Source organism: Humulus lupulus, chromosome 5 (genome assembly GCF_963169125.1).
Source record: "Humulus lupulus chromosome 5, drHumLupu1.1, whole genome shotgun sequence".
Lineage (NCBI taxonomy): Eukaryota > Viridiplantae > Streptophyta > Magnoliopsida > Rosales > Cannabaceae > Humulus > Humulus lupulus.
This window is the reverse complement of record NC_084797.1, coordinates 5,894,130-6,038,308: the sequence shown is the minus strand read 5'-3', so window position 1 is coordinate 6,038,308 and position 144,179 is coordinate 5,894,130. Positions and strand designations below refer to the sequence as shown.

General features: G+C 33.9%; 10 protein-coding genes across 13 annotated transcripts; all 10 read left to right on the top strand.

Moving 5' to 3' along the window:
* The first annotated feature begins 46,807 nt into the window (after window positions 1-46,807).
* Window positions 46,808-52,347, top strand: LOC133834291 (glutamate receptor 3.6-like). 4 transcript variants are annotated; one of them, XM_062263858.1, is made up of 9 exons: window positions 46,808-46,953; window positions 48,168-48,261; window positions 48,480-48,521; window positions 48,618-49,002; window positions 49,097-50,448; window positions 50,527-50,804; window positions 50,958-50,989; window positions 51,090-51,496; window positions 51,710-52,347. In XM_062263858.1, the coding sequence occupies exons 4-9, from the start codon at window positions 48,729-48,731 to the stop codon at window positions 52,196-52,198; spliced, it is 2,832 nt and encodes a 943-aa protein (XP_062119842.1). In that variant the 5' UTR covers window positions 46,808-46,953; window positions 48,168-48,261; window positions 48,480-48,521; window positions 48,618-48,728; the 3' UTR covers window positions 52,199-52,347. The 4 variants fall into 4 exon arrangements, with proteins under 4 accessions (XP_062119842.1, XP_062119843.1, XP_062119844.1 ...); XM_062263859.1 differs by having other exon boundaries at window positions 48,168-48,302; XM_062263860.1 differs by lacking the exon at window positions 48,168-48,261 and having other exon boundaries at window positions 46,819-46,953.
* A 6,629-nt stretch (window positions 52,348-58,976) lies between these two features.
* Window positions 58,977-60,472, top strand: LOC133778467 (uncharacterized). The gene is made up of 3 exons (XM_062218407.1): window positions 58,977-59,019; window positions 59,151-59,350; window positions 59,438-60,472. Exons 1-3 carry the CDS (start codon window positions 58,977-58,979, stop codon window positions 60,470-60,472), a joined length of 1,278 nt encoding a protein of 425 aa, XP_062074391.1.
* Window positions 60,473-60,484: 12 nt separating this feature from the next.
* LOC133778461 (uncharacterized) lies at window positions 60,485-61,456 on the top strand. The gene has a single exon (XM_062218398.1). It carries the CDS (start codon window positions 60,485-60,487, stop codon window positions 61,454-61,456), a length of 972 nt encoding a protein of 323 aa, XP_062074382.1.
* A 7,590-nt stretch (window positions 61,457-69,046) lies between these two features.
* Window positions 69,047-70,064, top strand: LOC133778440 (putative leucine-rich repeat receptor-like protein kinase At2g19210). Its single transcript, XM_062218369.1, has 2 exons — window positions 69,047-69,125; window positions 69,455-70,064. Exons 1-2 carry the CDS (start codon window positions 69,047-69,049, stop codon window positions 70,015-70,017), a joined length of 642 nt encoding a protein of 213 aa, XP_062074353.1. The 3' UTR covers window positions 70,018-70,064.
* A 1,007-nt stretch (window positions 70,065-71,071) lies between these two features.
* On the top strand, window positions 71,072-78,037 carry LOC133778433 (probable LRR receptor-like serine/threonine-protein kinase At1g51810). The gene is made up of 11 exons (XM_062218360.1): window positions 71,072-71,456; window positions 72,178-72,316; window positions 72,463-72,534; window positions 72,665-72,736; window positions 73,417-73,497; window positions 74,418-74,581; window positions 74,671-74,876; window positions 75,612-75,744; window positions 76,570-76,635; window positions 76,965-77,154; window positions 77,638-78,037. Exons 1-11 carry the CDS (start codon window positions 71,072-71,074, stop codon window positions 78,020-78,022), a joined length of 1,893 nt encoding a protein of 630 aa, XP_062074344.1. The 3' UTR covers window positions 78,023-78,037.
* A 3,897-nt stretch (window positions 78,038-81,934) lies between these two features.
* Window positions 81,935-83,538, top strand: LOC133780221 (B3 domain-containing transcription factor VRN1-like). Its single transcript, XM_062220084.1, has 3 exons — window positions 81,935-82,011; window positions 82,120-82,799; window positions 82,884-83,538. The coding sequence occupies exons 2-3, from the start codon at window positions 82,305-82,307 to the stop codon at window positions 83,169-83,171; spliced, it is 783 nt and encodes a 260-aa protein (XP_062076068.1). The 5' UTR covers window positions 81,935-82,011; window positions 82,120-82,304; the 3' UTR covers window positions 83,172-83,538.
* Window positions 83,539-90,768: 7,230 nt separating this feature from the next.
* LOC133778419 (uncharacterized) lies at window positions 90,769-96,535 on the top strand. The gene is made up of 5 exons (XM_062218338.1): window positions 90,769-90,914; window positions 91,038-91,353; window positions 92,602-92,914; window positions 95,775-96,127; window positions 96,506-96,535. The coding sequence occupies exons 1-5, from the start codon at window positions 90,769-90,771 to the stop codon at window positions 96,533-96,535; spliced, it is 1,158 nt and encodes a 385-aa protein (XP_062074322.1).
* Window positions 96,536-116,994: 20,459 nt separating this feature from the next.
* Window positions 116,995-119,100, top strand: LOC133780220 (B3 domain-containing transcription factor VRN1-like). The gene is made up of 3 exons (XM_062220083.1): window positions 116,995-117,175; window positions 117,514-118,539; window positions 118,624-119,100. Exons 1-3 carry the CDS (start codon window positions 117,062-117,064, stop codon window positions 118,921-118,923), a joined length of 1,440 nt encoding a protein of 479 aa, XP_062076067.1. The 5' UTR covers window positions 116,995-117,061; the 3' UTR covers window positions 118,924-119,100.
* Window positions 119,101-122,392: 3,292 nt separating this feature from the next.
* Window positions 122,393-125,064, top strand: LOC133834290 (protein VASCULATURE COMPLEXITY AND CONNECTIVITY). The gene is made up of 3 exons (XM_062263857.1): window positions 122,393-122,728; window positions 124,087-124,289; window positions 124,395-125,064. Exons 1-3 carry the CDS (start codon window positions 122,633-122,635, stop codon window positions 124,729-124,731), a joined length of 636 nt encoding a protein of 211 aa, XP_062119841.1. The 5' UTR covers window positions 122,393-122,632; the 3' UTR covers window positions 124,732-125,064.
* A 1,208-nt stretch (window positions 125,065-126,272) lies between these two features.
* Window positions 126,273-129,211, top strand: LOC133834289 (cell division cycle 20.2, cofactor of APC complex-like). The gene is made up of 5 exons (XM_062263856.1): window positions 126,273-126,694; window positions 127,248-127,517; window positions 127,640-127,909; window positions 128,006-128,587; window positions 128,677-129,211. Exons 1-5 carry the CDS (start codon window positions 126,581-126,583, stop codon window positions 128,815-128,817), a joined length of 1,377 nt encoding a protein of 458 aa, XP_062119840.1. The 5' UTR covers window positions 126,273-126,580; the 3' UTR covers window positions 128,818-129,211.
* Window positions 129,212-144,179: the final 14,968 nt, after the last annotated feature.

Sequence of the window (144,179 nt, the reverse complement as noted above, 5' to 3'; positions counted from 1 at the left end):
TAAAACTACACAGACCACACGGGTACTCTCGTCCTAATATAAAATCTATGTTTATTCAATTACAGCATATTCAATTCTCACTTCTCAGATTTCGAATCAAAACCATATATTTCATGTTAATGGTGATCAATCATTCACAAGTATTAGGTTCGAATTGAATAAATCACAAGATAAAATTGAAATCATAAAACTTGCATTAATTTAAAATAAAGGTTCAGGAGAATCCATTAACACCCTAGAAAACTAGTTTAGTTCATGATCAAATCCATAATAACCATAGAAGAAATAAAAAGCATCCAAAATACAGAAACTCAAAGTCGAAAAGAAGAAAAGTGCGATGAATTCTTCAATTCCGCTTGCAATCCTCTACAATGTGCCTTCAACCGTCTCCTAGGTTAATCTCTCCTTAAAAACGTCATTAAGAAAGCTTTTATAATCCCTAATTAATTATGTGCGAAAGGACAAAATTGCCCTTGAAAAATGCCCTAACTTCGGCTTCTGTACGGACTGGCGCTGCAGCTCCACTTGATAGAGCTGCAGCTCTAGTGCATTTCACGATCCGGAATTCCTCTCTGACTTCATGTAGCGCCGCAACTCTAATTCAGATTTTAATAGAGCCTCAGCTCTAATGCTGACAGATTTGTTTTTCCTTCTCTATAACTCTTAGGGCCGCGGCTCTACGCCATAGAGCTGCGGCTCTAATTCCATTTTTTCACCAAATCATCAATTTAACCTCCGGTTTCGCCTAGTTTCCATTCCTTAGCCCGTTTAACACCGTTTCTTCAAAAATTAAGCACTTTTCCTCCAATTTCAAGCTATTTCTTCCTTAACCACACTTAATCCTGAAAACACAATAAACACCGGCATAATATCGCACAAAACCAAATAAAAGATTAAGTTGAATCTTAAAACACGCCATAAAAACCTACCAAAACTAGTCCTAACAGAATCATAATATATAAAACTATAATCACTTATAAAAATTAAAAATAATTGTGTATTTAAATTCCTTAATACTTTTACCAGCGCATTTATGACTTTTACCGGTGTATTTAGAAGATTTTGGCCTGCGCAACATCGTAATGCGCTGGCAAAAATAGCACCATCAATTGAAGGGTTGTATAAAAATTATTTTTGCCGGCGCAATAATGCATAGTGCGCTGGCAAAAAGTGGGCAGTAAAAAGTGTGCAAAATTTTGCCGGCGCAATTGGAAGTGGCGTCAGAAAAAGTTTCTTTTGCCGACGCATTTCGTAATTGTGCCGACAAAACCCACTTTTGCCGGCGTAATTTTTTGCCTGTAATAGCAAGGGTTTTTGCCGGTGCAATTCGTGAAACGCGTTGGCAAAAGAAACTTTTGCGGGCGCAATTCCGAAACGTGCTGGCAAAAGTCTCTTTTCTTGTATACATAATATATACATATATATATATACTAGGTAAAAGCAATCCCAATTACAAATTTATTTATTAGTTTTATTTAAAAAATATATTAACTTTTTTATTATGTTTTTTAATCATCATATAAATTTTAAGTAAATAAATAATGTCGTATATTATAAAATATTAGCATAAACATATATTTTTTTTAAAAAGTAAACCAAAACATTGCTTGTAGTTTTAGAAAAAATAAACAATATGATAATTTTTTATTTTTTAAGGAAAATAAAAAACATCAAACTAAGAATCCATTAAATATACATATTTTTTTTGTATAAAGATATGATGCATTCTAGTTTTAAATAAATATTGTTTCTATATATTTTTAGAATAGTACCTATATTTTTCAATATAATAAGTTGTTAAAAAAATTAAATAAAAACTATGAAATTAAAAGTTTTTTGTTCAAATTTTAATTATTTAATTTAATTTTTTTAAGTCAACAAAAAGTTGTGTAGGCATATATTTTTTAATTAATGGCTAGAGCAATTAAAATAAGTAAGTTCTCATAAAAAAATTAATGAAAAAATAAGAAAATATATATTTATGTCTCATTTCCATATATATGTTTGGATAAATAAAATACATTAAATGACAAAATAAATAATTAATAAAATAAAATTTAAGCACATAAATATTTTTTTATTATAGTTTTGAAAACATAATTGATAGAATAATGTAAATACTTTAATATGATATTTTAAAATATGTAATAAGAAATTATCATGGCTCATTTATTAATTTTTTTTTCAATTTATTTACTTTATTTAGATGATTTGATTATTTAAATTAGTTTTGTTAAAAAGTAATAAATAAAAAAGGTTAAATCTAATAGAATATAATAATATTCATTAAACACGCATTTATAATATATAATAAATAAAATATACAATATGATATGATGGTAATAAAGAGAAATGCTAAATGTAAGCTAGATGTAAAAAAAAAAGAACACTTTTATTAGAATTATTATTTTTATTATAATAATCAAGAAGTCAAAAATTTAAAATTAAAAAACAAATTACGTTTTAATTTCTTAACAAATAATAAGACTACTTAAAATATATATAATTTAATTTTACCATTTTATTTTTGGAAATTCCGATTTCTATATTTAAAAAATATCTAAATTGTTATTTACATAAAATCAGTTAAAAAATAGAATTCTCAAAAGTAGTAATTTATAAATAAATATTATCTTATTTTAAGAAAGTCTTTACTTTTCATAAAATTTAAAAACAAAAACATTTTTGTGAAAAACTTACTATAAAAATGTAGTAACTATAGATAGTAATTATTTTTTATATATAAATGTTGTATAGCTAGTGAGAGACTCACTATCATCCCTCTCCTCTCTTAGATTCATAAGAATATTAATCACCTGTTACCGGCTACCCCATGGGTTCATCACACTATCAACCATGTCCCACCGCCGAAAATATCAACCCTAGCACCACCGTTACCGGCTACCCCATTTCCACAAAACATTCTTCAACCACCACCAATCCCAACCCTAATTTTATGTCCACTGAAGAGGAATGTCCACTAGGGTTCTCCATGTGTATAATTTTAATTTTATTATTAGTTCAACTCTTTGCTCTTTACGTATCTCTCTATCTCATCCCACCCTTACCCGAAATCTCCCTCATCTCGAGCTCCACCGCCACTGCCACCTTCTACAACTTCTCGACAAACTACTACGTGGTGGAGGATTTGGACGTAGGGTTTCGGGCCACGAACCATGCCAAGAAAGGCATGGTTTTCAAAAACTTTAGTATGTTTGCGTACCACGACTACTATAAAAAGATCTCGGGTTCTGCCATGATCGTGCCCACTCTTTTCGAGGAAAAGAGTGGGGAGAGCACGACCGTCTGGGCTAATCTACGCATGGTGATGGTGCCTGTTGATGAGGGGATAATTTCGAAAAATGACAACAAGAGTGGCGGCGGGGATGATGTTGTCGTTTTTGGGGTGTCGGGATTGAAATTTGTGTTTCAAGGTAGGGTTAGGTATAGAGGTGATGTTTGGTGGTCGACGCAAGAGAGTAGTGTGGAAGCAGATTGTGACAAGACTACTATACAATTTGTGAACAAAAAGACGTCGTTGGTGGAGCTTGATAGGAGACCATGTCGAGTTACAGGAGATTGGTGGGAAACTAGTACTCATCTTTGTATTTGGATGATTGCTTCCTTGGGAATCTTCCTTTTTGGTGTTTTTTGTTTTTGTTGTGTACTCCCTGCTCGCCTTGGCAATAATACTCATTAAATTCAAATTCCCTTAATTATATTAATAAATCCTATGGCCATATTTGAATCGACGTCGCTAATCTTGTGGAGGATACAGTTTGTAAATTTTAGTTTAAAAGAAAATCTTCTAGTATATATACATATATATATATATATATATTTGTTTTCCTCGATATTTTATATCTTGATGATACACTAATTAATTTAAATTAATTCAACAAATGCGTAATGCAAAATTTTGGGAATAAGATATAATAATAATAATAATGTGTCACGATATATACATACTATCACATATATAAATAACAAAGAATAATTAGTCAAATTGTCTTACTTAAAATATATATTTTTTGCAATTAATGTAATTAATTACCGAATAATATCTCATTATTATCACTTTGAATTCATTATTTATCGTGTAACTAAGAAAAAAATCATGTCTTTATAAATAATCCTAAACCTAAAAGGAAATTAACACGTACTAATTAACCTATATTTATATATATATATATATATATAGTCTGTATAGCTAGTGAGACTCATTATCATCCCTCTGATCTTCTCATCTTCTTTAGATTTATAGCAGAAAAGAAATTTATTTCATCAATGGAGGAAACTCATAATCGTACAGTACGTAGTCTCAGTCTCATCACGATCCAAATACATTGACAAATTAATCATCACCTGTTACTATCAGACTTAATTTAGACAAAAGAAAAAGGTTTGGAAAAATGCCACTTATTAATTGGGATTTCATTGACCAAAAGAATGTTCTATTTTTTGTATGTTTTCAAATTTAACTATGTATACATACAGAGGTAATATATTATAGGGCACGCAGAGACAATATAAAAACAATTCTTTGTTTACGTACGTTCCATGCATGAGTGTGTTGTTTCGAAAAACGACAAACAAAATACTTGACTTTTAATCACAAAAAAAGTTGTGACTAAAGTTTTAGTCACTAAAAAATATTATCACCACGTTATCACTAAATTTTAGCCACACTAAAAATATCGTTGTGACTAAAAGTCACTTTTAATGACAACAATTATTTATAACTAATAATCATCATAATTAGCGATAGCTTTCTTTAAGTCACAACACATTTTTTTTTAGTGATAATTTTAATTATCACTAATATTTCTTTAGTGATAACAAAAATGAATCCCTAATATTTCTTTAGTGGTAATTTGTTGTTGTCACTAATAGTTCTTTAATTACAAAAACAATTCATGAATATATTTAATTAAAATGGATAAAAATATAAAAGGATGACCAATCAATGCAATCTTTTACACAACCAGAGAAAAAGCATGAATATAATAACAATAAGTAGCCGCATTCATTAGCATCAGGAAAGTTAAGCATATTATGATACCACTAATATCTAAAGTATTACAGCCAAATTAAGTATGAGACCAACTGAGAAAAGCTAACAAACAAGCTGAGAGTTCAATCACAGATAATCTATTTTATTGGGAACCAAAAAAATATTAAAATCCACAAACATCAAAGCTCATTAATAAAAAGAAAAACAGAATCAAAGGATTAGTCATCCTTCTCTTGAACTTCCTCTCATCTTCATCACCTTTCTTCTTTTCCTGCAACATCTTAGTATATATTGTTATACTTAGAGACAAAATAGTTCATATTACATCTTCCCTCAAAATTATTTTGAACTTACCACCACTTTAGCACAAGTCCTCAATATCATTCTCAAAAAACTTTGGTGAGTGACTATGCAATTGGGATGATGAACAATTCATTTGTCTCATAACTTTTTCAACATCATTTGCATCGCCTCACACTTGGCTTCATAATATGCAGTTACTTCACTCAATCTTTCTTCAATTTCTGATTTCATCTCTTCTTTCATTCTCTCCATTTCTTCTTTCTTGGCTGCCTTTCAAGTTGAGCCAAATTGTTCTAAACGGGCAATTTTTCCTGATCCTAAAACTTGTGAGAAAATCTTATCTTCATTTATTGAGGTGGATCCGTCCTATGAGAGTTTACTAGTAATCTCATCATCGTATTTTGCCTGAAAGGAATTAAATAACACATAATTTTATCAATCATGTGTTGTCATACAAGATAAATATCAAATAATTATAATATTCATACGATGATATTTTCGGAAGTGGAATCAACTCAAGTCCATCCTTTTTCTTGTGGGTTATAACAAAAAACTTTCTAGCAGATAGTTCTTTACCTTTCAATTTTTCCAATTTATCACAATTATAACTTTATGAATATATATATATAAATATATACTAATCAATTTTATGCCATTTCATATCCATAATTTTAATACCAACAAAAGTACTAAATAGGCATAACAAAAGCAACTAAAGTTTACAACTTCACACACTAAAACTCAAAACCCATAAATCAAATCAGAAACTCATTTAAAATACAACATACTAATGGAAATGACAGTAAAATTGTCATAAAAACTCAAAGTCAAACACGATCTAAGGACGCAACCATTGAGAAAACACAAAAAGATTATAAAATTAACATGAGAAACCTATTAAATGTAACCAATGTATATTATTAGGGAGCCCTAAGATCTCGTAGCTATATTAGATCATTAACAATATTAACCACAGATTTTTCTTCAAAGCTCATTTACATCTTCACACACATCGTAAGAGAGATAGAGAGAATAATAGTAGTAAAGAAGGAAATAAAGAGAGATAGATAGATATGGTGGTGGTGATAATGAGGCAACAAAGATGTAACAATGAAGAAAAACCAAGGAGAATTTGTAAACATGTTATAATCACAACTGTTTCAGGTGGTATTGACAGATATCAATTTACAGCAAGCAGAACACAACACAAAGTATATCAATTTACATCAAATCAACAATGTAAGGAAAGGTTGTCATGACCATAGAGCCTTATATACAGAGATACAAACACAAAAACATATATCAGGATAAGGAATTGATAAACATCACATACAAAAACAGAGGAAACACAAATCCCAAAATTATTTAAGGAATAGTTTCAATTCAAATCTCCCCTGAAATTGATTATATTATTCCTTGATAATGAAAAATAATATTTCCATATATTGAAAAAAAAATCATTATGGAAAGATGCTCAAATGGAGTAAGTCATACCTTGAGTGACATTTTGTAAGAACAGAGTGTTTAGAGAGAAAATGAGAAATTAGAGTGAAATTGAATGAATGAGCTCTTCAATAAAAGATAGCTTTGGATAGTTTATTTATACTCTGTAATGATTACAATAGCAAGAATTAACCATTAGACGTTATGGCTTACACAAGGTACTGTCATTTGCCAAGATATTGTTTTTAGACTACATTCATAGAATTTGAAACTACTTGTTCCTAAGAATTAGAAAATAGCAAATCAAACTTAAAATCATGTTTGTTTAGTTTTATTTATATAATTTATTAATATTTTATTAAATTTGTATAATGGTTATATAAATTTTAAAATAAATAAATAATATTATATATAAAAAAATTAACATAAAATATTAAATGAAAAATTAAACTAAAAGATTGTTCATAATTTTTTTAAATATATATATAATATGAAATATAAAGTAAATTTGTTTAAGAAAATAGTACTGGGTGAAACTTGCTTAGGCTGTATGGCATATGTAGATCTACCAAAAACATAGATGCCAATTTATTTAATTTTGAAAAAAAAAAACACATCATCAATCAAACAACTGAGTGAAAAATTATGCCACTTCAAAAAATAATTATCAAATTTAATGCAAAATTTAACATATGAAAATTTCTTCAATTTTTACTCGATATTGCATCAAAGTTTTTTTTATGAAATCAAGTTTTTATAAGAACCATCAATTTTGCAATATTATTGATTTTGTATTCAAATTAAAATCAAGTTAGAACCATCGATCTGCGTCAAAATTAATTCTGCTAATATACCAAATAACCCATTTATAATCTAACATGTGTTTACTACTTATTAGACTCTAAATGAATCAGCTAGTGTAGTTACAAGCTACTATACTCCACAACGCCATGGAGAGATTTAAAATTGATATTTATATTTGAATTTTAAAATTTTATATAATTTTAATCTTTAAAAATTTAAATACGGTACTTTAAAATTCTCATTAATATCTTTTGTCACAAAAATAAAATAAAAGTTATAGCGTTTTAGATTTCCATTCCGTTTATCACGGTCAGTTATGATGATATAACTCTTCTATTTATTTGTTTATTATTCTATTTTTCAAAATGATAAAATCTAGTGATCAATAAATAGATATAAGTATCTTAAAAAAAACAAAAAATAGATATAATAAGAATTATTTTGTGATACGTACAAAAGAAAAATCAATGGAGGAATCTCTTCATCGTGTGGTTACCGGTTACCCAATCGGTACCGTTATTGGCTTTCCCGTTTCAACTCCCGGCGACTCCACCACCACCACCACCAATCCCAACAATCATATCTCCCGAAGCACCACCACCACCACCAATCTCGACAATCATATCTCCCGAAGCACCACCACCACCACTAATCCCATCTCCTATTATATTTGTTTACTCATGAAATGTCTGTGTATTTTAAGTTTTGTTTTTGGTGTGTTATCGATTATTTTGTTCGGACCCAGTTATATCATCCCTCCGGTACCGAGTATCTCCGTCGCCTCGACCACCTTCGTCGCCGTCCACAACGTCTCAACCAACAAGGCTCTTGAAGATTTGAACGTAGTGTTTCGGATACATAACGAAGCCAGTAAAGTCATGGTTTACAAAAACATTAGTTTGGTCGCATTCCGTGATGATGATGACTCCGCCGTGGGCATGGCCGAACTGCCTGATCAGTTCGAGCAAAATGGTAAAGAACAGAAGACGATGTGGCTTACAGTACGCAACGTGACGGCGCCGGTTGATAAATGGATCAGGAAAAACGATGTCGTTTTTGGGGTTTCGAAGTTGAAGTTTGTGTTTCACGGTGTGGTTAGGTACGAAGGTGTTGCTTGGCCATATAAGGAGAGTAGTATAGATGCGTATTGTGGTGCGGTGAGGGTAGAATTTGTGAATAATACGACGTCGTTGGGGGAGTCTGATCATATGATCCCATGTAACGTTGGAGGCGATTGGGATTATTTTCATTCTTGGATATTGATCATAGCGTTAGCATGTATTTTTTTGCCCAATTGTTCTGCCCGTTTTTGTTTCAAAGGGCCGGGTAGTGGTGGCTAGAATACACATGTTGGTGAAATTAAATATAGGGCTTACACATTTTAATTTTTTTAATTATTAGGAAGTATGGCTAGTCAATTATATAGTGTCACATTTTGTGGCGACACCTTAAAATATCAAATAACAATACTTTTTTTGAAAAATTGTACCGGAAAAATAAGTGATAGTATTCTCAACTATAGTTTTCTAAGTTTGATTTGCTATTTTTACATATTATTCAATTGAACACATGTAAAAATATATCCAATTACGATTATTATATGGTTTTGCCAAGATATTTGCTCTTAGAATTCATGAATCTTTCTAAGAGTTATTAATACATGAACATAATCTCTGACTTCTAGGACCTTCCAAAGAGTTATTAATACAAATGTTTACTGGTCTAACACGGATGATACATTAGATAATCAATGTACTATAAATGAGCCAAGAACATGATATGTTGTCAAAACAGTAAGATTCAACCTATTACACAAACAAACTTCAAAGGCACAATATCACAAACACCTTATAAACCCATAAATCAAAGACAAAAAAGATAAGAACAGGAAAACTAAAGGAACACAAAAGATTATACTGGTTCGAAACAAGATCAGAATGAATCTTGAATCTACATCCAGTTTAGAAATACACCACAAGGCTCTTATTAAATATGAGAATCACAGAGATACAATACACCCTCAACAGTCAAGAAACTTTGCCTTTCTTCCTATACAAAAAACCAGTACTCAAACCCAAGTACCCCAGTACACCCAAGTACCCCAGTACACTCAAGTAACACTCTCTCACAGTTGTATCACTCTCAAATACAAAGATCTCTTTCTTGGTGTTTATCTCTCTAGCTACTCTGTTTTTCGTATCTCTCTTTCTCTCACTAAGGTTTGTATATATATATATATATTAACCAAAGGTAAGAGTCAGCCCTATATTGATCACGTGGCCTGCAGATGACTCAACTTGGTTGCAAGTTGATTTAGATGTAACCAATCAAGGAGTTACAGCTATCAATAAACTAAAGGCTATATTGGAGGATTAATACAACAAATTTCACCTTAATCCTTCAATACTCATTTGCAGGACCTTGAGCCTTATGGTGATTTCTTGAGCTTATTATCCTTCTCCAACATTCAGTATGCTTCTGCAATGATTAAGCTTACTAAATGATAAGGATTTAGTGCCTAAATCAGCTGGATTATTTTCAGTTTGCACTTTCTCTAGCTCTAAAACCTTGTCTTCTATTTTCTCACGTATCCAATATAGACGTATATCTATATGTTTGCTTTTCTTGTGGTAGACTGGATTCTTGCAAAGATGGATTGAGGATTGGCTATCTGAGTAGATTGTCCCCCTTTTTTCTAGTAATTTCAACTCTTGTAAAATTCCTTGTAACCAAATGGCTTCCTTAAATGCCTCTGCTGTAGCCATAAATTCTGCCTCTGTTGTTGATAAAGCAACTACTTGTTGAAGCTGTGACTTCCAACAAATACAATTCTGGTTTAGCTGAAACACATAGGCTGTAGTTGACCTCCTATTATCCTTGTTAGAAGCAAAGTCTGCATCTACATAACCATTTAGAACCATTTTCCCAGCTGCCTTCTTATAAATCAAACCAAACGTTGAAGTTCCTTTGAGATATCTCAGCAGCCATTTAAGAGCATTCCAATGCTCACTTCTGGGATTAGACATGTAATGACTTAGAAGACTTAGAGTGTGGGCTATATCGGGCCTTGTACTCACCATTATGTACATCAAACATCCAACTGCAACAGCATATGGAACTGAATCCACTTCCTTTCTTTCTTGTTCACTTTTAGGACATTGGTCTGCAGAAAGATTAAAGTGTAAAGCTAATGGTACAGCAGTAACTTTAGCATTTTCCATGTTGAATTTCTTCACAACCTTGCTGATGTAGTTACTTTGGTGAAGTTGTATCACTCCTTTATGCCTTTGTCTCAAAACTTCAATGCCCAAAATCTTCTTAACGGGTCCTAGATCCTTCATTTCAAACTCAGATTTCAGCCTTTTCTTTATATTGCCGATAGTGACCAAATCCTTCCCAAGTATTAACATGTCGTTGACATATAGCAGTAGAAAAATTGTGTGTGAGGTTTTAAGATCTTTGAAGTAGAGACATGAGTCATAACATGATCTTGAGAACCCAATTTATTGAACAAAATTGTTGAATCTTTTGTTCCATTGTCTTGGTGACTGCTTCAATCCGTATAGAGACCTTTTCAACAAGCATATCTTCTTTGTTTCACTTGTTTCCACCTGAAATCCAGGTGGTTGCTCCATATAAATGACTTCTTCTAGGATTCCATTGAGGAAGGCCGTTTTGACATCGAGTTGCTCAACCTCTAAGTCAAATTGTGCTGCTATTGCCAACATCATTCGAATAGTTTTATACTTGACTACTGGAGAAAAGACATCCACATAATCAATACCTTCCACCTGAGTAAATCCCTTAGCCACAAGTCTTGCTTTAAATCTGACTTGTTCTCCAGGTGAGCTTCCTTCCTCGATTTTGAAAACCCACTTACAAGCAATCACTTTATGTTTTTATGGTCTATCTACCAACTCCCATGTCTTGTTTTTGAGCAAGGAACCCATCTCTTCTTGCATTGCTTCTTTCCATTCCTTATTGTATTTACTGGCCACAGCTTCTTCATAAGATGATGGCTCTTGGATCTCATCAGATTTTATTGCAGCAAGAGCATAACCCATTAAGTCAGCTTCTCCAAATTTAGTGGGCGGTTTGATAGTTCTTCGAAATCTGTCTCTAGCGAGTTGATATTCAGATAAATCTGGCTGTTGGTTGAACTCAGCTTGATCATCTCTTGAGCTTGAATCACTTTCAGCTCAATTTCAAACTCAGCCATATCTTCTTTGTCCACCTGTGAACCTGCACAATCAGAAACACTACCCTTCTCGACTTTCAAGTGAGGATATTCTAGTTCATTGAAAACAACATCTCTTGAAATAAGAATTTTTGGTTTGCCATTTTCAATTGTACATAGCCTATATCCTTTAGTTCTGAAAGGGTATCCCAAGAATATACATTTGATAGCTCTAGTGTCTAACTTATCTTTCTTTTGATGTGTAAATGCTGCACAACCGAATATTCTTAAGTGTTTCAAATTAGGTGTTCTCCCTGTCCATTTTTCATATGGTGTTTTAAAACTTAAAATTCTATTTGGACTTCAGTTCACTAAGTAACATGCAGTGGTTAAGGCTTCACCCCAAAATGGCTTACTTAAACCCGAGCTTATTAAAAGACACCTTACTTTATTTAAAAGTGTTATATTCATCCTTTCCGCAACCCCATTTTGTTGTGGAGTGTGAATCACAGTTCGATGCCTCTTAATACCATGCTCAATACAAAGTTTATCAAATTCTTTATTTATAAACTCTAAGCCATTATCAGTTCTTAGTATTTTAATTTTTAGCCCTTTTTGGTTTTTTACTTCTTGTTTCCATTGTTTAAATTTATTTATACACTCATCTTTAGTCTTAAGTAAATGAACTCAAACACAACGACTAAAGTCATCTACAATAGATAAGAAGTAGTGATAACCTGAGTGTGTAGCCACTTTGTTGGAGCCCCAAAGATCAACATGTATGTATTCGAGTGGCCTCTTTGAACAATGTGTTGCTGTAGCAAACTTGAGTCTATGATGTTTTCCTAGCACACAAGTGTCACAAAATGGTAGCTCGCTGCTTTTAAGCTTTTCAATGACTCCTTGTCTATGTAGTTCATTGATTCCCTGCTCACTCATATGTCACAAGCGTCTATGCCACAACTCCATTTCAGATTCTTGATGCTTTACCATTGACACTTCAGCTGCCTCCACTATTTCTCCTTTAAAAACATAGAGACCATTAACCTTTTCTCCTTTCATTACAATCATGGATCCTTTGGAAATCTTTAGCATTCCCATGTCAGCCTTATAGCAGTTGTAACGACCCAAATTCACTAATTAGGCTTAAGAGCCTTGATTAGTGTGCCTGGAGGGCATAATGGAGATTATGTGTGATTTTAATGATTAAGATGCATGATTATGATTTTAAGCATGTTATATGACTATGTGTGTATTACGTTATGTGATAACTATGCTATGTGATTTGTACCGCGTGGGTATGGTGGTATCAATGCGATGCACATGCCGAGATGGTCCTAGAAAGCTAGATAATGGTAACTGGTGATTTGGTAACTTGTGTAACTGTTAGTAACCTTAGAGAGTAACAGGTTTTATTGGAGAAGTGGTAGAATTGTAAAGCTAGTAAAAGGACAAATATGCCCTTGAGGTTTAGTTAGGAAGGGATATTAGTGGAGGGCTAAGGTAGTCTTTTGGCAGTGGTATAGATGGTTTTGGCTAAGGGAAAAGGATGTATACGGTTCTTTTATGCTAAGTATAACTGAAGTTAAGACTTGGAAGGCTAGAAAGATCAAGAAGGAAAGGGAGAATTAAGAACCTAGAAGGCTAAGAGGAAGAGGAGTTGAGCTGTGTTCTTTGAGGTTAGTAAAGGGCTTGAGGGTGTGGAATCAAGCACATATCAAGGTTTATACTGAGGTAAGGATTTGGTCCCTGATTTGTTAAGTTCTAAATTGATTTTGGAAGGAATTGAAAGATAGCCATGGCTTGTTTTGCATGAAAAATTTAGCTGGTTTGTCAAGGGGAAACTCAGTTTAAAGCTTGGATTGGAGGAAGCTCAAGTTGAATTTCTGATTGAGGTAAGGGTATTAAACATGTTTGTAATCTCGTAGCTGTTATGATTTAGGGATTTAGAGGTCTGGTTTGTACTTCTTCTCAAGTTTTGGTTTAAGTGTTGAGTCTGAAATTTAAGTGTGAATTCTGTGAATGGTAGTATAACTGAGCTAGATTATGATGTTTGTAGGTTGTTGAGAGGTTTATTTGGGGTTTTGAATTGGTTTTGGGGCTTAGGTATAAGTTTGGGGTGATTTGGAGTGATTTGGGTTCGGGAAAACGCAGGGGAAAAACCCAGAATTCTGGGCTCGCGAAGGAGCGCCGCGGCGCAAGGTTGTTTCTGGGTGGTGTGTTCTCTCTGACTTGCTGGGCGCCGCGGCCCTATAGGGCTGTGCCGCGGCGCTAGGCCAATTTCAGGACATGGGAATTTGCAATTTTGAGCCTTTGCTCCGGGGGTTCGGGGGATGCCTTCGGTGCATTGTTTTAGGGATTTGGGGGTTCCGAGAGTGTGGGATTGGTTCCGGGAAATAGTTTTGGATTGATTAGTGACAAAGGAAGTTTCATTTGTGTTGTGATTAGGTCTTTGGAGAGGCTCGGGGTAGAGGATCGTGCTCGCGGCTTCGAGGCATCGGGAACTAGTGAATTGAAAGGTAAGAAAATTGCACCCGGTTGTATGATTGTGATGGGACTAAGTGCTCCCGAAAGATATATCGTGTCAATGTTGGTATTACGCCATGGGACATGTAAAAGCGGTCTAAGAGTGACGTACATGATTTTAGCGCACAGAGCGCGAATTGGCCACTGGGAGCCAGGAACAACGGGATAACGGAGGGAGCGGCCTGAGGGCGCTAGCCCTGGTTATCGTTTGTGAATTGTGAATATTATGAACTGAAATGCCTAGTATGTGGAATACTTGACTATACCGATTGATGATACATCTGAGTATATGTGATGCAATGTGGGATGTTGACTTGTCTGTTAATTGTTCATGCTCTGTTGTTGTTGTGTTTTATTGCTGGGCCTTGGCTCACGGGTGCTACGTGGTGCAGGTAAAGGCAAGGGCAAGCTGGACCAAGCCTGAGGTGGAGAGCTCCGAGGTGGAATGTACATAGCCAACGGTTCAACCGCCATGGTCGAGGAGTGGACCAGGACAGGGATCACCTAACAGCTTATTTTGCCTTAGTATGGCCGGTTGTTGTACATGAACCTTGTGTCTTTTGTAAACGGTCTTTGGATTTAATATTTTTGGGATCCCATGTGACAGATGATACTTTTTAATGAAAATGTGGCTTTTGAGACCAAAACGTTTCAACCCTAGTCCCTTAATAGTTTCAATAACACGATTTTATTTAAATGACTTGGTTAGCAAGCCTGACACTTTATAAACACACAGTGTAACGGTCTTGGCAATCCAGGGCGTTACAGCAGTAGCCTTCATCCTCCAAAGTGCCAAGGGAGACTAAATTTCTTCTCAGCTCCGGAATGTGTCTGACATCATTGAGAATTCTCACAGTTCCATCAAAGTGTTTGATGGCAACCTTTCCGACGCCAATGACCCTACAAGATTGATCATTACCCATTAGTACTGAACCACTATTTACCTTCTTATATTCAAAGAAACTCTCTTGGTTTGGGCACATATGGTATGTGCATCCGGAATCGAGAATCCATTCTTTTGTGGTTCTTCTGTCTGAAACCATTAAGAGATCTCCATCAGACGAAAAGTTGTCTGATTCCTCAGCCACTGAGGCTGCATCGCGCCTTGAGTCTCCATCTTCTCTTATCTTCTTTTTGTATTCAAAACAGAACCTTTTCAAGTGCCCAGGCTTCCCACAAAAGTAACACTTTCTTGATTCCTTGTTATATTTTCCTCTTGACTTGGATCTTGCAGGTGACTTGATTTGTCTTCTCCAGTGATCCTTTTTGGAATTTCGACCTCTAGCAAAATAAGCCTCGTCTTTAGAATTTTCTTTCTCTTTCTCAAGTTCAAACTCTTTTGCCTTAAGAGCTCCAAGAACATCTTCTAGAGTAAGTGTGTCTCTTCCATATTTGATCACTGACTTGACTTCATGGTAAGCTTCAAGCAATGACCTTAAAAGGATTACAGATTGGCTTTCTGCATCAACAGTATAATCAACATTAGCAAGACCAATTATTATTTGATTAAAAGAATCTAAATTAGCATCAAGAGATAAGGAAGGATTCATCTTGAATCCATAAAGTCTTTCAAGAATATTGATTTTGTTAGTTAAGGAGGGTGTCATGTAGAGTTTTTCAAGCTTCTTCCACAAATCTCTAGCTGTCTTCTCAGACTGGACCTTCCTCCTCACATTATCAGACAAATACATGATGATGGTGTAATATGCTAGCTCTTCTTTCTCTTCTAATTCATCAGGCTTGTATTTTCCTTCAAGACCCTTCTTTTCTTCCAGAATTTTTGACAGTTTTTGATGCACTAAGATTCCCTTCAAACTTTCTCTCCACAAGCCAAAATCCCCACTGCCATTGAACTTCTCCAATTCAAATTTTGCCGAGGCTGCCATGGCTCCTTGTTTGTGTTGATGTGAATCTTGGTCCCTTAATTACTTTTGGTTAGGATCAATGAACCTGGCTCTGGTACCAACTGTTGTCAAAACAGTAAGATTCAACCTATTACACAAACAAACTTCAAAGGCAAAATATCACAAACACCTTATAAACCCAGAAATCAAAGACAAAAAAGATAAGAACAGGAAAACTAAAGGAACACAAAAGATTATACTGGTTCGAAACAAGATCAGAATGAATCTTGAATCTACATCCAGTTTAGAAATACACCACAAGGCTCTTATTAAATCTGAGAATCACAGAGATACAATACACCCTCAATAGTCAATAAACTTTGCCTTTCTTCCTGTACAAAAAACCAGTACTCAAACCCAAGTACCCCAGTACACTCAAGTAACACTCTCTCACAGTTGTATCACTCTCAAATACAAAGATCTCTTTCTTGGTGTTTATCTCTCTAGCTACTCTGTTTTTCATATCTCTCTTTCTCTCACTAAGGTTTGTATATATATATATATTAACCAAACGTAAGAGTCAGCCCTATATTGATCACGTGGCCTGCAGATGACTCAACTTGGTTTCAAGTTGATTTAGATGTAACCAATCAAGGAGTTACAGCTGTCAATAAACTAAAGGTTATATTGGAGGATTAATACAACATGATAATAATGAGCAAAAAATGATAAAGAACACCAGGACTTATAGAGATTCGGCCCCAAGAATTGGTAAAGATTTGTATTGATTTTAAGGGTTTACACAAGATAACCAATGAATATAGGAAGATTTCAAAGTGTAAATAACAATGTTTGTTTTTAATATTGGTCGGTAGGCAATTTCTCTTCACCCCTTGATAAGGTAATTTTGTATTAATATTTGATAAGTTTTTCCATGCATTTTTAGTAGTTTTAACTTAGTTTCGTGACTCTACAATATATTTTCTACATTGCATTTTTTATGATGATAAATCTGACATTTTGATGGCAAATGTAGTTTATGAATCATAGATTGAAAAATATTGGTTGAGATGAGGTTAAAATGAAATTTTAGGAGCATTCCAGGCTTTCGGGAATAAAGTGTTGAAGTGGTGGAAGTATACAAGCTCTCTAAGTTCAAGAATTGAAAAAAATTGAAGATAGGCCACGACCCATAAAATTCAGGTTGTGACACTTTAATTGGAATTGATGTTTCACATTTCATGTTCCAGACGGGCCGCTGCCTAGATTTTTCAGGCCGCGGCATGCATTTTTTAGGACGCAGCCTACGACGTTGTTTTCAGATTTTTAATTACATTTTAAATATAATTTAAAGGAGACTATAATAGATTATTAGGATTAATGTGAGATTAAGTTTTTATTACAGTTTAGGAGAGAGAAAAGACTCAGAAAGGGTTGGAGAGAAGACTACAACACTACAACACTATTGTTCATCAATCTAGTTTCTTTTCTTCCCTTAATCTCTTTAATCTTAATTATAATTATGCTTGTGGTTATGATTGTTATTATGGAGTAGGTTCTTTTTAGGTTAATGGTTAATTCAAAACTCAAGACATGAATTCTTGATTGTTGATAATGAGTATTATTCTTTAATTTTTCTCAATATTAAATTGTTTCTATTTTTCCAATTGAATGTTATGAATTTTGTGATTTCTTGTTAGGTGGTCAACTAATTAAGGTTTTACATTGTTCAATTGTCATCTTAGAATTACTACTCACCTAATAGTATAGGATTCTAAGTGTATGTGATAAATTGCAATTGATAGTAATGTCAAAAGAATTGTTGATTGTGATGAAAAATAGAACCTAGATTAATTGAATTATATGTTTCATTAATTTATTGCCTAGATTAACTTGTCTCCATAGGAATTAATGCTTTACCTAAGTTAAATAGATTGTATGCTTCATAGATTTATTGATTAGCTAAAAGAGTTAATTATTGAATGCTTCTCCTTGATTACTTATAATAGAAAGACTGGGATAATTGTCTGCTTCAGTGTTATCTGAGGGTTAATAGTTTAATTGAAAATTTTGAATAATATTTATTATTAGTGATTGGGAATGATTGTTGAGGGTGGAGATTAACCTTTAACTATTTCTTAATATCGTAATATCAATCTTTATTTGCTTTCTAGTTTATGTTATTTAATCTTGAGTTCAAAATCTAAATCCCCCTTTTAAGTTTTAATTCTAATTATTGAATAGTAAAGTGAACAATAGTCCTCGTGGGTTCGATCTGTGCTTGCTATTATACTAAAATAATTGAAAGTATTGAAAGAAAAATAATTGTTAAATTTGATCTGGTATACGACACGCATCACCCCTCCATTGTGGTGGAAAGTTTGTATTTATACTGTCTCTATTTCCCAGGAGTTGCACCTAAGCGTAATGGATGGGAAATAGCCATATATTCTCGCAGGTAGTTATTGTCCTATTTGTTAGGAGGTTTGGCCAAGTCTTTAGGGCTGTCAGGCGCTCTTTACGAGTGGTTGGGCGATTCTTGTGGAGTGCTAACGGAGAGTGTAACTGCTTTCATCCGAGTAGGTATGTCTGTTGGTCATACAGACAAGCTTCTCTCCTGGCAAGCGTATCGAGCAGTGATTGTTATTCATTTATCAAGTTTATTCTGACCATTCTGCTGTCATACTAACCAACAAATTTTCTGATGGTCCTACTGAGCAGTTGAACTTCTGAAGATAGTATGTAGGGTAGTAACTAGTCGTATGCCTTGCAGGTATACACCGACCAACCTGCCAAGGAGTCTGCCCAACCTACTCCACGTGTCCAATTCTGGTGTCACGTCATACATGTCAATTAGAATAACAACAAAAATTGTTAGCGTGATCATTCTGATAGACATTAACGAGTGAATCAAATAACCTAATTAACATAAACACGAGTTCATGATAACTTCAGGATCTACATCGATTTGTATATGATTATAACTCATTAAGGTTTCGCATATCAATAGTTATATATGATAATAATAATAGTATTTAATAAAGAGTTAAATGTATATCGAGATCATCATTATTATATAAAAGTTAGATGCATATCGGGTCTTCCGGTGAGATCATTATTAAATAAAAAGACCTCCAGTGAGATTATTATTAAATAAAAAGACTTCCTGTGAGATGTCTATCTACATCAGTGATCTATATCTCAAATGTATTCATAATAGATCTTACTAACATTGTTTAATTAAAGATTTCATAAAGCGGTGTTTAATTAAAAATTCCATTACTTTAATATAAATTGTGGAACAAAATTATAGCTAAATTAATGAAATAGGATTTTTTTGATATTTATCTAAATATTATTCAATAATAATAAACATTAATTATATAAAAATATTTCTTTAACCTTGGTGGAATTGGCGTATGCATGAACTTGGTGGAATCCTATTTGTATGAGCCAACGCCAAACTATGCATGAACTTTTACAAAGTTTTTGTTTTGTTTTTTGTGGTTTTTTTTTTATTTTTTTAATGTTTTAGTTATTTTTTCTGATTTTAAATAATGTTGAAATTATTTTTAAAATTAATATGAAATGGACTAATAAGATAATGACACATGACATCCTAATCAGCCATAATAGTATTTAACGGAATGGTAGTGACGAAATTGTCCAAATCATAACGTTTAGTATTTAATCTGTCGAAAAAAAATATGTTGTATATAAGTGTCTAAAATTGAAAACATGTGGTATTTATGTTGTAAATACCCCTTATTATTATTATTATTATTATTATTATTATTATTATTACTACTAGAGAAATTTATGAGAATGACTTCATTTTTTAAGTGAATTTGTACTCTGACCTACTTTTGATAATGTTTTGCAAAATGACATCTGCCTAAAATTCGACCAGTTGTCTAAATTTTTCAACCAACTATCTAAAGTTTTTGACCGACTGTCTGGATTTTTTGATCAGTTGTCTAAAATTTTCGACTAGCTGTCTAACTTATAGGTCATTTTACACAGAATTATCAAAACTATGATAGAGTACAAAATTACTTTAAAAAATAGGTAATTTTGCCAAGAAACCCTTTTAAAAAAATTGTATTATTTTAAATATTGAAATGATTAAATGTTTCCGAATAGATAAAACGGAAAAAGAAAATATTAATTGTTATATATTTAAGATTCATCTATATCTATATACTTATATAAATGAGAGCTATATAGATGTGATGTGACTTAATTCCTAGAATCAATAATATACGATTTATTTATTTTCTCATAGTTTGTGGTTTTTCTATATTTTTTATTTAACAAAAGAATCAATTAACAATTTAAAAAAATTCATACGCACATATATGGTTTGTAAACTATTGTGATGTACCATTCATTCACTTTAATTTTTAATTTGTCGAAATATTAATATTTTTTTATTTGTAATTTGTCAAAATATTAATATTTTTTTTCTTATATTGTGATTGATTTAACTCAATCTTGATCAATAGTTATATTTTTTTTTTTTAGTTTATCAAATTTCTATTAATATTTAATATATGATATAATATATATAGTTTATCACCTATTTTTTTAAAAAAAAAAAATCACGCTCACAATTTTTGAGGAGGCATATAAAATATTATATAGTGTGGTGATATTGAGTTCGTTTTGGAAAAATATATATAAACGCTCTAACATATTAATAAGTTCAATATACCCAAAGAAATTAATACCCTATAATATTAATTTATTTTTGTTATATTATAATTTATCTTTTGTGAATATAAGATAAAAGACTACATATTTATATAAATTCAAATATTATAAAATATCATTATTATAATAATATTTAATATAAAACTACATATATAATAATTATATTAATATAAATTCAAATTCAAATTCAAATGTTATAACATATCATTATTATAATAATATATAATACAAAACTAAATAATTATATATTATATATTAATATAAATTTATATTATATAAAATATTATTAATCCTAATATTTTACTAATTATATTAATATGAATTCAAATTTAATAAAATATTATTTGTTATATTATTTTATAATATAATGTAATATTATATTATATTATATTATAATATTTTAGATTAAATAAATGTGACAAAGAGTGTCACATATTGTAACATATAATAGAGAGTTACAATGTTTAGATATATGAGAAATATCTAAATATGTAACATATTTGGTGTTACAAATTCAGCTACAAATCTGTAACTTCTAAATATTATTCTTTATTGTGTAAATTTGGTGTTACACAATATTGAGATGAATTTCATAAAAGCCATATGTGAAATGGGTGTTAGAGATATTATTTTAATCTCAATAATGTGTTTTGGGGGTTACAAAATCATTTGGGAGGGTTTAGAACCGTTTGGAAAAAAAGCACAATTTCAAGTGCTGAAATTGGTCAGTGGCCGCGGCCACAGAATGTTGGTGGTCGCGGCCTGTGGGACAAAGAGCAGTGGATGCGGCCACTGATGTCCCTGGCCGCGGCCACAGGTGTAAATCTGACCAATTTTTTTTCTTCAGTTTTTTCAATCTTTATTGAACGGTTCCAAAAACTCAAATAACTCTCAAATCTCATTTTTAATTCCTTAAAAATCCAATTAATCATTGGTAACAGCCATGAGGTTGGTAGAATTTGAAATTCAAATGGTGTCTCAAAACTTTATAAATAGGAGTCTATTGCTCACTTGAAAGACACAACATTTATATTCATTAGAGCACTTGGCTAGAAACACATTGAGGCTTGATAATTCCATAAAGCATTTTCAATATCTGAGACAGATCCCTTAGTGCTTGAGTTACGGGGAAATAAACTTTTGGACAAAGGTTTTAAACCTTGTTCAAGTTGGTGATCCACAACACTCTTCACTTAGGTTGTGCAAGTGAAAGTTTACTTTTGTTTCTGTTCTTACATTTTATACTATTATTTTTCTTCTTATGCTCTTGTTCTATTTACTTGTAACTTTTGTTTAGAGTTGTAATGTTCATTTCTTTTGTTTCAAACACATTGTTGACCCTCGATTTAGCCAACTGACACGGAGTCAAAATATGAATGATATAGACGAATATGTATAGATAATAACGTAATGACAAAAGTAAAGAAAACACAATAATTTATAGTGGTTCGGCCCCAGAATCTGGTAATGACCTACGTCCACTTAGAATGATATTGATATGGGAACAAAAGTGTGATCAGAGAACTTGGGCTCAATGAGTTTCAACACTCCTCATAAACAATACTAGTTTTCACAGATAATTTCTATATTTCTATGATTTCCCGGGCTCCAAAAGTCCCTTCCCATGAGCCATCTCCTGCTTTTTATAGGCTCATGGAGGGTTGCCCAATATTGTTACAGATATTATCCCCTGAATCATGGGATATTCAGAAGATTGCATGAAATAAATTCGGGATACATAAGATCTTTCCATAAATGTTGCTTTGCCAGCGGAACCACCGACCAGTCTGGTCGTGGTAAAAACAGGTCTGTCCTGCTTCTGGTGTGTCTCCTGGTCGATTCTCTAGCAGACGCTCCAGGTGTCAGCCACGTGTCAAGAGATTATTCGCCTCGTCACAAATGCTAATTTATTGGATAACATTTGCCCCCCAAAGTTTATTTACCACGAACAGTAAATAAACTTTGAGCGAACGACCCTTCGGTAACCCCTCCTGACGTGTCAGAGCCCTTCGTGCGTTCTTGAAAAAAGCAAACCACTCCTGTCTAATCAAGGCTTTTCAGTTTCCCAGAAATAATTTTGACGGCCATTACGCTTCCCCATACTTCGAAAATGGAAAACTAATGATCACGCCTTTTGAATACCAAAGACAAACTTATATAAGGTTACTTGAACCACTTCTTTCCTTTTTACGCACGCCACCTCTCTGTCGAAAACCCTAAAAAACCAGAGCTTTACTCTCTCCGGCGAACCTTCCTTTGTGCTGTAGGATCAGACGGTGGGCTCATTGACTCCCGAAACTTTCACTTCCATCTTCACGACCACTTTCCTTGGTAAGTTACTCTGAAACTCCATGCTTCTAACCTTTTGTGGTGCATGCTCTTAAATGGTGTACTGTTCGAATCTCTTGGTTTCTGGTTTTTTTTTTTTTTTTTGAACGCCTGTAGATAAGATGTCTTTGTAGGCAACGTAGGCTTATGAGTAGGTTTAAAACCCAGGATTAGCGCTTTTTAGGATGTAGGATCGAAGTAGCATTTCGATTTTTTAAACCAGTTGGAAATAATTTCTTCCCGTAGTGAGGGGAGTCGAAAAAGCTTTTCAGGAAAACTTTTCACTTTCACCCTTTTGGTCCGTTTTTTAAACTGTTTGCGCAGAGAGACTTAGTTAGAATGCTGTTATATAAAGGCTTAGCTTTTATACTTCGACCAGCGTTACTTTAAGAATCTCCTAGATCCCTCTGACCTCGCCTCCCCATTCTTCTGTTTGCAGATTTTAATGCCAGATTTGTGGGGAGGTGAGAGACCCATCGACGACGACCTCCATGCCCAACTGCTCGAGGGAGAAGAACAACTAGCCGATCGCATCCACCAGATACCCTTCTCACGAGCCTCTTCCAGACCGCACCCTTCTCCTTCAATGGCCCGTTCAAAATCCTCTGGCAAGAAAAGGCCCGAATCTGAAAGTAACCCTTCTCCTTCTGCCCAGCCTGATTCGCAGGCGGGGGCTCCCTCGACCAGTGGTCGAGAGAATCTTACTCCTGACCCCAATATCCAAACTAGGGCTCGTCCTCGTCATTGCAATCCGCCTGATGTCGAGTGGTACACTCCTCCAGCCAGTTCGATGACCCTTCGGATGGTCGCGAACTGCTTCAGAAAATACCCCCTAACGGGGGTAACCATGACACGTCCTACTGCGGAGCAGAGGGCTAACCGTCCAGGAGGGGCAAACAGCGCCTGGTCCCGGTATCACATTGAAGCGGGGGCTTATCTCCCTCTTCATCCTTTCTTTGTGGGGGTGGCCAATTATTTCGGCGTCGCTCCCTTTCAAATAACCCCTAATGGATATAGGATGTTGGCTGCACTCTATGTCCTGTACAAACTTAACAAATGGCCAGAACCTTCACCTCATGAGGTTAATTATCTCTTTGACCTTAAGTCCAATCCTCAACACAACGGGACGGGCTTTTTTCACTTCTGTCATCAGGAAACTGGCCGGACGTTTTTGAGTGGCACCACCCACATATCAAACGTGGGACATTACAACAAGGAGTACTTCTTTACTCCGGATATATCCAGCAACAACTTGGCTTTCGCGAGAGGAGGTAAAATTTTGTCTTTGCCTTGGTCGATACTTTATCATAGAGTATTTCCTTTCGTCATTTCTCAAACTCGACTTGCTTTTCAGGCCCCTGGTTGCGCCCGACCCCAACACCAGATATGGTGTCGAGGTCTGACACTCTGGCCAAGATGTCTGCCGCTACCAAATGTGTCAAGACCTTGACACAAGAAAAGAATTTGAGGTCGTCTGGCCTTCTGGCTCCTCGCCATGGCAATAGAGGGTCCGAAACAGACGAACCCACTGCCGGGGGGGTTCCTGAGCAGCAACTTCCTGTGCCCTCTCCAAGGAGGAGGCCAACAGGAGTTACGATCAGGGAACCCACGGGCAGCCCTTCTGCAGAAAGGCCTTCTGCTCCCCAAGGCAAGGGGAAAGAAAAGGCCAAAGAACCAGTTGTTGACTTGGAAGAGTCTTCTGATGACAATGGTAATGTTATTTCGCTTTTAAATGGTCTGCCAATCCCCTGTCACATGTTTGACGGGGATGGCAACTTTACATATGCTCCAAATCTAGGGCCAAACTTCTTCATGCCAGAAAATGAGTATATGATTAATAGAGTCAATAGTATAGCGACCAGTAGTTGTAGCTCGGGTATTCACTTTATTATCTTCTTTCTGTTGTATTACTTTTTTTCACCTTTTTCTTCCCTTATTAACCTCTTGTGTTTATTTTCATGCAGATATGTCGACTCCCAATATCTTTGACATGTACCAGGCCGAAGAGGAAGAGGAAGTCCCTCAACTTCAACGGAGGTCAAAGAAACGAACTGGTGAAACCAGTCGAGGCCCTTCAGCCAAGAAGAGTCGACCAGAAGACCTTCCTCAGGGCACTCCAACCGGGCAAAGTCCTGCGCCAACTGGGCGAACTCCTACCCCTCCTCCAGCTCCTTCTGAACAGCAAAACACCCCTGCTCGGTCCAATCCTCCACCTGCGCCTGCTAGGGAGCATCTTTCTCGCGAAGAGGCTCATGAGGCCAGGCTCGTGAGCCATACCATTCGATCCGCTAAGGATCGAATTGAACGGATTGGCAGAGGTGAGCGTGTTGGGGCTACCATGATCCAAGCTGTAGAGCTACCAGTCGATCAGATCCTGAACAGGACTCTGAACGAGATCTCCAGCGTAAGTATTTCTTTGTTTCTCGAGTCTTTGTTTTTTCAGTTCTCGTGATAAGTCTTGACTTCTTTTTCTTTCGTTTACAGGCCTTACTTTCTGCCATTACTGCTCGTACCCGAGCCCAGGCCTACTTTGAGCAGATTGAGGCTAAAGTTCTCGAGAAACATCAGGTGAAGGCGGCTGAGGAGCTTTCGGCTGCTGAAGCCAAACATGCTAAGGAGTTGGGGACGGTGGTCCGAGAGCGGGATGCAGCGGTGACCAAACTGTCCGCGGCTGAAGCTGCTAAAGATGCAGCGGTTAAGCTGAGGGAAGAGTACCGGTCGTACAATAAAACTCATCTCCGCGAGATCAAGCATCTGGAGGGGGTAGTCAAGTCTAAGGACGAGACTATTGCCACTCTCGAGGGCAAGGTGCAGCAGTCGGAGCTTGACAACTCCAAGAATCTGGAAAAGTATAAGAGGGCGACACTCCGATGTTTCTATAACTTTTGGAAACACAATCAGGGTGCTGACTTTAGCTACCTTTCAGAGGAGGTCAGAGTTGCGGAGTTGGCTCGGTGCGCTGCTCAACTGGCTGAAGAGGAGGCGAGAGCTGCGACTCCTGCAACCCCAAGCGTCGTTGGTTTGGACGAAGAAACCATCGAGGAAGAGACTGACCAGGTTGTTGCCCAGGATCCTCCTGTCCCCCATGCCTCTTAATTTATTTAGCTGTTCTTCTTTCTTTTTTAAACACGCGACCCACGGGTCGCAATGTAAAGACAATAATTTCTTTTTAAACTTTGCTGCACGGGCAGTAAATCTTTTTGTTTGAACAATTACATCCAAGCAGCAATGCTTGCGGTGTAAAAGCTTGACTCTTGGTGTTATAATATTTTTACTTATTATAACGTTTGTCCGTATGACCGAACTTAGCATAGTACTTTTGGCATCATATATTTTGAAAAAATACTCTAAGTACTTGAAGCATGCTTTCACTCATTTTGTTCATGTGTTTACATACCTTGAGAGTATGCTTTGCTATCGATGTGCCTTATATGCCCCCCAAGTGATCGAGGAGCTCTTAGGTCCTTGGTCACTTGCCTTGACCATGGCCTGTCCGAACATTCCTGTTCGTGCGGAAAAATGATACTTGTAATACAGCAAAACAACACACGTAATGAACAAATACTTGTAAATGTAAATTCACAAAGGTTGGCAAGAACGACTGGCTGAGCGCAGTCCCTTATAATTTCGTATTAAAAATGGACTAATCATGTCTTTACGAATGATTCTGAAACAGAATCTTACATATACGAGCAGTTAGCCATACACCGTGGCTAACCCTCTTTGCAAAACTTGTAAAAATTAATGGGAAAATTTGAGCAAGCTAGTCCTTTAAGAAGGGTTGTTTATTGATAATACTTGCGCAGGTGTTCTCCATTCCAGTAACGTGGAACGAGATCTCCGTTTAAGCGTGCAAGTTTGTAGGTGCCTGGGTGAAGGACTTCTTCAATCTGGTAAGGTCCTTCCCAGTTAGGTCCGAGCACGCCAGCAGTGGGGTCGCGGGTATTCAAGAAGACTCGTCGTAACACCAAGTCTCTGACGTTGAATCTTCTTTCTTTAACTTTGGAGTTAAAGTACCGGGCGACTTTTTGTTGATAAGCAGCAACTCGGAGTTGAGACTTTTCTCGTATCTCATCAATTGAGTCTAAGGACTCCAGTATTAGCTGGCTGTTTTTCTCTTGATCATACGTTAAACGCCGATGTGAGGGGGGATCTATCTCGACGGGTATCATGGCCTCATACCCATAGGCTAAGGAAAATGGGGTACGCCCTGTGGCTGTTCGATGAGATGTTCTATATGACCAGAGGACTTCCGGTAGTTGTTCTGGCCATGCTCCTTTCGCTTCTTCAAGTCTTTTCTTCAGGGTGTCCTTGAGGGTTTTGTTTACAGCTTCGACTTGCCCATTCGCTTGGGGGTGTGCGACTGAAGAAAAGCTCTTGATTACCCCATGCCTTTCGCAGAAATCGGTGAACAGGTCGCTGTCAAATTGGGTTCCGTTGTCTGAAACTATCTTTCTGGGCAAACCATACCGGCACACAATGTTCTTGATGACAAAGTCGAGAACTTTCTTGGTCGTTATGGTTGCGAGTGGTTCAGCTTCGACCCATTTTGTAAAGTAATCGACTGCCACAACTGCGTACTTTACTCATCCTTTTCCTGTCGGTAGTGATCCAATTAAATCTATTCCCCATATTGCGAAAGGCCTCGGGCTTTGCATCTGCTTTAGCTCGTTTGGAGCTGCTCGTGGGATTTTGGAGAACCTCTGACATTTATCACATCTTCGTACGTACTCCATTGAATCCTCGTTCATCGTTGGCCAAAAATAGCCCTGTCGAAGAATTTTTTTTTCGCCAAACTCTGCCCCCCAGCGTGATCTCCGCAGAAGCCTTCATGCACCTCTTTCATGAGTTCCTTAGCTTTTTCTGATGTAATGCACCTGAGCAGTGGCATTGAATATCCTCTTCGGTACATAACACCGTCGAGCAGTATGTACCTAGCAGCTTGTCTTTGCAGAGTTCTGGCTTTGTTTCTATCTACTGGCAATGTCCCATTTGTCAAATACTCCAGGTAAGGTGCCATCCATGTATCTTCTACTCGAATTTCCATGCTGGCTTCGGCCGCATCAATGCTTAGTTCACTTAATCTCTCTACTGGGACTATGTTCAAGGTGTCAGCATCTTTGGCACTTGCAAGTTTGGCCAAGGCATCTGCATTCGAATTTTGGTCTCGCGGAATTTGCTGGAGGGTGTATTTTGTAAACTGTGCTAGCAAATCTTTTGTTTTATTAAGGTAGGCCATCATTTTTAACCCTCGCGCTTGATATTCTCCCAGGACTTGATTCACGACCAACTGAGAGTCGCTGAAAATATCGAGCGCTTTTATGTTCATCTCCCTGGCCATTTTCAGTCCAACGAGGAGTGCTTCGTATTCCGCTTCATTGTTTGACGCTGCGAAATCAAACCTGATTGCGCAGTGAAATCGATGCCCATCGGGCGTTATCAATATCACTCCCGCTCCAGCGTGAGATTCATTAGATGATCCATCTGTGAATAGTTTCCACGAAGGAGTCTTGTCTTGAGGCATGGGCGCCTCAGGTTTCTCGCACAACTCGTTGCTGGGGAGTTCGGTGAACTCCGCAATAAAATCGGCTAAGGCTTGCCCTTTTATTGCTGCTCGCGGTGAATAAGTCACGTCGAACTGTCCCAATTCGACCGCCCATTTTAACAGTCGTCCAGCCGCCTCAGGTTTTTGGAGGACCTGCCGAAGGGGCTGGTCGGTCAAAACCGTGATAGGGTGGGCTTGGAAGTACGGTCGCAACTTTCGGGAGGCTAGAATTAGGCAATACGCTAATCTTTCGATCGGTGGGTATTTTAATTCTGCACCGATCAGCCTTTTGCTGACGTAGTAAACAGCTTTCTGCACGCCTTCTTCTTCCCGTATCAGTACCGCACTAGCAGCAACTTCGGTAATCGCCAGATAAATATACAAAGTCTCTCCTTCCATTGGTTTTGATAGGATAGGAGGTTGCGACATATGAGCCTTTATTGTCTGGAATGTTTGCTCGCAGTCTTCCGTCCATTCAAACTTTTTATTTCCCCTAAGTAGATTGAAGAATGGAACGCACTTGTCAGTTGATTTTGAGATGAATCTACTAAGGGCAGCTATCCTTCCGGTCAGGCTTTGGACATCCTTGATCTTTTCTGGCGACTTCATATCGATCAGGGCTTTTATCTTGTCGAGGTTGGCCTCGATTCCCCTTGAATTCACTATAAATCCCAAAAACTTTCCTGACCCGACTCCAAAGGAACATTTGAGGGGGTTCAACTTCATATGGTACTTGTTTAACACATCAAAGCACCTTTGCAAATCCTTCACATGTCCTTCAGCCTTCTTGGACTTTACCAGCATGTCATCCACATATACTTCCATGCTTACTCCGATCAGCTCCTTGAACATGTGGTTGACCAATCGTTGGTAAGTTGCACCTGCGTTTTTCAGTCCAAAGGGCATTACTTTGTAACAATATAAGCCCGTATCGGTCCGAAATCTGGTATGATCCTCATCAGGGGGATGCATGCTGATCTGATTGTAGCCTGAATACGCATCCATGAACGAAAGGGTCTCATGCCCAGCGGTTGCATCGACTAGCTGGTCGATCCTCGGGAGTGGGAAGCAGTCTTTTGGGCAGGCCTTATTGAGGTCTGTAAAATCCACACAGGTCCGCCATTTGCCGTTAGGCTTGGGGACCAACACCGGATTGGAGACCCATGATGGATAAAATGCCACCCTGATGAACCCATTTTCTTTAAGTCTTTCGACTTCTTCTTTCAAGACTCTTGATCTGTCTTTATCGAGCAGCCTTCTTTTTTGTTGCACCGGTGGAAAGACTTTGTTTATGTTCAGGACATGGCTGATCACCGCAGGGTCTATTCCGACCATGTCTTTATGTGACCAGGCGAAAACTCCCTGGTTCTCTTGCAAGAATTCCGCCAGCGCCTGTTTCGCGGTAGGTTCTAAATTTTTCCCAATCCTTACGATTCGAGTCGGGTCTTTTTCATCGAGATGGACCTCCTCCAGGTCCTCGACGGGTCCAACATTTTCTTCAAAATCCCCAAAGCGAGGATCCAAATCTATATCCTCACTTTGGGCAACACCCTATTTGGTGACTTTTCCACCTGATTGGGTTTGTCTGTCTTTCGTCATCTGTAATCGTTCTGGAGTAGCGCTCCTCGATGCTCCACTTTTTGCCTTTGTGATCGAGGCGTTATAGCACTCCCTGGCCTCCCTTTGGTTTCCCAAAATGCATCCTACTCCTGCGTCTGTTGGGAATTTCATGGCTAGATGCCACATGGAGATGATTGCCCTTAGTTCAACCAGTATGGGTCTTCCAATAACGGCGTTATACGCTGAAGGACAATCGACCACTACAGCAAGGCCTGATTTCTGGCCAACAGCAAGGCCGCTTCAAGGGCTGCCATGGCCTCAGTCTGGCGGCGATCCACCTCCGCTTGTCTCTCGCTTAGCTCCGCCCTCTGACGATCAAGTTCCTGCTGCTGCCTTGCCATAGCTTCTGCGGCAGTCTCTTGATTGGCTCTCAGACTAGCCAGCTCTTCCTGCAACGTGCCCAAGGTGCTCCTCAAAGTCGCATCGTCCATTTCCTCCTCTTCAAAATCTAGTTGCGGCTCATCTTCCGCCATGCTTGCAAGGGGAGGAGGAGGTGGCGGATTCGACGGTGCAGCGGCGGCGGTCTGAGCAGCTTTCTTCCATGCTTTCGCCATTAGTTTTATCAACAATGATGAGTCGTCCTCTCAATGAAAGCACCAGAATTTTGACCATCGATTTAGCCAACTGACACGGAGTCAAAATATGAATGATATAGACGAATATGTATAGATAATAACGTAATGACAAAAGTAAAGAAAACACAATAATTTATAGTGGTTCGGCCCCAGAATCTGGTAATGACCTACGTCCACTTAGAATGATATTGATATGGGAACAAAAGTGTGATCAGAGAACTTGGGCTCAATGAGTTTCAACACTCCTCATAAACAATACTAGTTTTCACAGATAATTTCTATATTTCTATGATTTCCCGGGCTCCAAAAGTCCCTTCCCATGAGCCATCTCCTGCTTTTTATAGGCTCATGGAGGGTTGCCCAATATTGTTACAGATATTATCTCCTGAATCATGGGATATTCAGAAGATTGCATGAAATAAATTCGGGATACATAAGATCTTTCCATAAATGTTGCTTTGCCAGCGGAACCACCGACCAGTCTGGTCGTGGTAAAAACAGGTCTGTCCTGCTTCTGGTGTGTCTCCTGGTCGATTCTCTAGCAGACGCTCCAGGTGTCAGCCACGTGTCAAGAGATTATTCGCCTCGTCACAAATGCTAATTTATTGGATAACACACATTTACTTTACTTGTAATCTTTTGCTTAGAATTGTATTCTCACTATTCTCTTCTTCTTCTTCTTCTTCTTCTTCTTTGTTTATTTGTATTTTCAAGTTGTAACTCCTTTTAATCAAGTAATATTATTGCATAGAGTTGTATTATCATTATTTACTATTTGTATTGAGGCAAAAACTATTTTTCCTAATATTATTACTATAATAATATTTAATACAATACTAGATGTTTAATTCTTATATTAATATATTAAAATTGATATTTATATTTGAATTTTAAAATTTTATATAATTTTAATCTTTAAAAATTTAAATACGGTATTTTAAAATTCTCATTAATATCTTTTGTCACAAAAATAAAATAAAAGTCATAGCGTTTTAGATTTCCATTCCGTTTCGCACGGTCAGTTGTGATGATATAACTCTTCTATTTATTTGTTTATTATTCTATTTTTCAAAATGATAAAATCTAGTGATTAAAAAATATATATAAGTATCTTAAAAAAACAAAAAATAGATATAATAAGAATTATTTAGTGATACGTACAAAAGAAAATTCAATGGAGGAATCTCTTCATCGTGTAGTTACCGGCTACCCCATCGATATCGTTATTGGCTTTCCCGTTTCAACTCCCGGCGACTCCACCACCACCACCACCACCACCACCAATCCCAACGATCATATCACCCGAAGCACCACCACCAATCCCATCGCCGATTATATGAGTTTACTCATGAAATGGCTGTGTGCTTTATGTGTAGTTTTTGGTGTGTTAATTTTCATTTTGTTCGGACCCAGTTATATCATCCCTCCAGTACCGAGTATCTCCGTCGTCTCGACCACCATCGTCGCCGCCCACAACGTCTCAACCAACAAGGCCCTTGAAGATTTGAATGTAGTGTTTCGGTTACATAACGAAGCCAGTAAAGTCATGGTTTACAAAAACATTAGTTTGGTCGCATTCCGTGGTGATGATGATGTGGGCATGGCCGCACTGCCTGATCAGTTCGAGCAAAATGGTAAAGAACAGAAGACGATGTCGCTTAGGGTACACAACGTGACGGTGCCGGTTGATAAATGGATCCGGAAAAACGATGTCGTTTTTGGGGTTTCGACGTTGAAGCTTGTGTTTCACGGTGTGGTTAGGTACAAAGGTGTTGCTTGGCCACATAAGGAGAGTAGTATGGATGCGCATTGTGATGCGGTGAGGGTAGAATTTGTGGATAATACGACGTCGTTGGGGGAGTCTGATCATACGATCCCATGTGATGTTGGAGGTGATTGGGATGATTATCAATCTCGGATATTGATCATAGCGACGGCGGTTTTTTTTTTTTCCTGTTGTTATGGCCGTTGTTGTTTCAAAAGGCGGGATAGTGGTGGCTAGCATACACATTTAGGTGAAATCTTTTTAATTATTATATAGTATGACTAACTAATTATATTAGACACCTTAAAAATAAAAATATCAAAAACAACACTCTTTTTGAAAAGTTGTACTTGAAAAATAAGTGAGAATTCTATAGTTTTCTCAGTTTGATTTGCTATTTTTACATATTATTTAATTGCACGCATGTAAAAATATATTCAATTACGATTTTTATATGGTTTTACCAAGATATTTGCTTTTAGGCTTCATGAACGAGTTATTAATACATGAACAAAATCACAGACTTATAGGAACCTTCTAAAGAGTTATTAATAGTTATTTTTACTCCAAAGAGTTATTATTTGTTGGGTTTTATGCCTTTCTAAAACTACATTTTTTATGTAATATTCATCTATTATCAATATGTATAATTATAATTATAGTGACTCGGTCTCTCGTGTGATATTGATTATTTGCAAGATAAATAAGTATCGTTATTATCTAATCTAATCATATAACAACGTTGACCATAGGTCAATTCAATCTTAATTCTGAGTGATTAATATTATGTTAATTGTCTTATTCAAGTCTTTTGATTTGTTCGTTACCAGCTTACCATACAGACTAGCTCATACTTACATATTGGAGATTTGATAACATAATTGAGTGGGAGTATTTATCATACATATGAAATCTATAACGTCTGTTTAAGAAGTGAAACGATGATTTCCTTATAGATTGGTTCAAGTGTTAAATGATAGTGGGAGTTAAGGATAAAATACCAATGAGAGGTAAAATGGTAATTTGCACGTGTCTCATTAGTAGATCATCTATAGATGATTAAATGACAATTATAGTTATAACAATGGATAACGTATTTACATTTGGTGTAAAACTTCAAGAGTGCAATTTTGAGTCTATAGTGGAGTCATGAGGAGTTAATAAAATAGTGAGATTATTTGTTATAAATAAACTCATAGTAACTTATCGGTATGTGTTGACCGCTGTTGACCGCGTTTTTGGCCAACGACGTGAGAACATTAAAAACGACAAAACCTTCAAGAGAAAATAAACGACACAGACAATTTTATAGTGGTTCAGTCCCAATGTGATGGTAATAGCCTAATCCACTTAGAGTTGTGATTATATATCTACACTCAATATCATATGAACCTGAGTCAACTGAGTTTCTTCAGTGTAGATTACAAGAATACTAGAATTCTCTCAAATACCAGTACTCTCTCTCTCTAGAAAATTCAGATCCAAAGTTCAAAATTCCAAAAGTCCCTTTATGATACCATAAGCCAAGCACTCCTTTTATAGACTCAACTAGGCCATTTAATTTAATTAAAAAATTAATAAAATAACAGTCATTTTGAAGCCCTAGGTCGAAATTATCATGGGCTATAGGCCCGTGAAATTTCTCATTTGATTATAAGCCCATTGGACTTAAAATCAAGGCCTGTATTATTTTTTTTATTGATTTAATTGATTAAATAATTATTTAAATCATTTATCAAATTAATTATTTATAATTTGAACCTTGATTTAAATTTATTTATTAATTTAGATACTAATTTATCTTAATTAATAAATCTGCCATAATTTCTCTTTTCTTCTCAAAATTACACAACTCTATGAAACTATCCAAAATTGACCTGGTCAACTTTGATAATTCTAATTGATGATTAAATCAATTAATTGAGACTGTCTAGATGATTTTATCCAAGGTACAAGGGGACCATGGGCCTATGAAATCAAGCTCCAATAAGTTATATCATAAATCTAACAAATAAATTTACTAATTTATTAATTCCTCGTGACTCCACTATAGACTCGGAATTGCACTCTTGAATTCATAGAACGCTCTATAACAAATATAGATACGCTATTAATTATCCATTGTTACAACCATAATTGTCACTCAATCCTCTATAGACGGTCTACAATGAGATAGGATTAAAATATTGTTTTACCCCTCATTGTATTTTATCCTTAAAACACTTAGTTCCTTGTAAATGATATTTCAGTAAACTAATTTAATTACTGAAATGAGATCTCTATCATTTAACACCTTGAACCAAACTAAAAGGAAACCATCGTTTCACTTCTTCATCAGAAGCTATAGATGTTCATATCTATGATTAATACTCCCACTCAATTATACTACCGAGTTCCCAAGATGTAAGTATGGGCTAGTCCGTAGGGTAAGCTGGTAACGAACAATTCAAAGAACTCAAATAATACAATCAGTTAGAATACTAACCACTCAGAATTGAGATTGAATTGACCTATGGTCAACTATATGATATGACTAGAATAGATAATAATGATATGTTCACTTATCTTATTAACTGTCAATATATGTCCAGTCTGATGTAACAAATACATCCGATCTTATCTACTTTGCTAATGTTCTGGAAAGAACATAACACTGTAATGTGTAAGTAGATCATATCGTAATTGGCAAGTCAGTGTAAATCCTATGCACTGACTAATCTTAGGACTAACTTATTTTGAACATATAATCATATTTATATTCCACTATGATTACGTCACTATAAATAAGATTAGCTATATGCTCGGAATTTAATAGAAGTTTATATTAAACAAATAATCATGAAAATAAAACATGTGAGCAAAGTGATTAACCAAGTCAAAAAATGATTTCTATTCTTTTATTGATAATAAAATGAGATTGCAAAGAATTTGGGTTTTAATTAGGGCATAAAACCCCAACAGTATGTCGAGTAGTAACTAGTGGTATACCCTGCAAGTATACACCGACCAAGTTGTCGAGGAGTCTGCCCAGCCTACTCCATGTGTCCAATTCTGGTGCCACGTCATACATGTCAATTTTTAGGATAACAACAAAAATTGTTAGTGTGATCATTCTGACAAACCTTAACGAGTAAATCAAATAACATAAACACGAGTTCATGATAACTTCAGGATCTACATCGATTTGTATATGATTATAACTTTTTAGGGTTTCGCATATCAATAGTTATATATGATAATAACAATATTTAATAAAGAGTTAAATACATATCGGGTCTTCCAATAAGATCATTATTATATAAAGGACATCCAGTAAGATGTCTATCTACTTTAGTGATTTGAATCTCGCGTGTATTCATAATAGATTTTACTAGCAGTGTTTAATTATAGCTAAATTAATGAATTATGATTCACTACAAAAATTTTCACTTTTAATGACTCTCTATAATGACTTACACCAATGGTGTAAGACATTAAAAGTATTCAAGGATATTTAAAGTCTAATGGTGTAAGTCATTAAAAGTTCTTGTTGATGACTACCAAGGTAAGTCATTAAAAGTGATGGGAGACGTTATTTGTTATAAATTAAAAAGTCGAAAAAAAAATAATTAAATCTGACAATGGGAGCCCTCTAACGTCTCCCTTGGGTAGACGTGTACACATCCAACGTCTCCCCTGGGAAGACGTGTACACATCCAACGTCTCCCCTGGGAAGACGTGTACACATCGAACGTCTTCCCAGGGGAGACGTTGGAAGTGTACACGTCTTCCCAGGGGAGACGTTGGATGTGTACACGTCTTCCCAGTGAAGACGTTGGAAGCCTCCCCTATATATCTCCTTCCCCGAGCCATTCACCAACCAGACGAAACCAGAGGCGATTTCTGGGCATTTCTTTGGCGATTTTTCTTCCGTTTTCCTCCTCCGAAAATTGATTTGAGGTAAGTTTTTAAGTTTAATTCATGTTTAATAGTTAGGATAATGTACTATTATTTATTTTCTCTAACTATAATAGGTTAATATTGGGATTTTAGAGTATTTTGTGGGTTGCGATTTTGGGTATTGTGGGTGATTTTGGGTGAAATTGATACTGATTTTGGCCGATTTTATCCTCTAAAAACTAATTTTAGGTATGTTTGTTTATTTTAATTAATGTATAATAGTTATGATAATAAATTTTTATTTATTTTCTTTAATTATAATGGGTTAATATTGAGATTTTAGGGTATTGTGGGTTGCGGTTTTGGGTAATATTTGCTTGATTTGAAGAAGATTTGAGATATGATTTCATTATTAAAACAATGCATTATAGTTAGAATGATAGAAATAATTATTTTTGTGCATTTTTTTTATGATTTGTGAGTTTATTATAAATATTTTTTTAAAGTTTGAAAAATGAGTTTAATGAAGATTTGAGATATACACAATTGGGATTTAATAGTTATTCCATGTTATTTACTATTTTTTATTTTTTTTTACTATTTAATTCGAAAATTGTAGATTTTTTTTAATTAAATTTTTAGGTTGATTAAGTATATATATATGTGTCTAAAACAAGGAAAATAATTTAATTTTAATTTACATACTAAATTGCATGTATAGAAATAAGTAATTCAAGTATATATGTTTATGATTTTTTTTATTTATATTATTATATTATTCAAAAATTATATATTTGTATTTATATTTTAATTATTTTATTAACATTGAAGTAGGTTGATTATATATATTATGTTTTATTTATTTATTTAGTAATTTCTTATTTATTAATTAATTCAATTTTGTTGGTTGTGAATTTAATAGCAAAGTGCATTGCAAAGTGAAGTAAATTTTCTAGCTAGGACTATTAATTGGAAGAGGTACGTACATTATCTTATCTCTCGTTTTAGTATTATTAAATTTTTGTTAGAGGAGTTTGAATATCTTAAATATTCATCCATAGTGAAGTAGGTTCTGAGATTAAAACTGTGTGTTGCGGTGATAATAGAAGGTTGAGAACTGTGTGTTTTAGTGAAGTAGGTTCTGGAAAATTTGTTTGTGTGCTGTGGAGCTATAAGGAAGAAACTTATTGTGTGCTGATTGAATTGTTTGACTTGTTGTTAACAGATGGTTAGATCAATATTATAGCCCTTGAATAAGTATCTCAACCCTGCCAGCAGACGGTTGGAGTTGGGGGGGAGCTGAAATGGGGCCAACCCCACATAGTTCAAGAAATCAACGAAGTACTGATCCAGGGGAAGGAAGGCCCCTACCTTGAAGTGTTCACCGCTCCAGGCCGCGAACGATTCGTCGAGCGGCGTGCAGCTCCGCTCCCTTGGCGAAGAACCGCGTCAACATATACAAAGGGAGCTTATGTTTTCATTATATCAAGAAATATAATTTGAAGAAATCACAAGACAAGTTCTATCGTGGGAGTTTACGAGAAAGTTATCAGCCGGACAGGAGCTTTTGAATGATCTCAAGAATATTTTGCTAGAAGAAAAGTTTATCATACGAGGGAAATCGTATAATAAACTTTGGGGGCAAATGTTATACCCAAAAATTGGAGATCAATAACGTGGCAATAAAGGTGACAAGTGGCAGTGCACGATCAGTAAAAGACACATTAATAGTCAATAAATACATTGACTCCTCAGAGTTGTGATAAAGTGACCCGGTAGACTGACGAAGAATTTGGACTGCTTGAAAGATGTCATAACCAAGCCAAGTGTACCTTGGTCCTAGGAGGCTAAGGAGAATGCATCCTAGGAGGCTAAGGAGAATGCATCCTAGGAAGCTAAGGGGAAGGAGTCCCATGCAAGCCAGGAATTGAGACTTAGATTTTGACAAGGAGAGCCTACACAATGTCCGATCGGACATAGTTGGGAGATGCTAAAGGAGAGTGCCTCGGACTTGTCCAAGGTGAGATGCCAAGGAGGATGCCTCGGACCACCTTGGTCCAAGGAGAAGGCAAGAGAAGGTTGGCTCGGACCACCTTGGTCCGAGGAGAAGGCAAGAAAAGGTTGGCTCGGACCACCTTGGTCCAAGGAGAAGGCCACAAGGTCCGATCGGACCTTGATTGAAGGAGGTAGGCTCGGACTTACCCGAGGAGAGAGGCCAAGGGAGTTGGCTCGGACCACCTTGGTCCGAGGAGAGCCAAGCATGCATGACCTTTGGTCCGAGGAGAGCCATGCATATATCACCTTGGTCCAAGGAAAGCTTGAAGGAGTAATCAACATGCATGTGAGACTATGTCAAAATCCCCGGAACAACTTCAGCAAGAATTGGTCTAAGCACCCGGGAATCTCTCATTCTTCCCACAAATGGGGGGTTTGTTACATTTTGAATTTTGAATGTTTCTTTGTAATTTAAATGTAATAAATATAATAAAATGTCCCGATTTTAAAGGATATCAGTTGTATGACCCTAAGCCTATAAATAGAGGGCTTATGGGATTAGAAAGTTCTTATTCTGCTTCTTCTTTCTAGAGAGAGAAAATTTGGGTCTGAGTATTCTAGAGAGAGAAAGTGCTGATATTTGAGAGAACTCTTGTATTTTTGCAATCTGTACTGAAGAAACTCAGTTGGCTTAGTCCATCTGATCTTGAGTACAGATCTATAAATCACAACTCTAAGTGGATTAGGCTATTACCGACAATCGGGGCTGAACCACTATAAAAATCTTGTGTGTTCTTTATTTTCTTTATTAAAACTGTCTGTTGTTGTTTACATTCTCTTGAAGGCTTGTCGTTATTGACGTTCTCATGTCGTTGGCTAAAAACGCAGTCAACAATATCAAACTAAAGAATAAACCAGCACATTCCCAGAAATGCAAAAGCAACAAAGGCAGAGACTGGCGTAAAGAAAAAGAAGATATGCATACAAGTTAAGATCAGATACTTACACACTGAAAATGGTGGTTGCAGAGAAACAGATGATTGAAGAAGCAGGTGTGATCTCACGGTCTCGAACAGACTGGTGGTCCTTTGCTTCTTTGGCTGGGAAAACATGCAAAAGCAAAAACTTTCTAGGATGGCCTCTGGTTTTTTCTCTCTTCTTTTTTCTCTAATAAACATAAAAGTAAGAGGAAGAAGATGACTGAAGCCTTATATATAAACTATCAGAAGTGGTAAAAAGGGATTAATCCGAGCCATTGGCCAGGATCCTTATCAAATCCGACGGCCAGGGATAAATGACAAGATGGTACTGAAAAGGTGGCAGGCGAACGATCGTGGGCAGATTTCCAAGGTACTCGAGTACCTTGAATGAGAAATACCCAACTGACACGTGTCCATACTCGAGTATGTGTGACGGTGCAGTTCCCGAGGAAAATAGTTCAAAAGTTTCCTTCTCATAGCATTCGAACAAATACTTTTGAGGGGGCATAATGTTACACCCAGATTTCAAGCCTTGAGAATTGTGATGTCGAAAGCTGGATTCGTCAGGTGTGAGCTCGCAATATCTAGAGTACGTGTTCGCAACCTAGGCGTCGAATCTTCATAGTTGGTGGCAACCTCGAAGATGGGTGACCTCGAAGTCCTTATAAGCTCAAAAGACAGGCATCAGAAGGCGTCCATTCTCGGGTGACCTCGAATCAAGAGTTCCGAGCCTGGCATGAGTATGAGCTCGAAATGTGGTCTTGGAGAAAATAATAAAACTCGAAAGTTACTCAGAGACCTAGACTAGCGTGATGCTGATTGCTGATTTCGAACAGCTTAGTGAGTCACTTGAAGAGACGCAGTCTACATTTATTGTTGTAACTTCCCTACAATAAAGGGATATTTATTAGTCAGTTATACGCCCCCTGGTCTTCAGGGGACGTTTCCTTGTATATAGGAGTTACAGGTTTTAAAGCCATTAATTTTATTAATGCAGAGGATAACTTCCCAGAAACGTGTGGGATAGTATTATGAGACTTCCTCTATAAATAGAGAAGTCGTGTACCTTTGTAAAGGACCAAAATTTTGTGATCTTGAGAGAAACTCTGAAGAATTCATTCCTGAAGAATTTCCAGAAATTTCCTAAGTTCTAATAACAAAGACTCGTGGATTAGGCAGAGTTAACTGCTGAACCACGTAAAAAAATCTCCTTGTTTTATTGCATTTTTATGGCCATAATTTTCTACTGTTTACGTGCTCTACATTTCAAGTTAACGAAAAATGGCGTCAACACACGTAATCCTAAAGTTAATTTTCAATAATAAATGGTCTAAATGGGCAATCGACAAAAATACATGTGGTTCAAATAATCTATCTATTTATTCATATTTTTAACATTTTGATAAAACACAAGTTCTGCAAGTTAATTTTTAAAAATAAAGGATCCAAACGAGTAATCAGCTAAAATACAAAGTTCAAAATAGTGTAAACCCTTATAGAAAATATAAATTATATATATAATTTTCTTTTTATAAAAAAAATTTAACTTTTTAAATAAATACATGGTCCAAAGGTAATTTTTAAAAATAAAGTGTCAAAATGGGTAATAAGCCAATATATAGTGTTCAAATAATAGATCTTTCTATTCTTATTTTTAACATTTTGACAAAATACGAGATCTAAAAATAAATGATCTAAAAGGGTAATCAGGCAAAATAACATTTATTATTCATAATTTTTTGAAAACTACAACAGATTTGCGATACAACAAACATCATCATTAAAAAACTATAGTCAAGATATCCTCATGTGTTCATATAAGAAGCATATTGTACGAGTAGGATAAAAAAAAATTCAACTATACAATCTCCAAAAAAACAAAAATATATATTTTAATTATTACAAAAAATTGCGGGAACCGCAGTTATATTTTTTAGTAATATAAATAAAATTAATCAAACGTGTTTGTATCTAGTATGATCTAGGAATTGATATTTATATTTGAATTTTAAAATTTTATATAATTTTAATCTTTAAAAATTTAAATACGGTATTTTAAAATTCCCATTAATATCTTTTGTCACAAAAATAAAATAAAAGTTATAGCGTTATAGATTTCCATGCCGTTTATCACGGTCAGTTATGATGATATAACTCTTTTATTTATTTGTTTATTATTCTATTTTTCAAAATGATAAAATATAGTGATCAATAAAAAGATATAATAAGAATTATTTAGTGATACGCACAAAAGAAAAATCAATGGAGGAATCTCTTCATCATGTAGTTACCGGCTACCCCATCGGTATCGTTATTGGGTTTCCCGTTTCAACTCCCGGCGACTCCACCTCCACCACCACCACCACCACCAATCCCAACAATCATATCTCCGGAAGAAGCAGCAGCAGCAGCACCACCACCACCACCAATCCCAACAATCATATCTCCGGAAGAAGCAGCAGCAGCAGCACCACCACCACCACCAATCCCAACAATCATATCTCCGGAAGAAGCAGCAGCAGCACCACCACCACCACCAATCCCAACAATCATATCTCCCGAAGCACCACCACCACCAATCCCATCAATCATATCTCCCGAAGCATCACCACCACCATTCCCATCGCCGATTATATGAGTTATCTCATGCAATGTCTGTGTATTTCAGGTGTAGTTTTTGGTGGGTTATTGTTTATTTTGTTCGCACCCAGGTATATCAACCCTCCGATACCGAGTTTCTCCGTCGTCTCCGCCACCGTCGTCGCCGTCCACAACGTCTCAACCGACAAGTTTCTTGAAGATTTGAATGTAGTGTTTTGGATACATAACCGAGCCAGTAAAGTCATGGTTTACAAAAACATTAGTTTGGTCGCATTCCGTGATGATAGCATTTTGGATTTCTCGGACGACGGCGTGGGCATGGCCGCACTGCCTGATCAGTTCGAGCAAAATGGTAAAGAACAGAAGACGATGTCGCTTAGGATACACAACGTGACGGCGCCGGTAGATGAAAGGATCTGGAAATACGATGTCGTTTTTGGGGTTTTGAAGTTGAAGTTTGGGTTTCACGGTGTGGTTAGGTACGAAGGTGTTGCTTGGCCATATAAGGAGAGTAGTGTAGAAGCGGATTGTGGTGCGGTGAGAGTAGATTATGTGAATAATACGACGTCGTTGGGGGAGTCTGATGATTTGATCTCATGTGACGTTGCAGGGGATTGGGAATATTTTCAACTTTGGATAATGATGATAGCCATGGCGGGTATTATTCTTCCCTATTGTTATGTCCATTATTGTTTGGAATAGAATTGGTAAGGGGCACTAACAGTGAAATCTAATTTCTTTCGGTCTTACACATTTTAAATGTATCGTGCCACCTTTTGTAGCATTAGATACTTAAAGTGTCAAATAATATTCTCAACTATAATTTTCTAAATTTGATTTGCTATTTTTACATATTATTCAATTGCACACATGTAAAAATATGTCCAATTACGATTTTTATATGGTTTTGCCAAGATATTTGCTTTGAGAATTCACGAAACTTTAACATAATACACGAACATAATCACAGACTTTTAGGAACATTCGTGTTAATTTATTTAATTTGACAAAAATGTTTTATATTTTTTTATTATATATAGCAATATATAAATATATATGCTCTAAATAGCTACAATATACACAGTTATAAAAAAATTAGTCACGCGTGCAACATATTTGAACTTAGTGAAATTTTCTGAAAATTTGCAGAATGCACTAAATAGCTACAATATACACAGTTATAAAAATAAATTACGCAAATTGATGAGTATATATTGGTGAGTTTGAATATATTGATGACCACCGTTCTGGGAAAATTGCGGTGGAGCTCAAGGATGTTGACAGGTGAGACTCTTGACATCCATAGTTTATTGTTATTTATAAGAAATTGCTAGTTGAATATTAAATGGCAACTCATTCTTACATTATATTTGGCTGGGAGGACATCAAAACTTGATTAAGTAAAATTATAATACAATGATAGGGACACACATTTTTTTCTTACTGTCATTGATTTATAATTTTTTTGGTTAACCGTGAGACTTGTTCTTGAATAATAAGAATATTGTTGGTTTAATCTGTGTTTTGAGTCATCCAATATGTCTAATTTTCTCTGAAGTAGTGGCTATTTCATATTGAGTTTTACAATTAGTTAAGAATGTTGGTTATGCAAAATAGTGAATAAATTGACTTTGAAGTCTAAAGATGTGTTCTTTGCTCTTGTTTTAAATATTTATTGTTTAAATTGTTCTCAATGCATACTCTATGCGTTTTGATTCTCTCTCTCTCTCCACTATTTTGGGAAAAATAGAGTTTTTTTTGTCATCTAAAGAAATTCTTATAGTACTTAATTGAGGATATTTTTTTGTTTTTTTTTCAACTAATTACAATCTATAGTTATATTATGAGTTATCTTTTTATGATGTTGGTTTAATTATAATGATATATGATAGGATGATTTTTCATATTTTATTCTCTTTTTGTCTTTGGAGATATTTTTAATCTAAAAAAAGTTGTTTGTTTTTAGTTTTGTTTTCCTATTGAAATATGACATTAATATATGTTGTTATCTCTAAGTGTCGTAAATGCACATAATAATAAGTCATATATTTTCTGAAATTCTTATGATGATTAAATTGGGGATATTTATTTTGCTTAAATTAATTATAAAGTCCTTCTCACTGGCGCCAATTCGAACCCCACCTCCGGCCATTGTCGGTGTCCACCTCCCAAAGTCATCATCGACATTCACAATAAGTTCAGTAAGAGAAAAGGAGGCTCTCATGCAATGATCCCAAAGTGAAAAATAGGAAGAATGTCAAGAAAAATGACTTATCATCAATCAGGTAAAGCTTAAAATCAATAAGGAGAATTCTCAAATATATATATATATATATAAATTTATAGTCCGGTGTAAATGTGTTGTGAAAAAGTAGTTGTGATGTGGGAGTGTTGAAAAAGGTGTATAAAAGTGTTTTGGTAAACTAAATGATTAGATAGCTCTTAAATATAAAAAGATTAAAATAGACATCATTTTTATTTATTTTCTTTTATTAAAATAATAAATTCACAAATACTAAACATATTTATAATTTTTTACTTTATTAGAAATATTGATCAAATCTATTATTTTTCCTTTGATAATACTTTTTTTTAAATATATATATAATTAAAAGGATTAGTAACATTGTTTTTTCAAATAAAAATTAAAATAAGTTTTGTACATATAACCAATAATCCTAAGTTTAATCAAATAAGTATGAGACAATGCAATAATTTTAACAAGACAAAAGGAAAAGTATGTGAAATATTCTTTCTATTTATCCAATATGATGCATGGAAATTTTTTTAAGTTTTTTTATGAGTTGTTGGTATATTATTTTCTAATTAGTGTATATGTTTTTTTGTAGCATGGTATTTAATTTTTTAATAATATTTAGTTTCTATTTTATTATACATAATGGTAGTATATACATTTTTTAGTAATAATTTTGTAAGTTTTGTTGGTATATTATTTTTCAACTCAGTGTATATATTTTGTGGTATGGTATATCATTCAACAATCCATAAAAATGAAAAAAAAATCAAAATAACTTTAAAATAAAAATTAATTAAACAAAATTAATATATATACATACCATAATATTAAAATATTTAGAATAAAATAGTAATTTGCTAAAGGACATATTTGTTAATATGTAATATTAGAAAGATATTTAAACTATTTTACTACAAATTAAAAATGTTGGCATTTATTTATTACTTTCAGACATTATTAATGATCATTTTGCACAAAACTCATTGTTCTATATGTATACCATAATTTTTTGTTTTTTAGTTATTATTATTTTTTTAATTCAAATTATAAAACGTTGACAAATTTAATGGAAAAAACATCAAAATGATTAAATATAAAGTAACTTGATGATTGGATTACACGAATTTAGATCGAAACTACGGATTTAGTAAAATGTAAATTCCAATATACCCGTTAGACCATCTCTTAATGCAAAATGTAAATTTTGTGTAAAATTTGGCACAATAAATAGGTCAATACTATATTTGGCTTAATATATTTGCAATTATGCTTCAATGAACAAGATATAAATTAATAACAAAAATTCAACAATTCATTTAATATTTATTGATAATATACAAAAATTATTTTTTTTCCATTTTTCATTGTAGAAAAAGTGAATAAAAAATTAATATGGTTAGTCATTAATTGTTAACTAATAAATTAGTGATAATATAGTAAATAAAAAAGTGACATTTATTGTTGGGGCAAATTTGACCAAATTTATCACAACTTTTAGCATGTATCAAATTTGTCACACATTTTAGTAGGGGTGAACATTTGACCCGCAAAACTCGAAAACTCGCAAAACCCGCCCGACCCGAACCCCAGAACCCGAATTTTCAGAAAACCCATTCATTTCGGGCTTAATCCGATTCGAACACGACAAATGTCGGATCGGGTTCGGGTTTAAAATTTAGTAATTTCGGGTTCGGGTTAACCCAACCAAATTATTTTAAAAAAATCTGAAAAATGAGATGATAACCCTAAAAACAATCTTTATTTCTTTTCTTCTTCTCTTTCACTCTCACTCACACACGGCTCCATTCTTCTCAGCAGAGAAAACAAACTATGAAATTAAAAAAGTGTAAAAAAATGATATTTTTTTTAAAATATAGTATTTTTACAAAATTAGACTTTTCGACCCAAAACACAACAAGTCCAACTCAATCCGAACTCAACCTGAAACCCAACCCAAAAATCCCGAAACCCCAAAAAAATCCAAAAACAACACGGAAGCGATATTTTTGTTAAAATCTGATAAATATAATAAGGTAAACTTTGGCATCTCTCCCGGAAACACGAGTTTTTTTTCTTTTCCGTTTATTTCAAAAGAATAAATAGGGTAGAAAAGTAAATTACACCAAACTCCTGCATTAAATGAAGAATCAGCCCAAAAAAAAAAACAAGGAAAAATGACAAGAGAAGTGTTTCAAATGTGGGTCTGAGTCTGACTATGCCAAGCCAACATATGTGCACCATTGGCTATAATAATTAATGACAGAACAAGTCACATTGAAAATAAAATATTGTCCCCACGTGGGATTTATTTTTTTAGAATTTTAACAAATGCATGTGTATGTAAATAAATAAATATTATATAAATATATATATATATATATACACGTAGAGTAATGGTGGAGGCTGAATAATAATATGGAGTTGTTTATAAGCACAGAAAAGGACACCATTGGTTATAACAAACTACATATGTAATGATAATAGTTCCCAATAATTATTATGCCCAGCAACTCCACTATCTCTCATTTCTCTCTCTCTCTCTCTGCTCAATACAAAAAACTTCTGCCTTATTATGCTCATCTCTGTAAGTCATTTTCTTTCATATATATACATCTATATATCTTTGTATTTTAAGTACTTAGCTAATTGTATTTGAGTTTATGTGATTATGAAGATTCTCTATACTGTCTCTTGTGTATGTGCTTTTATGCTTTTGTGTCTGAGATTTTGACTCTTACAATAACACTTTTTTCAAAAATATATATATATATATATTCTATGGAAAAAGATTAAATCAGTAGTGGGTTTCCAAGTGCTGTGGAGGAAGAATTTAGAGGCAAAAGATATATTTCTTTTTGGATGAGATTTGGAAGAAAAATGTATGGTGCAGAATACATCAATGTATGCAGAACCAGATAAAAATTTGTCATTATACCAATTTGGTCAAATTTGACAAACTTTAGGGGTGCACATGCAAACCCTTTCAGTTTCAGGGGGGTTTTAAAGAAATACCTCTCTTAACTTTTTTGATAAATTCAATTACTATAATCTAGAAGAATATGTTCTTTTCCGGATAATAATTATATAATAAACCAATCTAGACCAACTCCAAATTATTGGTCTGGAATTTATACTCAACATATCATATAATATTTTAGTATAGGGTTTGTGTTTTATCTCGTTATCTGTTTGGATCTTTTGTTTTGATAAATTATTTTATAGATTCTATATTTTATAAAATGTTTCAAATAAAACCCTAAAACTCATTTTGGTCAAAAAAAAATTTCAACTGAAATCACAAATAATTCACCAAACAAAAAAATAAAATCATTCTGCTTAAAAATTGTGTTGTTATATTCAATTTTTTCTTTATTAAAATTGAGTTTATGAGTCTATTTGAACTATTTTATAAGATAAAAAATTCAAAAATAAAATTTTTAAAACAAATAACCAGAAAAAACTCATAGTAAAAAAAAAAAAAAAGTATAAACCTTTTAGGATATAATATAATAACAAAAAGAAACGGTTTAGTGGGAACTGAACTCTCTGTGGGAATCTCTTTATGTATATGTATGTGTCGTTTAGTAGTTGGTAATTTTGTAAATGCTGATTTGGGCCAACACCACCAACGATATTGCTAAACAAATGCCTCCACTGTCTCATGTCTCTCATTATTACTTTGGTGATATCTTTTATTTCTATGCTATGTTTTTTCTAATCCACACTTAAAAACCAAATCAGTGACATATATTCCAAGTTTAAAGCTTCTCTTTTTATTATTTCCTTTAATAATCCCAGGTGGGGAAAGTTTGACTTAATTGGCTCAATGAAATATGCTCACATGTGGGGTTCTGTTTAATGCTTTTGCTTCATCATTTTTTTTGACAAAATAGTAAGTAAACACCCAATTTCAATCTTCAGCTACTCTAGTCTGTAAGTTCTTATTTTTTTTCATTTGGGTTTTCTTCTCTACTTCTTATTTCCTTGAAATTTCTTTCCTTTTTTGTTTTTGGTGTCAACTTGGGTTAAAAGCTGGCAACTTTACTCACTTGACTGCTACTTCTGGTCATCTTCAAGTAACTTAGTGTAAGTTTTTTTTTTCTTGATTAGGTGATGGCTCGGCTGTTTGCAAATGGGTTTTGTCAGTTTCTGGTAATTTCTCTTAAACTTATCTTCTCATTGGTTTAGGCTTTGTTTAATAACAGTGAACTGTTATAATACAAGCCTAACTGTTTCTTCATATTTCAGGTGTTTCGCAGATGGATTTGTTAGTTTGAATTAGGAGTTTGTATATTTGTGGAAGAAATCAGTTGTGATTTGCACAAAAAGCTGAGAAATTAGGGGGTTTGCAAGTTCATCATGAGCAAATTTTCAATTTGGTATTTTGTACTGGTTGTATTCTGCAATGGGTTGGTCTCAAGTGGGGTTACTACTAATTCCAACATCACCATACCAAGTGTGATCCATGTTGGGGCCATTTTATCTTTCGAGTCTCTTGTTAGCAAAGTTGCTAAAGTGGCAATAGATGCTGCAATTGAGGATGTAAACTCAGATCCAACCATTCTAGGTGGAGCTAAACTGCAGATTGTGAAGCAGGATACTAATTACAGTGGATTTTTAGGCATTGTTGAGGGTATGTCTTGTTTCCTTGCTTGTTCTCTTATATACATATTATATAGTTTTTTAATATATTGAATCATTTATGGAATTGTGAATTTTGATTCCAGCCTTAAAATTTATGGAGCAAGACACAGTTGCTATAATTGGTCCTCAAGGAGCTGAAATAGCTCATGTGATATCCCATATTGCAAATGAGCTCCAAACTCCTCTATTGTCATTTTCAGTATCAGACCCTACTCTTTCTCCACTTCAGTTCCCGTTCTTTGTTAGAGCTATACAGAGCGATCTGTTTCAAATGGCTGCTATAGCTGATATGGTTGAGTACTATGAATGGAGAGAGGTGATTGCAATCTATGTTGATGACGAGCATGGGAGAAATGGGATAACTGCATTAGGGGACCAACTCGCGGAGAAGCGTTGCAAGATCTCTTACAAAGCGCCTCTTAAGATTTTTCCAAGCAAGGATGACATAACAGATTTATTGGTTAAAGTGGCTTTAACCGAGTCTCGCATAATTGTGCTTCATGTTTACTCTGCCTATGGTTTGAAATTTTTTGAAACAGCCAAGACTCTTGGTATGATGGGAACTGGTTATGTTTGGATTGCTACTAATTGGCTGGCCACTATATTGGATTCCAATCCATCTTTTGCATTAAATGAAAGGAATTACATAGATGGAACTCTTACATTGCGTGCGCATATACCAGATTCAAAACAAAAGCGAAACTTTTATTCTAGGTGGAGTAACTTGACAAGTACAGCGCCACCTAAGGACCGTCTTGAGTTGAACACTTATGCTCTGTATGCCTATGACTCTGTCTGGTTGCTTGCCCGTGGACTTGAAATTTTTTTCAAGAAAGGGGGGAAGATAACATTTTCAAATGATTCAAGGTTACAGCAGCTCGACAGTGATGATTTGAATCTTGATTCTATGAGCATCTTTGATGAAGGAGACAAGTTACTTGAGAGCATATTAGAGGTAAACATGACAGGCCTGACTGGCCCTTATGCATTTGATGCAGAGAGGAACCTCATCAAGCCTGCATATGATATTCTCAATGTGGTTGGCACCGGGACAAGGAAGATTGGTTATTGGACTAATTACTCCGGACTATCAGTTGTGTCTCCAGAAATTACATACATGAAGCCAGCAAATCGTTCCATTTCAAACCAAAAGCTCTATGATGCAATTTGGCCAGGACAAACTTCACAGCGGCCTAGAGGGTGGGTTTTTCCAAACAATGGACGACATTTGAGAATTGGAGTCCCAAATAGAGTGAGCTATCGTGAATTCGAGGCTCAAATTAGAGGCACGGAAATGTTCACTGGATACTGCATTGATGTCTTCACTTCTGCACTCAATTTGCTGCCATATGCTGTCCCCTATAAGTTGATACCTTTTGGGGATGGTGTTACGAATCCAAATCCCACTGAACTTGTACGAATGATCACCGCAGGAGTGAGTATTCTACACAGTTTTCTTACAATTTTAGATATGGAAGATGAAATGTTTTACACTTGTGATTTCTGCATATAGGTATATGATGCTGCAATAGGTGACATTGCAATAATCACCAATAGAACAAGGATGGCTGACTTCACACAGCCATATATTGAGTCTGGATTAGTAGTGGTAGCACCTGTGAGGAAGATGAATTCAAATGCATGGGCATTTTTGAAGCCATTCACTAAAGAGATGTGGATGATCACTGCTTTGTTTTTTATCATTATCGGAGCCGTTGTTTGGATTTTGGAGCACAGGCTGAATGATGATTTTCGAGGCCCTCCTAGAAAACAACTGGTGACTATTCTTTGGTAAGATATTTCAGACCCTTTGAGTGTTTTTGATCAACTTAATAATTATTTGAATGATGCTATGCTTTGAAGTAATTATGTTATCTCTGTCAAATCTACAAGGATAATATGGAGCAGTTGATTGATCACTGTTTTGTTAATGTCATTCTGCAGGTTCAGCTTTTCAACTCTGTTCTTTTCCCACAGTAAGCGATTATCAACACGTTTCTCAAACTTTCATATAAAATAAGAGGATTCAGTTAAATTTCTTTTGCTTAAAAAATTTGCATATCTTTTATTGTGTAGGAGAAAATACAGTGAGCACACTCGGACGCCTAGTACTAATTATATGGTTATTTGTTGTTCTGATAATAAACTCAAGCTACACAGCAAGTTTGACCTCAATCCTCACAGTGCAACAACTTGCTTCTCCCATCAAAGGAATTGAATCCTTAATTACAAGTGATGATCCCATTGGGTACCAACAAGGTTCATTTGCTAAGAATTATTTGATGGACGAATACAACATTAAAGAGTCAAGACTTATTCCTCTCAACTCCCAAGATGATTATGCCAGAGCCCTGCACGAGGGTCCTGGTAAGGGTGGCGTTGCTGCTCTTGTCGATGAGCGCGCATACATAGAGGTCTTCCTCTCAACTCACTGCGAATACAGCATTGTTGGTCAAGAATTCACCAAGGCTGGCTGGGGATTTGTAAGTGTTTAGCATTATCATCATCCTGATCAATTTTTGCATATTCTTCTTGTAGTTGGTGTGTTTGCTTGAAATATTACAATAATGACTTAAGAGGGGTAGCTCAAATGGTCAGGCATGTGGTAGCATTATATATTTGAGTATTTTTCTTTACCAAGTGGATGGTAGTTCACACTTGACATGGATTCCATTCCTTCTTTGTTTCCAACTCAGGCTTTTCCACGAGACTCGCCCTTGGCGATTGACATGTCAACGGCCATTTTGAAACTTTCGGAAAATGGGGATCTTCAGAGGATCCATGACAAGTGGCTCACAAGAAGTGCCTGCACTTCGCAAGGCACAAAGTTTGAAGTAGACCGTCTACAACTCAAAAGCTTTTGGGGTCTTTTTATGATATGCGGGTTAGCTTGCTTTCTGGCTCTCTTGATATATTTCATTCAGATGATGCACCAGTTCAGCAAGCACAAGGTCGAGGAGCTACAGGCTTCAGGTAGAAGCCTGCAATCGCGTACTGTTCAAACGTTTCTTTCATTTGTTGACCAGAAGGAAGATGAATCGAAAAGCCAAGGCCGATCATCTAAAAGAAGGAGCTCTGAAATCGCCTCTTCGAATAGAATCAACGGCAGTCAAGATGATGCTTCGATAACCGGTTCCAAGCAAACATATGTTGAATCGTCAAGTAGGGGTGTTGACAATGCCTGATATATACACAATCTTGTTTTGACATAAAAAAGAAAGAAAGATATATTTTGTTTTCTTTTAGAGTAATTGTAATTATTGGTTGCTTTCCTAAAGGGGCACAGACTATTATGGAATGTAATGGAAACTGTACCAGTGCTTCTTACTGTCAACACTTGGATAGGCACTGACCAAGAACCATATAATCAGAGAATAGGACCTTGTGCATGGTCAAATATAGTGAAAAGCAGAGATTATTCAAATCATCAATATTGCTTGAAAACATAGGAATAAATTAGAATAGGACCTTGCATTGTCATCTTCCAATGCTGCCTACATGAAGTTCAGTTTTACTTGCTTATAAAACAGATTCCTCTGCTTTCCCCTGTTTTACACTAAAATTTAGAAGAAAAAAAATGTTGTTTTATCTTTATGTATTAATTAAAAGAATATTATATTATGTCTTGCCTCAAATATCCGGGTTAAAGTTTCTAATATTAGCATTTTTAAGATGTGAAAATTACATTTTATATGGGATTTTTAATGTAGTGTGCAAAAATATGGCTTTTTTTCAAAAAAAGTTAATCTATGGTTTTTTTAAAGAATTTTCACTTTTATCGGTTTATTTTCCCATATTTTTGTATAAAAGTTGGTTTATGCCATAGTTTTACTCTTAATCGAATTTGGAAGGGTATGTTTGTAATTTTATTATTATTTTTTTAGGTTATTTATTTTTTTATATTACTAATTTTATATTAAATTTTTCTTCAGTTGTTTTGCAAAAAAAATTTTATAATATGAATTGTTTTTAAAATTATTATTTATTTATTATAAACATGTTTTTTTTAAGATTGTACGTTTTTTTTTTCAAATCCTGGGTAGGGTAACCAGTTACTTGATTGATCTTAAAAAAAAATCCTAGAGCTAGGTTAAATAACATGCACTAGGAGGGCTAACCAGTTATCCTGAGATGAGTAACTTTCTGTCATAAAAGGGGTAACCAGTTACCTAAGAGGGGTGACAAGTTAATCATATTAAATATGAAAAGAAACATCAAATTTGAAGGAAAAAAAATGGAAGAACACTTCATTAAAAAATAAATAAGAAATAACTATGATTTTAGTAACATAAGTAACTAGTTACCATAAAGAAACCATAAATATACACACACCAGAACGTGAAAGTAACTAGTTACCCTAAAAAAAAACACACCCAAAGAATGTGAAGGTAACCAGTTACCCATTCACGTTTTCATATTTCTATTAGTTTTTTTTTTTCAAATTTTGGCATTCCTATAACTGTTTCACTAAAAAGAAAATGCTGAAAAAATTGATTTGAATTTTTTTTATATATAGTGGAAAAAACTATAAAAAAAATTACAATAATAAAAGATAATAAATAAAAAAAATAGTAGAATAATTATGTAATGTTAAAATATATGTGTGAAAAAAAAAAGAAATAGAATGAAAAAAGAATAAGTAAAAAAATAAGAAAAAAAACAAAAGAAATGATGAATGAAAAAAAATAGATGAATAAATAAGAATGAAAAGAAGAAGAAGAAAAATAATGGAAAAATGAAAAGAAAAAAAATATGAATAAAAAAATTGGTAGAAAAAAAATGGAAGGAGAAAATAATAAATACAAAAATGTTTAAAAAATAAAATGAAAAAAAACTGAAAAAATATGAAGAAAAAAAACAATACAAATGAAAGAAAAGAAATTGATAAATGAATAAAAATGAAAAAAAGAAGAAGAATGAAAAAATTGAAAGAAAAAAGGATGAAGAAAAGAATTGGTAGAAAAAAAAAAGAAAAAATGGAAGAAAAAACAAGGAAAAAAATAAAAAAATATATGAATAAAAAAATTGGTAGAAAAAAATGAAAAAAAATGGAAGAATAAAAAAAAGCTCATATGTGTGAAAAAAGAAAAAAAAAATGGAAGGAGAAAATAATAAATACAAAAATGTTTAAAAAATAAAATGAAAAAATATGAAGAAAAAAAATAGATAAATGACTAAAAATGAAAAAAAGAAGAAGAAGAATGAAAAAATTGAAAGAAAAAAATATTTAGAAAAAATTGGTAAAAAAAAAAAAAAAAAGGAAAAAATGGAAGACAAAACAAGGAAAAAAAAAATAAAAAAATTATGGAAAAAAAAATCCTTTCAAAATAAAAGAAAACATAACTATAATAAAAAAATGTGACATTTCCATATTTTAGTTAGCTACTAATTGTATTTCCCATACTTTAACTTTTTCTTTAATAAATTTCCCATACAAATTAAGAAAAGTATAACTCCCATATTTTTGCACATTAATGGTATAAAAGCCATATTTTTGAAAAATTCCCAAAATGGGAATTTTCTGTAAAATGGTAAACAGTTACAAAATTTCAATAGAACATCGAGTAAAAGAAAGGTTGTTTTGCAAAGTAATTAGTACAAGTTCTCGTTGACCACAACTTATAAGAACTAGGTTATATACCGCTTTTAACTCTGTTTTCATGGAAATGATTTTTAAGAGTAAAGCGCACCAATAATAATGTTATTGATTATTAACATGAGAAATTTGAGTTTTTATGCTTAATAAATGTTAGGCCTACTAATCATTTCAAAAAAATGTCAAATCTTTTGGATGGAGAAAAAGAAGAGTAAAGAGGAAGAAGATGGAAAAAATTATGAGATAAGTATTTTGGTCATTATCAAAAGAATTGACATTTTTTTGAAATAATTTAAATATCAAGTATTCTTTTCATTTAGAAACCGTCGTTAAACATAAAATCTCAAATTTTCCTGTACTATTTAGGGGTGAGCATCGGTCGGTTTGGGCGGTTTTTTCATAACATAAAATCCAGAATTCGGTTTTCGGTCCGGATTGGTGCAATCCAAAAACCGACCGACCAAATCAGTTAAAAGAAAAAATCGATCGTTTTGGACCGCGGTTTGGTCGGTCCGAATTTCTTATTTTTTTTTAAATTTAAAAAAAAAAAAAATTTAGTTAAAAAATTAAAAATTTTAGATTGTTGGAATCTATTTTTGTGTATTTTTAAAACATAAATATATAGAACATAATTTCATATTTTTATTTAATAATTTTAATAATTAATAATTATATAATATTATATTATTATATATTATATTGTTCGGTCGGTTTCGGTTTCACTGGTCGATCCGGACAAAATTTTCAAACCGACTGAACAGTAACGGTTTGCACCGTTGGCGGTTTTTTCAGAATTTGGTTTAATCGGTTTCGATTTTTTTAGTATTCGGAAGGTCGGTGTATACGATTTTTTCGGTTTTTTGGATTTTATGCTCAACCCTAATACCATTCACCCATGAAAGTCATTTTCTACATGTTGATGTCATTTTTTCAATAATAATAATAAAAATAATAATTGAGTGGTAATATATAGTGGTAGCGTTTGGAATTTCATCTTTTCACGGCTCATTTTTTAGCACATTTATTATGTTTTGCTATGTTATTTTGACACTTAAGTTGATGGCTGCTGACTTGACTGGGTAACAGTTAATTTTCCCTGTTTCAATCAATGCAACAAATTTTGGACACAATTTGCACATTTATAATATATGAATTATTGGTTATGATTCCATGAATTTGTAAATATAATACAGTCTATATGTCTCTATATCACTTGGCATGATCCTATGTCTATGTATTTTATATTACGACGTCTCTCTTTTTTTCTTTTTCTTTGTCTTTCTATTTGGGCACATTTTTAATGACCATTTATTACATGAGTCTCCATATTTTTCGATAGCCTCAATAGTAATGGGCAGCATCAATTTTGTGAGCTACCTCAAAAGGTATCGATAGGCCTCAACAGACCTCAATAGTAGTGTATGTGCTATTTGATTTTTTTAAACCTCAATGGATCTCGACATGCCTCGATGGTTCTCGATAGTTACCAGATTGCTTAAAATTGTATTTTTAATATTTTTTTTTTTAAAAAAAATCAGATGCCTTAATTGATTGTGCCATTGGAAAAACACTTTCTTGGTCATGTCACCTATAGGGGTAGTGCTTACTTGGAAACCCTTATAGAGCAGTTTAAGAGGCACGGGCTAATTGAACGGGCAGAGGAATGCTCGTTGGGACAATTCTTCAAGGCTAAACCCTTTAGTTTTTCTAGGGTTCTACTGCATCAGCTTATGTTGCGGAATGTGAAAAGTAAGAAGACTGAAGATGGCCAATTCTACTTGGGCAACATTCTTTCCAAATTTGGGATAGCAAAATTTGTCCTACCGAACTGAATTTTAGGAGCACCCTATCTCCAAACAAATTGAGATAGCATCTTTCAAGTGATCGGATCATCTGTCAATAGTATCTTAATCTTACTTTATCAATAATAATAATAATAATAATTGAGTGGTAATATATAGTGGTAGTGTTTAGAATTTCATCTTTTCACGGCTCATTTTTTAGCACATTTATTATGTTTTGCTATGTTATTTTGACTCTTAAGTTGATGCCTAATTTATTCCCTGTTTCAATCATTGCAACAAATTTTGGACACAATTTACACATTTATAATATATTAATTATTGGTTATGATTCCATGAATTTGTAGATATAATATAGAATATAAGTCTCTATATCACTTGACATGATCCGATATCTATGTATTTTATATTACGACGTCTCTCTATTTTTCCTTTTTCTTTTTTTTTTTTCTTTGGGCACATTTTTAATGATCATTTTTTAGAGAAGTTTTTATGTTGTCATTTTTTAAGGTTTTGTCGTTTGTTAGAATATTGCCTTTTTTCAAAGTTGTTGTCGTTTCTTAATGATTTTGTTATTTGCTCAAAGATTGTCATTTATCGTGATTTGAGTCCAAGACTGCAAAACATTGTCGTTTCCAAATACTTTGCGTCATTTTTAAAATTTGTCGTTTAGTATTGGTTTTGCTATTTGTTCAGACAGTCGTTTGTCACGAGTCTTTTCCAAATACTTCTCGTCATTCTTAAATATTTTTTAATGGTTTTGTTGTTAGTTCAAAGACATTTTTTATCACTATTTGTGTCGTTTCCAAATACTTTGTGTCGTTTTTAAAGTTAGTCGTTTGTTTGAAAAAGTTTGGTTCTATTTTATTGATGCGGTTTTTCGCCAACAGTGTAATATGAAATTAGTTGGAATAAATTAGTGCTTAAGGATAAACCGTAATCAAGAAAATATCACTTGGGGATGTTAGAAATGAAATATCAAGAACACTCGTTTCTTTTTTACGTCGTTCAGAGACTAAAATCCCCCTAATCCACGAATCGATATTATTACTGTATATCTCTCTATATTTTTGCAGAGTATTGCATTACAGAGAAAGAAACCCAACCCCTTCTCTATCCAAAGTCTTGGTATTTATAGAAGAATCATCCCAGAATAGGGGTCGGGGTCATCACGTGAATACAAATCTCTCATGTGATTTGTCTTACACAAATGATAAATATTATAATTTACACTAAGGTATGGTCTAATCATTAGGTAAAAATGACCATGGGTCGTCTGGCATAATCGGACACGTGATATCTGATCACGCACATTTGTATTACGTGTCCGAAAATTAAGGGATAAACGGACATGTGATGTATGATCACGCACGTTTATATATAACATATTCATGCATATAAAGGTTCCTGGAAATGGCAGATATGTAGCGTACCCCGACCTGAACATAACTCCAGCTCACGTCAAGGACGTTGTGCTTCATATGTGTCTCCAGCTCGTGTCTTATTGCTTCGTGTTCCTCAGCTCGTGTTATTACTTGGGGAGTCGCACTGCCCTCACAGAGGAAATATCACCTTGTAGATCCTTTAGTACTGGTCTTAGCTAGTCAGCTATACTCGAGCTGTCTGAAAGACCCGGACTGAATACTTAGACGTACACATTTAGTTTCGTCGTCATTTTTTTTTCAATTTTCTTTTCATATAAATCATTTTCTTTTTTTCGGATTAATGGTGAAATTCCATCTTTTGGAATGATTTTTTCAATTTCAATAAAACCATTATGGCAGGATATCAATGACATTAACTAATTCACATGTGTAGTACTACTTTCTTACTTTTTTTTTAAAAAAAAAAGGGTAATTAGCTTTTTCCCCCCCCTCAACTATCACCACTTTCAATATTTGCTCCCTGAACTATTTTTGTATGTAAATTTCCCCCCTGAAATTTTTTAAGAGCTAACTATTGCTCCTTCTGTTTGTTTCCGTTTATTTTAGAGATGGAATGCATCTTGGGCAATTGAAAACAAGGGTAAAAGGGTAAGTGTACAATATCTTGGTGGGAGACACTTTTACTTGCTAACTAAGCATTGTATTTACGTTTATGATCTTTTAATCTCAAAAGAGAAAAAAAAAAGTTAACTTAAGCTATTTAAAAAAAAAAAAAAAAACTGATTATATGAAGAATTCTTGTCAAAAAAAATTGACGTAAAGGAGATTAAAACAATGAATGATCCCTCTTTGAATTATAGTAAGTCATTTTCTTCTCTTTTTTTTTTTTTTCATTTCTTCAGTTTGTATATTAACTCTTTAGGGTTTTTTTTTCTTTAAGAATCTCAGCATCATGAAATTGATTTTGGTAATGATTTGATAATTTTCATATATTTTTTTAAGAGGACTATGCTCGTTTTATATTAGAACCATGTATTTCTTAAAGAGCCAATTGATATAGTCTTATGTGATCTCTGTTCATGAAGTCATATGTATTGTCTTTATCTATTATACAACTATTTTAGTCAAAGTAGATGGAATATTGTCTTTATATATATATATATATATATTTATTGTCTTAATGAAGGGTACTAGTGGGTTGGAGAATATTGCATTTACTTTGAGTACTTCAATGTTGCTTTTCTATTGAATTTGGGAAAAAAGATTGTTGTGGGGTCTGTTATAGGGAAATACATTGAAATAGTTAAATCATGTGCAACTTTTAATTTTTAACATTTAACTCTTTTTCCTCTAGACCCTCAATCGAAAACTTCCAATTTCATTGAAAGTCAATGTTCAGTGCTTACACAGAGGTCAAATGTGGGTGTGCTTGAAACTGGCGCTGGTGTGGGTGGTTCATGGGATTTTTATGTTGCAGATGGCAATGTTGGTTTAACAGTGGCTGTTGGTTCAAATTTGGACAGGGAAGAAACTGATTTTGAGGATAATAATGAGGTTATTGCATAATATATTAGAGATTTTGAGTATGAACAAAGTGATGATGCCCTGAATGTTGATGAAACTGCAGAGAAACATTTGAAGGGAATAGAAAAGAGGGCAGTAGACATTGATGATGTGAAAGATTTACCAATTTTTGAGTCTGATTCAGATTACATTCCAAGAGATAGCTCTGAGAGTGATGTTGATGATAGGACAGAGCATGGTGAGGGCTCAAAGTTTCACAAGCCAAGAAAGTGGACTAAAAAAACAAAGTTGCCACAATTGACAGAGTTTAAAGATGATGTTGATATAGAGAAGCCAGTTTTCAAGTTGGGTTTGGTCTTTAGCTCAGGGGCTGTGTTTAAACAAGCTGTGAGGGAATATGCAATAATGAATGGAAAAGATATTTGTTTTAAGAAAAATGATCCTCATAGAGTAAGAGCTGTTTGTCGCGGTGTAAACTGCTATTGGGTGTGTTTTGCCTCAAAGATAGATGACAGTCAAACATTCTTCATCAAGACTTATATCAACGAACATAAGTGTTCGAGGAACAACACCAATCGTTTTGCAACTTCAAAGTTGTTGTCAAAAAAGTATTTAGATGAATTTAAGAGTAATGAGAACTGGCATCTTTCAGCATTCATTCAAAAAGTCAGCAAAGACCATGTGCTAGAGGTTTCAAAACATAAGGCATACAAAGCCAAGCGACTAGCAACCAAAACCATCGAAGGTACTTATGAAGAACAGTACACTGCACTTTATGATTATGCTGAGGAGATCAAGTATACCAACAAGGGTTCAACTGTTGAATTTCTGACAGATATGGCACCGAATGGAAAACCGCGATTTAAAAGGATGTATATTTGTTATGCAGGCTTAAAGAATGGTTTCAATGAAGGATGTAGACCTGTGATTGGTTTAGATGGGTGTCATATCAAGGGGCCACACCAAGGACAACTCTTAACAGCAATTGGGATAGATGCAAATAATGGCATGTACCCTATTGCATTTGCTGTGGTTGAGATTGAAAATAAGGATTCATGGTCATGGTTTATGAACTTATTGAAGGAGGATTGTAAGATATTGAATTCAAATCATTGGACATTCATCACAGATAAACAGAAGGGATTGGAATAGGCTTTGAAGGGTATGTGGGAGGAAGGTGTACCAGAAGCAGAACACAGACATTGTGCAAGACATTTAGAAAAGAATTTTAGTAAAGTATATAAAGAAAAGACACTTAAAGATCTTATGTGGAAGGCTGCAAGAAAAGTCACTATAACTGGGTTCCATGCAGTTATGGAAGAGATTAAGAATGAGAATGAGCAAGCATATGAATGGTTAATGGAAAAAGGGCCTATACATTGGAGTAGATCCCATTTTAGGACTCATCCTCAATGTGACATACTATTGAACAACTTATGTGAATCTTTCAATGGATTGAAGGCTATCTTGGCTGCCAGAGACAGACCAATCTTGTCAATGCTTGAAAGAATTAGGATGTATTTGATGCAAAGACTTACCACCAAACGACATTCAGTGGTTATGTGGCATTCCAACATTGCACCTAAGATTGTTGAAATTTTAGAGAAGCATAAAATTGAAGCTGGGGCTCATATACCTACAAAATCATCTGAATTCATTTATCAAATCATCAACATGTACGGAGGCATGTATTTTGTGGACTTAAAGGCTAGAAGTTGTTCTTGTAGAAAGTGGGATCTCACAGGTATTCCATGTGGGCATGTTGTAGCTGCAATATGGCATAAAAGGGATGATCCAGATGATTATATAAGCAAATGGTACACAAAAGAGTACTATATGAAAGCTTATTCACATAAAATATTCCCAATAAGAAATCAAGATCAGTGGCCTGTTAGTGGCAAAGCTGGCATGGTCAAACCAATAAGCAAGATACAACCTGGCAGACCCAAAAAATCAAGAAAAGTTGATCTTGATGAAATGGTCCCACATGGTGGAAGCAAAATGAAAAGGCGGTATGTGAAGATTAGATGTAGCGGTTGTGGTGTTGAAGGACACAACTTAAGAACTTGTGCTAGGATTAAGAAACTAGTAAGTGATTTATCATTTTCAATTATTACTAATTGCATTGCATTTTGAGGTTCTACTAATTGTATATAGTGCTTTTAATTTTAGAAAAATGAGGCTGGATCAATAAATGAAGGAGCACACTCTAATGGCAGCAACAAATAGGAGAAGAAAATTGGACTTTACTGCTGGATCATTTGTTGAAGTGAGCACAACCAAAAAAAAAATCCAGCATGCAAAAAGACACAGGATTTGCTTTGAAATTTCAATTTGACATGTCTGATATTTTGGAACCTATTTTGGAAGTAGTTTTTCTGACTTTGTAACCTTAAGTGGGCTCTTTTATACAATCTAATTTTGATGCCTGATGTAGAACATATATATCTATCACTTTTATTTGTAACTTGTTCTATGTGACTTGTTTTTATATAATTTGTAGTGTGTTTTGCAGAGTCTCTTTTTACTCAATTAATGTGATTATCAGTTATCTATTGTCTTTACTGAAATTTAGACATATGTCTACTTAATATGATTTATTTTGGACCATTCAACTATGCATATATAACCAGATATATAGAATATTAAAATACATGCAGTAGCTATCAAGAAAATCAAAATGGCAATACTTTATTTATGAATTGTGTGAAATTGGCATATAAATTAAGAATTTGTACTGATATTGTCGATCTACTTTTCCAAATTTATTGCAAAACTCTATTAAACATCAAATGAATTATCCAACACGTTGACAAAAAACAGAGCAATATATATCATCATAATCTCATTATCACTTGTGCAAAGTTACAAAAAGTTTACACTTTAAAAGAAAAAAACAAGGCTCACTCCACCTGCTTCAAATACAAATACAAGCCTACTGTAACACATATATAAAGCCAACATTTTAGATATCTCATAGCAAGGAAAATCTTTGCAATTTCTTCATCTTTTTTTTTCCACATTTTTTTTGCAGTACTGCAACATCTTCTTCAAGTTCTTCTAATCTTTGCAATACTCCACCTAAATCTTGGTTAGGTCTTTGTCCAATAGAGTGGCCAATCCACTTCAGAAATCCACACCCAACATTTACATTTCCCTATAAAAAAAAACTATAATTGCTAAAATGTTCTTTCATAATAAAAAGAAAGTTCTGCGATTATCAATAAGACTCAAGCATTAACAAAATATTTTCTAAACAAAATCATTACCTTGTATTTAGGGCATCCAAAAAATTTCCTACCATAGTTAGCTTATGTTCGTACTATGCGTATCACAGCTTCCCACCCACAATCACATAAAGGCTTATTCCAATCAAGCTCTTCTTGATATATTCTGTTATTTGGAGTTGGCTTGCTAGTAGAAGATATTGAAGCCATAAATATTTCATAGAGAATGAGGGAATGAAGAAAACAAGAAATTAGGAAATGTTTAAATTGATCCAAAAAAAGGAAAAAATATGTTGTTAAATATTAAGAGTATTGTATAAGGTTAAAATTGTCTTTTTCCCTTGTTTTCAATTGCCCAAGATGCTTTCCGTCCCTAAAATAAGCAGAAACAAACAGAAGGAGCAATAGTTAGCTCTTAAAAATTTTCAGGGGGAAAATTTACATACAAAAATAGTTCGGGGGGCAAATGTTGAAAGTGATGATAGTTGAGGGGGAAAAAAGCTAATTACCCAAAAAAAAGTGTATTATTACTTTTCTTAAGAAAAAAATTGTTTCATTGTTAAAATAAGTTTGTAGATATACCACCTTAATTGACTTCTCTCTCATATCAAATCTCAACAATGGAGCTTTTAATGATGATGAATGAATGAATAAGAAATTTGAAGATGGAGAAAGTGTGGAACAATTTTGCTTCTTCTTTTCTCCCTTGTCATTATATATATATTTATATATTCATTTCTACATTTTTTGCCTAAAGATTTAAAATATATTAATTACATATATTTTTTTAGAATATGAATGAAAAAAAATAGAAAAATGAGTGAATAATTGTTGAAAATTTTATTTTATTTTCAAAAAAAAATTATTAATAAAAAAAGGGTGCCTTCATAAAATTTTGGGAGTATCAATATAATGCCCCTAAAAAAATCATGAGGGTAAAACCATAGGCAAAGTTTCAAGGCAGAAGGGTCAAAACATGATTTTTTTTTAAGAGTAATGATAGGTGCACTTAAAATATGCATCAAAATATTACACACATTGACACTAACATAATAGTTTAGCATAACCAATCATATTTATTAAAATTGAGATCTACTGTTTTAAAAAGTAGTATCACATCATTGTGTGTAATGATTTTGTATATATTTTGGGTGCACATATCATTATCTTTTTTTAAAGGAACTAAATATAAATTTTAAAGAAAAATTATAAAACTAACTATATATTTTTTTGTAGAAATTCTATACATCTATTTTTTGAATATTTTATTTTTTCATGTTGAGTAAGTTGAACCACACTACTACTACAAAAAAAAAAAAAAAAAGTTTTTTGGGGCTCGCAGTTTTAGGACTCGCAGGGCGCGAACTCTCTATTTGAGAGCCTTAAAAAGTAAGATATTTTAGGACTCACGTTGCGAGCCCTAGAAGAATGTTTTTAGGGATCGCATTGCGATCCCTAAAAAGTTTTATTTTTAATTTTTAAGAAATTAATTGGTGGGTTTTGAAGCCCAAAGCACGGTGGTGGTCAGCAACGGGGCCACCATTCAAATGTGGTGGTTCGGAAAATAAACTACTGGTTTTAAAGCCCAAGCCATGGGAAATTTCGTGGTGGCGGTGGTTTAATTTGAAATGGCTAAGAAAAGCTCGAATCTACGCTTGAAGGTCAGAAATCACCATGGATTCCGACGAACATTGACTTCCAACTCTAGTGACCATTGAGTCTAATGCTATAGTGGGTTTTGAGGCCTAAGAAGCAAGGAGTATGGTGGTTGTGGTGGTGGTGGTTCAGCTCATGGTGGCTGGAAAGTGCTCGGAAAGTTTGGGAGAAACCCAAAATCACAAAGCTCCGAGTGCCCTGTTGAGGGCCTTAGGCCGCGCGTGAGGTGCCGATCTTTGGGGCTTGGGGGTTTTGGGGCATGGAGCGTCGACTGGGCTGGCTCGTGGCGATGGGCAGAAATGGGAGGGTGATCGTTCGGCCCTGGCAAAGACGATGCAGAGAGAGAGAGAGAAATGGGCTGAGTGATTTTTTTTTATTTTTTTAATAAATAATAAAAAAACTTTTGTTAAAAAAAATTATTCAAACTTTTAGGACACACATAAGTTCTTAGGGCTCGCAGTACATGTCCTAAAAGAAATTCTTTAAGGACTTTTAATGAGTGTCCTAAAAAGTCCAATAACTTTTGTTAAAAAAAATTCAAACTTTTAGGACACACATTAGTTTTTAGGGCTCGCACTGCATGTTCTAAAAGAAATTCTTTAAGGACTCTCAATGAATGTCCTAAAAATTCCAGGAGTTGTTTTTAGGGCTCGTATCTAGGTGAGTGCCCTAAAAAAGTGTCCTAAAAGTATGTTTTTGTAGTAGTGACATCATTTTTTAATTCCTACTCATGCAATATCGTTATACTATGATGTGCTACTTATATTTTTACTAGAATTGTTTTTAGTCACAACAAAATTTGCGTTTACAATTGAAAATTTTGTGACTAAACAAAATCACCATGTCTATGTTGTCACTATATAATCCGTAGCTAAAAGATAATACTTAGTCACACAAATCACAATATGTTGTGATGTATTTTTAGTCACAATTATCATAGTATATAATAAGTTGTGACTAAAATTGCATTAGTGATGACTTATGTCTAAATAATATTTTTTTGTTGCGACTAAAAATGATATTTAATCACACAAAAATTAGGGTTATTTGTGGCAAAAATATCTAATATTTCATAATAGTTGCACTTAAGAGCCATAATACCAAATATTGGCGAATAGTAGCACTTAAGTACCAAATCATTTTTTTACGGCAAAAATATATCAAATTTTTACTAAGAGTTGAACATAAATACCAATTTAATTTTTTTTATATAATAATAATGCCTTTAATAAATATAATAGAATTATTTTCATCGAACTTGAGGTCAGTTTGGCATTAATGCTCATGATGAGTCATTAAATGCAGATGTCGATTAGATCTAATCTTTGTCGGTTTGCGTTAAACACGCTAAAAACTGTCCTTGACTCATAAGTCAATGCCATACGACCAGTGCTCGGTACTACTGCCGAACTTGACTAGTAAGTCATAACTTCACAGTTAATACCCATCATTGTCGATTTTGACTAATAAGTTAGTGTCATACACAAGTGAGCAAGATTTGCTAAGCATTTGGTATGCAATCAATGTCTACATTTAAACACTCAACATGCCTCAATAATAACCATGCATGTCACATATGGGGTGCAGTTTTCTTACCTCTGGTTCGAGGGAAAAATAACAATTGAACGACCCTTGATAACGATCGATCCTTTAATCCCTTAGTGGTCACCTAGTCATAACCAAATATAACTTCCAATTAATGAAATCAACAATGAAATGGTCTTGATCTAAACCTCACTCTCGGGACCCCGAATTGTACCCAAACGGTGCTTAGATTCGATCCCGAGCCTTAGGAATTGAAACCGCGAGCCAAAAACCCTCAAAAGTGCCCAAAATATGCATTAGATAAAACAGGGTAGCGCTACAGCGCTGCCCCCCTAGCGCCCCAGCGCTACAACCAGGGTTGATTTTCCCAAGCTAGCGCTGTAGCGCTACCCTTTGGGCGCTATAGCGCTAGGACCAGGCTGATCAGCCCTGATTTTAGCCTCCTTCGAATCCTCCATTTCCAACCTGAAAATCAAGCTTCCAAACTTCTTTCAAACCCCCAAATGAACCCAAATACCATATACACAAGTCCTAAGCATCATAACCCAAGTAACCCTAGCCAAAGCTTCCATCAAATTCTCAACTTTCCAACTCAAAACCAAATGAAAACAGAGCAAGAACGAAGGTTTTAATGGCCTGAAACTCACCTTAATCTCAGCTTAGCACCCTCTTCAATGGTGGAACACAACCCTAGCTATCAAAGCTTGGTTTCTCAAAAAGAGCTTCAAAATCCACAGAGAAATGAAGAGAGGAAGAAGAACGGGAGAAGAAGATGAAGTGCTCTATTTTCCTAAGCTTTCTACAACTTTTCAATGATATATATCCTTAAGGTCAAAAGACCAAAATGCCCCTAGGTCATTTAAAATCCTCTTAAGGCCATCAAGGGCAAAACCGTCATTTCCCGCCTATCTCGTTAATCATAATTAACGCCCTCCAATTCTCGTTATTCTCAATATTCTCAAATGCTAATAAATCACATCCCATTACCCTTTAATTCCCCGGTAATGTTCTAATCCTCAAATTACCCCGAGACTCACCCCGAGCCCCGAAATTAACCCCGTTATGACCAGACCAATAACTTGCATTCAAAGATCGTCTCATGCTGAATGACTCAAACAAATCCACATTATAATGTGGTCTTATTCAAAATTCACCAATATGCATGAAAATACACAATTACGCCCTCAACGGGGCAAATTACCAAAATGCCCTTATAATGAAATGTGGACCCTTATGCATGCTCTTATCATCATATAATAATGTAATTCACATAAACATGCATATAATCATTTAATGGCATAATAAATCAATTATGACCCTCCCGGCCTCCTAATTAAGGTCCTAAACCTTATTAGGGATTTTGAGGCATTAGATATTACATCGAGTAATGCTTGATGTTGTATTAATTATATATCTTTTATGATGTCAAGCATTGTTCAACATCATAAGTATCTTGATATATCTAATGATAAACATTTGTATGTACATCATTATATTGTGTCATCATAACTCAATATTGTAGTAGTATGTGTTCCTTGAACATATTCTTATATACTAATTTTAGAATCTCCACATGAAGTTTTCGACCAAAGTTGGGGAAAAGTTAAGAATGGTTGCAAGTCTTATCGTTTCTAATGGTGTTACTTGGAGATGGTATGGTTTCCTACTAAAAAATGATTATGGATGTACATTCTATAGAGAAAAACAAATCAGAGAAAATAGCATTGTAGCACCAATGCGATGGCTAACTACAAGTCTGTATAATATTTATTATTAATTTTTAATCTTATATCTTAATGTTTCTAAAAACTTCTATTTTAGTGTGGCAGGAAGAAAGACTTATATAAATGATAAGATAAATGAAGTATGTCAAAAAACCTATATATATATATATATATGTCCACTTTTGTTACTTTGTTATTAATTTTTAGGAGATATGCTAACTTTTGTTGCTTTAACCATGTTAAGGTGTTTTCTTTTATTTTAGGAATCAATATTTTAGATGGGTAACTTTTAGAAACCAATTTTAGATATTTTGAATTACTAATGCAAATAATCTATATACGAAATATCTTATAAGGGAAAAGAGAAAAAAAATCATTAGTTTCCTCCATTGAAGACAAACACTTAATTGGGAATCGACATTTGGTGCATTTACACTAGATTTCGGTTGACACCCGAAAAATATCAAAATTAGTTTATTTGACACTTATAAGTGACGTTTCACAAGTAACAAACATATCATGTCACACCCCATACATCGGTTATGCAACACAACTGATATTTTGTATTTTTTCACAAAGCATCATTGCATTGGATGACAGTTCACAATTAGAAGTCTGCATGTTGGTTAAAACCCAACATCCCACATGTAGGTTTTATAGTACTAAAACTTCTTGGGAGGCTAGCTTTCATTATTTTTATCATTGTAGCTAATTTTCTACACAATGAAGGCTTTGAGGTGTCCATGAGCCAAATAGAACATGTTTGAGCTTAATTTTTATAGAGATTCCAACATTCTTAAGATTAGTTGAAGAGATTCCAACATTCGTTAATAAGAAATAGATAGTGAGGAAATAGATCTTCAAGATTGATTAGTTTGAGAAAACAAATTATAATACAAAAAGAATTAATCTAGCTAGAATATTAAAATTAAATCCATCTAACTCTAATTGGAGTCACTTCACTAATCATTAATCTCTCTCTTAATTATTTATTTATTTTTAGTAAGGTTTGACTAGCAGAAAAAGTTGACTTAGGCTGGCATATATTTGTGATGATACAATTTTAGATCTACTAAAGTTGACTTAGACTTTCATTATATATATATATATATATGGTCTACTCTCCAAACTGAAACTAACACCATTCCTATAATATAATAATAAACTTCGTGGTCTTCATTCTCCCAGCCTCACAAGTTGAGTAAAATATTTTATAATAAATCTTATATATATATTATATGGTTCAATATTCAATGTAGTTAATTATATTTATAGTGAGTGGCTGACTTTGCTGACCATGTTTTGGGGACAGACGTAACATGCAATCTCATACAGTACGTACAAAGTTTTGTAATTATATATATATATCCATTGACTATGCAACTCACGATACCATACCGGGCCAGTTCACTACTCTTACAATATGAAAAGCCACTTTTGCTGACTTTCAAACCCATTGACTCTTACAATTTAAGAAATAATGTTGATCTTCTCAACATATATCCATTAAGTAAACTAGTCCATTTTCTTAACTTTTAGCATTATCATTAGAACAACACGATCGATCGAGAGTGATGAAACTGTACAAAGCGCTTCTTTTCTTTCTGTTGCTCAGTGCTTTTGCTCTAGTATTTGCACAAGATGACCAATCAGGTAAATAATATAATGTCCTACAAATCTCCATATATATTTTTTATTGGATTTTATAAATTATGTTATGCATTTTGGGTTTTATATATTGATTTATCTTTACCTACTTGACAAATCGTCCGATTAATACAATCATTGGTTGAATGACTGATCAAATAGTTGTGAGCCGAACAAAATTCATTCTGAAACGGTTTATTTTACAATCATTGGTTGAATAACTAATCAAATAGTTGTCAAAATTGGCTCGACAACCCTCTGATCATTCTAATAGTTGATCGAACGGTTAATAATCAAATAGTTGTGAACTTAACGAAATTCATTTCTCTTTTCAGGCTTCATCAGCTTAGATTGTGGACTGCCCTTAAACTCGAATTATACAGAACCAAAATCAAACCTGAAATATATCTCAGACGAACCTTTCGTCACAACAGGCACCAGCCACAGCGTAGCTCTCGAGTACAAAGCCGGTATTAAAGAATACGTGAAAACCCTAAGAAGCTTTCCCGAAGGAGTTCGAAACTGCTACGCCATAAACATCACAAAGGGAACAAGGTACCTAATCCTAGCAACATTTTTTCATGGGAATTATGACAACCAAAACACTGCGCCAGAGTTTGATCTCCATATTGGAGCCAGCTTCTGGACCACAGTCACTATTGGGAACGTGTCAATTTTTCAACTCGAAGAGATCATTCATATTCCATTGAGAGACTTGGTACATGTTTGTCTTATCAATACTGGGTTAGGAACACCTTTCATTTCAGCTTTGGAGTTAAGGCCCATATTGAGTAATCAGAGGATTTATTATAATACCACAGCTCCATCTGAGTCTTTGGCTCTGCTTTACCGCTTGGATATTGGTTCAATCACTAATCAACCATACAGGTCAGTATAGTAATTTATCGTATATACAAACATTTTGTTAGTATAAATAATATATTTTATATTAAAAATAGTTTAGCCAGACTAAGAAATTGAAATAGAAGATTATTGCTAGCAATCTTAAAAAATAACAGGACTGCAATAAAGTATTTTTCGTCTATATTTTATTTGTAAAAGATTAAATGTGATTAATTTAATATAAATGTTTTAAATAATTGATAATTTAGAATTAAGGGTGTTTAGCACATAAACTCTTTTTAATTTGCAATATTAAACAGTTGACTCTGTCGTTTGGCAATTTAATCCCTTATGAGATAAAAAATTGACAATTAAGTCCATGAGTTTGAAAAACAGTAGTAATTAATTAAGTCTTTCTTATATTTTTTTTAAAAACCAAAATTTTAAATATTTTTATGGGCAATTTTAATATTTTTTATACTTTACACCTTCATTTTTTTTTGGCAAATGATAGTGTATAGAAAACTAAAAAAAAAACTCCTTAAAATATTACATATTTGCATGTACGTATCAAGTAGAGGTGGACATCCAATCCAATCCAACATTTTTGTATTAATCCATTTCAATCCAACTAAATGTTGCATTTTGAAAATCATCATCCAACCTAATCCAATCCAATTAAGCATCAAAATCAAATCAAATTACTAATTGGATTGGTTCAATTTTTTAATTGAATTTTGAGTTGGAATTGATTTTTTTTTTGAAACCGAGTTGGTACTTGAATTTTAATATTAACTTAAAAACATACAAAAAATCACTTAAAAGGTAAATAATATCATGAGTTTAGGTTCAAATTACGTAAATTTATCAACCTTATAAGTTTAATCCAACTAAAAGTTTGAAGTAGTATTGAAAATACGAGAGATTCAGGAGAATAGATGCGCATTGGATTGATTCAGTGTAATTGGATTGGTTCGGATGTTGTTTTTTATTAACTTTTGTTTTAATTTAGGTACCCGGATGACCCTCTAGACCGGATTTGGCTACCCTACAATGAAAACCAGTGGACTCAAATCAGTACAACAAAAGTTGTGGATGAGGTGAGCCAGATGAAGTACCGAGCACCCTCCGTTGTGACGAGCACCGCTGCAACGCCGATGAACAAGAGCGACTCATCGATGGAGTTTACATTGTATGGCCTCAATGAGACTACTAATTATTATTTCTATTTGTACTTCACTGAACTTGAATCACTCGAAGCTAACCAATCGAGATCATTCAATGTAACCATCAATGGGGAGGTCTGGTATGAGGCTGTTAATCCTCTCTACTTAAACACCACTGCCATATACAGCTCTGCTGGTAAATCTGGTTTTCAAAACTGCATCTTTTCATTCGTCAAGCTTCAAAATTCAACTCTGCCTCCTATTCTCAACGGCCTTGAGGCCTACTCGGCGGTTGATGTTTCACAATCGGAGACTGACCAAAATGATGGTATGTACATCTACATTTATATTTATATATGTGGAAGCAGTTCTGTTATTTTACCATGTTTTCAGCGCTATAAATTATACAAATTTTCTTAAAAAACGAGTAGAAGGTTTGCTATAACTATATTGAACACTTTTTATTTTACTCTTAGGTTAAAAAATAAGAAGATATAATTAATTAATTTTTTAATTATATGAAAGGTAATAAATTGGAATAAATTAGTAAAAAAAAATTGAATTAGATGTAGAGTTAATTTTGTTATGTTTAGTAAAACACATAGTTATTTATCAGAATTAGAAAAAGAGTAATGATATGTACGCATATAAAATATGCACTCAAACATTACACATAGAGACTCAAAATAGGCTTTTTGGCAAAATGACATATTTTTTTAAGTCATTTTGCACTCTAGCCTAATTTTAATAATTCTTTGCAAAATGACATTTCATAATTTAGACAGTTAGTCGAAAATTTAGACAGGTGGTCGAAAAATTTAGACAGCTGGTCAAAAAATTTAGACAACTGGTCGAAAAATTTAGACAACTGATTGAATTTTAGACAGAGGTCATTTTGCAAAAAATTATCAAAAGTAAGCCAGAGTGCAAAACCACTTAAAAAAAGAGGCTATTTTCACCAATTTCAATTAATTTATAATACTTCTATTGTTTGATATATATATATATATATATATTCTTATTTATGAATGTATTATAAACATTTTTAGTGAATTCAATCACTAATGTAAAGTCAAGTTATGGAGTAAAGAGAAATTGGGATGGAGACCCTTGTGTACCTGTGAAATACTTGTGGACTGGGATAAATTGTAGCTACAATGGTTTTGATCCTCCAATAATTATATCCCTGTAAGTACAATTTATTAATTAAGTTATTTTCCTTTAATTAATTAAAGTATTAGCTAGAGATATATACATATAAATATATATATATATATGATTTTTTTTTAAAAAAAATCTTTATAACATAATTGTACTGTAATCATAATAATCAGGAACTTGTCTTCGAGTGGATTGACTGGCAATGTAACTACACACATATCAAAACTCTCCAAGATTCAATCTCTGTAAGTTCCTTGATTATTATGATCATGATTTTCTCTGCTTGGGATGCTATTTATTATTAATTAGTTGTTAATTATCAAGAAAATTTACAATCAAAAAGTTAACTAACTGTGATTTTAATTTGTTTTTCAGGGATTTGTCAAACAATAGTTTAACTGGACCGATTCCTGAATTTTTGACACAGTTGCCAAACTTAAGGGTTTTGTAAGTCTTAATTCGATCCGTTGTACTAACTGTTACTTATATAAAAGATTATTTTATAAAAAAATATTAAAATTAAATTATAAAGCAAAATAACTTTAAAAATAGGGTATTTTGTCAAATGATTATATTACAATATAATTTATTTTATGTAATATAATGATAGGGTAATTCTATGGTGCATACCTAAAAAAGTATACACCGGTGTATACCTTTTGTAATTTTCTCTGTTTCTTGGCTCGTGAACAGTTTTCGGTGCGAATTTTTTTTATGACTGTGTTTATTGTAGTTATTTAGAGCATTCTGCAAATTTTCAGGAAATTCCGAATAATTTACAATGCCAAAAATTAAGTTCAAACAGACTGTTTTCTACGCGTATAAAAAAAATTAATCACGCGTGCAATAACCTCTTTGAACCTAGTTTTCGGTATTGTAAATTATTCAGAATTTCTTGAAAATTTACAATATGTTCTAAATAACTACAATAAACACAGTCATAAAAAAAATTCGCGCCAAAAACTATTTACAAATCAAAAAACACTAAAAATCACAAAAAATATGCACCGATATGCAGCATAATGCACCATAACAAAACCCTATAATGATAATATGGATCTTTAGGTTAATAGTATAGTACTTTATTCTCTCATAATTTTCTTCCTTTTTTTAATTTCTTCTTCCAGAAACTTGGAAAGCAACAACTTTACAGGTTCAGTTCCAATTGAACTCATTGAAAAGTCAAATAGTGGTTCGCTATCATTAAGGTATGCTCCATATAATTAGAAATTGAGTAATATTATTAATAGAGTGATTTATGTTCAAATATATTATTTTAGTACTTTATTGGAACCAATACTACCTTACAGATGTAAATCATTTTAAATTGTACATAACAAGTTTAACAATTCTTTTTACTAAATTTGTGAAAATGTACAATTTTAAAATGATTCATCATTTACGAGAAATTAAAATAATATTAATACGTAGTAATATATATGTTCCTTCCAAGACAAACAATATAATTTTAAAATTATATATTATTCCATTTGTTTATATTAGCCCAATTGAAAATAGAGATTTAAAAAAAAAATTGTGTTATATATGTTTCATAACTTTTTTTACAAATTAATCTTCAAAGTTATTTTCTTTCAAAATACAATTTTGTTTATTTTAAAAAAATGCGGATATTATTAAACATCTACCAAAAATTATTATTTTAAAAAAAAATAAAAATAAAAAGCTCTGACTACTGGATGTAATTTAAGCCTGTAAAAGCTCTCATGATCTACTTATTTTCTCATGTATATAACATTTTACATAAGTTTTGTCAATGTTATAATAAATTTAAGAGAAATTAGTGAAAATAATAATTTTTTTTAAATAATTTATATTTTGATCTACTTTTGATAGTTTTTCACAAAATAATATCTGTCTAAAATCTGGCCAGTTATTTAAAATTTTCGACTGCATGTTTGAAGTTTTTGACCACCTGTCTAAATTTTCGACTAGCTGTTTAAATTATGAAAAACCATTTTACAAAAAATTATTAAAATTAAACTACAATACAAAATAACTTTAAAAAATAAGTCATTACCAAAATACCCTAAATTTGATTCGTTCGTATGTACTTATTCCTCACATAAAACCTAACATTCCTTGATCAATATCTTGATAATCATGTAAGAGTGGGAGAAAATCCAAATTTATGTGTCTCATCTAACTGCCTGAAGAAGAAGAAGAAAAAGAGTAGCTTAATTCCAATTTTAGCATCAGTGCTTGGTGGGATTGTTGTGACTTTGTTAATAACAATGGCTGCTTTTGTTGGCTTGAAAAAGAAAAAGACTAAAGGTACGTACATAAAGGAACTAATTAATTTTCTGTATATGATCAAGCTTAATTATGTGTTATTACTTAATTTGTATTATAAATATATACAGAGGCCAATGCTTTTGAGTCGTCAAAACGACCATTTACTTACTCTGAGGTTCTTAAAATCACAAACAATTTTGAACGAATCCTTGGAAAAGGTGGATTTGGATCAGTTTACCATGGCATCATAGATGATGACAATACTCAAACTCAAGTAGCTGTGAAAGTGCTTTCTTCCACTTCATCTCAGGGCTATCAACAATTTCAAGCTGAGGCATGTTCAATTCTTTTAATTATATATTTGCATGATTAATTACACCGCATCTATTTTTTTTGACAATATCGATACATTATATTTCTATTATCGACATCTAGATAAATATAATCAATTATATATATATATATGATAGTGTATATTATAAATATCTAGAACATTATACAAATTTTTAAGAAATTATGAATAAATTATAGTACCGAAAATAGGGTTTAAACTGTCTGTTGCACGCGTGTCTACCTTTTTGTATGCGCATGTAAAATTTGACGGTTTGAACCATGTTTCTATTTTCGGCATTTGGATAGATATAATCCAAATTTTTTATTTGATAATGTACATTATAGCTATCTAGAACATTATTTTACAAATTTTTAAGAACTTATGAATAAATTATGGTACTGAAAACATGGTTTAGACTGTCTGTTACATACGTGCCTATTTTTTTTTGTACACGTATAAAATTTGATAATTTGAACTATATTTCTGATTTCGTAAACTATTCAGAATTTCTTGAAAATTTGCGGGAAGTTATAAATAACTACAATATATATCATCATATAAAAAAAATTTGGATTATATTTATCCAGGTGCTGAAAATAGAAAAAAAATATACCGATATTATAAAAAAAGAATAGAAGCGTTGTAGTCGTTCGCTATATTTATGCATTATATATATATATATATGCATGATTGATATTAGAAAAGATAAAAAAAAGTACAAATTGTAATGTGTAGGTTCAACTTCTTATGAAAGTCTATCACAGAAATTTGACTAGCCTTGTTGGTTATTGCAACGAAGGAGTCGATCAGATGGCACTTATTTATGAGTACATGCCTAATGGAGACTTAGGCTCACATCTTAAATCAGGTTTAATTTTCTTACATTTATAAAGTGGCCCTTTTACAAGACAACAAAAAATTCTAAACTTATATTAGTCACAAAAAGAATAATTTGTTATGAATAATGTATTTTAATCCCAAATTTTTTTATTATTTTATATTATAGATAGAAATTAAAATATACTAAATATTACTTTTTAATTAGAAAAATATGTTATGATTATAATGTTGTTACTAAATAATGAAAGTATTATAGAGTATTTAAATTCAAATATTATAAGATATCATTATTATAATAATATTTAATATAAGACTATATATATAATCTTTATATTAATATAAATTTAAATTCAAATATTATAAATATCATTATTATAATAATATGTAATACAAAACTATATATTTAATAATTATATTAATATTAATTTAAATGTTATAAAATATTATTATTATAATAATATTTAATACAAGATTATATATTTAATAATTATATTAATATTAATTTAAATAATATAAAATATCATTATAATAATATATAATACATAATCTTAATTTTTATTAAAAGACTATCATTTATATAAAATGATTATCATATTATATATAAATGTTTTTTAAAAAATTATAAACAATATTTTAGCTTAATTTTTCATTTAATATGTTTATATCATTCTTCTATATATAATATTATTTATTTATTTGAAATTTATATGATAATGGTACAAATTTAATAATAATAATTAATAAATTCTATATATAAATAAAGCTAAGCAATTTTACATTCAACATTGTATCTAGGATATATATATATATATATATATTTGAGTAAATAAATAAGTAAGTTGTAATAATATAGGTGATAGCAATGTAAATGTGTTGAGCTGGGAACGCAGGATTCGGATTGCAATGGATGCTGCACAAGGTTAGGAAGACTACTTATTGTTTCTGGTTTTATATTTTCTATTAATTTTGGGGGAATATATACAATTTTGGTAACCCATGTTTTAACTTAATACTAATTTTAATTCTCTATTATCGATAATACTCATATGATAACGTATATATTGTAAAGCATGAAAAAAGTAACTTAGATTCAAATTTGGTCGAATACATTTATTTATCGATAATACATAGTTAAAAATAGTATTAAACGAAAACAAACACTGGAAACCAAAATTTGTTTATTTTTTACTAGTATATATAGTATGTAATTTAAAACCAACTTTTGGATTATAATTATATAAAATGTAGGACTGGAGTACATGCACATTGGTTGTAAGCCACCTATAATCCATCGAGATGTGAAGACAGCAAATATCTTGTTGACTGAGAATTTTCTAGCTAAACTTGCTGATTTTGGTCTATCTAGGGTTTTTCCCAATGATAGTGGCACTCATGTCTCTACAGGTGTTGTTGGAACTCCTGGATATCTTGATCCTGAGTAAGTAACTATGAATCCAAAGCCTTATAAAAAATATAACATTTTTTATTAATTATTTATAAAAGAGAAATTTGTGAAAATGACTTTTTTTTTTTTAAGTGATTTTGCACTCTGACCTACTTTTGATAATGTTTTGCAAAATGACATCTGGCTAAAATTCGACTAGTTGTTTAAAATTTCCGACCGACTGTTTGAATTTTTCAACCACCTGTCTAAATTATGATAGGTTATTTTGCAAATAATTATTAAAACTACGTTAGGGTGCAAAATGACTTTATAAAATAATGATTTTCTAAACTTGAAAAACTTTAAAAAAAAAAAAAAAAAGATATTTTTCTAAAGTATGGTACTATTTTGATTATTAAAGACCTTTAACATAAACATGATCCATTTGGCAAGGGAACCAAGTATATCCACATCAAGTAAAACAAATGATATAAGTGATGATGATGATGATATTAATTATTTTGTCTTGTTTTTTAGGTATCACATAACAAATTGGCTTAGTGAGACAAGTGACATTTACAGTTATGGTGTTGTTCTTTTAGAGATTATCACAAATCAACCAGCCATAATCAAAATCAGTGGGAGTGATGAGAGGATTCACATAAGTGAATGGGTTAAGTCTACAATTGATAATGGTGCTATTACAAGTGTTGTTGATCCAAGGCTGCAGGGAAGCTTTGACACTAACTCTGCCTGGAAAGCTGTTGAAATAGGATTGGCTTGTGTGTCTTCCACACCCAGAGAAAGGCCTAACATGAGTGAGGTAGTGAATGGACTAAAACAATGTTTGGTTGGGGAGTTAGCCACTCCAAATAACCATAGTCCAGCTATGTTTACAGAAATTAGTCCCTTGGCAAGGTAGACTACTAGGGTTAATTTTAATAAGAATCATGGCATTTTATACATATATCCATTCAAAATTCATTCTCACACATGGAAAATTTTGTTTGATGTGTTGAATTATACTCATTATGCATGTTATATCATTTCGTACTTTTACAAGGGTTTATGAATTTTTAGACCTTGTGTTTTGGCTTATTATTTGTTTTGACCCTGTATTTTGATAAATTATTTTTTGGACCCTATATTTTATAAAATAGTTCAAATAGACCCCTAAACTTGATTTTGATCAAAGTTTTTTGAACTAAAATCACAAATAATTCATCAAACTAACAACTCAGAATAAAAATACAGTCATTCTGCCTAAGAACTGTGTTGTTATATTCAATTTTTTGTTCATCAAAATCAGATTTAGGGACCTATTTGAGCCATTTTATAAAACACAGGGTCCAAAAAATAATTTGTCAAAATACAGGGTCCAAACAGATAATATAGCAAAATACAAGATCTAAAAATGTATAAATTACTTTTATAATGATGTACACCCATTTTTGTTCATTATTAGTTCTTTGAAGAAACCTCCATATCTTTTAGTGCAAATTAATCTATTGATGGTAATGAAATGGTTCACTTCACTTCACAACAAGATCAAAATTAAGCACCACTTATAGGAATACTTTTTCAGTTGTAAAACTCAGGGCCCAACCATTTTGAGGCCTTGGGCAAAAAATTCAAATAATAAAGCCTTTTCTGAAAGTAATTTATTTTTAAAAAAGAAAAATTTATGGCAAAAAATTAAAATGGGACCTTTAAAAAAATAGAAATTTAAAAAAAATTGGGTTAAATTTTGGGATTATCAATCTAATAACATACGTTCATAATTAATAAGTTCAATTGCTTACAAAACAAATTCAAATGATGAATTTAAACTTTACAAGAATTTTACAATATGTTCACTATCAAAGATAATTAAAGACATATCATCAATCAAACATCATTATTAAAAATATATATTAAATAATAAAATATATTGAAATCATTTTGTTCAATATAATACTTTTTCAATTTTATTTAAATATATATAAACATTTTCTTAGTAAAAGTCAACGACCTAGTTTTTTCTTAACAATAAGCAAATCTCTTATAATTTTTTGTCGAAATCTCTATTTTAGAAATTTAAAAGTATCAATTTATTAGCATGTAAAAGACTTTATTAACATTATATACCCACAATCGACTTTATGTTGGTCAACTTCTAAGTAACAAAGAATTAGATAGTATTTTATTAATGAAAAATGTTAAAAGTACTATTAGGGAGCCACTCTACTCTTTTTCATAAGTAATAATATCTGCACCCAAAATATGCACCTAAACATTACACACAGTGACGTGTCACTACTTTTTAAAATAGTGGGTCCCAGTTTGAATGAATGTGATTGGCTAGGTTAAACTGTCACATCACTGTGTGTAATGTTTTGGTGTATATTTTGGATGCACATATCATTACTAAAAAAAATGTTGGTTAGATACTAATCAAGATACACTTTTTTATGTTAAAAATGATCAAATGCTCATTGATAAGAGCATCTCTAATGAAAGTTGCTTAACTAAGTACTTATTGATTAGTCGGTCCCCATGAGGACCTTTGGTGACTTTTTAACAAATGTTGCCTATCAAAGTTGTCACTGCATGGCAATGTTCCTCTTTGTTTTAAAAAAAGAAAAAACATAGTGATTGGCTACTTTTTTAATAAAAAAAAAATGTGATTTTTAAAGATAACTATGATAGTTTTATGCAGTGGAGATGCTCTAAGAATAATGAAGTACATATAGGTCTAATCTAAGACACTTTTATTTTAAATTTGAATTCATAGAAAAAAGTGTTGGTAGCACTCTATTTATATATACTAGCATATCAAAATAATATCTTGCTATTTTATATATTAATAAAACTTATTTATATTTATTATTTAAAATTTTATTATATATTAAAATCAAGGATCTTCCATTTTCAAACTCTCCCTCTTTCACCTAAATTTCTTAAGTAATAAATGACACGAGAAGAAATTAATTAAAGTAATAAATAAAATATTTATACATCACATGATTAAGGATCAAAATTATTCTATTTATAGGGTCTGACCTCCATGGACCACCTTCATATCGATGAACAAGAAAGCTCCAAAAAAGTAAAAATTGAAAAGTTTGTCTCTATTCGATCGAAGCGATCTGATCAAATTTAAATATTATTTTAATTTAAAATCTCACCAATAGTTATATTGGTTTGTTATTATTTTATAATTTTTTTTTCTTATATACACTCTTAATAGTTACTAATTATGATAATTACTTAACTATTGAATTAAAATTAATAATGTATATTTATAGTTGTTAGTTAATATTTCTAAAAATAAATTTTAATTTTTTTAAATTTTTAAAAAGGTTACTTGATGAAAAATATGTATTTATTCTGAAAATATAATATTATAAACTTTTCATTTTTTAAATGCATGTCTATTTCTAAATATAGCTAGTGTCTCTCATTTGTTGGAAACAACATTAATTATGACAAAAAAAAACTAAATTTAAAATTAATATAGAAAAAAATATTTACATGTTGGTAATTTGTTATACCAAATCACTATATTATCACATTATCGTAATACTCATTTATGGGTAGTAACCAACGAGAAATCATATGAGTAATAAACATAAATATAGATCTATGAAATCTTAAAAGCAAATATAGGAAGAGAAATAAATTAAATTACTTAATTGTCTCGTATAAAAACAAATGAGCTGATCTTAAGTTTCTTTTCACAAGTACTGAGTGGAATATGAATAGCTCAATATAGTGAGGAAATAATTGAACAAATTAATTCAAAAAATCAATTATATCATATTAATGAGGTGATTAAAGATATAGAAAACATTAGTGATAGTTGATGAAATGCGTTATAAAAATAGATGTTTCATCATAATTTAAGTTATATGTTAATATTTATGATCCAAGCAGCTTGAAGAACTATAAATTGATAATAATTATTAAGATCGTTTATATACTATTTTTTAATCATTCTTGTTTATTGTGTGATTCAAAATAAGAAAAAAAATAATAAGAAGAAAAAAAAAATCTCTCTATAATGAATACAATGCTATTTTCAGACACTGTTGAAAGCAGTGCTCCTTTGACATCGAATATCACAATGACTATTTTGGTTTCTATAAGTGTAGTTCTAAAATTGACTTATTATTACTATTATGAAAGGGACATTTAATTATTATTGGGAGTGATGTTTACATTTTCATAAAATTATTTATATTTATTATTTTCAATTTTATTTTAGTTTTACAAAATGAAATAAAAAGTATAATTTGGTTCGGTTGTTGGATTGGAATATTTAATGAACCTTTGTTTGTTACACAAGCATTAAATACAGAGTTTATATTTTTTTTATCTTGTGTTTTGTCTAATTTGAACTATGTGTTTTGAAGAATGATTTTTTAAATAATATATTTTGTAAAATGGTTCAAATAGAATCTTATACTTGATTTTGGTCAAAGTTTTCTAAACTAAAATTATAAATAATTCACCAAACTAACAAGTTATAACAAAAATAAAATCATTTTGTCTAACAACTGTGTTATATATTCAATTTTTTCTTCATCAAAATTGGATTTAAGGATATATTTGAATAATTTTACAAAATACAAGGTCTTAAAAGAAATTTATCAAAACATAAAATCCTAAAAGTAAATAAAACAAAATATATGGTCCATTAAATGAGAATTGTTTAGGGTAACAAGCCAAATAGCAACACTTTATTTATAGTAGTAGTGCTTTGGTTATTACCTTTTTCTTTCCATATTAGACTAATCGAACAAACTCTTTTTTTCTTTGTTTAAAATGGAGACTCAATATTCTGATAGATCTCCGGCCAGACTACCAACACCACCACCACCACTTTTCATCGTTACTGTGGATGAAAATTCAAACTTTCTACACATGATGGTAAACATCTCTCTCTCTCTACTTATTCATTATATTTCATATTATATATACATATATGTTTGTGATAAGATTTGATCATTGTTGAGTTTGTTTTGTTATGATTATCAGAGGATTCCAACAATGTTTGGCATTAAATACGGTGACCAACTTTCCGAGGAAGCTACACTATCAGTGCCTGATATCGAAAATGGAAAGTGAAAGTGAAGAAAGAAGGTGGCAAGTTTTGGCTCCGTGATGGCATTCAAGATTTTGTAAGATATTATTCAATCAAGCAAGGTTTCGTTCTAACATTTATGTCTCAAGGGATTTCAGAATTTTTAGTTCGTATATGCTCCATGGGATCTGAGATTGAGTACCCTTGTCATCTTGACAAACATGACAAGGAAAAAAATGACTCTAATCACGATGATGATATTCAATTTTTGGGTGTTAATCTTCATCGTTATGTTAAGGGCCAAGCTGAGAAAACCTCCATTGGAAGAAAAGATGATCAAGTTCCGAGGAAAAGGGGCAGGCCTAGAAAGGAAAAGAAAGGTACTAGTTCTGCTCGCGCGGTGGCTGGACCGAGGAGTCGAGCTTCTGCTGAGAGAAAGAAACAAAGAGAAAGCTTGGACAAGTCTCAATCACATGAAGAAGATGATGTTCAACCAAAGAAAAGAACAGTGAAGCACTCCAAAGAAACTGAGAAGGCAATTGATGCAGCCTCTGCTATGATCACTTATGAGCTTATTAAAAATCCAGCTTTCTTGGTGGTCTTAACTCAATATGATATGACCTCTAGTTGTGTGGTAAGATTAATTTGTTGTGTTATTTTTTGTCAAGTTTCACACTTATGATCATCAAATTGTTTTGTGTTTTTTCAACTCTTTTAGGATGTGCCTCTGAAGTTTGCTGAGGACAATTTGAATGGGAATTTGGATTCAAAAGACTTGACACTTCAGGCACACAATGAGGAGAGAAAATGGCCTGCAAAGCTAGGCTATTATAGAAATAGAGTAAAAATAGGTCAAGGTTTGGGCCAATTCTTGGCAAGTAAAGATTTGAAGGAAGGAGATGTCTGTGTGTTTGAGATGATAAGAGATGGAGAGGTTAATGAGATTTTGTTCAAGGTTTGGATTTACAAGGCAGTAGCTGATGAAGTTGATCTTTTTGTTCACTGACTGGTTTAGAACTGAGTCTTATTAATGGTTTTTAATGTTTGTTGAATTTATGTGAAAATATTATTTAGTATTCTATTACTTATTGACAGAAGTGTTTTCAAATCACCTTAATATGGTAATTTGATTTTTTTTTCTTTCTTCTTTTTATGTATGTATATATTTATTTTAATTTTTTTTTATTTTGTTTAATTATTAGTTTTAGTACAATTCAATTAATGGTCTGTGGTGCAACCAAAAATTTAGAGTTTGCATTTGATTAAACATTTACTAATTAAAGTTTTATTATTTGGAGGTTACAATATTTAATATTTGATCGTTTGAAGTTTCTTGGGTTAAAGATCCCATTTCTATTTAAAGGTAGTTAATTGTAATAATCGCCTCTTTATTCTACTATTACCATTATCATTTAAAAAAATAAAAATAGTTATTTAAGAATTTTGCCCCGAACTATGACTTATAAATTATTGTCACCTAATTTTTTCGGGTAGTTAAAAATTATACCTTAAACTATCCACATTATTGTAAAGTAGAATTTTTGTGAAATTTTATCTCATGTGTTTAACAGAATACTGACGTGACTCTTTAGTCATGTATGTGTTATTACTAAGTCAGTGTCACATACATATGTAATTTAATATAAAAAATAGTTTATAATTCAAAATATATTTTTAGGAAGAACTCAAGAACAAGTTTATGTGAGTTTGGGCTGCGCAGTGGATCTATATTGCATATGGGCCTAATTGAAATTTTTGTTAATCTTGTTTAATTTTTTTTGGATAATTATGTTTTAGTTTTGTTTTAAAAAAAATATATTTATTTTTTGAACTAAAAATATATTTTGAATTTTAAATTATTTTATTTAAAATTACACACGTGGTGCTGACGTAACAATGACCAAAAAGTCACATCATTATTTCGTTAGTCACATTGGATAAAGCTTAAGAAAAGCCTCACTTTACGATTATGTAAATAGTTCGAGATTAATTTTTAAGAGCTATAAAATATAAATTAAGGAGCACAATAATATATAGGTCATAGCACAATAATATATAGGTCATAGTTCAAAAGCAAAATCCTAAATAGCACAAAAAAAAAAATTATAAATCAAGAATTAGCTAGCATTAATTAGCAACAACTTAATAACATATCGATATTAAAGAATCTCAGCCTTTTCTAATATAAAACAAATACTTATTTGCACCAAAAATTCTAATTTTGTAATTAAAAGCTAAAAAATTGTGAATAAAATAATTTACAACTAATTTTTTTTTTGGGAAAATTGGCAATAATTAAACTCTCTTATTGATAACGAATTGCTTTATGATAATTAATGTGTATTTCAAACTTGCGAAGGCTTACTACAAAATATTTGTTCTCACGCAAATGTAGGATTATAAATAATTAACTATCTCAAATTATTTATTCCTTCGTTGTCTCACTAATAAAATTCTAACAGCTGCTCATTTTTTTTTCTTTTTAAGTTTGGATGTTTTTTTCTATTAATTTATATATGCTAGTTATTGGGAAAATAAATTATCAGTATATTAAAATAAATTTGATATATTTATTTAAAAAGAGAAAATGAAAAAGTTAAGTTACACCTATTTAAATCAATTATTTCATTAAAAATATCATTTACTTATTTTTTTTTTTTTTCATAGTCTCCTATAAAAAAAATATATTTTTTTTCATATATACATCTTATAATATTTTTCTAATTTTTTTTCATATATGCATTGTATAATGATTTTTTTTAATTAAATACATATATATCTTTTTGGATATTCTGCATTTTTTTGGAAAGAAAAATAATATGCTTTCTAGAAAGAAAAATTTATGCTATATAATTTGTTAGACAAGAATTTAATTAATTTTTAATACCAATAATAAAAATAAAGCATAAGTTTAATTTTTCTTTAATTTTAATAAAAAATAATTTAAAAACTTTTATGAAAATACTATAATAGAACATACCAATTATTGGAAGAAAAATAAAACTAAAAAAACGCCTCTATAAAATTATAAAAAAAATTAATATTTTCTTGTAGAAAAAATATATAAAGTCAGTGATACAATTTTAAAAAATAATATATTAAATAGTTTTTTTTAGGATAACAATATTATCAACTCATAAATTTTTCTTAAATAAATATACAATAATATACTATTTATTAAGTACGTAGAGATAATGTCTGTCTATTATATATATGGATTTATAAAGAAAAAGAAATAAATATACAATAATATACCATTTATTTAAGAAAATCAATATTTTTTTGTAGGAGACTGAAAATAAAAAAAAAAAAGTAAATAATATATTTAATGAAATAATTGATTTAAATAGGTGTAACTTAACTTTTTCATTTTCTCTTTTTAAATAAATATATAAAATCTATTTTAATGTACTGACAAATTACTTTTCTAATAAGAAAAATGAGCAGTTGTTAGAATTCTATTGATGAGACAGTAAAAGGATAGAGAATTTGGGAGAGCTGATTTTTATTTTGTAAAGATCGACTACTAATGACCAAATAACAGTAAAAATCATATAAAGACTATCTACAAACTAAAATAAAATATATATCATTTAGTCATAAATTGTATTAATATAAACAATTTATTATATATAGTAATAAATTGTACTTATAGCAATTGGCTTTCTAATAACGACATATGTATAATGAATATTTTTTGTCACATTTTTATATTTTTTTTCGATGCTCAAAGATTTTTCTTATAGCAGTGTAACAACATCCATATTTATAGCCTAAATAAAATTGTTTTGAGGACATATAATGTATTTTATTAGCTATATAATTATCAAAGTATGATAGTAATTCCAATTGCCACTAATTAACTATTAAAACCAAACTTTGATGTGGTCTAATTAACTTCTATTTCCATTAAAGGCACAACTTAATACAGGAATGTAAGAGCACTCTTAACAGCAGCTTTAAAATAAAGAACTTTCTAAAATAATAAATAAAGATGTTAAAATAGGTCTTCATCACATATTTTACATGGCATCTCCATTTTATAGTCTCTCAAATTTATTATTTTTTCTCTATATTTATAAATTGAATATAGTTCTTTCAAATAATATTTTGTTGTTTTTTTCAAAAGAGTTTTTAATTAATATTTAGTACTTTTTTTATTCAAATAAATAAATAGTGTTTAAAACATGATATTGAGAAAAAATATAATATAGTTAATGTATGAAGTGATGTAAAATAAAAAAAATAAAATTTTAGTGATGTATTAGAAGAATATTGAAAGAAAAGCTGGAGTGAGTACCCTTTTCTATTTTAGAGAAGAGAAAATTCAAACTAAGTAAAAAATATACAGTAAATGCTCTATTTTATATATTTTTTACAGCAGTAAATAATAACTACTCCACATATAGAGCAGCACTATTCATTGCTCTAAATTTATTTTATTAGTTTTTAATTATTTTTTTATATGTGTGTACATATTAATATTATATATTTAAAATAAATATATTAAAATGTATAATATTTAAATAATGTAAAAAATATTTGATAATGACTTGAAGTAAAATAAAGAAAATGTTACTTAAAATGAGTAATTAGACTAGTCACAATTATTTATATTTTAGTATGATTGGACAAAGAATTATTAGTGGTTGGAGAATTGGTTTCTTTTTTATTTTTCATTTGATTAAGTTCCTCTTAATGCAAGAAATCTCAGCAATAATACTGTTGAAAATGGTCAAATGTGTAATGAAAATAGATATTGTATTATTACAAAATCTGTCTTTAACCGTATCTAACATTTTAAGTTTTATTACGACATTTTTGTACTTATTCAATGTAATATCACATTTTTTTTATACAAAGATATGGTATTATTAAACATAAAATCACATTTTTCGTCAAATTTATCACAATATTTTGCATTTTAAATTAAATTCTGATATATATTTATCATTGTACTTGTTGAAAAAAGCAACTGATCGAATAGTCTTATCAATGTAATCTTATCAATGTAATCTTATCACAGTATCTTCCATTTTAAATTCATTTATGACATATACATACATACATATTAGTCTTATCAAAATATTTACTTTTTCATCATAAGATCTTATTTCTTTTCCATCTAGTCATATCAATATATATTTTCTTATAATATTTTAAATTACCATATATGTACATTAGTTTTATTAAAAAAAATTAATCATAATATCTCTTATTTTTCATCTTAGTAATATCATAACATCATCTTAATTATTATATTTTAATTTTAGTTCATATACATTTATATTTGTCATATCTCAAAATATATTCAATTTCATCGTAATATCTTGCCTTTAATTAATTTGAATTTAGATATGTATATATATATATATTTTATGGATATTTTTTTATTTAATTTGAATTTAAATATGAAAGAATTTTTTTTATAAATAGGTATTTGCGGCCTAAATATTTCATATTTTTCATATTTATATACTTACATATTCAATTTTTTCTAATCAAAATACAATATATGTTTTGTGTTTATTTACAAAGATGTGTTGTTTTTAGTAGGAAGAGTGATAGTTTTCTTCTTTTGTTTCACATTAATATATTCCTGTATTTTCATGTACATGATGTTGTCAGTTATCATTTATTATTATTATTATTATAAGGATTTTGGTGAGGCTTCCTACGTGCTTGGGATTCAAATTCTTCGAGATAGGACTAATGATATTCTTTATTTGTCTCAGAAGACTTACATTGATTGATCGAATCTTGAAAAAATTCAATATGCATGCATGTTCTCTTGGAAAAGCACCAATAGTGAAGGGTGACAAGTTCTCAAAGGCTCAATGTCCACAAAATGATAAAGAGAGGGATGAAATGAGAGTCGTTCCTTATGCGTCACTGGTTGGTAGCTTGATGTATGCTCAAGTATGCACACGCCCTGATATTGCCTTTGTTGTCGGCGTGTTGGGTAGATACTTGAGGGATCCTAGTCTTAGCTATTGGAAAGCAGCTAAGAAAGTCATAAGGTATCTTCAGGGTACCAAGAATCATATGTTGACTTACCGGCGAGCTGACACTCTTGATATAGTTAGTTTCAGTGATGCCGATTATGCAGGATGCGTGGATGATAAAAAGTCCACTTCAGGCTACATTTATATGATGGCTAGAAGAGCTGTTTCATGGAAAAGTGTCAAGCAGACACTCACATCTTCTTCTATGATGGAGGCAGAGTATATGGCGTGTTATGAGGCCACTTGTCAAGCAATATGGCTGCAAAATTTCATTTCAGCATTGAATGTTGTAGACTCTATTTCGAGGCCGCTGAAATTGTATTGTGACAACTCCGCAGCAGTAGCTTTCTCTAAGAACACTAGGAGTACTTCTCGCTCAAAGCATATGATATAAAGTACAATTTTGTTAAAGAGAAAACCGTTGAGTCCCTCATTTCTATAGAGTACACGCCTACCACTAGCATGTTAGCAGACCCACTAACGAAAGGCTTACCTATATGTATGTTTTTAGTAGGGGTGTTCATAAAACCGCCCACACCGCACCGCAATTTGCGGTTTAGAACCCTTCGCGGTGCGGTTGCGGTTTGTATTTTTGCCAAACCGTGCGGTGCGGTGCGGTTTGCGGTTTTAAATTTTATAAATGCAGTTCAAACCACACCGCACCGCATCATTATATATATTAACTTTTTTATATTATTTTTTTTCAATTTTACTGCATTTAAAGTTAATGCATAAATATTTATATAGTATAATATAATATACACAATATCTAGAAAGAAATATAATATTTCATAGGATGCTAACACATATTCTATTTCAATCTAAATATATTCCTCCTTAATTAAAATAATATTTACTTTTATATTACATTTTTTATTTGTTATTAGTTTGTTATATTTTTATTGTCTTTCTTAAAGTTTATTAGCTTGTTGTACATTTAATTCTTTTGTTAAACACTTTATGGTTATGAGATTTATTATGAATCTTTCTTAATTATAATATTTAATTGTTAAATTATTTGGCGATAGGTATAAACCGCCAAAACCGCACCGCACCACACCGCATTTTTGAGGTGCGGTTTATGCGGTTTGAAGTCTAAGCGGTGCGGGTTGCGGTTTGGAAAATTGTTCAAACCGCATATGCGGTTTGGTCCAAAAAATTAGAGAAAAACCGCACCAACCGCACCACGAACACCCCTAGTTTTTAGTTCACATTGCCCGAATGAGATCGTCAGGAGCCTAGCTTGTTGAGCTCAATGAGAGTTTTGTTATTTATGTATTGAACATGCTAGTATTTTGTATTGATTGCTTATAGCTTGTATTTTGTTCTAAACATGCATAATGATAATTGAAGTCACTTCTTATTTTTGTTATTACGTATATATGTTTATATATTTATATATTATTGTTCATCGAAGTGACAGATACAAAAGGAGATGAATGCGCATGGTATCAATCGGTCGTACCTCATGCATGTTTGGTTTGATAGTTAATGGTTGTTATGATATTTAAATGTCTACAGGGCCAAGTCATATGTAATATTTGTATCCTATCGGTATGATATTGTGTATGATTTATTTGACTGTCATGTGTGTGTTAGACAATATTGTGGTGGTTTGATTATATTGTCAAAGTGAGAGAATGTTAGAATTATTATTATGGACTAATATAATCATAAACATTATTCCATAATCACAACCATTAACCAAAGTGTCTATTAATTACCAATAACCATAATGGGATGGTTCACACCTCTTAATTGCATTAGAGGCACATGGTGACAGCCTAATGACTATATGTTGGCCCATTAAACTATTGTCCAAACACCACTATCATAAATAAACCTAATTAACCTACTAATACCCCTTATGGTAAGTGGGCATAAAAGGGGAGAAGGCATATAATTGCAAAGTGTTTGTGTACTGGCATTGTGGTAAGGGGTTTTCATCCATAAGCTCCCTCTTGCATTTGCACTTGATCTTGTGTGTGTTTTGGTAGATTTCTAAGAGTGGAAATAGCTCAAGATGAGATTGGCAATATATGGGAGGTATGTTCTCTTTATTGTGTAATAAATGCCCGAAATAAAATGTATCTTGGTTGTTGGATGAGCATTGAATATTATTGTTGAATCTGATATATGATTATAATGCTCACAATATTTGTTTACAATCTCACAAAACAGTGATGTCCTGAAAACTCAAGTATCAAGTCTCATGGATTTTCCGGCAACACTCCGAAAACTTTTCGTCGTGGTAGTGAATGAGGCTGCCTATGTACAACATAAACTGGTAAGTTAACTTTCTTCATTACTTCTTAAATTGTTAAAAAAAAATTAGTTTTACTTAATTAACTCTGAAAACTCAAGAGGGAGAATTTATATACTCTTTTGTGTTCTGGTTTTATCCATTGCTCTTTTCATTTTTCTGCTTTTGTATTGCATTATTATATATAATGATATCAAACATAATTAATGAATGTATTATAATCATTTTGAGTTTTTTATTTTCACATTTATTGTGATTTTATTTTTTCTGTGGAAAATCTAAAGTATGGTACTTTGGTTTTATATATATTAAGAGAATCCCAATAAAAAATTGTTATGTTATTGGGTGAACAATTTTCTGAGTTGGGCACCTTCATTGTTCCTAATGGCAACCGAACATGGCAAGTTAGAATAGAAAAAAATGGGAATGGGAAGAAGAAGAAAGATGTTTGGTTCAAAGATGGTGTTAATGATTTTTTCAAGTATTACTCCATCCACTTAAATTGCATTTTACAATTCAAGTATCAAGGAAACTCTCTATTTTTTGTTCGCATATATGATGCTTTAGGTGTCGAGATAGACTAACCATTTGACTATGTTCCAAGGTTCCAAAATCATAACAAGAACCACAATGATGATGGTGATGAAAATGATGATAATGATGCTGGTGTTGATGATGAAAATGATGATGTAGAGATTTTGAATGTTAATCCATCTCCTCATGGCACATTTAAACGAAAATCCTTCAAGAGTCCACAAAAGAAAGGTAGGCCTAGAAAGCAACAAAAAAGTACTAATGTTGCTCCCATGGCCGCCGCTGGACCAAGTCAAGTTTCAACTAAGAAAAAGAAACAAAGAGAGAGCTTTAACAAGGCTCAACCAATGAAGAAGGTGTTCAACTCATTGCTTCTAGAGCACTATGTTAGAATTATTATGATGGACTAATATAATCATATACATTATTTCATAATCACAACCATTAACCAAAGTGCCTATTAATTACCAATAACCATAATGAGATGGTTCACACTTACTAATTGTATTATAGGCACATGGTGGCACCCCAATGACTATATGTTGGCCCATTACACTATTGTCCACCACTACTATCAAAAACCTTATTAACCTACTAATACCCCTTAGGGTAAGTGGGCATAAAAGGGGAGAAGGCATATAATTGCAAAGTGTTTGTGTAGTGGTATTGTGGTAAGGGGTTTTCCATCCATAAGCTCCCTCTTGCATTTGCACTTGATCTTGTGTGTGTTTTGTCAGATTTCTAAGAGTCGAAATAGCTCAAGATGAGATTGGCAATATATGAGAGGTATGTTCTCTTTATTGTGTAATAAATGCCCTAAATAAAATGTGATCTTGGTTGCTGGATGAGCATTGAATATTATTGTTGAATCTGATATATGATTATAATGCTCACAATATTTGTTTACAATCTCACAAAATAGTGATGTCCTGAAAACTCAAGTATCAAGTCTCATGGATTCTCCTGCAACACTCCGACCACTTTTCGTCGTGGTAGTGAATGAGGCTGCCTATGTACAACATCAACTGGTAAGTTAACTTTCTTAATTACTTCTTAAATTGTTAAAAAAAATTAGTTTTACTTAATTAACTTTGAAAAATCAAAAGGAAGAAATTATATACACTTTTGTGTACTGGTTTTTATCCATTGCTCTTTTCATTTTTTTGCTTTTGTATTGCATTATTATATATAATGATATCAAACATAATTAATTAATGTATTATAATCATTTTGAGTTTTCTCTTTTCACATTTGTTGTGATTTTATTTTTTTCTGTGGAAAATCTAAAGTATGGTACTTTGGTTTTATATATATTCAGAGAATCCCAATAAAAAATTGTTATGTTATTGGGTGAACAATTTTCTGAGTTGCGCACCTTCATTGTTCCTAATGGCAACTAAACATGGCAAGTTAGAATAGAAAAAAATGGGAATGGGAAGAAGAAGAAGAAGAAAGATGTTTGGTTCAAAGATGGTGTTAATGATTTTTTCAAGCATTACTCCATCCACTTAAATTGCTTTTTACAATTCAAGTATCAAGGAAACTCTCTATTTTTTGTTCGCATATATGATGCTTTAGGTGTCGAGATAGACTAACCATTTGACTATGTTCCAAGGTTCCAAAACCATAACAAGAATCACAATGATGATGGTGATGAAAATTATGATTATGATGCTGGTGTTGATGATGAAAATGATGAAGATGAAAATGATGATGTAGATATTTTGAATGTTAATCCATCTCCTCATGGCACATTTAAACGAAAATCCTTCAAGAGTCCACAAAAGAGAGGTAGGCCTAGAAAGCAACACAAAAGTACTAGTGTTGCTCCCATGGCCGCCGTCGGACCAAGTCAAGTTTCAACTAAGAAAAAGAAACAAGGAGAGAGCTTTAACAAGGCTCAACCAAATGAAGAAGGTGTTCAACTCATTGCTTCTAGAACAATATGTTAGAATTATTATGATTGACTAATATTATCATATACATTATTTCATAATCACAACCATTAACCAAAGTGCCTATTAATTACCAATAACCATAATGGGATGGTTCACACTGATGGACCCTAAACGGGTATGTTTAAAAATTTATATATCGCAAGCGCACGAATCGTCCATATAGAATAGTGATCGTAAGCAAGGATGTCGAACCCAAAGGAGTTGTCTAAAATCGAAAATGAAACTATTTTAAATCAAAAGTAATAAATTCTAACCTAGTTCCAAAGATTGATGAGTTTTAATAGTATGAACATAAAATGAAATATTGAAAAATAAAGCTTTTTAAGATAATGAAAATAAACCAATAATGAGTTGAAAATAAGTATTAAAAGAAAAGATTATTAAGATACTAGAATCCACAAAATGTAAGTTTAATAATATTTATTAGTATATTGATTCCCAAGTTTTAGTGATAGTTAAAATAATTTAAACTATCATTTTCCAAAAATATTTATAATTTTAAGCACAATTTTCTTATAAAAAGATAGGATTTTTCTTCACTTTTCAAAATTATAATTTCAAAGCATTTAGTGTAAATCAATCTAATGAAATAGCAAATAAATCAATGAACATTATTTATAAGGCAAAACATAATATTTTTGTTCTAAGCATGGATGTGTACAATTTAATGACACATCTTACACAAAGAATATTATGTTTATGCACTAATGAAGAACAAAGTGTAAAAATGTTCTAACAATCTAAAATACAAGATATTTAAGATGAAAGAAATATATGAAGAAGAAAAATCCATAGACTTTGTTGCATTACAAGGGAAATCAACATACAACATAAATATTACCTAGTTACAAGTTGCTTCATCATGATCTTAATAATCTTATGAAAAAGATTAGAAGCACATAACTAGAATAGAAATTACAAAATAAATGACATACATACTTGCAAAATGCTCTTGAAAAACCCAAATGGAAGAGAGAATGGTAGAGAGAAAATGAGAGAAAAAGATGGTAACCAAAAAATTAAGCACCCCAAAAATGGTCTTGAAAGTCCATATTTATAGCCAAAGTGAGTTTATTAAAATAATCAATTTAAATTAATTAAATTGATTAGATTAATTAAATAAAATAAATATGGTATGTAGAGGTAAATTATAGGGTGTAATGATGATGTTGTGGTGAAAATGTGTAGGAAAAAGGGTAAAAAGTTGGCATTTTTGTCATAGGGGACAAAGGGACAAAATGCATTTTTGTTGGGCTCAATAAGGGAAATGGCAGCAATGTGGTGGTTGGGTGTTGGAGGGGGGGCCACGGGTTGGGCCTAGAGTGGGCCTCACGTGGTTGGGCTTTTGGAGAAACACCATTTTTCTTGTTACTTTCTTTCAAAATTACCATCTTTCCTTTGATTTTCTTGCTTTTCAAGGGCAATAATTTTCCTACACAATAAATTATAAACTAAATTAAAATTAAATATTTTCATTAATAAAATATATCATATAACTCCCATGAAAACATTAATTAAAATTTAATTTACATAACATTTAATTTCAATAAAATCATATTTTTAGCATTCAAACTAACAATACTAATTTTAAATAATTAAACTACAACATATTATAATAACATATCTATAAAAACATATAAAAATCTAGAAAACTACAATAAGACTAATAAATTAAAAATTACATAAAAACTTAATAAGTTAATTAAAAACTCATGAACTAAGCAACAATTAGCATGTAAAACATGGTAAAATAACTCTATTTTGTAGAGTTATCACACACTTACTATTTTCATTAGAGGCACATGGTGGCACGCCAATGACTATATGTTGGCCCATTAAACTATAGTCCACCACTACTATCAAAAACCTTATTAACCTACTAATACCTCTTAGGGTAAGTGGGCATGAAAGGGGAGAAGGCATATAATTGAAAAGTGTTTGTGTAGTGGTATTGTGGTAAGGGGTTTTCCATCCATAAGCTCCCTCTTGCATTTGCACTTGATCTTGTGTGTGTTTTGGCAGATTTCTAAGAGTGGAAATAGCTCAAGATGAGATTGGCAATATATGGGAGGTATGTTCTCTTTATTGTGTAATAAATGCCCTAAATAAAATGTGATCTTGGTTGCTGGATGAGCATTGAAAATTATTTTTGAATCTGATATATGATTATAATGCTCACAATATTTGTTTACAATCTCATAAAACAGTGATGTCCTTAAAACTCAAGTATCAAGTCTCATAGATTCTCCGGCAACACTCCGACCACTTTTCGTCGTGGTAGTGAATGAGGTTGCCTATGTACAACATAAAATGGTAAGTTAACTTTCTTAATTACTTCTTAAATTGTTAAAAAATATTAGTTTTACTTAATTAACTTTGAAAACTCAAGAGGAAGAAATTATATACTCTTTTGTGCTCTGGTTTTTATCCATTGCTCTTTTCATTTTTCTGCTTTTGTATTGCATTATTATATATAATGATATCAAACATAATTAACTAATGTATTATAATCATTTTGAGTTTTTTCTTTTCACATTTATTGTGATTTTATTTTTTCTGTGGAAAATCTAAAGTATGGTACTTTGGTTTTATATATATTATGAGAATCCCAATAAAAAATTGCTATGTTATTGGGTGAACAATTTTCTGAGTTAGGCACCTTCATTATTCCTAATGGCAAGTTAGAATAGAAAAAAATGGGAATGGGAAGAAGAAGAAGAAGAGAGATGTTTGGTTCAAAGATGGTGTTAATGATTTTTTCAAGTATTACTCCATCCACTTAAATTGCATTTTACAATTCAAGTATCAAGGAAACTCTCTATTTTTTGTTCGCATATATGATGCTTTAGGTGTCGAGATAGACTATCCATTTGACTATGTTCCAAGGTTCCAAAACCATAACAAGAACCACAATGATGATGGTGATGAAAATGATGATAATGATGCTGGTGTTGATGATGAAAATGATGAAGATGAAGATGATGATGTAGATATTTTGAATGTTAATCCATCTCCTCATGGCACATTTAAACGAAAATCCTTCAAGAGTCCACAAAAGAGAGGTAGGCCTAGAAAGCAACACAAAAGTACTAGTGTGGCTCCCATGGCCGCCGCCGGACCAAGTCAAGTTTCAACTAAGAAAAAGAAACAAAGAAAGAGCTTTAACATGGCTCAACCAAATGACGAAGGTGTTCAACTCATTGTTTCTAGAACACTATGTTAGAATTATTATTATGGACTAATATAATCATAAACATTATTCCATAATCACAACCATTAACCAAAGTGTCTATTAATTACCAATAACTATAATGGGATGGTTCACAACTATTAATTGCATTAGAGGCACATGGTGGCACCCTAATGACTATATGTCGACCCATTAAACTATAGTCCAAACACCACTATCATAAATAAACCTAATTAACCTACTAATACCCCTTATGGTAAGTGGGCATAAAAGGGGAGAAGGCATATAATTGCAAAGTGTTCGTGTAGTGGCATTGTGGTAAGGGGTTTTCCATCCATGAGCTCCCTCTTGCATTTGCATTTGCACTTGATCTTGTGTGTGTTTTGGCAGATTTCTAAGAGTGGAAATAGCTCAAGATGAGATTGGCAATATATGGGAGGTATGTTCTCTTTATTGTGTAATAAATGCCCTAAATAAAATGTGATCTTGGTTGTTGGATGTGCATTGAATATTATTGTTGAATCTGATATATGATTATAATGCTCACAATATTTATTTACAATCTCACAAAACAGTGATGTCCTGAAAACTCAAGTCTCAAGTCTCATGGATTTTCCGGCAACACTCCGACAACTTTTCGTCGTGGTAGTGAATGAGGCTGCCTATGTGCAACATCAGCAGGTAAGTTAACTTTCTTAATTACTTCTTAAATTGTTAAAAAAAAATTAGTTTTACTTAATTAACTCTGAAAACTCAAGAGTAAGAAATTATATACTCTTTTGTGTTCTGGTTTTTATCCATTGCTCTTTTCATTTTTTTGCTTTTGTATTGCATTATTATATATAATGATATCAAACATAATTAATTAATGTATTATAATCATTTTGAGTTTTTTCTTTTCACATTTATTGTGATTTTATTTTTTCTGTGGAAAATCTAAAGTTTGGTACTTTGGTTTTATATATATTAAGAGAATCCCAATAAAAAATTGTTATGTTATTGGGTGAACAATTTTCTGAGTTGGGCACCTTCATTGTTCCTAATGGCAACCGAACATGGCAAGTTAGAATAGAAAAAAATTGGAATGGGAAGAAGAAGAAGAAGAAAGATGTTTGGTTCAAAGATGGTGTTAATGATTTTTCAAGTATTACTCCATCCACTTAAATTGCTTTTTACAATTCAAGTATCAAGGAAACTCTCTATTTTTTGTTCGCATATATGATGCATTAGGTGTCGAGATAGACTATCCATTTGACTATGTTCCAAGGTTCCAAAACCATAACAAGAACCACAATGATGATGGTGATGAAAATGATGATAATGATGCTGGTGTTGATGATGAAAATGATGAAGATGAAGATGATGATGTAGAGATTTTGAATGTTAATCCATCTCCTCATGGCACATTTAAACGAAAATCCTTCAAGAGTCCACAAAAGAGAGGTAGGCCTAGAAAGCAACACAAAAGTACTAGTGTTGCTCCCATGGCCGTTGCCGGACCAAGTCAAGTTTCAACTAAGAAAAAGAAACAAAGAGAGAGCTTTAACAAGGCTCAACCAAATGAAGAAGGTGTTCAACTCATTGCTTCTAGAACACTATGATAGAATTATTATGATGGACTAATATAATCATATACATTATTTCATAATCACAACCATTAACCAAAGTGCCTATTAATTACCAATAACCATAATGAGATGGTTCACACTTACTAATTGCATTAGAGGCACATGGTGGCACCCCAATGACTATATGTTGGCCCATTAAACTATAGTCCACCACTACTATCAAAAACCTTATTAACCTACTAATACCCCTTAGGGTAAGTGGATATATAAATGTGTGAAGGCATATAGTTGCCAAGAGTGTCTGTAGTGGTATTGTGGAAAGGGGTTTGCTATCCATAAATCCTCTCTTGTATTTTGCATTGTGATTTCTAAGGGTGGAAATGGCTTAAGATGGGATTGAAAACATAGGAGGTATGTTTTCTTCATTGTACAATAAATGCTCTAAATAAAATGTGATCTTAGTTTGGTGAATGAGTATTGAATGTTGTTATTGAATCTTATTTATGGATTTAATGCTCATAATATTGTTTACAATCTATCAAATGGTATCAAAAGCTAGGTCTTTTGATTTTAGGGCTTAATATTGTAATATACCAATTTTTTGTCAATTCTGAATTTTTACAATGAAATTTCGAAAATCATTGTTGGACTATGTAGAAAATTAGTATATTAATCATTAATGGGTTAAGACCATTTTTTGACAAAATTTTGGGGAATTTTTTGAGTGTTTTTTGGTCAAGTATACCGAATTTTTTTCAAAAAACTTTCTTAGAAAAATGTATATATGTTTGTTGGTTTTGAGAGTATTTTAAGCTAAATGGAGGCCGGAAATTGATAGAGGATGAGACGTGGAGGAAAACCCCTCAAAACGGCGGCGGAAACGGCAGTCGGAGGCCTCCGTCACAGGCGGGTTCGGGTCCTGTCGACCCGGTTCATCGACCTGCGGACCCGGTTTGAGGTCAGGGACAACCTCGCGCCAAAACGACACGTCGTTTGACGTGTGAGGGTCGTTTTTTTTTATTAAAAAACGACAAGTTGTTTTTGAAAAACGACACGCCATTTTTTGAAAACGACATGTCGTTTTCTGAAACTGATTTAAAAAAAATTAAATTAAATACAAATTTAGGGCGCGTGGGGACGCGTGTAAAGTCCATTTTGGACCTTTTTTTTTACCATTCCACTCAAATTTTAATACCCTATTTTGTATATGATTATGCACAAGATTAATCCATGAATTTCATTCATAATTGTATTTGTATTCAATCTTTTGTGGCATAAATCTAATTATATTTTGAAAACAATTATTGCTTACTTTCTTGCTTGTCGTAAGAATAAACATGTAAATTGTTTAGTGAAGAGGAACATTTAAATAATTATTTATTTAAATTTTGTGTTTTTTCCTCCAAAGTTACATTAAGGTCCATATGAGTAATTAGTTATCCTATCGATAATAATTATTTGGTAAGGATGCTTAATATGGTGAAGAAAGTCTATTGAATTTTATGAACCACAATTTGTCTATCCTCTAGATAGTAAATTCAAGTATTTGGTTATAATACTTAATAGGTTGTTCTTACTTGTGAATGAGTTCTGTCTTGTTTTTATTTAAGAACTCTAGCATATGCAATGATCATTTGTTATTTTTGCGATCATTTATGAGAAAAGAGCACAAATGACATGATTTGTTATAACATGCATTTAATAGTCATTGCTCTTGTTTCTCATTCAACGCTAAGCTATCCTAGAACCTCCGACGTCCTGACACTGAATGCAACCAACCACAAGCAATGGGTTGAGTCTATCACGATGAAATTGACTTTCATGAAAGTGGACTTGGCCTTGAGAATTGATGCACCATCTAAGCTTGCTGATGATGCTACTGAGAAGGATAAGAAATTCTATGAGGACTGGGAACACTCTAATCGTTGTTGCTTGATGCTCATGGGATATCACATGGATGAATCCATTCGTGATAGTATTCTTAAGTCCGAAAATGCGAAGGGTTTTCTTGCTGCTGTTATCCCCATTTCCTCTCAGGGTTTTGGGCCCTCGCCCCGGCCCACGGTCAGAGGGGCCGGTTCGGTATTTGGGCCCAACCCGCGGACTACGGACTGGGCCTGTGTAGAAAGGTCCGGGAAGTACCTCCGGGTTCATGATTCGGCTCGAACGGTCCCGGCACTGTCCGGAGTGCCCTGGATCATCGCGGCCATCGCGTCCCGCTCCCGGGCCCAGAATGGTCCGGGCCCGAAGTAAACGCAGCGGGCCCAAGGTAAACTAACCTGGACCGCTTCATCCCCAGGCTATGGGCCAGGCGTCCAGGACACTGTAGCCGCCTCATTTCGCGTGGGTCTTGTCCCCCCACTTTTCACCTGCAGAAAGGGTCTCCTTGGGATTGTCTGCTGGCATGTCAGGACTGCGCAGCCAAGTACTCTGACCGGTCTTGTCCCCTGAATCTTCCTCGTGATTCGAAGTGGTCAGAGCCAAAGTGCCGTTTTGTCGGGAGAATGCTTGCATCTCAGGGTAACTAATTGGGCCTGAGCTGGTTTGGGCTTGATGTACTATATATCTTTTTAGCTCGGACCTCTACTAGGAAGGCCCCCTGTACACATATTCCAAATGGGCCCGGGTCAGGCCCGGCCCAAACCTGGTGTCCCCCTCATTCTATAAATATAAGTTGTAATGCTCCATAGGAAGGGGGGAAAAAGGCAGAAACTCTGCTGAAATACAGTTAAACAACTCCATTGTAAAAGCTTCTTCTAGCTCTAATACAGATTTATATACAGACTCGTGGACTAAGGCTAGTTAACGCCCCAACCACGTAAAAACCTTGTGTCGATCCTCTATTCTCTTTATTATAATCAGTAAATATCCTTCTTTAGGATAGTTGCCGAAAATCTCGGTTAACAGCTGCCATTAAGGAAAAGTACCAGAAATTCTCAAAGAATGAGAAGAATGAACACTTGAACATGCTCCATCACACCATTTATGATGGTTCAAGTGACATCAGGGCTCATATTGACAAGCTCATGAGCTATTATCACAAACTTAAGGCCATGGGTATGGACCTTGGTGAGGATTACATGGTGTGGTTGGTGATGGAGACCATTCCATCTCAGTTTGATGCGATTAGATCAAGCTATAATGCTGAGAAAGTGCAATGGACTGTTGGGGAGATGTCTGCTATTCTTGCCAAGGAAGAGGAGGACATGAGAAAAGGTAGGGCAAGAAGCATCTCTATGGTGACAAATCGTAACAATCCGAATAATCCTCACAAGAGAAAGTTCACTTCCAATAACTCTTGTAACCAAAAATCTCTCAAGAAAAGGACTCTTAGTCCTAAGGTGAATGGACAGTCAGGCTCATCCTCTAATGGTCATAAGAATGAGTTTTTCAAAGGGAAATGCAACTTTTGCCAGAATTTTGGGCACAAGAAAGCTGATTGTCGAAAGCTAAAAGCTCACCTAGAGAAGAAAGGTAACTGTCTTGTGATGGTTTGCTTAGAATCCAATATTATTGATGTGCCCTCAAGTTATTGGTGGTTAGATACTAGAGCCACAATTCATGTTACAAATTCCTTGCAGGCAGTGACAAGTCAAAGAAGACCGAGTAGTATGGAGCAAAATGTGTACATGGGAGACGATACAAAAGTCCAAGTTGAATTTTTGGGGACAGTTAGATTACAGATGAATACATGACATTTTTTGGAGTTACGGGATGTTGCTTACATACCCTATTTTAGGAGGAATTTGATTTCTGTATCTATTTTGGATAGGCTATGTTATAGTTTTCTTTTTGGAACTAGAAAACTCACTTTGTATCGTGACTCTATTTTGCTTGGAAATAGAACTTTATATGGAAATTTATATAAACTTGATTTGCATGATGTTGCTTCTGTTTCTTCTACTTCTTGTCTTAATACTGTTGTTGGCTCTAAACGTGCAAGATTAGATTTGAAATCTTTTATGTTGTGGCACAAACGTTTAGGTCATATCTCTAGAGACAGAATGGAAAGGTTGATCAAAGATGGGGTACTTCAAGATCTGGATTTTTCAGATTTCACTGCCTGCGTTGATTGTATTAAAGGAAAATTAACTGCCAATGTTAGAAAGAGTAAAACAGGCAGGTGCATAGGATTGTTGGAGTTGATTCACACTGATATATGTGGACCTTTTGTTCCACCTACCATAGGTGGTTATAGATACTTCATCACTTTTATTGATGATTTTTCCCGTTATGGCCATGTAGAGCTCATTCGTGAAAAATCTGAATCTTTGGATGCGTTTAAGATTTTTAAGACGAAAGTTGAGCTTCAAAAGGAGAAGAAGATCAAGGCGGTTAATTCCGAGAGAGGTGGAGAGTATTATGGACGTTATGATGAAAGTGGAAGGAACCCCGGGCCTTTCGTTAGGTACTTACAGGAATGTGGCATTGGTGCAAGATATACAATGCCAGGAGCACCCCAACAGAATGGAATTGTTGAAAGGAGAAATTGCACTCTTCTTGACATGGTACGATGTATGTTGATTCATTCTAGTTTGCCAAAGTTTTTATGGGGTGAGGTATGAGCTATGGTCAAGTAAGAAACCAAGCTTGCGTCATTTTCATGTTTGGGGTTGCAAAGCAGAAGTGAGGCCTTACAATCCATAGTCTAAGAAACTTGATCCGAAGACCATTAGTGGTTATTTTGTAGGCTACACCATTAGATCAAGGGGTTCCAGATTTTATTGCCCATCTCACACCACCAGGGTTATAGAATCAGATAGGGCTGTCTATTTTGAGGATGAATTTGGTTCAAGTCAAGGGTTAATAGAAATTATTTTCAGGGAAGAACACTTTTTTGTCCCTGTACCTGTCGCTTCCGCTCCTATTGATGACCCTGTGATTGAACAGATTCCAGTAGAAACTCATGATGAACCTCAAAATCAAGAACAAGGTGAAAATCTTGATATTGGGGATGATGAAGCTATAGTGAGAAGATCACAGAGAACCCGTAGGCCTGCTATTCCTGATGACTACCTTGTCTATTTGCAAGAACATGAGTTTGATGTGGGAGATAATTCTGAGCCAGTCACTTATCAAGAAGCCATGAGTAGTCCTAAATCTGTGTGTGGATGGATGCAATGAAAGACGAATTTAGTTCTATGTCACAAAATGAAGTTTGGGAGTTGGTTGAACTACCCAAAGGTTTCAGACCCATTGGATGCAAATGGGTGTATAAGATCAAACGTGACTCGAATGGGCAAGTGGAAAGATATAAGGCTAGGCTTGTGGCTAAAGGCTATAGCTAGAGAGAAGGTATTGATTTCAAAGAAACATTTTCACCTGTTTCTACCAAAAGACTTGTTACGAATCATTATGGCTATAGTTGCTCATTTTGATCTAGAGCTCAATCAAATGGATGTGAGGACTGCCTTCTTGAATGGAGATTTATTTGAAGATGTTTACATGTCTCAACCTATTGGTTTTGAGAAGTCTGGCAAAGAACATATGGTTTGCAAGCTCAAAAAGTCTATCTATGGGCTTAAACAAGCATCAAGGCAATGGTATCTCAAGTTTGATATGATTGTCACTGCAAATGGCTTCAAGGAGAATGTAGCAGATCAATGTATATATATGAAGGTCAGTGGGAGCAACTTTATTTTTCTAGTATTGTATGTTGACGACATCCTGCTTGCATCTAATAATTCTGACCTGTTGTTTGAGACAAAACTACTTTTTTTTAGCCATTTTGATATGAAGGATCTTGGTGAGGCTTCTTATGTACTTGGGATTCAAATTCTTCGGGATAGGGCTAATGGTATTCTTCGTTTGTCTCAGAAGACTTACATTGATCGGATCTTGAAAAGATTCAATATGCATGCATGTTCTCCTGGGAAGGCACCAATAGTGAAGGGTGACAAGTTCTCAAAGGCTCAATGTCCACAAAATGATAAAGAGAGAGATGAAATGAAAGTCGTTCCTTATGCGTCACTGGTTGGTAGCTTGATGTATGCTCAAGTATGCACACACCCTAATATTGCTTTTGTTGTCGGCGTATTGGGTAGATACTTGAGTGATCTGGTCTTAGCCACTAGAAAGCGGCTAAGAAAGTCATGAGGTATCTTCAGGGTACAAAGGATCATATGTTGACTTACCAGCAAGCTGACACTCTTGATATAGTTGGGTTCAGTGATGCCGATTATGCAGGATGCGTGGATGATAAAAAGTCCACTTCAGGCTACATTTATATGATGGCTGGAGGAGCTGTTTCATGGAAAAATGTCAAGCAGACACTCACAGCTTCTTCTACGATGGAGGCAGAGTATATGGCGTGTTATGAGGCTACTTGTCAAGCAATATGGCTGCGGAATTTCATTTCAGCATTGAATGTTGTAGACTCTATTTCGAGGCCGCTGAAATTGTATTGTGACAGCTCCGCAGCAGTAGCTTTCTCTAAGAACACTAGGAGTACTTCTCGCTCAAAGCATATTGATATAAAGTACTATTTTGTTAAAGAGAAAGTCGCTGAGTCCTTCATTTCTATTGAGTACACGCCTACCACTAGCATGTTAGCAGACCCACTAACGAAAGACTTACCTATATGTGTGTTTTTGGAGCACGTTGCCCGAATGGGATTGTCAGGAGCCTAGCTTGTTGAGCTCAGTGGGAGTTTTGTTGTTTATGTATTGAACATGCTAGTACTTTGTATGGATTGCTTATATCTTGTGTTTTGTTCTGAACATGCACAATGACAATTGAAGTCACTTCTTATTGTTACTATTACGTATATATGTCTATATATGTATATATTATTGTTCATCGAAGTGACAGGTACAAAAGGAGATGAATGCGAATAGTTTCAATCTATTGTACTTCATGCATGTTTGGTTTGATAGTTAATGGTTGTTTTGATATTTAAATATCTACAGGGCCAAGTCATATGTAATATTTGTATCCTATCGGTATGATATTATGTATGATCTATTTGACTGCCATATGTGTTAGATAATATTATGGTGGTTTGATTATATTGTCCAAGTGTGAGAATGTTAGAATTATTACGATATAATCATATACATTATTCCATAATCATAACAATTAACCAAAGTGCCTATTAATTACCAATAACCATAATGGGATGGTTCACACTTACTAATTGCATTAGAGGCACATGGTGGCACCCCAATGACTATATGTTGGCCCATTAAACTATAGTCCACCACTACTATCAAAAACCTTATTAACCTACTAATACCCCTTAGGGTAAGTGGATACATAAGTATGTGAAGGCATATAGTTGCCAATAGTGTGTGTAGTGGTATTGTGGAAAGGGGTTTGCCATCCATAAATCCTCTCTTGCATTTTGCATTGTGATTTCTAAGGGTGGAAATGACTCAAGATGGGATTGGAAACATAAGAGGTATGTTTTCTTCATTGTACAATAAATGCTTTAAATAAAATGCGATCTTAGTTTGGTGAATGAGTATTGAATGTTGTTATTGAATCTTATTTATAGATTTAATGCTCATAATGTTGTTTACAATCTATCACTCTATGCTATGATGATTCGAAACTAGAGCAGATTTACTCTAAAGAGACAGTGAAGGCAAATAAAGCAGCTCGTATGTCCAAGAAGTTTCTTAAAAATCATTCTTTCATGGTTCTCTTATATCTATCTGATATGAGAAATAGTTTTGTGGTAAGCCTATATATAGTTTATAAATTCATATATACTATCTCTTTTGAATAATTTTCTTCTTTTAGTTTCACTTATGAACTCACATGCATTTGTGTTTTGTTTTTTCTATAAGCATGTACCTCAGGAATTTGTTAAGAAATTTCTGAATAGGGAATTGGATTCAGAAGAGTTGCAGCTTCAAGCTCACAATGATCAGCAAAAGTGGCCTGCAAAGCTCAGCTTCTATGCTCAAGCAGTCAAAATAGTTCAAGGATGGGGATCATTTTCATCAAGCCATGATTTGAAAGAAGGTGATGTCTGTGTTTTTGAGATGTTCAAAAATATGATGAATGAAATCTTGTTCAAGGTTTGGATCTACAAAGCTAGCTACTGATCAGTGAAAAAATAGGTGTTAGAACTGAGTGAAGAACAGAATTTTTTGTGCTTGAGAGTTGAAGTTGGTGTGTTTAGAAACATGTCCACCTGTTTTGCTTTTATGATATTTTGTTTAAGACTATAGTTAACTTTGGTGGCTTATTTTGTTGTAAGCATAATTATCTGAAACTCCTTTTATATGACTAGTCCACTATAAGATGTTATTTGATCTTGAATTAAAATTATAGTTGCAGATTAATTTGTTTATATGTAATATTATTTACTGTCTTAGGGTTATTTTCTTAAGGGTTTATATTTTTTGTATCATGTGTTTTGTCCCATTACTTGTTTGGACCATGTGTTTTGACAAATTATTCTTTGGACTCTATGTTTTGTAAAATAGTTAAAATAAAATCCTAAACTCAATTTTGATGAAGAAAAAATTGAATATAACAATACAGCTTTTAAGCAGAATGATTTTATTTTTGTTCTGAATTGTTAGTTTGGTAAATTATTTGTGATTTTAGTTCAGAAAATATTGACCAAAATCAGGTTTAGGGTTCTATTTTAACAATTTTACAAAACATAGAATCCAAAAAGTAATTTGTTAAAATACAGGGTCCAAACAGGTAACGGGACAAAACACATGGTCCAAAAAAGTATAAACAATTTTTTAATTACTTAGGCCAAATCTAATGCAACACATATATTCATTTTGTTGCTAATTTGACACTAAATCAAAACAATCATACATCAAAAATCACACCAGCTGTAACGCCCTGGCTACCCCAGAACAGTTACGGTGAACGGTGGACCGGAAATTTGACTCATTGCCTGAGTCCTTTGGTCAAAAACGTGCTCTAAGTATGATTAACAGGTTAAGGTACAAAACCAATAAAAAGGAAATGGAGATTTTATTACAAACTGCTCTGCAGAGCTAAACAAAACATTTACAAGAGGTTCTCAGTACAAAATGGTCACTAGTGTTTGAAATTTACAATCCCGCCGACCTAAGCGGCAAAAATAGGGTAAACCCTCTAGTTCCTCTGAGAACACCATGACCGTGGCGGTCAAGCGGCCGCATATGTACACACCACCACATCAGCTCCCCACTCAAGGCTAGGTGAGCTTTTCTTTCCCTTTACCGGCACCACATAGCACCCATGAGCCAAGGCCCAGCAAGAAAACATAACATTTTTCAATAACACTATCACATGATTATCATTATAATCATACTGAACATAAAGCTTTCAACAAGCAAGTGAACATCCCATGATTTTAGCGGGAGAGTGGCTGTTAGGTAAGCCACTAGCCTCCAAGCTCTCTTTTCCAGCGGGAGAGTGGCTGCTAAGTAAGCCACTAGCCTCCAGGCTCTGTTTGTTCATCGACCCTCAGGGTCGGACAGGCATTAATGCTCCTTGAGTCATTCAATGCTAATAATCGATTAGATCTAATCTTCATTGGCTTGCGTGAACCACGCTAAGTCCATCCTTGAATAATAAGTCAGCACTAAGTGACCAGTGTCCAGTATCACCGCCGAACTTGACTAGTAAGTCACAGCTTCTCAGCTGACACTAACACCTTTGCCAATTCTGACTGACAATCAGTGCATCGTGACCAGTGCCCAGTACCACTGCCGAACCTGACTAATCAGTCACAGCCTCACAGTTGATACTAGCCCCTTTGCCAAACCTGACTAATTAGTCAGTGCTATGCTCAAATGAACAACATATGCTAAGCATTCCATGTTCAAACCATGTCCATATTACATAACTAACATGCCTCACAAATATCCATGCATGTCACACTTGGGGTGCAGTTTTCTTACCTTTGATTCGAGCTAGAATGAGCAAAAGAACAACCTCTGAGAACAGTTTAGCTTTTAGTCCTTTAGCGGTTACCTAATCACAACACATTTGGGATACCATTAATAATCAAGATAATCAAGGGTCTCAAACCATTATTTAACCTCCAAGAGATCAATCCAAGCTAATCCAAGTAGCAAGGACACTCCCGAGGCCTAAAACTAGGTTTCCGGGGTCAAAACGAGCAAACGGGGCGAAAACAGGGCAAGGGCTGCGGCCCTAGCACCTTGGGCCGCGGCCCCCAGGGTTCCCAGAGGCTAGGGCCGCGGCGCCCAGCAGGCACAAGGCCTCCACCTGCTTCTTCAAAGAAGGGCCGCGGCGCCTCAAGAACAGGGCCGCGGCACTCCACCCTGGGCCATTCCCAACCGCGTTTCTAACACTCCAAAGCCTCCAAAATCATCCCTAAACATTCCCCAATCATCAAAACAAAGTTCCCAAGCTTCCCCATGCATCAAAACCCTCAAAACCCAAGGCTCGAACGAATCGAAAACTCGACAATTCACAAAATCAATTCAAAGCTTAGAAACTCGGAAAAACTCAAAACTTAAACTTCGATTACCTTCAATTGGGTTGTTTTCCGTCGAATCCTTCGGTTAAGAAGCTTCTAATCTTCCCTAGGATCGCTATGCCTCGATCCTCACTCGATTCTGACTCCTAGAACTCAAGATTTCGTCAAAAAGGCTCAAACGGTAAAACGAACTTTGAAAAGGAAGAACGGAAGGTTTTCTATCGTATGTTCTATCTGATAAGCTACTTCAACCTTAAGTAACCTCAAATAAAACCTAATGCTCGGGGTCCCGAAAACACCCCCGGGGACATTATAGTCAAAACCTCCAAAATTTCACCCTGATCTCAAATATTCCCAATTTATCATCAAATGAACATTTCTATTACCCCAAAATTGACCCCATTATGGTAAAACCGCTAATCCACTAAAAATAACCGTCTCATGTTGCTTAGCTCGAATATATCTCCATAATAATAGAATCTCATTCACAAATCAAGTTATGCACCCAAATACACAAATTACCCTCAACGGGCCAAATTATCATCATACCCCTGTAATTGTAAATATGGACTCATATGCATGCATTTCACATCATATCATAATATAATCAACATATACATGCATTTAATTGATTAATAACATAATTAAGCAAGTTTGGCCCTCCCGGCCTACTATTCATGCCTCTAAACTCATCGGAGAATTCGGGGCATTACAACTATCCCCTCCTTACTGAAATTTCGTCCCCGAAATTTACCTGAACAGCTCGGGATACTGACTCTGCATATCCGACTCCAGCTCCCAGGTCGCCTCCTCGACCTTGCTGTTCCTCCACAATACCTTAACCAAAGGTATTGTCTTATTCCTGAGGACCTTGTCCTTTCTATCAAGTATCTGAACTGGCTGCTCCTCAAAGGAGAGATCTGGCTCAAGCTCCAGATCTTCATAACTCAGAATATGGCCCACATCAGATACATACCTCCGAAGAGCTGATACATGGAACACATTATGCACGGCAGACAACGCCGGAGGCAAAGCCAATCTGTAAGCCACCTGACCAATCCTCTCCAGGATCTCAAATGGACCTACAAATCTAGGACTCAGCTTGCCTTTCTTCCCAAACCTTCTCACCCCTTTCCATGGCGAGACTCTGAGGAAAACATAGTCTCCTACTTGGAACTCCACGTTCCTGCGCTTGGGATCTGCATAGCTCTTCTGTCTACTTTGAGAAGCAAGCATTCTAGCTCTAATCTTCTCTATAGCCTCACTGGTCCTCTGAACTGCGTCAGGACCTAAGTACCTCCTTTCTCCTGTCTCATCCCAATGGATGGGAGATCTGCACTTCCTACCATATAGCATCTCATAAGGTGCTACTCCAATGGTAGACTGGTAACTGTTGTTGTAGGAGAATTCTATCAAAGGCAGATACTTACTCCAAGAACCACCGAAATCCAGTACGCATGCTCTCAGCATGTCCTCCAAAATCTGAATCGTCCTCTCAGATTGCCCATCTGTCTGAGGATGATAAGCTGTACTGAACTTCAACTTCGTCCCCATGGCTTTCTGCAAACTCCCCCAAAACTTGGAAGTAAAAGTGGGGTCCCGATCTGACACGATCGACCTAGGTGCACCATGGAGCCGCACGATCTCTCTCACATAGAGATCTGCATACTGATCAACTGTATATGTAGTCCTCACTGGCAAGAAGTGAGCTGACTTGGTATAGCGATCCACTATCACCCAAACAGAATCATGCTGACCAGTAGTTCTGGGCAAGCCCACCACAAAATCCATCGTGATGTCTTCCCACTTCCACTCAGGAATATCCAGAGGCTGCAGTGACCCTGCCGGCCTCTGATGCTCAGCCTTGACCTGTTGACATGTCAAGCACTTAGCCACATATTCTACTACATCCCTCTTCATCCCCGGCCACCAATATAACGATCTCACATCCTGGTACATCTTCGTGGTGCCTGGATGCAAAGAGTAAGGTGTAGTATGAGATTCATCCAAAATCTCTCGCCTCAATGTAGTGTCTAACGGAACACATATTCGCCCCTTGTATCTCAACAAACCTACCTCAGACACTGTATAATCTCTGGATGCTCCAGCCAGAACATCCTCTCTAATCTTGATCAGCTGTGGATCACTCAACTGACCTTCTTTGATCCTCTCTAACAATGTAGACTGTAGCGTAATGTTAGCCAACTGGCCCACCAGTAACTCTATACCAGCCCTGGTCATATCATCTGCTAACTCTCTGGCTAACAGCCTCATACCATGAATCTGCCCCGGACCCTTCCGGTTCAAAGCATCAGCTACTACGTTGGCTTTCCCTGGGTGATACAAGATCTCATAATCATAGTCTTTCACTAACTCCAGCCAACGCCTTTGCCTCAAATTCAGGTTTTTCTGGGTGAAGAAGTATTTCAGGCTCTTGTGGTCCGTATAGATCTCACACTTCTCTCCATAGAGATAATGCCTCCATATCTTCAAAGCAAAAACCACAGCCGCCAACTCCAGATTATGAGTAGGATACCTCCTTTCATACTCCTTCAACTGACGAGAAGCATAGGCAATAACCCTCTCTGATTGCATCAAAACACAGCCCAAACCCTGAAGAGAAGCGTCACAGTAAATCACAAACTTCTCCTGGTCTGAAGGAAGACTCAGAATCGGAGCTGTAATCAACCTCTGCTTCAGTTCCTGGAAGCTGTTCTCAGACTTATCTGACCACACAAACTTCTGGCTCTTGCGTGTCAGCTCAGTCAAAGCACTTGCAATCTTTGAGAACCCTTCCACGAACCGCCTGTAATAACCTGCCAATCCAAGGAAACTTCTAACCTCAGAAGCATTCTTTGGCCTTGGCCAATCTCTGACCGCTTCGATCTTTGCTGGATCTACCTTAATCCCCTCCTTACTGACAATGTGTCCAAGAAATGATACCTGAGACAACCAGAACTCACACTTCTTAAACTTAGCAAACAATCTGTGTTCTCTCAGTCTCTGCAGAACCAACCTCAGATGCTGCTCATGTTCCAACTCAGTCTGAGAATACACCAGAATATCATCGATGAAGACGATCACAAAATGGTCTAAGTAATCCTTGAACACTCTGTTCATCATATCCATGAAAGCGGCTGGGGCATTAGTCAATCCAAATGACATAACCAGAAACTCATAATGCCCATACCTGGTACGAAAAGCAGTCTTCGGTATATCTCCCTCCTTGACCCTCAACTGATGATAACCAGAACGAAGGTCGATCTTAGAGAATACCTTCATACCTTGCAACTGATCGAACAGATCATCTATCCTTGGCAAAGGATACTTATTCTTAATTGTCAACTTATTCAGTTCCCTGTAATCTATACACATTCTCAGAGAACCATCTTTCTTCTTTACAAACAGAACTGGCGCACCCCAGGGTGAGAAACTAGGTCTAATGAAACCCATATCCAGCAGCTCTTGCAACTGCACTTTCAATTCTTTCAACTCAGCTGGGGCCATTCTATACGGTGCTCTAGACACTGGCTCCGTCCCTGGTGCCAATTCTATAACAAACTCAATCTCTCTGTGTGGTGGCAACCCTGGCAAAACCTCTGGAAACACATCCAGAAACTCACATACAAGTCTAGTATCCTCTGGTCTCACTGGCACGACCTGAGTGGTATCAACCACACTGGCTAAGAATCCAATGCATCCTCTCTGCAAAAGACCCCTGGCCCTCAACACAGAAATCATAGGTACACGAGGTCCATGCACAGTACCAACAAACACAAAAGGATCCTCACCTTCAGGCTCAAAGGTGACCATCTTCCTTCTGCAGTCAATAGTTGCCCCATACTTTGCCAACCAATCCATACCCAGTATCATATCAAAGTCAGTCATAACTAACTCTATCAAGTCCACTAACAACTCTCTGCCCTCCACTGTCACTGGCAAAGATTTGACCCACCTTCTGGACACCACTATCTCTCCAGTGGGTAACAAAGTACCAAACCCCACAGCATAAAAATCACAAGGTCTGCACAACCTATCAATAATGCTACTAGCAACAAAGGAATGCGTAGCACCAGAATCAATTAACACATGATAAGGGGTTCCTGCACTAAGAAGCTGACCTGTAACAACTGAGGGAGAAGCCTCAGCTTCTGCTTGAGTCAACGTGAACACTCGAGCTGGGGTCGAGCTGTCCACCTTTCTGGGCTCTTCTTTCCCTAACTGAGGGCAATCTTTCTTAAGGTGACCCACTACTCCACACAGAAAGCAGGCCTTTGCCCTACACTCTCCCAAATGGCGCCTCTTACACCTAGGGCATTCAGGACGAGCCTTCCAGGCTTCATTGCTCCCAGGACGACCTATTGTAACACCACGAGGTATCCTGTCAGGACCTGGAACTGGGAAGGTATCAGGAACCTTCCTCTTCTGATCACTGGGGCCAAAACCCCTACCAGAACCAACAAATGGAGGGCCTGGCCTCCTGAAATCCCTTCTGGCTGCATTGTCACGCCAGATCTTAATCTCTGCACTCTCAGCTGTGAGTGCCTTCTCCACCACCTGTGCATAAGTAGTGACTCCTGCCACAGTGGTGATGCGAACGTCATGAGCCAACCTGGGCTGTAGCCCCTGGAGGAATCTCTCTCTCCTGGTCCCATCAGTGGGCACCAGCTCTTTGGCAAACTTTGCCAAACGGTCAAACCTTAAGGCATACTCAGTAACTGATAAGCTTCCCTGAAGTAGCCTCATAAACTCATCGGCCTTCGCCGCTCTTATAGCATCATTATAGTACTTCTCATTAAACAAGGTCTGAAACTCCTCCCAGCTCAGAAGATTAACATCTTTAGTCTGACCAACCACTTCCCACCATATCCGGGCATCTTCCCGAAACATATAGGCAGCACAGGCCACCCTCTCACTACCCACTACCTTCATAAAGTCAAGGATAGTGTTAAGCATGCTCATCCATTGCTCAGCTTTAATAGGATCAGCGCTGCCTTCAAAAACAAGAGGTTGCTGTTTCCTGAACCGCTCATAAAGAGGTTCCAATCTGTTTTCAACCCCAGGCTGTTGCCCAATAACTGGCACTGACACAGAAGGTGCCTCTGGTACATTAACCACTGCAGGCACTTGTTGCTGCCTCAGGAGACGAAGCTCCTCCCCTTGTTTCAACACTATAGCCTGCAAATCACTAAACAACTGCTGCCAGTTTGCAGGTGCTGGCTGTGGAATCTGGGAATGGTCATTCTCGTGACCCTGGCTGTTGTCATTACTCTGACCCTGACCACTCTGGCCAGCTGTAGTGCCTGTCTGTTCTGGGTTCATCCTGTCACTGATACCTTACTGAAACAATAATAACCAATACGGCCAGTCAAGTAGTAATAACTAAACCTCTTGCCGTCCCACGGTCCAAGAACAAGCAGACAATTATCATATTCCACAGTCATTCAATATGCTCAACAGATACATGTTTATGGCACTCAGCACTCAGCATGTATCACATAACAGTTCATAATATCTCATGCATACAGGTAAAGCATTTGCACCACATTTAGGCAGTTATGCACATAACTACATAAAGAGTTACCAAACCAAGAGTCGAGCTTGACTTCAGTGATGTGTGTACATGCCCAGCCAATCTACAGGAACCTTAACCTTGGCATTGCTCTGATACCAAGTTGTAACGCCCTGGCTACCCCAGAACAGTTACGGTGAACGGTGGACCGGAAATTTGACTCATTGCCTGAGTCCTTTGGTCAAAAACGTGCTCTAAGTATGATTAACAGGTTAAGGTACAAAACCAATAAAAAGGAAATGGAGATTTTATTACAAACTGCTCTGCAGAGCTAAACAAAACATTTACAAGAGGTTCTCAGTACAAAATGGTCACTAGTGTTTGAAATTTACAATCCCGCCGACCTAAGCGGCAAAAATAGGGTAAACCCTCTAGTTCCTCTGAGAACACCATGACCGTGGCGGTCAAGCGGCCGCATATGTACACACCACCACATCAGCTCCCCACTCAAGGCTAGGTGAGCTTTTCTTTCCCTTTACCGGCACCACATAGCACCCATGAGCCAAGGCCCAGCAAGAAAACATAACATTTTTCAATAACACTATCACATGATTATCATTATAATCATACTGAACATAAAGCTTTCAACAAGCAAGTGAACATCCCATGATTTTAGCGGGAGAGTGGCTGTTAGGTAAGCCACTAGCCTCCAAGCTCTCTTTTCCAGCGGGAGAGTGGCTGTTAAGTAAGCCACTAGCCTCCAGGCTCTGTTTGTTCATCGACCCTCAGGGTCGGACAGGCATTAATGCTCCTTGAGTCATTCAATGCTAATAATCGATTAGATCTAATCTTCATTGGCTTGCGTGAACCACGCTAAGTCCATCCTTGAATAATAAGTCAGCACTAAGTGACCAGTGTCCAGTATCACCGCCGAACTTGACTAGTAAGTCACAGCTTCTCAGCTGACACTAACACCTTTGCCAATTCTGACTGACAATCAGTGCATCGTGACCAGTGCCCAGTACCACTGCCGAACCTGACTAATCAGTCACAGCCTCACAGTTGATACTAGCCCCTTTGCCAAACCTGACTAATTAGTCAGTGCTATGCTCAAATGAACAACATATGCTAAGCATTCCATGTTCAAACCATGTCCATATTACATAACTAACATGCCTCACAAATATCCATGCATGTCACACTTGGGGTGCAGTTTTCTTACCTTTGATTCGAGCTAGAATGAGCAAAAGAACAACCTCTGAGAACAGTTTAGCTTTTAGTCCTTTAGCGGTTACCTAATCACAACACATTTGGGATACCATTAATAATCAAGATAATCAAGGGTCTCAAACCATTATTTAACCTCCAAGAGATCAATCCAAGCTAATCCAAGTAGCAAGGACACTCCCGAGGCCTAAAACTAGGTTTCTGGGGTCAAAACGAGCAAACGGGGCGAAAACAGGGCAAGGGCTGCGGCCTTAGCACCTTGGGCCGCGGCCCCCAGGGTTCCTAGAGGCTAGGGCCGCGGCGCCCAGCAGGCACAAGGCCTCCACCTGCTTCTTCAAAGAAGGGCCGCGGCGCCTCAAGAACAGGGCCGCGGCACTCCACCCTGGGCCATTCCCAACCGCGTTTCTAACACTCCAAAGCCTCCAAAATCATCCCTAAACATTCCCCAATCATCAAAACAAAGTTCCCAAGCTTCCCCATGCATCAAAACCCTCAAAACCCAAGGCTCGAACGAATCGAAAACTCGACAATTCACAAAATCAATTCAAAGCTTAGAAACTCGGAAAAACTCAAAACTTAAACTTCGATTACCTTCAATTGGGTTGTTTTCCGTCGAATCCTTCGGTTAAGAAGCTTCTAATCTTCCCTAGGATCGCTATGCCTCGATCCTCACTCGATTCCGACTCCTAGAACTCAAGATTTCGTCAAAAAGGCTCAAACGGTAAAACGAACTTTGAAAAGGAAGAACGGAAGGTTTTCTATCGTATGTTCTATCTGATAAGCTACTTCAACCTTAAGTAACCTCAAATAAAACCTAATGCTCGGGGTCCCGAAAACATCCCCGGGGACATTATAGTCAAAACCTCCAAAATTTCACCCTGATCTCAAATATTCTCAATTTATCATCAAATGAACATTTCTATTACCCCAAAATTGACTCCATTATGGTAAAACCGCTAATCCACTAAAAATAACCGTCTCATGTTGCTTAGCTCGAATATATCTCCATAATAATAGAATCTCATTCACAAATCAAGTTATGCACCCAAATACACAAATTACCCTCAACGGGCCAAATTATCATCATACCCCTGTAATTGTAAATATGGACTCATATGCATGCATTTCACATCATATCATAATATAATCAACATATACATGCATTTAATCGATTAATAACATAATTAAGCAAGTATGGCCCTCCCGGCCTACTATTCATGCCGCTAAACTCATCGGAGAATTCGGGGCATTACACCAGCCGAAATGCTATGTTAATATTTTATAAATAAATGTATATTTATATTATTTTATTTATAAGATATAATATTTTTTTTTGGTATAAATTTTAATATTAGTGCTGGATACTAAAATTTTAGCATTTTAGTGCTAGTTTAATACAAAAATAGCATTTGTTATTGGACTTACTCTTAATTTGAAAATTTGGGTTTTTTTTTTATGTAATAATATTTTTGTTTTTATTGATAAAAAAATACTGTTTTTGTTTTAATGATATGTGGTGCAACCAAAAGTATTTAGACACAATTAATTTGAATTTGATAACTTTAGTACATATTGCGCATTTAAAATAATAAGATTATTGAATAAAAGGCTTATCAATTATAATATTATAGGTTTGAACATGAAGAAAAAAAATTAACGACCTTTGATTTCATGAGTCTAATAAATTAGCTAGTTAAAACATTTGCAATGTTATAATTTAAAACCAAAATGGTGTAATTATTATATATTAAATATTGAGTCAAAAAAAGCAAATTTCAATTATATAGTTATTAATTATGGAATATTAACAGTCAATATCAATATTTAATATATTTAACTGTTTTTTAGTTTAAAAAACTTAATTGAGTTGTAACTATATGATTATTGTTAGTCTAATTATTATACTTTTCAGTTTCAACGCTAAATAATAACTAGTTTTTTTTCTTCCAAATAATTATTGCTTGATTTTATATATAACAAAGAGTCAGATTCATCATTGCATTTTCATAAAATAGTTTATAATTTATAATAATAATAAATTGAATATAATAGCAGAGAAAAAAATTCAGCTATGACATGACAAGTTAAGATAACGTCTGAAACAAGTTTTGAAGACCAAACCCTATCTAAGCTAGCTTCTATACTTATTTTTTTCAAACCAAATAAAACACAGCTTCTTCAACAAAATTCTCTCTCTCTCTCTCTCTGATCTGAAAACTCTACTACTTTCTTCAATGGCGCCACCACCTGCATGCAGAAATCTGACACTGTTCTCGGCTTCTCCGGCACCACTCCGGCCACTTTTTGCCGTCGTAGTGAAAGAGGCTGTACTTGTAGAACATAAACTGGTATAAATCTCCCTTCCTTTTCTTTTTTGTTACAAGATATTATAATATCTGAGTTTTGTTAAGAAATATGTTCTGGTTTCTACTTTTTTATATTGTACGATCCATAAAAAATTTCTATTGATTTTTGGGATTTTGTTTTGGGTAATCTGCATGTACTTTTACTTGTTTAATGTCAGAACATAACTAATAATAATAATGTGTTGATCTGGTTTATTTTTTATTTATATATATATTTTCCAAAGAAAAATGAAATGCATGTCTGTGCAATAATTATTTGATTATTCAGTGGATTATTTTTTAAACTATCTAATATATATGGAGGCTTGATTAATGTTCAGAAAATCCCAACAAAATCTGGAATGATATTTGGTGAAGAACTTTTGGAATTGTGTGCTCTGAATGTGCCTAATAGCAACCGAGTATGGCAAGTAAGAATAGAAAAAAATGACAAGTCGATCTACATTTGTTTGGAAGATGGTGTAAATGACTTCATAAATCATTACTCCATTCACTCAAAATCAATTCTACAATTCACTTACCAAGGAAACTCTTCATTCTATGTTCGCATATGTGATGCTCTTGGTGCTGAAATTGATTATCCAATCGATCATGGTGACGATGATCACAATGATCATCATGATGATAAGCATGTGAACACTCCCATTGGACTTATTGATAATGGTAGTAGTCAAATTAAGCCTAGAAAAAGAGGCAGAAGAAGCAGACTACTTCTTACCAAGGATCATAGTAATGGCAGAGGGTTTTACTGGCACCAAACAAGGAATGTGAGCCGTATCAAGAAGGAGAAAGATGATGATGATGATGATGATGATGATGATGATGTTCATCTGAACGCTGCCACTGCCATTGGTGCCGAAATTGATTATCCACTTGATGATGTTGATGATCATAATAAGCATACTCCGATTGTAGTTAATGATAGTGGCAGTAGTCAAATTAAGCCTAGAAAAAGAGGCAGAAGAAGCAGAGTGATTCTTACCAAGGATCATAGTAATGGCAGAGGGTTTTACTGGCACCAAACAAGGAATGTGAGCCGTATCAAGAAGGAGAAAGATGACGATGATGATGTTCATCTGAACACTGCCATTGCTAGTCCAAAACCTAGAAAAAGGGGAAGAAGAATTGCAGCTTCCAAGGACAACAAAACAAGCCATGGAAGCCATGTCAAGATAGAGGAAAAGGAAGAAGAACACGAGATGATTATACCAAGAAGCTTCTCTTATATCAATGGAAGAAGACCAGTCATGTCCGAGGCATCAAAGAAGGCAGTTCGAGCTGCCCAAGAATCAAAACCACGCAACCCTTCTTTCTTGCTTCTCTTAAAATCAACTCGTTGTAATATGGTACAACCTTATACTTATTTATCATAATGATCATCATCATCATCATCATCATCATCACTCACATAACTCTTGTGTTTTGATCAGGATGTGCCTGCTGAATTCGTGAGAAAGTACATGAGATTTTCTTCTGACAAGATTGAGCTGCAGCCTGGCAATGAGAAAAATAATAAGTGGCCTGTTAGGTGCTATTATGCAGATAAAGATCGTTCTCTGGTGAAGAGACTTGGCAGTGGTTGGGGTTCGTTCTCATCGAGTCAGAAGTTGAAGAAGGGTGATATTTGTGTGTTTGAGATGATTCGGTGTGTCAATGGTGTCGTCTTCAGAGTTTGGATTTATCGTTCAGCTAATTTTGCAGTGAAAGACACATTCAACAAAGCCAAGTAACTAAAGTCATCATCATATGTTTTGTGTTTTAGTAATTTGTATCTTTGTGACTAAACTCATTTACTTGCTGCCCATGATGGCTTTTTCGGGAACAGTTTTAAAATATGTATGTATATGTGTGTGTGAACCTATGTTTGAATGGTTACTTTTGTTATGTTTATCTAAATTTGATGTTGATCTTGAGCTTAATACATCTAAGCTATATAAATTGTTAGTTATCTTGTATGTGAAGAAAATAGATGTTGATGGGCTTGGGCTTGGGCTTGGGCTTTTGTAGTTACATCTAAGCTGGGCCAGAGCTAGGAGGAAGTTACAAGATATGGCTTTTTTTTTTATTTGTTTTCATAAATATGACTTTTTAAAATTTTGTATAAACTATGGCTTTTTCTTAATTTAATCTAATTGTAATAAAGCCATATTTTAATGTTTAGAGACTTTTTTTTTTTTTTCATTTTTCCGAACATTAGTTTATTCATTTTTTTAGAGAGATAGTTTATAATTTTTTTATTTTATATATTCAATCCCTTCATATTTTATTTTCTCTTATTTTAATTTAGTACAGTAATATATGTAATCTTATTATTACATTATTTAATATTTTACACTAATAATATATGAATTTATAATTTTTAATATTCAATGGAGAAAAATGAAAGGAGTGGTCCCACCCTATTATTATAACTCTTAAATTGAATAAGTTAATTTATTATCCCGTATATAATTTTCAAATATAATAAATGGGATACCGGTTACAATAATAAATAAATTAATAAAAGGATACAAAATCTTAAGTTAAAATAGATTAATTTCCATCCTATACATCTTCCTTTCCTTCATCCTATGTTTGGCATGGAGGAAAGAAAAGTAGAAAAAGATAGTTAAAAAAATAAAATAATAAATTAGTGATTTATTATCATGTATATTGTAAAAAGTTTCCTTTCCATTTTTATTCTCATTTTTAGAAAGAAATCTAAAAATACCAATTTGGCCTACATATGTTTAACCCGAAACATCGATCAACACTTATGTTTTGTTAAATGACATTTGGATAATGTTCTTTATAAAATAGACCACAATAGTACCTTGAATTTGATTTCGGTCAAAATATTTTTCAATATGACCAAACAATCTTTGGATTTTTTTAATTAATTAAATAATTAAAAATAAATATCAAATTAAAAGTTATATAAATTGCTTTTAAAATTTAAAAAAATATATTTTAATTAATTAAAAAAATAAATATTAATTTTAAAAATAAAATTAAGAAATAAGTTTTTTTTTTAATAAAAACTAAAATAAAAATCTAAATAAGAACTTGTTCTTGAGTTCATGGTGAAATCCAAATTCAAAACCCATATTCAAAATCCTGATTAAAAAAAAATTAAAAGAAAATATGTTGTTGAGTTCATCTTTGAAACTAATATTGAAAATATATATTCAAAACTCATAATCAAAGCAAAACATGCTTTCGAGTTCATCACTAAAACCACATTCAAAACCCTTAATCAAATAGAAACATATTTTTTAGTTCATAATCTAGATTCCAGCATAATATAACACACTTTATCCAAATTTTAAGGCTTGGAAAATAGTAGAACCAAGAACAACAATGACAACTAATAAACCCAAAATATTCAAAATGATAATCTCATAACTAAAATATTTAAAATGATCACAACTAAAATATGAACATTGACAAAATTTCAAAATTCAGAACTTATATTTTTACATTAACCCAAACTAAGTTGAAAAAACTTCTAATCTATCAAGAGCAGCAAAAATAATTCCAGATATTGCCTGCCTGAGTTCCAGGCCATGAGCCTAGATCCAAACCAGATCTAAAATATGGTTTTTTAATGAATTTTTATAGGGTTTATATTTTTTTGGACCCTGTGTTTTTTACCATTACCTGTGTGAACCCTGTGTTTTGATAAATTATTTTTTAGACCCTATGTTTTATAAAATAGTTAAAATAGAACCCTAAACTCAATCTTAATGAAGAAAAAATTGAATATAACAACACTGTTTTTAAGCAGAATGATTTTATTTTTATTCTAAATTGTTAGTTTGGTAAATTATTTGTGATTTTAGTTGAGAAAACATTAACCAAAATCGGGTTTAGGGTTCTATTTTAACTATTTTACAAAATATAGGGTCCAAAAAGTAATTTGTCAAAAATACAAGGTCCAAACAGATAATGAGAAAAAATACAGGGTCCAAAAATATATAAATTTTTTTTATATGTATATCAATTTTTTTATTAATTTTTAAATTTAATAATTATTTACTTTGTATAATTTAATTTATTAATTAAAAAAATTCAAAAATATTCTGGTCATATTGAAAAATAAATCAAATTCAAAATATTATTTTAATCTACTTTACAAATACACAAAGCCAAAAATATTATTTAATGAGGTTGGATACAGTACTCAAACAAAATACAAAATTAAACTAGGATTTTCCCATTTAGAAAAACACAAATTTGTAGGTCCTACATTTTTTCTCTTTGCCCACTTTTATCTCTAACCACAAAAATATTTACTTTTTTTATTCTCTTCTCCAAATTTGTTTTTTTCTAAATTCTTTTCTCCTATAACAAACAAACAGCTTAATTTATCATAAAATAATAATATAATATTAAATAACTTGTACTGTCAGTCAAAAGTGAGGAAAAAGAGAACAAAATTAAAAAAACTTTAAACTTTGACCAAAGGATTTTCCCAAATACATATGTTTGCATGCGCATCTATCTCTATCTAGAATGGTTTTTAACAATTATCTAATATATTGATTAAAAAATTTAGAACAAAAAAATCGTAACAAAAACCCTTAAACAAAATTAAAAATACTATTATCCTCAAAATTAAATAGTTTTATTAGGGATAAGTATCACAAGTCATTTTCATTTGAATTGAGAGTTTAACTTGCAAGTATAGCTTTCCTTGATTATTGATTATTTTTCAATTGAAGTTAACTTATAAATATATATAGGTTTATATTTTTTTTCCTGTAATTATTTGTTTGAAATTTATGTTTTGATAAATAATTTTTTACATTTTTTATTTTATAAAATGATTTAAATAGAATTCTAAACTCAATTTTTATCAAAATTTTTTGAGTTAAAATTACAAATAATTCAACAAACTAACAATTTAAAATAAAAATAAAATTATTTTACCTAATAATTATATTCTTATACTTAATTGTTTCTTCATCAAAATTGAATTTATGATTTTATTTGAACTATTTTATAAATAACCATATTTAAAAGCGAATTTTTCAAAATACGATACAAATAAGAGGATCTAAAATCCTATAAACCCTCTATATATATATATATATACTAACATTATATTTATTTTTGAATTAAGTCTTAATCATGTTAGGTGTATATACATAAACATATTATCTTCTCTTTCATTCTAAACATGAGTCACTACACTATAAAACATGGCAGATCACCATTGCAGCAAATAATTACAAAAAGAAAATAGAAAACAAAATTAATCAGAGCAAAACAAAACTCACCACTCACCGCCACACAGTATCTCACCAACTTTACACTTCCTCAAACCAAAAAAAAAAAGGAGAGAGAGAGAGAGAGAGAGAGAGAGAGAGAGAGAGTTATCTTCTTCGCTTTTAGCTTTAGGTAGTCACGGAGAGAGATAACTTAGCTCAGAAGAGAGAGAGAGTTAGAGAGAGAGAGATGGAGAGAAGGGTTTTGGTGGTGAGTTGTGTGGTGGGAGTTCTGGGGCTATTATCAGCCGCTACAGGATTTGGAGCTGAGGGTACCAGGATTAAGGTAAATCTTTTGTTTAGATCTTTTTTTTTTTTTTCTGATATGGGTTTTGATTTGATTTTGTTTTTATTTAATCCTGTTCTTCTTCTTCTTTGTTTGGATTCTGGGTAAACGATGAAAACAGCTAAGATGATATATTTTCGATGATTTTCATGTTTTTTTGTCTGTTCAAGCTGACATTTTTTTTCAGTGATTTACAATAAATAAAAACATGTACTTTTTGTATTCTTTGAAAAAAATTTGGCTGATGATTTTTTTCTTTTCTCTGTGGTTGAAATTTTGGATTTTTAGCAAGATTTATGACATACACTGAAACTCACATATAATAGGTGTAAGGGTATTTATATTTATTTGAAAGAAAGACTTTTTACTTGAGTTTTAATCTTTATTGACTTCTTCCAAATTAGGTGTTGGGACACAAAATCTATTTGTTTATCTTTATTTAGTTTCAATCTCTTGGGTTAACTTGACCTTGATGGTTGACCTTTTTGTAATCTATAATGATTGTTTTCCTTGCTACTAGAATACAGAACAACCCTATTGGTCCATTCAATTAGTCTGTTATGCTGTTAATTTTGGTCAATTTTGTAGTGTTATGATCCAACCAATTTATTGCTTGAAATATTAGAAAGTTCTTGTTAGGTAGTACTAGTATAAATCTTTTCTTACCAACTTTTTAGTGTTCATGTAATAAACCTTTCCTGGGATTAGATTGGTTTGATCTATCTAGTAATTACAAATCAAATGAGCTCAAAAACATAACAAGAAGGAAGAAAGGGAACAAGAACACAATACATGTTTTCCTAGTAGAAACCTTAATGTTCTCTCAGCACTCTTGAAAACCAGAGTATTCGAACTCAGATACAGGTGTTTCTACTGATAAAATGATATCATTTCAATCACAAAGTGTATCTTTTTCTTACTAAGTTAGTTATAATCACAAGGTTGCTTTCTTAACTTTTGTTACTAACATAACTTGACAGTCACATATCAACACTTTCTTTCACTAGTAATATTACCCTTGTTGTTGCTTTTTGATAAAATTTAAAATGTGTATCATGTGGTGTTTCTTTCCTCAGTACATGTCTGCAACTATTGCGAATTCGGTAGATCTTTCATGTCTTTCCTTTTTGGGGATTTTGAAATGCAGCGATTGAGCTTTTCCTCGCCTTTCTTTTCTTTCCTTTCGCCTTGCTTAGGACCTGGCCTTTTCAACAAGTGCCTACTTTGTTCTTCATAGATTGCTTTTATATTTCTGTGTTATTATTACTGGTTTTTTTTACTTACAGTCGTCCTCGTCAATCCTTATATTGAAACTTATTCTAAAAACCTTTTAATTTATTGTTTATTGAGTCATACAGGGTTCTCAAGTTCAGTTCATCTCTAATACTCAATGTGCATATCCCCGGAGTCCAGCAATGGCTCTCGGCTTAACTGCAGCCGCAGCCCTAATGATAGCTCAAGTGATTATAAATGGTTCAACAGGGTGTATTTGCTGCAAAAGGACCACCCAACCTCTCAACTCTAATTGGAAAATAGCACTTGTGTGCTTTGTTGTTTCCTGGTAATTCATAGCTACTTCGAGACATCAAATACAAAATATCCTACGAAAAACTACGCTTTGTTTGGTTTCTTTTCTCCTAACATTGGCTTGTAATTTTATATCCAGGTTCACATTCGTAATAGCATTTCTTTTGCTGCTCACCGGCGCTGCTCTCAACGATCAACATGGCTTAGAGAGCATGTACTTTGGCAACTATTATTGTTATGTAGTTAAACCCGGAGTGTTTGCTGGTGGTGCCGTTCTGTCTCTTGTGAGCGTGACACTCGCGATCCTCTATTATCTGACCTTCAATTCAGCGAAAAGTGGTACCAATTCGTGGGGCATTTCGGCTCCTAATCAAGGGCCAAGTATAGCTATGGGACAGCCTCAGTTTCCACCACAGAACCCTCAGGACCCAGTTTTTGTACATGAAGACACGTACATGAGAAGACAGTTCACCTAAACTGATTCCTCACTAGTTTGCCTCCGAAATGCCTCTCTCAGTGATCGCAGACCGACACCGCGCTCTGATCGTATTTTGGTATAAAATATCTTCTTCAGCCATATTGGTTTGGATTTCTTGATTAGCATTTTGGTTTTGAAATGACCCTTTTGTTTATAAGTAAAGTTAGTCACTAATGTATATTTATTTATCTTAAACATAATGGGGTTTTCTTCTATATGAACTGGGTTAGTGATAGTTTCACCATATACGAACTCTGTCACATATCATTGTTGATTATCCAGAGATTATTAATTTATTATTTTATCATCTATAAATTCTCTGTTCTTTTCATCAAGGCCAAGCCAAGTCACTATCAAAGATTTAGTAGAATTGACAAGAACGACATGATAAACCGAGTTTATGCATGTATTTTTTATGTCGTTTGAGTTGATTGTTCTAACCAAACTTAATTTCTTGTCGTTTTTATATTCTGTGTTGTGTGGTACTTTTCTATTCGACGGCAAACTATAAAGAAAGCGTAAAGTGTCCTTTTGAGAAAGGTGAAAATGACATACATTAATTAATTGAAGAATCATATATATATATATATATATTTCTCTAAAATAAAACTTTTTTTTTTGAGATTATCAAAAACTTTTTTACTTTTTTTCTTGAGAATCAAAAGAAATTATTATTATAAGGAAATATTATAATCAATTTTAGAATAATATAGAGTAATTGGTTATGTTTGGGTCTATTTTCGATAATTTTTTGCAAAATAACATTTGTCTAAAATTTTGACTAGTTGTTTAGATTTTTTGAACTGTTGAAGGTTATTTTGTACAAAAATTATTAAAATTAGGTCGAGTACAAAATGATTTAAAAAAATAGACTATTTTGCCAAAGACCAAAAAATATATTGAACACTTTTTTATTAGATAAAAAAGCCACATAGGTATATTCCTAAAAAACGACCATGGATGTCATTTGTATTTTATGTCGTTTATATGGGTATTGTGTCGTTTTTCAAGAAATGATTAACCGAAAACATTTTCTTTTGGTAGCAAAAAACGACACACTTTTTCATTTTTTGATAATCAGAAAGAAATTCTTCTAAAACAGAAGAATCAAAAGAAATAATATTGTTATCAATTTTAGTCTAATATATTGAGATCTTTTCCTTTTGATGACAAAGCCACATATCAAAAGTTGTCGTTTTAATTAAAAAATGAAGAAAAACGACATATATTAATCAACTACAGAATCATATATTTTCTCTTAAAAAAGAAACATACATTAATTCATGATTTTTTTTTGAACCAAAAGAAATTCCCCTAAAAAAAATCAAAAGAAATTATTACAAAACAATAATTTAGGAAAGAAATCCACCGGCGGAGTTCTTTACGGCGATATGATTTTACTAAATTAACCCAGGTAGGGCACGAGCACAGTGAAAGCATTGCAAGGGTATTTTGGGAACATAAAATGCAACGGCTCTTTTTTCAAATGTAGCCGTTGCAGGCTTTGTAAAATCCTCCGGTGTCGTGTTCTACAGGTGAAAAACTCGTTTCTTGCCATCTTAAAACCCTAATCATGTCAAAACTCAATCAATATATAAACCCGCTACTCCTCTTGTACAGATCAACTCAATCTCTCTCTATCTCTCTCTAGCTCTCTCTCTCTTGCTCACGAACAACGCTCTGTGATCAACAACGCTCGTTTTTGATACTCATAATATTGTTTTTGATTTTCTTATACTAATCCCTGTATTGTAGGCTTGAGGTTCTTTTTTTTTTTTTTTTATAGTTTGAATTCGATTTTATTGTTATTATTTTTTGCATATATATATATATATTTTTGTGAAGTAATGGATGCAGGTTCTGTGAATTCTTCTTCTTCTTCTTCTTCTTCAATGTTGAAAACACAGTCTCGTTGCCCTCTTCAAGAACAGTTTCTTCAGAGAAAGAGTTCTCGGGAAAATGTAAGCATATAATTTTGTGATCTTTACTGGGTTTTTAGAATAATTTGAAATCGCTATAAGGGTTGATTCTATTTGACTGTTGTAATTTAGGGTTTTTAGTCTTGTTCTAAAAAATTAGGGCTAAATTATTTGTATGTCAGATTGAGGACTTTGTTTTGTTTCTCTTTACATTTGGGAGTGAAGCTATATATTTAATAAGATTGATCGTTGAATAAGAATCTTGAATAGCATTCTGGGAATTTTCTCTACTTTTAGTATCGGGCACTTGATTTAGGAGCTTCATTTATATATTTGATAAGATTGATTCTTGAATAAGAATCTTGAACAGCATCTTGGGAATTTTTTCATTTCATTTCATTTTTGATATTGTGATCTTTGAAATCATTTTGAAGGTTATAATTTGGGGGTTCTTGCTTTTTAGGGAGCTTCATTGATTTGGGGGTTCTAATTTGAAGGTTATAATTTGGGGGTTCTTGCTTTGAGGGAGCTTCATTGATCTTTGGTTTATTTTCTTGCTGCCGTTTGTTAATTGGGTTATATTTGTGATTATCAGCTGGACAGATTCATACCCAATCGATCTGCAATGGATTTCGATTATGCCCACTACATGCTGACTGAAGGAAGAAAAGGTAAGGAAAACCCGGTAAGTTCATCTCCATCAAGAGAGGCCTACAGGAAGCATCTAGCAGAAACCTTCAACATGAACAGGAGTCGGATCTTAGCTTTCAAGAACAAGCCTCCTGCCCCAGTTGAGACATTCCCTCGTGAGTTTGCTTCGGCACCTGTGGAAAAAGCAGTAAAATCCCGGCGTTACATTCCTCAGGTGGGTTCCTATTTCCAATTTGATCTTATTTTGATGTTAAGTTTTGCATTTGAGCAAGCCATATATAATGCATATGCAAATAGAGAGTTAATGCTTACTCTAATCTAATTTGGTTGTGTCAGTCTTCCGAGCGGACATTGGATGCTCCTGATCTTGTAGATGATTACTACTTGAATCTCTTGGATTGGGGGAACGCAAATGTTCTAGCAATAGCTCTAGGAAACACAGTATATCTGTGGGACGCTACAGAAGGCTCTACTTCGGAACTTGTTACTGTTGATGATGAAAGTGGTCCTGTTACAAGCGTTAGCTGGGCTCCAGATGGAAGGCACATTGCCATTGGTATGAACAATTCCGAAGTACAGTTATGGGATTCAGCTTCTAACAAACAGGTACATCATTTCAAACTCCTTTTTTTTTGTATCTAATATTCAATTTGATTTGATAATAGAATTTCTGCTGACAATTGTGCTTGTATTGTTTTTCAGCTGAGAACTCTTAAAGGTGGACACAGAGCTCGTGTAGGCTCACTAGCATGGAACAGTCACATTTTAACAACAGGTGGAATGGATGGTCGGATTATCAACAACGACGTAAGAATTCGATCACACATTGTTGAAACCTACAGAGGACATGAACAAGAGGTTTGCGGGCTTAAATGGTCAGCATCAGGGCAGCAACTAGCAAGTGGTGGGAATGATAACCTCCTCCACATATGGGACAGATCAACTGCTTCTTCAAATTCAGCAACTCAGTGGCTTCACAGGCTTGAGGACCATACATCTGCAGTTAAAGCCCTTGCTTGGTGTCCATTCCAGAGCAACTTGCTGGCGACCGGTGGAGGTGGCAGCGATCGTACCATTAAGTTCTGGAACACACACACTGGTGCTTGCCTCAACTCAGTTGACACTGGCTCTCAGGTTTGTGCTTTGCTGTGGAACAAGAATGAGCGAGAGCTGCTTAGCTCCCATGGGTTTACTCAGAATCAGCTCACTCTTTGGAAGTACCCTTCAATGGTTAAGATGGCAGAGCTTACTGGCCATACCTCTAGAGTTCTTTATATGGCCCAGGTAATTAATTATTACATGATTCTTACACTATTTTCTTTTACTTTGTAAGTAAAAAAGGTTCTAAACTCAATCGTTATATGTATTTTCAGAGCCCAGATGGTTGCACAGTAGCTTCAGCAGCTGGAGATGAAACACTTAGGTTTTGGAATGTTTTTGGGGTCCCAGAGGTGGCTAAACCTGCTCCAAAAGCCAACGCAGAGCCTTTTGCTCATTTGAATCGCATTCGGTGAGGAGTTGATGGTAGCATGAACCAGAAGAGTTGCAGGAGCATGATGATAAGCATGAACCAGAAGAAAGAAGATGATCCATTTTAACAATTCGACTTGTTTTCAGCATTGTAGGATGAATCAGAAGAGTGCATAAGCCAGAAGTTTGATAGCATAAACCAATTGACGAGGAATTTGATGATAGCATAAACCAGAAGAGTTGCTCATTAGAGTCGCATTTGATGATGAGCAAACCAGAAGAAGGTGTTCCCTTTGAACAATTTGATGTGTTTTCAGCATAGTGTATATTTCTTTGAATAATACAATTCAATGTGTATTCTTATCCATATACATAAAAGAACAACAGTTTGTTGTATTTCAGCTTCTATACCAATTTGTATTCATCAATTCTTTGCTATTTTCTGAAATTTCATTATCTTCTTGGTTTAAGTTCAAACAATTTGACCCACTAATCCCGAAACAAGAGTAGACTGAATTTAGACCAAGATAGTAGTACTGTGTGTCGACTGAATTTGCAGTGTGAAGATGGTGTTTACAGAATGAGAATCAGAGGAGATTCCATTTTTTGGGGCTTTTGGGGAGTGTTATTGGTTTCTTGTCATGCAGATTTTGCTTAGTTTTTAAACTATTATGATAATTTAGTTCTTGTTAATATTGGTAAAAGTTTTTAGAGCGAGTGTTTTATCAAATTTGAGATAATGAAATTGTATTCATAAAATATTTGTCTGCTCTGCTATTATAATATGATCTTTGTGATAATTTAGATTCATATGTTCATATCTTCCAAATCTCCAAAGAAAATAAATACTGTGTTCAATGCCATGACTTGAGAAGTAATTTTTAAGGAGTTACACCAACTGAGTTGTTCACAACATGATAAATTTGGTTGTACTATTTAACATAAACAAACAGAGTACTCTGCCCTCAAACTAAATGAATTTAATAACTCAAATCAATTATTAGGATATACTTTTTTATATGGATATTATATAATATTATTTGTAAGGGAAGATATGCAATAATATCAGTTATATATACATATAAAACTAATGTATAGTCATTGACCATCTTTACTTAAATTTAAATCTCTGTTTTTTATAAGATTTCTATCTATTCACCTAACCCAACTGATGTTTACTGAGAAGTTGTTTCGCATAATCAATCGAGGACAAAATAAAATATTATGATAGTTATTTAGTTTTAAATTTAAAGGTACGTGAATACTAACAAAGAAAAATAATTTATATAACAAAAAAATCATTTAAAAGGATTGAAAAAAAGTGTCGCGTATATTAAGCCTCTAAATTTAAATATACGAGGGAATGTTTGTTTTGAGTAATTGAGTGTCTTGGATGAAAGCAAAATTAAAATTTTGTGTACAAAAAAGTTCACTTTATTCTTAAATTACATGTGGGGCTCACACAAATTATTAACTTTAGCCTCTTAAATTTTGAACTAAATATAAAAAGAGATTTAAATTCTCATTCCCACCATTATTTTACCACATATCAAACACCCCCTAATAATTCTCTACTCAGTTTTGGCTGCATTTTACTTATAATTAGCCTAGTTTATTTGTGCACCTTTACAGATTAGATTATTTCAAGTTTGGGCGTGTTGATCCATACTTTTCTTCAAATTTTGTTTTGTTTTATTTTTTTCCATACTTAAATAATATCACAAAATTTGCCAGTCTAGCTATCGTGCCTAGATATGTAAATGAAGGCCGACTTGGCTCGATTTATATTTTCGTGCCTAGACCTGTAAATGTAGGCTAGCCAGACTCAACCCATATGCAATCATACCTTAAATAAAAAAAATCCGCATTTTTTTTAAATATATAAATATTTATATATGTATATCTCTGTAAGATTGAGGATAAAATAATAAATAGCGAAATATATAAATTTTGATAACATATTTATTAGAGTAGTGGGTGAAAATCACTTATTTTTTTTAAGTGAATTTAGACTTTTGTCTATTTTTGATAATTTTTTACAAAATGTCTAAAATTCGACCAGTTGTTTAAATTTTTCGATCAATTATCTAAAATTTTCGACTAACTATCTAAAATTTTTCGACACTGGTCTAAATTTTCGACTAACTTTCTAAATCGTAAGAGATCATTTTGCAAAAAATTATTAAAAGTAGGGTAGAGTGCAAAATGACTTTTAAAAGTAGTTCATTTTGCCAAATAACCCCAATATATCTCCAAATGTTAGCGGAAAGTGACTTTTAAATAGTGTTACTATTTGACACATAAGGTGCCCAACATCACATGCTGTCACCTTATAATTAGTTAGTAATATTTCACAATATTTATTAAATTCAAATATGTGAGACCCATATTATATCGTTTTTATAAGCCATAAAAAATAAAAAAAATTAAACCAATTGCAAAATTAAGGAATAATCGTTCAAATATATTTGAACTAGTCAAAACAGGGTATACGATTATTTAGTTTTTCTTGTAACATATATATATATATATATTATACTAGTAATCTTGAGAAATTAATCTAATAATACATATACTCTTTTCACCATTATGAAATGAAAGATGATACTTACTCAAGCTTATTAGATTTAGATGACGACGAAGACGACGACGATGATTATGGGAACGCTCCTTGTATTTGCCACTTTTGTTGGTCCATTTTCGGTATAGCTTTTGCATTGACTTTGATCATCTACAGCCTAACCATTTCCATGCCAGGATTACCACAAGTCTCAATCAAGACAATTTCCACCACCGTCGTCAACACAAACGAAGCCATGCCCACGATCACGATCAACAACACCAGCACAGTACTGGCAAACATCGACGTAGCTCTCGCCGTAAAAAATGGAGCCAAGGGCACGGTGGTCATCGACCAGTTCGTTCTGTCGACGACCTCTTCTACAGACACAACGTCGAGTTTATCTTTCACGCTCGGCCGAGGGCACAGCAGAACCGTGTGGTCGAGGGTGAAGAACGTGGTGCTCGAGGGCGCTCGAGAAACAGATGTCATCGTCAACAAGAAGATAGGGTTTTCGTACGTTGACTTTTTGTTGACTTGTGATCTTTCTTATAGTGGTGAAGATATCCCCAAAGAGATAAGATCAGTCAGCGATGTGAAGTTTTGGTGTGGAACTTTGAGTATACCGTTCTCATCATCGAATTACAAACAGACTTATGAGCCTAATCGGTTTGGGGTTTGCACTAGTCTTGGTAATGAGAATTGGATAAGTGCTGAAAATAGCTTGAAGTTTCAACGAAACTTGATTTGTTGTTGGGGAATTGTTATGCTTGTACCGTTCACATTTATCTTGAAAGGATTATTATTTCCCTTAATATAGAGTTATTTTGGGATATTTTGAAGTTTGATTAGGGATATCCAATAGTTTTAATAACTTAGTAATAATCATATTAATAATAGGATTCCCATCTCTTTCTTTTTCTATGATGAAAATTCTTATCTACATTTAGAAGATTATTTGCACCAATTGACTCTATTGATTGATCAGCTTCGTTTGTAAGTTCATCCAAATTCAGTAGTGTTTGATCAAATCATATATAACTTGATACTGTGGAATCTTTAGTGTGTGAACTAGCCTTTGCTATTATACTTTTTCTTTAAGAAAATTCTCCAAAGAGTAATAATACAAGGCTCATGAAGTTGGTTCAAAATAACATCTATCCTCAGAAAACTGCAGAGTAGTAAAAAACAGGTTGAAAAACACCCTTAAATCCATCTATATATACAAAATATTTACAGTCTGCATTCTTCATATATGGTACACTACATGTTTTTATAAGAAACAAAACTTTTAGAACTCATTATGAGTTGCATATTCCATACATGAAATAATGTGAAATAATAGCTTAAGATAGGTGACAGTACATTAGAGCACAATAAGGTAACGCTACAAAATTCAAAAGCTGTGGTAGCACCAAAATCCACAATCATTGCTCTAAGTCCAAAAGTCTTCCCATCAAAATGTTCTCAGCCAGGGCTCATCAAAGCCCTTTTCCCAAGCAATCTGAAGCCATCTTTGGAGTGATTGGATATCAGGAATGAACCCTTGCCCACCCCCAAAAAACAACCTCCTTTGCTTCTTATTATTGCCAATTTGATGAAGCAAGTGAGAGCTCAGCCATCTGAATGTTACCCCATCCACAAAGCCTACCCAACATCTTCACACTCAAGGCTCTGAAAATGATCAACATAACCAGAGGCAAAACACTTATATATAGTACTATATCAGTGTGTTCAACATCTTCAACCTTATGAAATACTCTTCTTGAATGAAAATTAATCAAGCAATTGACCTTTTCCTCAAAACCCAGTTCAAATGGCAGGTCACTGATTACTTGGCTATTCTACAAATAGTTTCAAAACAAAATATGATCAACATTCAACTGAAGACATGAAACTCAAGCTTGTGATTTTAAGATTACAAGAGATGGAGGTGAAGGAGGGGCAAATCGTTGCTGCTCATGCTCTTCAAGAAAATGATTCATGGCATGCCTCACAATGCATATATATAGAACCACCATTATATAAAGGAATACTGGCGGCATAAATACTCAAGTTTATAGATGTGTTGTACACACATCTAATTTTTTTTTGTGGCAACCGTTACTTTTTTCAGTTAAGTATCAAATACCAAACTTTTTAAATAGGAATTAATGTTTCACTTCAACAACTAGCTTTTAAGAATTAATTTTTTTTGAAAATTCGGTATTTTAGTGCAATAATTACACTTTAGTTAAAAAAAAATAAGTTAGGTATTTAAGTACAACAAAAACTTAACATTATCTCGGTTTGGATTGAAGCACAACATATATAGAAAAATACAAAGATTGTAGAAAGGGCATGCCACAAGATCCATTGCTTCTACTTTCACAGCATCATCGCATTTATGGTTATACAATTTCAATTCAGAATTGAATCTTGTGAAGAAGAAAAATATGACTGTTGAGAATCAAATATTTAGAGCTCTTAACAAAGACGTTTCCTTTGCTTTAAAGAATAAGATATAACACGACATAATTCGAGAAAAAACTACATCAACTAAAGAAACGACATGACTTAAAAAACGACAAAAACTAAAGTAAACCTACATAAAAGAGACAAATGGCAGAATTTGGGATTGACAAATAATATTCGAGGAAGAACAAAAACGTGAACATTTTGTGGAATTTTACAAACTAACAATTAACTATTCAAATAAATATATAAAATTATTATAATCTCAATATGCGGTGATTTTTAAAAAATCCATAAAAAAATATAAACCAATTGATAAATCAGGATTAATACGTTCAAATAGAATATTATTCAACCAATATGAGAAAATCTTGGAAGAATAAATAAAAAAAACAATAATAAATTAAAGAGATAATCTAAAATATCTTGTTTTGAATTTTAAATATTCATCTTGATATTCTCTAACTGAAATAAAAATATCATATAATTGATTCTTTTAATATAGTACTCACCCTCTATATGATCCCAAAACAACAAGAAAAAAAAAACTTGACAATCCAAACAAATATGTCAGCCCTAAGAGAATTAGAGTCTTATTATTGCTTTCCAAGTAAAGATGAAAAGCATCATCATAGTTTGTTTTGGACAATTACCATTACGATTCTTGGTGTTATTTTGTCATTTACTTCTATGTATTATTGCAATAACTTATCTATTTTGGTGTCTTCAATTCTACCTGTAGTCTCAATCAAGACACTTTCCACCACCGTTGGCAGCATAGACGACGTTGTTTTGGTCGACCAAAATACCCATGTGACAGCTGACCTCACCGTAGCCTTTGTCATAAAAAAAAAAGCGAAAGAAGGCCGCATGGTCATCAACCAACTCGCCTTGTCAGCCTCTAGCGGTGCTGCTAGGGCAAACACCACGAGCTCTGTCACGACTTTTGAGCTTGGCGGACGACACCAAAATGAGCTGGACCACGATAAAACGGTGTGGTTTAGTTTGAAGAACGTGACACTAATGGTTCATTCATCAGATGTGAACTCTGATCAAAACATTGTAGACCCAAATGGTACCATCATAAAGACAATGTTTTCATATGTTGATTTTGTGTTGACTTGTGATCTTGAGCATAAGGGTGATGATAATGTGTTGAAAAAGATGGGGATTATGTCAATTACTAGTGTGGATTTTGGGTGTGAAACTGTTGATGTACCGTTCTCTTCTAATGCAACTACTCACTTGGGCCTTGACACAACAATGCTGAGCTCTAAGTCTTGTGATGCTCGTGATAATGACAGTTGGACAAATGTTATGAAAAAGTTGGATGATCGAATAATGTTGTTTTGTCTTTTGAGCATCATTTTACTTGTATTATCTCTAGGTTTCTTCGGGTGCAAGATGATGAGAGGGATCGGTTATTGTCAATATTAATTAGGGATTATCCATTTGTGTTTGTTTATATTTGTTTTGTTATTGTAGATTTAATTTCAATTTGGATATTTAATTAATTGTTAATTAATTTTCTTTTGTTAAATATCATCTCCATCACTATTTTATAGATAATTTTTCATCTCCTTGACTTTTTCAACCATGGCATTAAAACCATCTTCAACCTTAATTAATTATGAAATATGTTTAATCAAGCAATTGACCTAGCTTTTCCTTAAAATCCAGTCTAAACCCACAACAAGAAATAAGGTTATTAGCGGCGGTATGATTCGCCGCTAATAAGTGTTGGATCTGCCGCTAATAATCTGCCGCCAATTTGTTGGTCGCTAATAAGGGTTATTAGCGATAGACTGACACACCCGTCACTAATAACTTACTATTATTGGCGAAAAATAGCGGCAGCTCCCGCTGCTAATACCAGTGTTAGAGCCGACAATATTAGCCGTGGGATCCGCCTCTAATAAAGTTTTTATTATATATTTTAAAAATTATTATTTGTTAAATTTAAATATTTTTAAAAATAATTCATAATAAAGCTTAACAAAATAACCAATTAATTAATTTAAACATAACTAACATTAAAATTATTGTGAATAGTTTTAATATTTATCAAACTAGCCAATATCGCTATTGTCATTAAAAATAAATATAGTATTAATTTAATCAAAACTTACTTCACTATGGATGAATATTTAAGATATTTAAACCCCTCTAATTTAATAATACTAAAACAAGAAAGAAGATAATGTATGCACTGTAATGACCCACTAATCTAGACTATTTGGACCATTAACGAATCTATACATAAAACTTACATTTTTGTGGAAATACCATAATTTATTATAAACTTGTGGAAACAAAGGTTACTTTCATAAAATAAGTAGGATATGGGTACCCATTGTCTTTAAAACAAAAAAATAACTTAAAGTAAAAAGGGTTACATAGAAAATGTGGAAAAATACATTTAAAAACCATAAAAACATAAACAAGACTACATCCTCGAATCGAATAACGCTCGGCCCCTTGACTCCATTCACCATCGATACACATCCTCTAAGCGTCACGAATCTTTCCGCCTCTAAAGCTTATTTCCTGCACATAAACAGAAAGGATTGAGCCTAATGCCCAGCAAGGAAAAATCTAACACATAGTCATACACATCAATTTCATAATAACGTAAAGACATATCATAACACATAATACACTTATTATAATGGCCATTATTACTTGGGGTCCCATAGACTAAACAAGCATATGCCCATGGAATTAGTGGGGTCCTACTAGCTAAGTAGGTCATATGCCCATAACCCATTTGGGGTCTTGTTAGTCATATGGGTCATATGCCCAAGCCTACAAACATACACATATACATATCATAACACTTTTAATAACATAAAACATATAGATAACATAAGCACATAACATATTGAGTCTAGCCTATTTTCCTTACCAAAGTTACCGGGATTATGGACTGAGTTGGGACCTTTGGAACACTCCTAAAACCATAAGAAAGAGTGAGTCTAAAGAAAGGAGATGAAATGGAAGAGATGGAAAGACTAAACCAAAAAAAAACATACTTACCGACTTATATGCTTAAGAACTTGGATTCCCTAACCAAAATAAGAATGAGGTTAGGGGACTGAGTAGAAGGTTTTGAGAAAGGAAATTACATGAAATAGAGTTTCGGGTTTACCTCAAAGATTTGCAAGATCAATCTAACATCCACCGAAATGCTATAGCACTCACTTCCCAAAGTGTTTGATAAGCTTATGATGTTTAAGCTTATAGTTTTTCCCCAAACCAGGTGTTTACACTCTCACACTCACTTAACACTAGCAGCTTCTGAACTTAGAGCAAATGGTGAATAATGGCTGGACACTAGGTCCTATTTATAGAGTTTGGGAATGAAAATATCTTGATTTTACTTGAATAAAAATAATGGCTTTTTAGATGAAAATCATTTGAATAATCGTTCAGCAGAGGCTGAAGACTCGTTCAAAAGATGCTGGACTGTTGAAGGAGTTTGAATGGCTGAAAGGAAATGAATTCAAAAGAGTTTGAAAACATGCTGGTGGAGGCGATATATCGCCCCCTATAGGCGATATATCGCCTGGACCTTTGTTCCCGAGGCGACCGTGCATCGATTCGTGTTTTCCGTATCTACGTGCTGCGACATATCGCCCCCTATAGCTGCGATATATCGGCACACGCTGAATATTTAAACACGAAATTACACATTTTTAGCTAAGTTTGAATGGAGTAAACAGCCTTGACTAAGCCTTCAACGTATTCAAAGCTGCTGACTGACCCTATATCATTCAAACTTTACCCTTATTTAATTTAATCCTCAAAAATCTTTAATCCTTAATCACCATTCATAACATGTGTTTAAAATCCTATTGGTTGATGTCTAAACCTTATAATATAATAAATATAATCCTTAATATCAGTCACATTAATCAAACCTTAGGTTATACTTAATATTCTTAAACTATAGATTAAACTTAGAAAATCTATAAGTACTACTATGAGTGTCCAAATAATTCCCGGTCTGAACCAAAAATCCAAAGTAACAAAGATAACACTAAATATACTATAATACTACTAACAATTAGCTAAGTAAAGTTCTTGGACTCTACAATTCTCCCCTACTAAAAAGAATTTCGTCCTCGAAATTTACTTACCAAATAACTCCGGATACCGGCCTTGCATGTCCTCCTCCAACTCCCACGTTGCCTCGCATTCAGAACTATTGCTCCATAGGACTTTGACTATAGGAAAGCTCTTGGACCGTAACTGCTTCATCCCCCTATCTAGGATGCTAACCGGTCGTTCCTCGTAACTTAAGTCTTTCTGGAGCGCTACGGTATCGTACTTGAGGACGTGAGATGGGTCTGACACATATTTGCGTAGCATCGAAATGTGGAAGACGTTGTGACTATCGGCTAGTGCTGGCGGTAGGGCTAGTCTATACGCAACTGGTCCCACTTTGTCCAATATCTCAAAAGGACCTATGAATCGGGGACTAAGCTTGCCTTTCTTCCCGAACCGCTTGACACCCTTCATAGGAGATATCTTCAGGAAGACTTGATCTCCAACTTGGAATTCCACATCGCGTCGCTTGGTATCCGCATATCTTTTCTGACGGCTTTGAGTAGCCAGCATACGCTGTCTAATAAGCGTTTCTGCTTCTTGAGCTTGTCTAACAGCTTCGGGCCTTAGAAGCTGCCTTTCTCCTACCTCGTTCTAGTGCAACGGTGATCGGTACCTTCGTCCATATAGCAACTCATAAGGTGCCATCTCGATCGTCGACTGGTAGCTGTTGTTGTACGAGAACTCGATCAGCGGTAAGTACTTGTTCCACGATCCTCCGAAGTCAAGTACACATGTGCGTAGCATATCCTCTAAGATCTGAATCGTACGCTCTGACTGCCCATCTGTCTGAGGATGGAAAGCTGTACTAAGACTTAACTTAGTACCCATGGCTTGCTGTAAGCTTCTCCAAAATCTTGACGTAAACACTGATCCTCTATCTGATACTATCGTCTTGGGGATTCCATGCAATCGTACAATCTCTTGGATGTAGATGTCTGCATATTGGTCTGCCGTGCATGAAGTCTTAACAGGCAGGAAATGAGCCTACTTGGTTATTCTATCTATTACTATCCAAGCGGAATCATGCTGCTTATTCGTCCTTGGCAGATCTGTCACGAAGTTCATGGTTATGTTGTCCCACTTCCATTCCGGTATGCTAAGCGGTTGCAATAATCCTGCAGGCCGCTGATGCTCCGCCTTAACTTGCTGGCATACCAGACACTTAGATACATACTCCGCTATGTCCTTCTTCATCCCTGGCCACCAATAGACTGCCTTGATGCCATGAGTCATCTTGGTAGACCCTGGATAAACTGAGTACGGGGTATTGTGCGCTTCTTCTAGGATCGTCTTCTTGATACTTTGATCGTCTGGCATGCATACCCAATCCTTATATCTCAATAAACCTTGACTGGATATTGAGAAATCTGTAGTCTTGCCTTCTCTGACTGCATCCATATGTGCTGCTAGCGTGTCGTCATGTCCCTGACCAATTCGTATATCCTCTAACAAATTTGATTGGATAGACAGGTTAACCAGCTTGCCTACAACCACTTCTATTCTGGCACTGATAAGCTCCTGCTGTAGCGGCTTTTCTATTCCTGGATAAGACTGCTAAGTTCCCATAGCTTTTTCTACTAAGCGCATCGGCAACTACGTTCGCCTTCCCTGGGTGGTATAGGATTTTGCAGTCGTAATCTTTTACTAATTCCAACCACCGGCGCTGCCTCATGTTAAGCTCCTTCTGCGTAAAGAAGTATTTTAAACTCTTGTGGTCCGTATAAATCTCGCACCGTTCTCCGTAAAGATAATGGCGCCAGATTTTCAATGCAACGACCACCGCTGCCAACTCCATATCGTGAGTTGGATAGCATTGTTCATACTCCTTCAACTGACGTGAGGCGTAGACTATCACCTTGTCATTTTTGCATCAACACGCATCCCAATCCTAGCTTTGATGCATCGCATTAAACAACGAACTTATCGTCGAGTGTCGGTACACTAAGTACTGGTGTTGAGCAAAGCTTATCCTTAAGCAACTGGAAACTTTCTTCACACTTATCGTTCCAGTTAAACTTTTGTTGCTTCCGGATCAGGTTGGTGTGTGGAGTGGCTATCTTAGAAAAAGCCCTCTACAACTTTCTATAGTAACCTGCTAGCCCTAAGAAGCTTTTTACTTCTGACGCATTCTTTGGTCTAGGCCAATCCTTCACGGCCTCTACCTTCGATGGATCTACTGCAACTCCATCTTTCGATATGATGTGCCCGAGGAACGCCACTTGCGAAAGCCAAAATTCGCATTTCTTGAACTTTGCGTAGAGTTGATGCTCCTTCAATCGCATCAAAATCATCCTCTAGTGTTCCTCGTGCTCCACTTCATCCTTGGAGTAAATTAAAATGTCGTCGATGAACACAACGACGAATTTATCCAAGTAGTCCTTGAAGACCCTATTCATTAAGTCCATAAACGCGGCTGGCGCGTTAGTAAGACCAAAAGACATAACCAAGAACTCGTAATGTCCATAACGAGTCCTAAAGGCTATCTTAGAAATATCTTCCCCCTTTACCTTGAGCTGATGATACCCGGACCGTAGATCGCTTAGAGAATACAGTCACGCCTCGGAGTTGATCAAACAAATCATCAATCCGAGGTAGCGGGTATTTGTTCTTAATTGTTACTTTATTCAGCTCACGGTAGTCTATGCACATGCGCATACTTCCGTCCTTCTTCATCACGAATAGTACCGGAGCTCCCCATGGTAAATGGCTTGGCCTAAGTCTAGGAATTCTTTTAGCTGCGTCTCTAACTCCTTGAGTTCCGTGGGTGCCATTCGGTATGGTGCCTTAGAGATAGGCTCGGTGCCTGGTACTAATTCTATCGTGAAGTCTATCTCTTGAGTTGGCGGCAATCCTGGCAAGTCATCGGGAAATACCTCTGGAAATTCTTGTATAACTCGAACATCTCCATCCTTAAGTGGCGTCTCCCTTTTCCACGTTTGTGATACTGGCTAAGAATGCTTGACATCCTTTCTCTATCCTTTGTTGAGCTTTGAGAGATGACACTAACGGGGTGCGTAATCCTGAAGCTTGTCCCATGAAGCATCGTCTCTGGCCGTCAGGAGTCTCGAACATCACCTTCTTGCGTCTGCAGTCGATCGTTGCGCCATGTCGTGCTAGCCGATCCATGCCTAGTATGACGTCGAAGTCTTTGATCACCAGCTCTAACAGGTCTCCTTCTAGTTCCTTGTCCTCAATCTTGATTGGTACGCCTCGTACTATTCGTGATGATAGAACTACTTTGCCCGAAGGCAACTTGGTTACAAACCTAGTTCTAAATCTTTTACTAGGTTTGTCTAGTTTTTCTATCATTCCTAACGAGATATACGAGTATATTGCTACCAATCAAGCGATACTAGAACATATACTATCGAGGATAGGATCTGACCTGTAAATCCTTGTTACTAGCATGGGTTCCTCCTTGGATCAAGGCAAAGACTTTGGTCTGGAACCATCGTTTAATCCCTCTTCTCCTCACTAACATTCCTCTGAATCCTTTCTACTTCTATTGCCGTTTCTAGAATATTGGCATAGGTAGTGGTTTCCAGGTTTGCTAACTTAACCCCTAATTCCATTTTTGGTCTAAGTCCTCTGACGAACTTGGTCAACCTCGTAAAGTCGGTTGGGACCAACTCTGGTGCAAACTTGACTAATCTGTTGAACTGACGAGTATATTCTTCTACCATTAGCGATGACTGCCGAGGTGTAAAACTTCTTGTGGAACGGCTCCACAAATCTTGTCTATATCATGGTGGTGACATCGTTAGTCTGTTGAACTAAGTCCCACTATATTCTGGCATCCTTCCTGAGTAAAGACGAGACGCAGCATATGCGGTCTGCATTACTGAGGTTCATGTGCGTAAGAATTGGCTCCACATTCATTAGCCACTCTTCTACCTCAAAGGGGTCTACAGTCCCTTCGAAGTTTGGAGCGTGTTGTTTGCGGAACCTTTCATACACTGACTCCATATTCGTTTCTGGATGTGGCGCGTAGTTCGTCACTGGCCATCCCCCATTTGGACCAACTTGTTGGGGTGCTGGGGCCATTTGTTGTAGCTGTGACTGCGGTTGCGGCGAAGGCTGAGGCTGCGCCTGTTGACGTTGTTGCTGCAAGAGTTCCTCGACTTGTTGTCGCCGTCTAGCGATTTCCGTGATGTTGTCAACTGACGGTGTCGACGCGTTGCGGCTAGTAGTAGCACGTACTTCTCTTCTGCGAACTGGAGGGCATCATTGGTCGTTGGAACAACGTTGGAGGCGTTTCCGTTGGTGCGTGCAGATCTTCGGAGCGACATCTTCACCAAAAGTTCTAACAGTCGAGAACTTGTTAGAACTTACCCTAACAGGCTCTAAGGCAAAAACTTATTCTAAAACAAACATATCTCGGACCTATTTATTATGACTTCTTATGAAAAATTATATAGGTCTTTATTTATTATTAGAGTGGGTTTCTATACTTAGAAAAACAAGTCATCTTTATTTTCTAAGTGTGTTTCTAATCATCCTATATGACTTAATTCTCAGGCTCGAAACTTATCTTTGTTCCAAAGTTAACTATATTGAGGGAGGGCTGGGATCAGTAAAATCGTTCCCACTACTAAGGCCCCCTAACTCTCAATAAAGAAACTTGGTTCATTGATTTGTATCCACCCTCACTGAACTTAGTCATTATTCATTTTATTTATTATGATTGCGAAAATAGAATCAAACTCATACATGAAAATAAAATAACATGAAATTCATTTGGAAAAAGGTTTTCACTTATTACAATCATAAATAAAGAAAGAAATAAACAAAACAAATAATGAAAAACTAGCTATTCTAAAAATCGGGATCTTCTACATCCGATCCTTCATCTAGCATATCATTATCTATCTCCTTATAATCATCGTTGTCTTGAGCCTCAAAATTTCCTCGGGGAAGATTCAAGAAGATCCTATGTTGTTGCTCATTAGTGAATTGAAACTCCAAATCATAGGTGAACTTAAGTATGAGAGAATAATATCTTAGGGCTGCTTGTAAGTCATCATTATTATTTATATTCTCCCATATTTCTTCTAAAGTTAAAATTACTGAAGGAAAATCTTTTAAAAGCCTAATTACTAGGACATATTGTTCTGCAGCTCTCATCATGATTTGCTTAGATTCTTGAAGATGACCTATCGCTTTGTGGAACAAGATCAATCTTTGAGTGATCCTTTCTAGTGCTCCTACGGTGTTTCTTGGTTCCCTTATTCTTTTTAAAGCCTTAATGGCTCGGATATCCTCATTGCTTAAAGCTCCGTTCATTCTTAACTGAAAACATAAACACTAAAGTTGTTAGCTATACACATGGACAAAGTAACTTGTAACTTGTAACTTAAACACTTACTTGGCGGTCCGATTCGGAGCTTTGAGCGTGTGTATCGAGGAGAACTTCATGCAAAAGAACCGTTTCTCTGATACCAACTGTAATGACCCACTAATCTAGACTATTTGGACCATTAACGAATCTATACATAAAACTTACATTTTTGTGGAAATACCATAATTTATTATAAACTTGTGGAAACAAAGGTTACTTTCATAAAATAAGTAGGATATGGGTACCCATTGTCTTTAAAACAAAAAAATAACTTAAAGTAAAAAGGGTTACATAGAAAATGTGGAAAAATACATTTAAAAACCATAAAAACATAAACAAGACTACATCCTCGAATCGAATAACGCTCGGCCCCTTGACTCCATTCACCATCGATACACATCCTCTAAGCGTCACGAATCTTTCCGCCTCTAAAGCTTATTTCCTGCACATAAACAGAAAGGATTGAGCCTAATGCCCAGCAAGGAAAAATCTAACACATAGTCATACACATCAATTTCATAATAACGTAAAGACATATCATAACACATAATACACTTATTATAATGGCCATTATTACTTGGGGTCCCATAGACTAAACAAGCATATGCCCATGGAATTAGTGGGGTCCTACTAGCTAAGTAGGTCATATGCCCATAACCCATTTGGGGTCTTGTTAGTCATATGGGTCATATGCCCAAGCCTACAAACATACACATATACATATCATAACACTTTTAATAACATAAAACATATAGATAACATAAGCACATAACATATTGAGTCTAGCCTATTTTCCTTACCAAAGTTACCGGGATTATGGACTGAGTTGGGACCTTTGGAACACTCCTAAAACCATAAGAAAGAGTGAGTCTAAAGAAAGGAGATGAAATGGAAGAGATGGAAAGACTAAACCAAAAAAAAACATACTTACCGACTTATATGCT

What these genes read in the sequence shown, in the direction of transcription:
- LOC133834291 (XM_062263858.1), top strand. Translation starts at nt 48,729, where the DNA reads ATGAGCAAATTTTCAATTTGGTATTTTGTACTGGTTGTATTCTGCAAT. An exon ending in TACGAATGATCACCGCAGGA is followed by an intron (nt 50,449 to 50,526) that starts GTGAGTATTCTA and finishes TTCTGCATATAG; the next exon opens with GTATATGATGCTGCAATAGG. An exon ending in CCAAGGCTGGCTGGGGATTT is followed by an intron (nt 51,497 to 51,709) that starts GTAAGTGTTTAG and finishes TTTCCAACTCAG; the next exon opens with GCTTTTCCACGAGACTCGCC.
- LOC133778467 (XM_062218407.1), top strand. Translation starts at nt 58,977, where the DNA reads ATGAAGGGTACTAGTGGGTTGGAGAATATTGCATTTACTTTGA. An exon ending in GAATATTGCATTTACTTTGA is followed by an intron (nt 59,020 to 59,150) that starts GTACTTCAATGT and finishes TTTTTCCTCTAG; the next exon opens with ACCCTCAATCGAAAACTTCC. An exon ending in ATTTTGAGGATAATAATGAG is followed by an intron (nt 59,351 to 59,437) that starts GTTATTGCATAA and finishes AAACATTTGAAG; the next exon opens with GGAATAGAAAAGAGGGCAGT.
- LOC133778461 (XM_062218398.1), top strand. Translation starts at nt 60,485, where the DNA reads ATGTGGGAGGAAGGTGTACCAGAAGCAGAACACAGACATTGTGCAAGA.
- LOC133778440 (XM_062218369.1), top strand. Translation starts at nt 69,047, where the DNA reads ATGAAACTGTACAAAGCGCTTCTTTTCTTTCTGTTGCTCAGTGCTTTT. An exon ending in TGCACAAGATGACCAATCAG is followed by an intron (nt 69,126 to 69,454) that starts GTAAATAATATA and finishes TTCTCTTTTCAG; the next exon opens with GCTTCATCAGCTTAGATTGT.
- LOC133778433 (XM_062218360.1), top strand. Translation starts at nt 71,072, where the DNA reads ATGAAGTACCGAGCACCCTCCGTTGTGACGAGCACCGCTGCAACGCCG. An exon ending in AGGCTCACATCTTAAATCAG is followed by an intron (nt 75,745 to 76,569) that starts GTTTAATTTTCT and finishes GTAATAATATAG; the next exon opens with GTGATAGCAATGTAAATGTG. An exon ending in CCTGGATATCTTGATCCTGA is followed by an intron (nt 77,155 to 77,637) that starts GTAAGTAACTAT and finishes CTTGTTTTTTAG; the next exon opens with GTATCACATAACAAATTGGC.
- LOC133780221 (XM_062220084.1), top strand. Translation starts at nt 82,305, where the DNA reads ATGTCTCAAGGGATTTCAGAATTTTTAGTTCGTATATGCTCCATGGGA. An exon ending in ATATGACCTCTAGTTGTGTG is followed by an intron (nt 82,800 to 82,883) that starts GTAAGATTAATT and finishes CAACTCTTTTAG; the next exon opens with GATGTGCCTCTGAAGTTTGC.
- LOC133778419 (XM_062218338.1), top strand. Translation starts at nt 90,769, where the DNA reads ATGTTATTGGGTGAACAATTTTCTGAGTTGGGCACCTTCATTGTTCCT. An exon ending in CATTGCTTCTAGAGCACTAT is followed by an intron (nt 91,354 to 92,601) that starts GTTAGAATTATT and finishes AACCATAACAAG; the next exon opens with AATCACAATGATGATGGTGA. An exon ending in ACGAAGGTGTTCAACTCATT is followed by an intron (nt 96,128 to 96,505) that starts GTTTCTAGAACA and finishes GTGTTTTGGCAG; the next exon opens with ATTTCTAAGAGTGGAAATAG.
- LOC133780220 (XM_062220083.1), top strand. Translation starts at nt 117,062, where the DNA reads ATGGCGCCACCACCTGCATGCAGAAATCTGACACTGTTCTCGGCTTCT. An exon ending in TACTTGTAGAACATAAACTG is followed by an intron (nt 117,176 to 117,513) that starts GTATAAATCTCC and finishes ATTAATGTTCAG; the next exon opens with AAAATCCCAACAAAATCTGG. An exon ending in AATCAACTCGTTGTAATATG is followed by an intron (nt 118,540 to 118,623) that starts GTACAACCTTAT and finishes TGTTTTGATCAG; the next exon opens with GATGTGCCTGCTGAATTCGT.
- LOC133834290 (XM_062263857.1), top strand. Translation starts at nt 122,633, where the DNA reads ATGGAGAGAAGGGTTTTGGTGGTGAGTTGTGTGGTGGGAGTTCTGGGG. An exon ending in CTGAGGGTACCAGGATTAAG is followed by an intron (nt 122,729 to 124,086) that starts GTAAATCTTTTG and finishes TGAGTCATACAG; the next exon opens with GGTTCTCAAGTTCAGTTCAT. An exon ending in GTGTGCTTTGTTGTTTCCTG is followed by an intron (nt 124,290 to 124,394) that starts GTAATTCATAGC and finishes TTTTATATCCAG; the next exon opens with GTTCACATTCGTAATAGCAT.
- LOC133834289 (XM_062263856.1), top strand. Translation starts at nt 126,581, where the DNA reads ATGGATGCAGGTTCTGTGAATTCTTCTTCTTCTTCTTCTTCTTCAATG. An exon ending in CCCGGCGTTACATTCCTCAG is followed by an intron (nt 127,518 to 127,639) that starts GTGGGTTCCTAT and finishes TGGTTGTGTCAG; the next exon opens with TCTTCCGAGCGGACATTGGA. An exon ending in GAGTTCTTTATATGGCCCAG is followed by an intron (nt 128,588 to 128,676) that starts GTAATTAATTAT and finishes ATGTATTTTCAG; the next exon opens with AGCCCAGATGGTTGCACAGT.